Source organism: Telmatherina bonti, assembly GCF_933228915.1.
Source record: "Telmatherina bonti genome assembly, chromosome: 17".
In the NCBI taxonomy this organism is placed as follows: Eukaryota; Metazoa; Chordata; class Actinopteri; order Atheriniformes; family Telmatherinidae; genus Telmatherina; species Telmatherina bonti.
In genome coordinates, this window is record NC_136615.1 from 36,039,397 (window position 1) to 36,183,575 (window position 144,179).

General features: G+C 45.0%; 4 protein-coding genes across 8 annotated transcripts; 2 read left to right on the forward strand and 2 right to left on the reverse strand.

The window, feature by feature from the left end:
• Nucleotides 1–2,312: 2,312 nt before the first annotated feature.
• On the reverse strand, nucleotides 2,313–15,407 carry LOC306767978 (serine/threonine-protein kinase Nek6-like; the record flags this gene model as incomplete). Its single annotated transcript, XM_079256169.1, has 9 exons — nucleotides 2,313–3,349; nucleotides 3,818–3,931; nucleotides 9,354–9,448; nucleotides 9,572–9,679; nucleotides 11,261–11,369; nucleotides 11,460–11,570; nucleotides 12,440–12,502; nucleotides 14,903–15,043; nucleotides 15,330–15,407. 9 exons carry the CDS (start codon nucleotides 15,405–15,407, stop codon nucleotides 3,239–3,241), a joined length of 930 nt encoding a protein of 309 aa, XP_079112295.1. The 3' UTR covers nucleotides 2,313–3,238.
• Nucleotides 15,408–23,571: 8,164 nt separating this feature from the next.
• On the forward strand, nucleotides 23,572–62,336 carry dennd1a (DENN/MADD domain containing 1A). Of its 5 annotated transcripts, none has more exons than XM_079257053.1 (23): nucleotides 23,572–23,694; nucleotides 38,662–38,726; nucleotides 41,704–41,747; nucleotides 43,366–43,415; nucleotides 44,275–44,394; nucleotides 44,486–44,555; nucleotides 45,677–45,757; nucleotides 45,875–45,928; nucleotides 47,142–47,252; nucleotides 47,644–47,744; nucleotides 48,894–48,939; nucleotides 49,037–49,138; nucleotides 49,224–49,349; nucleotides 50,524–50,625; nucleotides 50,708–50,795; nucleotides 51,147–51,187; nucleotides 52,144–52,215; nucleotides 52,300–52,356; nucleotides 52,594–52,761; nucleotides 52,904–52,965; nucleotides 55,958–56,095; nucleotides 60,300–60,546; nucleotides 60,809–62,336. In XM_079257053.1, exons 1-23 carry the CDS (start codon nucleotides 23,678–23,680, stop codon nucleotides 61,766–61,768), a joined length of 2,922 nt encoding a protein of 973 aa, XP_079113179.1. In that variant the 5' UTR covers nucleotides 23,572–23,677; the 3' UTR covers nucleotides 61,769–62,336. The 5 variants fall into 5 exon arrangements, with proteins under 5 accessions (XP_079113179.1, XP_079113180.1, XP_079113181.1 ...); XM_079257054.1 differs by having other exon boundaries at nucleotides 52,594–52,746; XM_079257055.1 differs by lacking the exon at nucleotides 55,958–56,095.
• Nucleotides 62,337–69,456: 7,120 nt separating this feature from the next.
• dnajc25 (DnaJ (Hsp40) homolog, subfamily C, member 25) lies at nucleotides 69,457–94,902 on the reverse strand (the record flags this gene model as incomplete). Its single annotated transcript, XM_079256411.1, has 5 exons — nucleotides 69,457–70,246; nucleotides 85,809–85,908; nucleotides 85,982–86,352; nucleotides 86,427–86,579; nucleotides 94,576–94,902. The coding sequence occupies 5 exons, from the start codon at nucleotides 94,900–94,902 to the stop codon at nucleotides 70,124–70,126; spliced, it is 1,074 nt and encodes a 357-aa protein (XP_079112537.1). The 3' UTR covers nucleotides 69,457–70,123.
• A 23,835-nt stretch (nucleotides 94,903–118,737) lies between these two features.
• LOC306768713 (uncharacterized protein) lies at nucleotides 118,738–128,335 on the forward strand. Its single transcript, XM_079257130.1, has 3 exons — nucleotides 118,738–118,797; nucleotides 118,912–119,058; nucleotides 125,097–128,335. The coding sequence occupies exons 2-3, from the start codon at nucleotides 118,922–118,924 to the stop codon at nucleotides 127,831–127,833; spliced, it is 2,874 nt and encodes a 957-aa protein (XP_079113256.1). The 5' UTR covers nucleotides 118,738–118,797; nucleotides 118,912–118,921; the 3' UTR covers nucleotides 127,834–128,335.
• Nucleotides 128,336–144,179: the final 15,844 nt, after the last annotated feature.

The window sequence follows — 144,179 nt, forward strand, 5'->3', positions numbered from 1 at the left end:
TTGTTGACAGGGAGGAGGTTGTCATTACCTGGAGAGCCTCCTAGGCTCCGCCCACTTACACAAGCTCATTAATATTCATTAAAAACGTCCGCGAGGAAAGGAAATTCATTCGGCTGAGTCATGCAGGATGAGCAGGAGTGGCTGGAGGTTCAGGTAACAAAGCCATGGCCAGCCAGTCAAAGGCTGCTCCTGTCACGTGGGAGTTACAACTAATTTATTACATAAATAAAATGTAATAAAAGAAATTAAACATCATAAATAATAAATAAAATCAATGTTTAAATTGTGTGTAAAATAAAATGACTTAGAAATAAAAAAATAAAAAAAGTTAATGTAAATTAAATGTTATTAAATGTAAGTACAATGGAGCTGCATGGTATGCAGGGTGGTGAATAGCAGCATCTCCTCACAGCAAGAAGGTCGCTGGTTTGAGCCCGGGGGAAGTTCAGACAGTGGTCTTTCTGTGTGGAGTTTGCATGTTTCTCCTGTGTAGGCGTGGATTCTCTCCGGCTTCTTCACATCAGTCTCTCTGGATTCTCCCTGAACTGACTGGTTGTTTCAGTTTGTCTTGTGATGGACCAGCAGCCCGTCCAGTAGGACGGACCCCCTGCAACAGGGTGGGACAGACTCCAGCCCCCAGAGAGCTGTCCAACAACATGAAATGAATGAAAAGTAATAATTAAGGAAAATGTATATATTATTAATTATATATATATATATATATATAGAGAGAGAGAGAGAGAGAGAGAATTGAATGGATAACTACTGTACACACATTAAATTTAATAACACAATATATGAAATAGGAAAAAAAAAGTGTAATCAATAAATGAACTTGAATAAAACTGTAAATGTTTAAAAGTCCATTAAATGTGATAAATATTTAAAGCTGTAATTAGCTTTGGGGTAAAGCTTCTTCATGTAGCCCAGCAACGCAGACGCAGACGACTGGAACTAGAAGAGCTGTGTTGTTTTACAGCTGAAGCTTGAAGCTTCCACCACTAACCAGTTTGTCACAGCTAACCTCCATTTGCTCCAGAGCCAGCTGATGTGCTCTCTCTCTCTCTAGCTTCACCATTCTTAAAGGGTCACCCTGTTCCTTTAACACAATGCTGCAAACAGCAGTCTGTGCACTGAGAAATGACTCCTACAATAAGTTTTCATCATAGATCTGGTGGGCCAGACATCGCCAGCAGCTGCTGACCACTGCAGATCCTGTGCAGCCACACAGCTGGGTGTGGAGGATGCATCCATGACGGATTTCTGATGCAGCTGGTGAGAATGGAGGGCTGTGGAGGTTATGGACGGTGAGTGAGAGGCTGCGCATGATGTGGCTGACGGGCAGAATAAAGAGAACCACTGAATGCAGAGAGTCTCACAGAGATGCACGTTTACCTGGAGTCATGCAAACACACACACACACACAGCTAAATCCTGCTATAAACCCCGGAGGTGTGTGTGTGTGTGTTTCTAGAACACTCCCACACACCCTCTCCATCCATCCACTAGGTGGTGGTGTGTTTCTACAGGACACAGGCTGATGCTTGTTTACTCTTTATATAATCTATCATCTATGATGTTGCCCTTGTTTGGTTTCTTGCTTGTGTTGTTCTCACTCTCAGATGTAAGTCACCTTGGAGAAAAAAGTCTGCTAAATGACTGTAGAAAATAATACAAATGTAATGTGCACTTTAAAGCCTCTTTTAGGAGAGTAATAATCTCATTAACATACAAAAATATGCAGCAAAATAAGGAGACAAAGACGCATCGTCATCACGAGACCTAACGGGCTGCCAAAGTCATGGGACACAGACGGAAAACACTTTCTGGCCTTCATATGCAACTTTATTACCTAAAAATGAAACAAACGGCTTCTTTTTATCAGTGGAGTGGTATCTACATCCTAAAAAAATGTATCAAATTTGACCGACTGATATCAAAGTATCATCCCTGGTTCTGGTACTGGTGGACTGGATCCTTACCTGGCTAGCATGGGATCAGTTCAGTCCTATCGAGGTAACTGGGTTGTTTTCCTCACGACGCTGGCTCCCTTCTTACCAGGCTAAATCACCGTGGTAACGGAGGCTGGACTGCTAACGCAGCAGGTTATGTTCTGGTATAGCGGTTGTGTGTAAAAACGCTGCTTCCTGACCAATCGGCTGTCTTGGAAAACGACCGTATGAGCATATTGTGGACATTTGTAGGGAAAACCAGTTATTTTTCCATGATTTATTCCTTTACTAAAGACACAAGCGTTTGCTTCACTCAGATTCACCACAGAAACATGCAAATACAACAGATGCCTCCAAAATTAGATGTCAAAGTTTGGCAACGGTGTTCAACGATCTGCAACGCCTTGGCTCTTAGCATTGCGTGACTCCAAAGTCTCGATCCTCAACGTTCCCAGTTTGATGTTCTTGCTGCATGAGGTGCACCAACCCAACGGGTTCTCCACCGGTCAGCCAGGCCGAGGAAGACCATTCGTCCAGACATGCAATCAGCATTTTCCCCATTTTACTGATCAAATCCAACGTTCAAGTTACGGTCAGGTAGCTTTCCTTCGCGTGTGTGTTGGTAAAATGTTCCCGCTCACGCCTCCCTGCATCGTCGGCGCTTGTTGCTTCTGGATGTGGTCGGGTTGGAGCGGGAGGAAATGTTCTTCAGTCTCTTGGCAGTTCTGCGACACATTTTACCGTAATACTTCTAGCAACTTCAGGCTGATATCATTTCAGACCCACCACGTAAAATTCAAGACAAAACTCTACAATTTCAGGACTTTTTAAGGTTTGAAAACACAGATTTGCAACTTTAAGAGTTTTTAAGACCCTGAAGGAACCCTGCTGTCGATCCATGAAGTCCAGTCCAGCTGAACATGTTCCGTCTTCTACCTGGAGGAGGGAACGGGTCGATAGAAGCCCACAGAGACACGGGTCCAGGTGGAAACATGAAAACCTCCCATCACACAACTTCTTCCAGTAGAAATAAAAACGACAACATTACGAGGCAGCCGAGGCTGAACAAGCAAACTGCAGGAGTCCAGCAGAAACACCAGCTGCAGACTGGGATCCAGGACCGGTGAAGGTCTACAAGACAGCTCTGCCTTCAGAAAGAACGGAGAAATGAACATGAATCCCCTGAACGCCTCACAACTCAGATACCTGTTCACTCAGAGAACAGGGTAAGGAGGTCCAGACCTCCAGGTCATCCTGGTGCAACAGGAGGCGGTCTGAGACCAGGTTCAGGTGCTGCAAGTCCACATGTGCATCTGTGTAGCGACCTGATGCACAAAGACAATGTCCGGCCTCTGGTCCGGATCCGGGTTGATGCACATGCCAACCAGATCCCGGAGCTGTGGGAAGGACGGATAACAGGTCTGTGTCAACAATTCAAGCTTTCTGATTGGTTTGACAGGAAGTGGCTCATCATCATTTCCAGGTGAAAATGAACGTCCAATCGGAAAACGGAAAGCCAATCAGTTCCTGGTAAAAACATGATAATAATAATGGTAATAACATGATAATAATAATGGTAATACCATGATAATGGTAATAACATGATAATAATGTAATAACATGATAATAATAATGGTAATAACATGATAATAATGGTAATAACATGATAATAATAATGGTAATAACTAACAATTATGGTGATATTGTAACTAACATGATAACAACAATAATGGTAATAAGATAATAACGATAATGGTAATATAATTATAATGATAATGGTAATATAATTATAATGATAATGGTAACGACATGATAACAATAACGGTAATAACATAATAATGTTTATAATGATAATGTTTTTCTACCTTCTCAGAGTAATGATCAGGAGGAAGAGGAGGATAATCACATTGTTCAATCTTCTCACAGAGGGACACGAGGTTCATCTTGTCTCCATAAAATGGACTCTGCAGTGCCGCCATCTGCAGACAGAAGACAACATCTGGATGAGAGGAGGTCCAGCAGGACCGCCTGCAGACCAGAAGACAACATCTGGATGAGAGGTGGTCCAGCAGGACCGCCTGCAGACCAGAAGACAACATCTGGATGAGAGGAGGTCCAGCAGGACCGCCTGCAGACCAGAAGACAACATCTGGATGAGAAGAGGTCCAGCAGGACCGGCTGCAGACCAGAAGACAACATCTGGATGAGAGGTGGTCCAGCAGGACCGCCTGCAGACCAGAAGACAACATCTGGATGAGAGGAGGTCCAGCAGGACCGCCTGCAGACCAGAAGACAACATCTGGATGAGAAGAGGTCCAGCAGGACCGGCTGCAGACCAGAAGACAACATCTGGATGAGAGGAGGTCCAGCAGGACCGGCTGCAGACCAGAAGACAACATCTGGATGAGAGGAGGTCCAGCAGGACCGCCTGCAGACCAGAAGACAACATCTGGATGAGAAGAGGTCCAGCAGGACCGCCTGCAGACCAGAAGACAACATCTGGATGAGAAGAGGTCCAGCAGGACCGCCTGCAGACCAGAAGACAACATCTGGATGAGAGGAGGTCCAGCAGGACCGCCTGCAGACCAGAAGACAACATCTGGATGAGAGGATGTCCAGCAGGACCGCCTGCAGACCAGAAGACAACATCTGGATGAGAGGAGGTCCAGCAGGACCGCCTGCAGACCAGAAGACAACATCTGGATGAGAGGAGGTCCAGCAGGACCGCCTGCAGACCAGAAGACAACATCTGGATGAGAAGAGGTCCAGCAGGACCGCCTGCAGACCAGAAGACAACATCTGGATGAGAAGAGGTCCAGCAGGACCGCCTGCAGACCAGAAGACAACATCTGGATGAGAGGAGGTCCAGCAGGACCGCCTGCAGACCAGAAGACAACATCTGGATGAGAGGAGGTCCAGCAGGACCGCCTGCAGACCATTCTTGGTTTGGAGTTCTGCTGCCGGTCGACCCGCATTCCTGTCCATCCCCAACCACAACCAGGAGGATGGACCTCCTTCCTGGTTCTTATGCTAGATCCTTCAGTTCCTCAGTTTTATTACTTGGTTTCTATGGAGACAGTTCTAGACTGGACTCATGTGGATCTAGTAGCGAACTGAACTGGTTTAGAACTGGGCTCCAGCGAACTGGGATACAACAAACTGAGCTGAGAGACTGCTCCAGTCTACCCAGTTTCTTTACTGGTAAAACTAAACCATAAAAATGATCCACATAGCATGATGATGATGAGAACATTGTGTCAGCATGAGGTCCTGCAGAAGCCGAGCCAGAAACCGCTGCTCTGACATCTCTTCCTCTCTAAACCTTTTCACCACGTCTGAATGAAGTGTGTGAAGGCGACCGACCTCGTACAGGAGACATCCTAGGCTTCCTCTTTAAACCTTTTCACGTCTGAATGAAGAGTGTGTGAAGGCGACCGACCTCGTACAGGAGACATCCTAGGCTTCCTCTCTAAACCTTTTCACCACGTCTGAATGGAGTGTGAAAGGCGACCGACCTCGTACAGGAGACATCCTAGGCTTCCTCTCTAAACCTTTTCACCACGTCTGAATGGAGTGTGAAAGGCGACCGACCTCGTACAGGAGACATCCTAGGCTTCCTCTCTAAACCTTTTCACCACGTCTGAATGGAGTGTGAAAGGCGACCGACCTCGTACAGGAGACATCCTAGGCTTCCTCTCTAAACCTTTTCACCACGTCTGAATGGAGTGTGAAAGGCGACCGACCTCGTACAGGAGACATCCTAGGCTTCCTCTCTAAACCTTTTCACCACGTCTGAATGGAGTGTGAAAGGCGACCGACCTCGTACAGGAGACATCCTAGGCTTCCTCTCTAAACCTTTTCACCACGTCTGAATGAATAGTGTGTGAAGGCGACCGACCTCATACAAGAGACATCCTAGGCTTCCTCTCTAAACCTTTTCACCACGTCTGAATGAAGTGTGTGAAAGGCGACCGACCTCATACAGGAGACATCCTAGGCTTCCTCTCTAAACCTTTTCACCACGTCTGAATGAATAGTGTGTGAAGGCGACCGACCTCGTACAAGAGACATCCTAGGCTTCCTCTCTAAACCTTTTCACCACGTCTGAATGAAGAGTGTGAAGGCGACCGACCTCGTACAGGAGACATCCTAGGCTTCCTCTCTAAACCTTTTCACCACGTCTGAATGAAGAGTGTGAAGGCGACCGACCTCGTACAGGAGACATCCTAGGCTTCCTCTCTAAACCTTTTCACCACGTCTGAATGAAGAGTGTGAAAGGCAACCGACCTCGTACAGGAGACATCCTAGGTTTCCTCTTTAAACCTTTTCATGTCTGAATGAATAGTGTGTGAAAGGCGACCGACCTCGTACAGGAGACATCCTAGGTTTCCTCTTTAAACCTTTTGACCACGTCTGAATGAAGTGTGTGAAAGGCGACCGACCTCGTACAGGAGACATCCTAGGCTTCCTCTTTAAACCTTTTCACGTCTGAATGAATAGTGTGTGAAGGCGACCGACCTCGTACAGGAGACATCCTAGGTTTCCTCTTTAAACCTTTTCACGTCTGAATGAATAGTGTGTGAAGGCGACCGACCTCGTACAGGAGACATCCTAGGCTTCCTCTCTAAACCTTTTCACCACGTCTGAATGAAGAGTGTGAAGGCGACCGACCTCGTACAGGAGACATCCTAGGCTTCCTCTCTAAACCTTTTCACCACGTCTGAATGAAGAGTGTGAAAGGCAACCGACCTCGTACAGGAGACATCCTAGGTTTCCTCTTTAAACCTTTTCATGTCTGAATGAATAGTGTGTGAAAGGCGACCGACCTCGTACAGGAGACATCCTAGGTTTCCTCTTTAAACCTTTTGACCACGTCTGAATGAAGTGTGTGAAAGGCGACCGACCTCGTACAGGAGACATCCTAGGCTTCCTCTTTAAACCTTTTCACGTCTGAATGAATAGTGTGTGAAGGCGACCGACCTCGTACAGGAGACATCCTAGGTTTCCTCTTTAAACCTTTTCACGTCTGAATGAATAGTGTGTGAAGGCGACCGACCTCGTACAGGAGACATCCTAGGCTTCCTCTCTAAACCTTTTCACCACGTCTGAATGAAGTGTGTGAAAGCCGACCGACCTCGTACAGGAGACATCCTAGGCTTCCTCTCTAAACCTTTTCACCACATCTGAATGAATGGTGTGTGAAGGCGACCGACCTCGTACAGGAGACATCCTAGGCTTCCTCTCTAAACCTTTTGACCACGTCTGAATGAATAGTGTGTGAAAGGCGACCGACCTCGTACAGGAGACATCCTAGGTTTCCTCTTTAAACCTTTTGACCACGTCTGAATGAAGTGTGTGAAAGGCGACCGACCTTGTACAGGAGACATCCTAGGCTTCCTCTTTAAACCTTTTCACGTCTGAATGAATAGTGTGTGAAGGCGACCGACCTCGTACAGGAGACATCCTAGGTTTCCTCTTTAAACCTTTTCACGTCTGAATGAATAGTGTGTGAAGGCGACCGACCTCGTACAGGAGACATCCTAGGCTTCCTCTCTAAACCTTTTCACCACGTCTGAATGAAGTGTGTGAAAGGCGACCGACCTCGTACAGGAGACATCCTAGGCTTCCTCTCTAAACCTTTTCACCACGTCTGAATGAAGTGTGTGAAAGGCGACCGACCTCGTACAAGAGACATCCTAGGCTTCCTCTTTAAACCTTTTCACCACGTCTGAATGAAGAGTGTGAAAGGCGACCGACCTCATACAGGAGACATCCTAGGCTTCCTCTCTAAACCTTTTCACCACGTCTGAATGAAGAGTGTGAAAGGCGACCGACCTCGTACAGGAGACATCCTAGGCTTCCTCTCTAAACCTTTTCACCACGTCTGAATGAAGAGTGTGAAAGGCGACCGACCTCGTACAGGAGACATCCTAGGCTTCCTCTCTAAACCTTTTCACCACGTCTGAATGAAGAGTGTGAAAGGCGACCGACCTCGTACAGGAGACATCCTAGGCTTCCTCTCTAAACCTTTTCACCACGTCTGAATGAAGAGTGTGAAAGGCGACCGTCCTCGTACAAGAGACATCCTAGGCTTCCTCTCTAAACCTTTTGACCACGTCTGAATGAAGAGTGTGTGAAGGCGACCGACCTCATACAGGAGACATCCTAGGCTTCCTCTTTAAACCTTTTCACCACGTCTGAATGAAGAGTGTGAAAGCCGACCGACCTCGTACAGGAGACATCCTAGGCTTCCTCTCTAAACCTTTTCACCACATCTGAATGAATGGTGTGTGAAGGCGACCGACCTCGTACAGGAGACATCCTAGGCTTCCTCTCTAAACCTTTTGACCACGTCTGAATGAATAGTGTGTGAAAGGCGACCGACCTCGTACAGGAGACATCCTAGGCTTCCTCTTTAAACCTTTTCACGTCTGAATGAATAGTGTGTGAAGGCGACCGACCTCGTACAGGAGACATCCTAGGTTTCCTCTTTAAACCTTTTCACGTCTGAATGAATAGTGTGTGAAGGCGACCGACCTCGTACAGGAGACATCCTAGGCTTCCTCTCTAAACCTTTTCACCACGTCTGAATGAAGAGTGTGAAAGGCGACCGACCTCGTACAAGAGACATCCTAGGCTTCCTCTCTAAACCTTTTGACCACGTCTGAATGAAGAGTGTGTGAAGGCGACCGACCTCATACAGGAGACATCCTAGGCTTCCTCTTTAAACCTTTTCACCACGTCTGAATGAATAGTGTGTGAAGGCGACCGACCTCGTACAGGAGACATCCTAGGCTTCCTCTCTAAACCTTTTGACCACTACTGAATGAATAGTGTGTGAAGGCGACCGACCTCATACAGGAGACATCCTAGGCTTCCTCTCTAAACCTTTTCACCACGTCTGAATGAAGAGTGTGAAAGGCGACCGACCTCGTACAAGAGACATCCTAGGCTTCCTCTCTAAACCTTTTCACCACGTCTGAATGAAGAGTGTGTGAAGGCGACCGACCTCATACAGGAGACATCCTAGGCTTCCTCTTTAAACCTTTTCACCACGTCTGAATGAAGAGTGTGAAAGCCGACCGACCTCGTACAGGAGACATCCTAGGCTTCCTCTCTAAACCTTTTCACCACGTCTGAATGAATAGTGTGTGAAGGCGACCGACCTCGTACAGGAGACATCCTAGGCTTCCTCTCTAAACCTTTTGACCACGACTGAATGAATAGTGTGTGAAGGCGACCGACCTCGTACAGGAGACATCCTAGGCTTCCTCTCTAAACCTTTTCACCACGTCTGAATGAAGAGTGTGAAAGGCGACCGACCTCGTACAGGAGACATCCTAGGCTTCCTCTCTAAACCTTTTCACCACGTCTGAATGAAGTGTGTGAAAGGCGACCGACCTCGTACAGGAGACATCCTAGGGACCAGATGTCCGACTTAAAGTTGTAGCCGTTCTCATGGATCCTCTCCGGTGACATGTAGTACGGCGTTCCCACTGGAGCACAAAATCACAACCAGCCCTCAAAACCTTCATGTAATCATCTCTGACTGGAATATTACTGGTTTTGTTCCAACTCACAGAAAACCAGCAGGTTAGAAAAGACTTGAGGGTTTTTACCTAAAGAATGAGCTGCAGTGGTTTTAGAGCTGAAGAATCGGCCCAGGCCGAGGTCGCCCAGCTTCACCTCTCCCGTGGCGGTTATGAACACATTGGCTGGCTTGATATCTGGTTTAAACACATTAAATCTTCCGTTAGACACATTCTGGTATCCAGTATGAACCCAACTGGTTGTACTGGATGCAGCTTCTGGTTCGGAGTGGAAAAACTGTAAAAACCAGGATGAGAGGATGTGGCTCCAGCTAAACCTCAGTAATGAGCTCAAAGACAGCGAGACAGGACCTGGCAACATGCAGATTAACATACAGCGGGGTGAGGGGAAAACTAGTAACATATACATTCATCTAGTAAAAACAAAACATGAACATAATATTTTCAATTAAAGAAAAACAAAAGAAATAAATGAAAGATGATAAAAAGTAAAAAGTATAAAAAATGTTTTTATAGAATTTAAAAAAGCATGAATTTATTTTTAAATAGAGAAAGTAAAAGTTAAAAAAAGGAAAATTACAGAAATTATTGTTTCAAATTTTGTAAAATAATCTTAAAAATATATAAAAATACTCTAAATTAAAAGGATTAAAGAAAATATAAAATATTTGTTAAAAAAGAAATAATATATAAGACATGATGTTTCCATGTTTTGTCAGATTCTGAGGCTAAAATGATGTAAGACGAAAGTATGAACAGAAAGCAGCATAAAGAGCAACCAGAAGTTTGTAGAAATAACACACAGATCAGCAGTGACCAGGCCTTTTCTCATCTGCACATCATTCTCTCACGTCTGACACACACACACACACACACACACACACACACACACTTCTTCCTGCTACTATCTCCCTGCTATCCTCACTAAAGCACCTCCAGGTGACACCATTCATTTAACTTTGATCTTAGGATCGCTGCCCGTAAAGAAAGACGGTAAGCAGATGTAATGGCAGCCAATGGGGCCCGTTTGGCCTCTAAGGTTTCTGTTCCACCAGCACCTACCAATCCCAACCCCACTTCTCTAGCGAGAAGACTGTTGGTGTTGCTGATACGACCCAGTTGTCACTGGGGATCATGACTAATCAATTTCTGGCCAACGGTGGCCTGAAAGCTGTACGCCTCACATATTTGGCAAACTTCACACCGTTGGACCACAACAGAGGTGCTAAAGATGTGTTTACTCTGCCCGAAAGATCCGGATCAAAATGCCCAACAAACCAGGAGGAGCAGCATCGGGCTGGGCGTTGCTGGCAGAAATGGGCCGAAAGGGCCCCAGTGGGAGGATCTGATGCAATATAAATAATCCAGTCAAATTAAAGCTGTTTTGTGACGCAAAGTCTGACAGGAAGTGTCTTCATCATCATGTCCAGGTGAAAATAGAGGTCTCTTAGCAACATGGTGGTGATGATGATGAAGATGTGATAAATAATGGTGGATTTACCATCTAGAGTCTCTGAATAAACACTACATGTTGTGTCTGGATTGTAGACCTCCTGGACGGATAGAAACGCTGGAAAACCTCCGTAGACCAGCTGGAGGGTCACATGACCATCACAGAATTCCACACTGATGTTCCTGATAATGATCAAAGATTTCTGGGAGGTCTAGCAAAGTTTTAAAGGTAAAAGAGGGAAAAAACAAGACAATGCAGATACAGAAGATGTAGCGACAGACTGGCCAGCAGAACGAGAGAATTACCACGGTGCATTATCCTGCGGGAGTGCATGTGCTCCAGAGCACCGCACAGCTGCACAAAATACTTCCACACAGTCCTCTCCGGGATGAGTCGCCTCTTTCTCTTGAAGTACTGAAGAAAATAAAGAAAGGGAGAATTTTCATGGAACAGGAAAGGCCACAGCGATACGCCATGTTAATAAACCATGCCGGGGGTTCGGACCTTTATCATCTGGGACAGATCCCCGGCGTCCGCCAGCTCCAGGACGATGTTCAGCTCGCTGTCTTCGATGAAGGAGTCTAGGTACTTGATGATGTTGGGATGATTCAGCTGCTGCAGAGGACAGAAAGCAACACAAAGTGGAAGGTTTCACATGAGCAGGAGATCACAAAAACTTTCCTCTTTTATTCCATCTGGAATAGAAAGGGATGGTTCAATCATCAGGAACAAATCAGACTATTCTGCTTTGATACATATGAATATATGAACATGAAAACATGTAAATCTTAAGTGTAACTGTAACAGAAAGACCTCAGGAAGAATATCTGCAGCTCGCTGCTGCAAGCTAAAAACCTCCATCTCTGCTGTGCAGAATAAAAAAAATTCTGAATCTGATGGACAGACACGTCCAGCCTGAGCAGGACAGAGCTACAGAATAACATGCCATTTTATTTCATCATAAATGTCATTTAACGCGCCTACCAGGGTCTTTACTGATCGCATTTAATTTGGGCTTACTCCTTGACCACCTCGGCCACACTTTAAGTTTTACCTGTTCTGGATTATTTCATACACAGTAATTCATTTGCTTTATTTGTAGATGGTTAACATCAAACCAGCATCCCTCTAGGTCTGGCTTTCAACTTTAACGGGGCTGGAAATTCAGAAAAAGTGTTTCATATGAAATGAAATGAAATTGACCTTAAACAACCCCCCATTATAATAGTAAGGGAAACACCCCGTTACAGTGACATACTAAATTTTGTCCATCTGCTCGTCAGTCAGCAGGATCATCTGAAGTTTTCCCAAAACGTGCTGTTAAGATGCTCATAAAACAGGACTCAACTTGGTGAAAGATGGAAAATGGTCCAACCAGAAGGAAGAAAAAGAAGCCAAAACAATGAAATTCAAGTAAACACAGCTATAAAAGCATTCATAGGTTCTTTTTCTCATTGAGCCACAGCAACTGTGTCGACGTTTACCTTCAGTAGATCAATCTCTTTGATGCAGTCCTGGCAAGCTTTGGCGTCCATCTTCTCAAAGATCTGCTATGACAAAGATAACATGGATGTAACATCTCCATTGTGGCCATGGATTGCTAACGCGAGGCAACAAGATGGCTACGATGTGCCCATGGATTGTTAACGCGAGGCAACAAGATGGCTACGATGTGCCCATGGATTGTTAACGCGAGGCAACAAGATGGCTACGATGTGCCCATGGATTGCTAACGCGAGGGGAACAAGATGGCTACGATGTGCCCATGGATTGCTAACGCTAGGCAACAAGATGGCTACGATGTGCCCATGGATTGCTAACGCTAGGCAACAAGATGGCTACGATGTGCCCATGGATTGCTAACGCTAGGCAACAAGATGGCTACGATGTGCCCATGGATTGCTAAAGCGAGGCAACAAGATGGCTACGATGTGCCCATGGATTGTTAACGCGAGGCAACAAGATGGCTACGATGTGCCCATGGATAGCTAACGCGAGGGAACAAGATGGCTAAATTGTGCCCATGGATTGTTAACGCGAGGCAACAAGATGGCTACATTGTGCCCATGGATAGCTAACGCGAGGGAACAAGATGGCTACATTGTGCCCATGGATTGCTAACGCGAGGGAACAAGATGGCTACGTTGTGCCCATGGATTGTTAACGCGAGGCAACAAGATGGCTACATTGTGCCCATGGATTGCTAACGCGAGGCAACAAGATGGCTACATTGTGCCCATGGATTGCTAACGCGAGGGGAACAAGATGGCTACATTGTGCCCATGGATTGTTAACGCGAGGCAACAAGATGGCTACATTGTGGCCATGGATTGCTAACGCGAGGGAACAAGATGGCTAAATTGTGCCCATGGATTGCTAACGCGAGGGAACAAGATGGCTACGATGTGCCCATGGATTGCTAACGCGAGGCAACAAGATGGCTACGATGTGCCCATGGATTGCTAACGCGAGGCAACAAGATGGCTACGATGTGCCCATGGATTGCTAACGCGAGGCAACAAGATGGCTACGATGTACCCATGGATTGCTAACGCGAGGCAACAAGATGGCTACGATGTGCCCATGGATTGCTAACGCGAGGCAGCAAGATGGCTACGATGTGCCCATGGATTGCTAACGCGAGGCAACAAGATGGCTACGATGTGCCCATGGATTGCTAACGCGAGGCAACAAGATGGCTACGATGTGCCCATGGATTGTTAACGCGAGGGAACAAGATGGCTACGATGTGCCCATGGATTGCTAACGCGAGGCAACAAGATGGCTACGATGTGCCCATGGATTGCTAACGCGAGGCAACAAGATGGCTACGATGTGCCCATGGATTGCTAACGCAAGGGAACAAGATGGCTACGATGTGCCCATGGATTGCTAACGCGAGGGGAACAAGATGGCTACATTGTGCCCATGGATTGTTAACGCGAGGCAACAAGATGGCTACATTGTGCCCATGGATTGCTAACGCGAGGGAACAAGATGGCTAAATTGTGCCCATGGATTGCTAACGCGAGGGGAACAAGATGGCTACGATGTGCCCATGGATTGTTAACGCGAGGCAACAAGATGGCTACATTGTGCCCATGGATTGCTAACGCGGGGGGAACAAGATGGCTACATTGTGCCCATGGATTGCTAACGTAAGGCAACAAGATGGCTACGATGTGCCCATGGATTGTTAATGCGAGGGAACAAGATGGCTACGATGTGCCCATGGATTGCTAACGCGAGGCAACAAGATGGCTACATTGTGCCCATGGATTGCTAACGCAAGGCAACAAGATGGCTACGATGTGCCCATGGATTGCTAACGCGAGGGAACAAGATGGCTACGATGTGCCCATGGATTGCTAACGCGAGGCAACAAGATGGCTACGATGTGCCCATGGATTGCTAACGCGAGGCAACAAGATGGCTACGATGTGCCCATGGATTGCTAACGCGAGGCAACAAGATGGCTACGATGTGCCCATGGATTGCTAACGCGAGGCAACAAGATGGCTACGTTGTGGCCATGCATTGCTAACGCGAGTGAATGACCAAGTCGTAGACAAACATTACTAACTAGAGGGAAGGAGATTATTACATCGCAGACATGGATTATTAATGAGGAAACAAGGAAATGAGTTAACTGTCACCAGCAGCATCAGCAGCCGGACAGTGTTTTCACCCTGTTTTTCTTCCAAAATCTGCCTTCAGAATCAGAATTCAGTCTTGTTTTAAATGAATTGATCACATTGCAAGCTGCCACAGCAACCAGCAGTATCAGTATATAAAATTTTGGGTTTATAGTAGGACGTATGCCTTCCACAACCTAGAATGCAGATTTCACCGTCACTGCTGAACAGTGTTCCTGGCGTTTTTTGTTTGTACCAAACCATAGCAAACAGCCCAGAATGTCTTTCAGTACTCTGCCATCAATACTCTACCTGGACTTTCTTTAGTGCAACCAGCTGTCCTTCCAGCAGGTATGTGGCCTTGTAGACCTCACTGAACTGGCCACAACCAATCTTCTTCTCAATGCGGAAGTTTGCCATGGTGCAGAAGTATTTACAGCTTGGCACGTTTTTCTACGCAGAGAAAACACCTCAAGATTGTACAGCACTTTGTTTCAACTATGGTTGTTTTAAAGGGCTTTATAAATAAAGTTAAACTGATTTGAGTAGCGCATTAAAATCCCAAACAGAACTGTCCATTAAACCCTTTCAGGTTATAATACGCTTTTTTTACTCCCATTCTGGTTTTAATTCATCATATGAAGGGAAATTTGACTAAGTTGGCCTGAAAGGTCAACAGGGCAATAATTGAAATAATTACATATTTGACCAACTTGATAATGATAGAAGTGAGTCCTACCTGATCCACCTGATTGGGAAGCTTGCACAGATTGTTGAGGTTATCTAAGGCAGGTTGGTTGTTGTTCTGGGCCTCCATAGTGGTCCACACCCACAGCTGAAACACAAAAACAAAGCAAACATTTTTATTCTTAGAGCATAAAAAACCTTGAGAACAGTCGGATACACCATCTCCATGGAAACACACCTGGAGAGGGCTGTGATCAGAATCCGGATCAAAACTACATCTTTTTATCCAGGCTAGGAATTTCAGATGATATATGATGAATAAATACATGTTGTGATGATTTCATTGCAGATCATAAAAACTGAATGTCACTGCTTTGTTATGTTGCATGGCAACAAACTACATGTTTTGTAGAGGATCCATGTAAACTGGTGTTGACTCTCCAATACCAGATTTATTAAAGAAACAAGTATCTTCCCAATAAAAAAAATGGTCATAACATTACCAGATAATGATTATTCCAGATAAATACTACCAGATAAATAATGATATTAGGTAATAATGATAAGAATAGAAAGCAAGCAATGGACATGCACTATGCAGAGGTAAATGGAGAGAATCAGCTCCTGATGTGACTGAACAATCCTACAAAGATACTGAGGATGCTGTCTTACTGAAGCGTTAACGTTTTTCCAGAATATTCAGTGGCAATCTTTCCTCCTCTCCACATGGCTACACCGGTCATGGTAACTCAGATAGAAGCTGTTTATATAGTAAAAAACAGTCATATTGTGGCTGATTGACCCGTCTTGAACAAAAAGCAAGAAGGTAAACGGATGGTTTTGATTGGTTCTGCACTCTCCACTTCCTGCTGCTGATTTTGAGCTCCAGCTGGAGTCTGGTGCGGCTGGGCCTGAAAACTTCACGCCATTTTGCGTGACACGGTACATCAAAGTCAGTATTGTTGGAAGGAATCTTCCGTCTCCCACATGACACCATTCTGGGTGGCGATGCCATAATCCATGGATGTGAAAGGTCAAATGTTAGAGCACCACCTCACACTGTATCTGCAGTGCGACTTGGTTTCTGAGGATGCCAACCTTACATTCCAGCAGGCAACAACTGTGGTCTTAATGAGCATCATGGTTTGGGCCTTGCTCTGTATCCTGCTTGTGTTGTGGTCCCCGGAAGTCTGTGTTGAACTCTGATCCTTTCAGAACAGACGATCCAGATGAGGCTGGAGGGAACATGTCAATGTTCCTGCTGTAGAGCCCGAGAGCTCCGGTAAGGGTCAAAACTGGGTCCGCAACATTACCAGAGGTTGTTGAGCCTTGTGTGACCCTGTTCTGGCTGAAACTCCACTGAGACTTGGGGCTTTGGGGTCTGCTGATGTTGGTTTCTATTTGGAAGGCAGCATTCGTATGCAGAAATGGACATCTTCCAATCTTTGACTGGTTTCAATACCCTGCAGGACCACACAGTGACTGTGTCAGCCGGCAGAATACACAGTATATACAGTAGAGTGTTCAGAGAAGAGTGATCACACCAATGTGACCCCGCCTACACAAAGGTGTGAGGCAGGCCAGAACGACCCCGAGACCTGGGAGATTGGTAGCCACCCAGCCGCTGAGCCCCTGTGACAGCAGGAGGCCCCAGCCAGAGCCCCCGACAGTCACAGGGGAAACAGGCCCCAGAGGATGCAGACCGGCAAACGCCAGCCCCGCCCAGCACCGGCGCACAGACGGAGTTCGTTTCTTCTACGATTAGGTGAAAAAAGCAACAGCGAGTTGCCAATAACGCCATGTAGCCCCAGCAAAAATGACCCAAGTTTACTGACATCACATCCGCCATTTTTCTGATTGGTTTACTCCGCACTTGTTTGTCGCGTCCTAGAAATTCGTTGATGCGAGTGAGTCCCCAGACTCTATGCTGGTACAGCGAGAGAGTCTGGCTTACCAGGCTAGGTTATTATAGAACAGGGGTGTCCAGTTCCGGCCCTCGAGGGCTGCTGTCCTACATGTTTTCCATGTATCCCTGCTCCAACATAACCGACTCAAATTATTAGTCATTGTGCAGAACTTCATTGGCTGTTGGATACACATAAATGTAGGCAAAGTGTGTTGGAACTGGGATACATCCAAAACCTGCAGGAAATTGGCCTTCGAGGACCAACTTTGGACACCCGTTATCGAACATTCAGTCAAAACTTCACAATTCTGTCCCCCCCGGCTGATCTTCTGAGTCCTGCTAAAGAGCTGAAGTGGGATGCTAGCAGGCTTTTGGGGCAGTTGAAGCTTTGTTGATCAGCTCACCAGGGCTTGCTGCTCCTAACGTTGCTGCACCTTTTAAACTGGAGATTAATGCTTGTGAACGCATCTGGTGTAGACCATCCTGTCTGGAAGTTCTCCAAGAAGTTTTCAGGGCAGCAGAAAAACTACAGCACAACTTAGAAGTCGTGCTTACAGCCTGTGATCCTTCATACAGACCTTAATCCTCTGGCCTTTCTTCCCCACATGTACAACAGCAGCCACAGGTTGATGCGTTGGGCCAACATCATGTGGAAACGACAATCTGGAGATTATTCACAACGAGGAAACCTGTCATGAGTTTAGAAGTGATGCCATCTTTAAAGTGCCATCTTTATGGGGGAAGTGAATCTGCTAAATCTGGTTTTCTCTGGTGGTACTTTATAATGGTACTTCCTGTTTTATCATGGTGCTTCTTGTGTCTAATTTCAGTGAATTAGCTGAATGAGAAGCACTTGTGATCTACAGGCTGAGTCTATGAAGGCCCCTGGCTAACCTCTCTTCGCTCTCTACCATTTGGTAAATCCCTTTTGGTTTCTTTTTTGCCCTTAAATCTATGATTTTTTTAAAAAAAAACAAAAAAAAAACAGTTATTAGAAATCTCATCCCTGGTGTGGTGCCCATTGTTATGTTATTGAGCCAGCAGTCACACAAACCTACCAACTCATGTGTTGTATGTGTCTAAAGGTAATCTCAATAAAAACATCAGATTCCTTATATGAGCTCTCATCACATACTGGAGCTGATGATTTGATCAGACCACAAATTGCAGCTAAACAATTTAAGCAGCTCAAGCTGAAACTAGTTAAAACATTACAGGTATCATTTCTAAATTTGCCCTCTGGTGAGTCAGATTTGAGCATTTAACAGAGTCAACATGTGCTGACTCGCTCTGAAAGATGCTGATGCCAACCGGGCCTCAGATCTGGCTCCCAGCCTCCGTCACAATGTTTTTATCTGTGTTAAAGTTTCCGCTGTACACCAGCCTGTTCTGAGCATTTAAAGATGAGGAATATTTTAACACACAGCTTCCTCTGGAGGATTATGTTTGGTGCCGATGGTTGAACAGAAAAGGCTTTGTGGAAAACTGCTGCTGGGTTTGAGAAATTTTATCCCTGGGACATCCCTCACAAACAGAGGATAAAGTGTTTAAGCACTAATTTATTTCAAAATTTTCCAAACATCTAACCTTTTATTTATTATATATATATATATATATATATATATATACACACACACACACACACACACACACACACACACACACACACACACACACACACACACAGATTTATATATTATATATACACACACACACAGACAGACAGCAAATAAAGTAAAAATATTTCATTACTGAACTCCAGTGGATTTTGCAGGTACTTTGTACTTTTATGAGTATTTACTTCTCTGACAACTTTTTACTTTTACTCCATCACATTTTATCAGTAATATTGGTACTTTCTACTTCTTACGTTTTCCCAAAAAGCTTGTTACTTTTTTGTTTTTTTGGGCGCTGCAACACCAATGCATGTGAACCGTTTTGGGTTATCCTCCATAATGTCAACTGTAGGTTTCTGAAGAGATGAATTGAAGCTCGTTGGGCGGTTCCCAGCATCTCCATCTTGGCAGCGTCACATGTGCCATCACTCCCAGTGAATACAAAATTTGGCAAACAGGAAGGCTGTAAGCGTGGGGGTTATGATTGATGTCTGTCCAACTCCTTGATTGTAGCCAAGAGCTAACCCAGAGATAATGGGAGCTAAAAAGGTTAAGGGAAGGAAAGCAGGCTAAAGATAAATAATGCTAAAAATTGCAGTTGTGCTATATTCTATCTTCTTGTAGCAGAATATTGGGTACTTGTCAATCTCAGGGACACGCCCCTTATCATGCTAAATATTGAGATAAAATTAGGTTAAAAATGGAGGAGTTAAAAATACACTTCCCTCACAGTTGTCATGAAAGTAAATCAGATAAGTTTATTTTTAAAAATCTGTTATGATTTTTTCCCATTTTCACCTGGGAGGCCAGTTTCAGGCCTGTGGAGGACAGCTTTGTACCGGGGGCCACATGTTGGACATCCTGATGACAGGCAGACTGATGCCATCCTGTCACGCGCCACATCAATGCAAACTGCACGTGCTCTGTCCAAACTGAGCCTTGAAAAGCTGCTGAATACGTTTATAGAAAGGCAGAAAGTCAAGCAGCTGAAGGTGTTTCAGAGGGTTCGTGTCAACCACGCATAACTTCACTGCTGAAACCACAACCCAGACCAACGTGGCCACGTGACATGCAATTAATGACATTTCAGGTCATTTTACAGTTCATTTCCTTCCTATCTCAGCTCAGCTCGGCACGGCACGGCTTTGGTCCAGTGTTCTGGTCTAAAACTGTGGTTTAAGCAGGAATCAGCTCATATCCGCCCAAATGTCGACGAAAAGCAGCTTTCACAATGTGCTCAAACATGCGCAGTTTTCCACGGCTCGCGCGTGGACTCGTCCACGCAGGGTTTGATGCTAGGTCCTTCTGGAACATGTCAACAAAGCCGAAGCTCGTGTAGAAACACGGTTAGCAAGCAGCTCGGAAGGCGTTGCCGACGGCTGGAACCCAAAGCAGAGCTACGTTTCTTACCTGAACTCGGTTCGTCCCGCTCCCAGACAGATGGAAGGCGTTACAGCAGTCCTGTGGGTCAACCAAACCCCACAGTTCCTCCGTGGGTGTGTGGAGGGGTGTGTTGCACCACTCCTGCTGCCACGCAGGCGGCTCGACAGTTTCCTGACTTATTGGTATAAAACTGATAAACTGCTCAGTGACTGAGAGCAGCGTTTCCTCAAAGTGGCTAAAACGTCACTCCTCGCGCCTCATCATAGCGCCGGCACGCGCCCCCCACGGTGAATGATGATTAATCATTCACACTCCTCAGGTGCAGGGATTCATCACAACCTGCTGTAATCAGACATTCATCTAGTCGCCAAATTATTTAGGAGACGTTAAAAGCAGATGACTGGAGGCAGACATGTAAACAGAGATTCTGTTTCAGGCACTGCAGCCATGGACAAGGTGACCAGGTCTACCCTGTTACAGGGTGACCAGGTCTGCCCTGTTACAGGGTGACCAGGTCTGCCCTGCTACAGGGTGACCAGGTCTGCCCTGCTACAGGGTGACCAGGTCTGCCCTGCTACAGGGTGACCAGGTCTGCCCTGCTACAGGGTGACCAGGTCTACCCTGCAACATGGTGACCAGGTCAACCCTGCAACATGGTGACCAGGTCTACCCTGCAACATGGTGACCAGGTCTACCCTGCAACATGGTGACCAGGTCAACCCTGCAACATGGTGACCAGGTCTACCCTGCAACATGGTGACCAGGTCTACCCTGCAACAGGGTGACCAGGTCTACACCGTAACATAGTGACCAGGTCTACCCTGCAACAGGGTGACCAGGTCTACCCTGCAACAGGGTGACTAGGTCTACCCTGAAACATGGTGACCAGGTCTACCCTGTTACAGGGTGACCAGGTCTACCCTGCAACATGGTGACCAGGTCTACCCTGCAACGTGGTGACCAGGTCTACCTTGCTACAGGGTGACCAGGTCTACCTTGCAACGTGGTGACCAGGTCTCTACTGCAACAGGGTGACCAGGTCTACACCGTAACATAGTGACCAGGTCTCTACTGCAACAGGGTGACCAGGTCTACCCTGCTACAGGGTGACCAGGTCTACCCTGCAACGTGGTGACCAGGTCTACCCTGCAACGTGGTGACCAGGTCTACCCTGTTACAGGGTGACCAGGTCTACCCTGCTACAGGGTGACCAGGTCTACCCTGCTACAGGGTGACCAGGTCTACCCTGCAACAGGGTGACCAGGTCTACCCTGTAACAGGGTGACCAGGTCTACCCTGCTACAGGGTGACCAGGTCTACCCTGCTACAGGTTGACCAGGTCTACCCTGCTACAGGGTGACCAGGTCTGCCCTGCTACAGGGTGACCAGGTCTACCCTGCAACGTGGTGACCAGGTCTCTACTGCAACAGGGTGACCAGGTCTACACCGTAACATAGTGACCAGGTCTACCCTGCAACAGGGTGACCAGGTCTACCCTGCAACATGGTGACCAGGTCTACCCTGCAACAGGGTGACCAGGTCTCTACTGCAACAGGGTGACCAGGTCTACACCGTAACATAGTGACCAGGTCTACCCTGCAACAGGGTGACCAGGTCTAGACCGTAACATAGTGACCAGGTCTACCCTGCAACAGGGTGACCAGGTCTACCCTGCAACAGGGTGACTAGGTCTACACCGTAACATAGTGACCAGGTCTACCCTGCAACAGGGTGACCAGGTCTACCCTGCAACAGGGTGACCAGGTCTACACCGTAACATAGTGACCAGGTCTACCCTGAAACAGGGTGACCAGGTCTACACTGCAACAGGGTGACCAGGTCTACACCGTAACATAGTGACCAGGTCTACCCTGAAACATGGTGACCAGGTCTACCCTGAAACAGGGTGACCAGGTCTACACTGCAACAGGGTGACCAGGTCTACACCGTAACATAGTGACCAGGTCTACCCTGAAACAGGGTGACCAGGTCTACACTGCAACAGGGTGACCAGGTCTACACCGTAACATAGTGACCAGGTCTACCCTGAAACATGGTGACCAGGTCTACCCTGAAACAGGGTGACCAGGTCTACACTGCAACAGGGTGACCAGGTCTACACCGTAACATAGTGACCAGGTCTACCCTGAAACATGGTGACCAGGTCTACCCTGAAACAGGGTGACCAGGTCTACCCTGCAACAGGGTGACCAGGTCTACCCTGCAACAGGGTGACCAGGTCTACCCTGCAACAGGGTGACCAGGTCTACCCTGCAACAGGGTTATCATGTAGCCAGACTTCAGACAGTTTACATTAACATACTGCATTTCATAAAGGAGTGTTTCGGTATCTTTTAGAGTTTGTTTAGTGTACGAACATTCTCACACCAGTCATTAAATATCGATCGATCCTGTTATTATACTTAAAAAGGCTATTTGGAAAATAAATAAAACAGTTATTGTGAATAATGTAACGATCTTTCCATACATATTGTTTTCAAACTTCTGGATTGAAATAATTTCATTCTGTTGGGTATTTATGCAGAAAAAAAGCTGAAAACCCAGAATAATCCAATAACAATCTAATCCTTCCATGCTTATCACAAATATCCTGATTATTCCAAATAAATCCTTCATGAGGAGATAAGTTGTTTATATAAAATATGAAAATCCAGCAGAAGTAACTGTTTATGAAAACGAGATCATTTAATAGGATTTTATTACACCTTGATAAATATGACAGCTCAACAATGTGTAAAGCATGTGTGGAAATACAATACTAAATAGTCTAGATTTATCAAATGTATTTTTGTAAAAAAAAAAAAAAAGAAAAAAAAAAAAGTGAAGGTGGAGTGTATGAAAGCACAAAACCTGGACTGAGTTTGTTAATTATAACATCTTTCTAGTAAGATTAAACTTTTTTCCGATTAATAAATTTACCTAATAAATGATTTTGATAAACTTTTGCACAAAGGTTTGGGACATAAATAAATGAAAGGAAATTAATGAAATGAAAAATACTTTATTAATCCCCACAGGGAAATTCAATATTGCAGTAGATTAACTTGAGGAGGTATTGTTAGGAGGCTGATGGCAGGAAAGATCTTCTGTTTCTTTCAGTCTTACAGCGGACATTAAAAAAAAGAAATAAAGAGCTAAATAAAATATTCTAAAATATATTTATAATAGATATTATATATAAAATAAAATTAAAAGCTCTCAGCTGAAAATCAAACCGGCCGCTTCATCTTCGCTCGACCCAGTTGTGTAGTTCACCAAGTATTATTGGAGCTGTAGTTTTTACGGCAGGTCGCACCAGCAAACAGGGCCGCAAAAGAACTACAAATCCCAGGGTTCACAGCGACCAGAACGTGACATACGCGTGCGTACGCACCATGGCGCTGAAGAGCTCTGTGTGACAGGTAGGCTAGGTGAACAAACATCGGCGGACTGAGGCGTGTGCGCGCGGTAATCAGCTGTCAGCGACACGTGAAGATGGGGTCCAGAATCAGGTAAGTACCTGAGTCCTGCTTACCTGAGTCCACGCAGCCTGATGCCGTGGTAGCTTCACTCCAGCGTGGAGAAGATGGACTCTCAGGCCCTGACTTGTTGCGACACTGGCTAAAAACATCAGTGGTTCCTGACCCACCCGACCCCACGTTCAGTGTTTGTTTGTTTGTCAACAGATAACATTTAAACGTCCACAACGGAATGAAATATGGGACAAAATTCCAGAAAAGTAGAAGGGACAGAGATGGAGATGGTGTCATATGCAGGCACACAGCGGATGCTACTTTTCATTACTAACATAAACATTAGCCCGAAGCTCGTCTTAAAATAAAGTTAGAGAAGCATCCTGGTATTAACGAGATAAACAAAACCTCCGTTGTTAGAAGGGAATCAATACAGTGGAGAATTATTTTTGTTCATACATGGATGAACTCTGATCCTGCCTGTGAAAATGGGCAGCTCGTCTCATACAATAAGCAAACTATAGAGCAGTGCTATTAAAACAGAAAGAAAATATTATTTTCTTCCCAGTAAAACATAAACAACATGTCAGATGATGAAGTGACATAATTTTAAATCTGAATCTAGAGCCATGCTGCAGTTTTTAGATCCAATTTGGCTCAGATTGGTGAAGTTCTGTCCATCTTTCACTCTATGAGACATTCTCCCAGTCATGTTACCGACCTGTTCCCAGTTAAACCAGTCATGTTACTGACCTGTTCCCAGTTAAACCAGTCATGTTACTGACCTGTTCCCAGTTAAACCAGTCATGTTACTGACCTGTTCCCAGTTAAACCAGTCATGTTACTGACCTGTTCCCAGTTAAACCAGTCATGTTACAGACCTGTTCCCAGTTAAACCAGTCATGTTAGCGACCTGTTCCCAGTTAAACCAGTCATGTTTCAGACCGGTTCCCAGTTAAACCAGTCATGTTACCGACCTGTTCCCAGTTAAACCAGTCATGTTACCGACCTGTTCCCAGTTAAACCAGTCATGTTACCGGCCTGTTCCCAGTTAAACCAGTCATGTTACCGGCCTGTTCCCAGTTAAACCAGTCATGTTACCGGCCTGTTCCCAGTTAAACCAGTCATGTTACCGACCTGTTCCCAGTTAAACCAGTCATGTTACTGACCTGTTCCCAGTTAAACCAGTCATGTTACCGACCTGTTCCCAGTTAAACCAGTCATGTTACCGACCTGTTCCCAGTTAAACCAGTCATGTTACTGACCTGTTCCCAGTTAAACCAGTCATGTTACCGACCTGTTCCCAGTTAAACCAGTCATGTTACTGACCTGTTCCCAGTTAAACCAGTCATATTACTGACCTGTTCCCAGTTAAACCAGTCATGTTACTGACCTGTTCCCAGTGAAACCAGTCATGTTACTGACCTGTTCCCAGTGAAACCAGTCATGTTACCGGACCTGTTCCCAGTGAAACCAGTCATGTTACCGACCTGTTCCCAGTTAAACCAGTCATGTTACTGACCTGTTCCCAGTTAAACCAGTCATGTTACTGACCTGTTCCCAGTTAAACCAGTCATGTTACTGACCTGTTCCCAGTTAAACCAGTCATGTTACCGACCTGTTCCCAGTTAAACCAGTCATGTTACCGACCTGTTCCCAGTGAAACCAGTCATGTTACCGACCTGTTCCCAGTGAAACCAGTCATGTTACCGACCTGTTCCCAGTTTAACCAGTCATGTTACTGACCTGTTCCCAGTTAAACCAGCCATGTTACGGACCTGTTCCCAGTTAAACCAGTCATGTTACCGACCTGTTCCCAGTTAAACCAGTCATGTTACCGACCTGTTCCCAGTTAAACCAGTCATGTTACCGACCGGTTCCCAGTGAAACCAGTCATGTTACTGACCTGTTCCCAGTGAAACCAGTCATGTTACTGACCTGTTCCCAGTGAAACCAGTCATGTTACTGACCTGTTCCCAGTGAAACCAGTCATGTTACCGACCTGTTCCCAGTTAAACCAGTCATGTTACTGACCTGTTCCCAGTTAAACCAGTCATGTTACTGACCTGTTCCCAGTTAAACCAGTCATGTTACTGACCTGTTCCCAGTTAAACCAGTCACGTTACTGACCTGTTCCCAGTGAAACCAGTCACGTTACTGACCTGTTCCCAGTGAAACCAGTCATGTCACTGACCTGTTCCCAGTTAAACCAGTCATGTTACCGACCTGTTCCCAGTTAAACCAGTCATGTTACCGACCTGTTCCCAGTTAAACCAGTCATGTTACTGGCCTGTTCCCAGTGAAACCAGTCATGTTACTGACCTGTTCCCAGTTAAACCAGTCATGTTACCGACCTGTTCCCAGTGAAACCAGTCATGTTACCGACCTGTTCCCAGTGAAACCAGTCATGTTACTGGCCTGTTCCCAGTTAAACCAGTCATGTTACTGACCTGTTCCCAGTGAAACCAGTCATGTTACTGGCCTGTTCCCAGTGAAACCAGTCATGTTACTGGCCTGTTCCCAGTTAAACCAGTCATGTTACTGGCCTGTTCCCAGTTAAACCAGTCATGTTACTGGCCTGTTCCCAGTTAAACCAGTCATGTTACTGACCTGTTCCCAGTGAAACCAGTCATGTTACTGACCTGTTCCCAGTTAAACCAGTCATGTTACCGACCTGTTCCCAGTGAAACCAGTCATGTTACTGACCTGTTCCCAGTGAAACCAGTCATGTTACTGACCTGTTCCCAGTGAAACCAGTCATGTTACTGACCTGTTCCCAGTTAAACCAGTCATGTTACTGACCTGTTCCCAGTTAAACCAGTCATGTTACTGACCTGTTCCCAGTTAAACCAGTCATGTTACCGACCTGTTCCCAGTTAAACCAGTCATGTTACTGACCTGTTCCCAGTGAAACCAGTCATGTTACTGACCTGTTCCCAGTGAAACCAGTCATGTTACCGACCTGTTCCCAGTGAAACCAGTCATGTTACCGACCTGTTCCCAGTGAAACCAGTCCTGTTACTGACCTGTTCCCAGTGAAACCAGTCCTGTTACTGACCTGTTCCCAGTGAAACCAGTCATGTTACTGACCTGTTCCCAGTTAAACCAGTCATGTTACCGACCTGTTCCCAGTGAAACCAGTCATGTTACTGGCCTGTTCCCAGTTAAACCAGTCATGTTACTGACCTGTTCCCAGTGAAACCAGTCATGTTACTGACCTGTTCCCAGTGAAACCAGTCATGTTACCGACCCGTTCCCAGTGAAACCAGTCATGTTACTGACCTGTTCCCAGTTAAACCAGTCATGTTACTGACCTGTTCCCAGTGAAACCAGTCATGTTACCGACCTGTTCCCAGTGAAACCAGTCATGTTACAGACCTGTTCCCAGTTAAACCAGTCATGTTACAGACCTGTTCCCAGTTAAACCAGTCATGTTACAGACCTGTTCCCAGTGAAACCAGTCATGTTACCGACCTGTTCCCAGTTAAACCAGTCATGTTACCGACCTGTTCCCAGTGAAACCAGTCATGTTACTGACCTGTTCCCAGTTAAACCAGTCATGTTACTGACCTGTTCCCAGTTAAACCAGTCATGTTACCGGCCTGTTCCCAGTGAAACCAGTCATGTTACCGGCCTGTTCCCAGTGAAACCAGTCATGTTACCGGCCTGTTCCCAGTGAAACCAGTCATGTTACCGGCCTGTTCCCAGTGAAACCAGTCATGTTACTGACCTGTTCCCAGTGAAACCAGTCATGTTACTGACCTGTTCCCAGTTAAAACAGTCATGTTACCGACCTGTTCCCAGTTAAACCAGTCATGTTACCGACCTGTTCCCAGTTAAACCAGTCCTGTTACCGACCTGTTCCCAGTTAAACCAGTCATGTTACCGACCTGTTCCCAGTTAAACCAGTCCTGTTACCGACCTGTTCCCAGTTAAACCAGTCATGTTACTGACCTGTTCCCAGTTAAACCAGTCATGTTACCGGACCTGTTCCCAGTGAAACCAGCCATGTTACCGACCTGTTCCCAGTTAAACCAGTCATGTTACTGACCTGTTCCCAGTTAAACCAGTCATGTTACTGACCTGTTCCCAGTTAAACCAGTCATGTTACTGACCTGTTCCCAGTTAAACCAGTCATATTACTGACCTGTTCCCAGTTAAACCAGTCATGTTACAGACCTGTTCCCAGTTAAACCAGTCATGTTAGCGACCTGTTCCCAGTTAAACCAGTCATGTTTCAGACCGGTTCCCAGTTAAACCAGTCATGTTACCGACCTGTTCCCAGTTAAACCAGTCATATTACCGGACCTGTTCCCAGTTAAACCAGTCATGTTACCGGCCTGTTCCCAGTTAAACCAGTCATGTTACCGGCCTGTTCCCAGTTAAACCAGTCATGTTACCGACCTGTTCCCAGTTAAACCAGTCATGTTACTGACCTGTTCCCAGTTAAACCAGTCATGTTACCGACCTGTTCCCAGTTAAACCAGTCATGTTACCGACCTGTTCCCAGTTAAACCAGTCATGTTACTGACCTGTTCCCAGTTAAACCAGTCATGTTACCGACCTGTTCCCAGTGAAACCAGTCATGTTACTGACCTGTTCCCAGTTAAACCAGTCATATTACTGACCTGTTCCCAGTTAAACCAGTCATGTTACTGACCTGTTCCCAGTGAAACCAGTCATGTTACTGACCTGTTCCCAGTGAAACCAGTCATGTTACCGGACCTGTTCCCAGTGAAACCAGTCATGTTACCGACCTGTTCCCAGTTAAACCAGTCATGTTACTGACCTGTTCCCAGTTAAACCAGTCATGTTACTGACCTGTTCCCAGTTAAACCAGTCATGTTACTGACCTGTTCCCAGTTAAACCAGTCATGTTACCGACCTGTTCCCAGTTAAACCAGTCATGTTACCGACCTGTTCCCAGTGAAACCAGTCATGTTACCGACCTGTTCCCAGTGAAACCAGTCATGTTACCGACCTGTTCCCAGTTTAACCAGTCATGTTACTGACCTGTTCCCAGTTAAACCAGCCATGTTACGGACCTGTTCCCAGTTAAACCAGTCATGTTACCGACCTGTTCCCAGTTAAACCAGTCATGTTACCGACCTGTTCCCAGTTAAACCAGTCATGTTACCGACCGGTTCCCAGTGAAACCAGTCATGTTACTGACCTGTTCCCAGTGAAACCAGTCATGTTACTGACCTGTTCCCAGTGAAACCAGTCATGTTACTGACCTGTTCCCAGTGAAACCAGTCATGTTACCGACCTGTTCCCAGTGAAACCAGTCATGTTACTGACCTGTTCCCAGTTAAACCAGTCATGTTACTGACCTGTTCCCAGTTAAACCAGTCATGTTACTGACCTGTTCCCAGTTAAACCAGTCACGTTACTGACCTGTTCCCAGTGAAACCAGTCACGTTACTGACCTGTTCCCAGTGAAACCAGTCATGTCACTGACCTGTTCCCAGTTAAACCAGTCATGTTACCGACCTGTTCCCAGTTAAACCAGTCATGTTACCGACCTGTTCCCAGTTAAACCAGTCATGTTACTGGCCTGTTCCCAGTGAAACCAGTCATGTTACTGACCTGTTCCCAGTGAAACCAGTCATGTTACTGACCTGTTCCCAGTTAAACCAGTCATGTTACTGACCTGTTCCCAGTGAAACCAGTCATGTTACCGACCTGTTCCCAGTGAAACCAGTCATGTTACTGGCCTGTTCCCAGTTAAACCAGTCATGTTACTGACCTGTTCCCAGTGAAACCAGTCATGTTACTGGCCTGTTCCCAGTGAAACCAGTCATGTTACTGGCCTGTTCCCAGTTAAACCAGTCATGTTACTGGCCTGTTCCCAGTTAAACCAGTCATGTTACTGGCCTGTTCCCAGTTAAACCAGTCATGTTACTGACCTGTTCCCAGTGAAACCAGTCATGTTACTGACCTGTTCCCAGTTAAACCAGTCATGTTACCGACCTGTTCCCAGTGAAACCAGTCATGTTACTGACCTGTTCCCAGTGAAACCAGTCATGTTACTGACCTGTTCCCAGTGAAACCAGTCATGTTACTGACCTGTTCCCAGTTAAACCAGTCATGTTACTGACCTGTTCCCAGTTAAACCAGTCATGTTACTGACCTGTTCCCAGTTAAACCAGTCATGTTACCGACCTGTTCCCAGTTAAACCAGTCATGTTTCAGACCGGTTCCCAGTTAAACCAGTCATGTTACCGACCTGTTCCCAGTTAAACCAGTCATATTACCGGACCTGTTCCCAGTTAAACCAGTCATGTTACCGGCCTGTTCCCAGTTAAACCAGTCATGTTACCGGCCTGTTCCCAGTTAAACCAGTCATGTTACCGACCTGTTCCCAGTTAAACCAGTCATGTTACTGACCTGTTCCCAGTTAAACCAGTCATGTTACCGACCTGTTCCCAGTTAAACCAGTCATGTTACCGACCTGTTCCCAGTTAAACCAGTCATGTTACTGACCTGTTCCCAGTTAAACCAGTCATGTTACCGACCTGTTCCCAGTGAAACCAGTCATGTTACTGACCTGTTCCCAGTTAAACCAGTCATATTACTGACCTGTTCCCAGTGAAACCAGTCATGTTACCGACCTGTTCCCAGTGAAACCAGTCATGTTACTGACCTGTTCCCAGTGAAACCAGTCATGTTACCGGACCTGTTCCCAGTGAAACCAGTCATGTTACCGACCTGTTCCCAGTTAAACCAGTCATGTTACTGACCTGTTCCCAGTTAAACCAGTCATGTTACTGACCTGTTCCCAGTTAAACCAGTCATGTTACTGACCTGTTCCCAGTTAAACCAGTCATGTTACCGACCTGTTCCCAGTTAAACCAGTCATGTTACTGACCTGTTCCCAGTGAAACCAGTCATGTTACCGACCTGTTCCCAGTGAAACCAGTCATGTTACCGACCTGTTCCCAGTTTAACCAGTCATGTTACTGACCTGTTCCCAGTTAAACCAGCCATGTTACGGACCTGTTCCCAGTTAAACCAGTCATGTTACCGACCTGTTCCCAGTTAAACCAGTCATGTTACCGACCTGTTCCCAGTTAAACCAGTCATGTTACCGACCGGTTCCCAGTGAAACCAGTCATGTTACTGACCTGTTCCCAGTGAAACCAGTCATGTTACTGACCTGTTCCCAGTGAAACCAGTCATGTTACTGACCTGTTCCCAGTGAAACCAGTCATGTTACCGACCTGTTCCCAGTGAAACCAGTCATGTTACTGACCTGTTCCCAGTGAAACCAGTCATGTTACCGACCTGTTCCCAGTTAAACCAGTCATGTTACCGACCTGTTCCCAGTGAAACCAGTCATGTTACTGACCTGTTCCCAGTGAAACCAGTCATGTTACTGACCTGTTCCCAGTTAAACCAGTCATGTTACTGACCTGTTCCCAGTTAAACCAGTCATGTTACTGACCTGTTCCCAGTTAAACCAGTCACGTTACTGACCTGTTCCCAGTGAAACCAGTCACGTTACTGACCTGTTCCCAGTGAAACCAGTCATGTCACTGACCTGTTCCCAGTTAAACCAGTCATGTTACCGACCTGTTCCCAGTTAAACCAGTCATGTTACCGACCTGTTCCCAGTTAAACCAGTCATGTTACTGGCCTGTTCCCAGTGAAACCAGTCATGTTACTGACCTGTTCCCAGTGAAACCAGTCATGTTACTGACCTGTTCCCAGTGAAACCAGTCATGTTACTGACCTGTTCCCAGTGAAACCAGTCATGTTACCGACCTGTTCCCAGTGAAACCAGTCATGTTACTGGCCTGTTCCCAGTTAAACCAGTCATGTTACTGACCTGTTCCCAGTGAAACCAGTCATGTTACTGGCCTGTTCCCAGTGAAACCAGTCATGTTACTGGCCTGTTCCCAGTTAAACCAGTCATGTTACTGGCCTGTTCCCAGTTAAACCAGTCATGTTACTGGCCTGTTCCCAGTTAAACCAGTCATGTTACTGACCTGTTCCCAGTGAAACCAGTCATGTTACTGACCTGTTCCCAGTTAAACCAGTCATGTTACCGACCTGTTCCCAGTGAAACCAGTCATGTTACTGACCTGTTCCCAGTGAAACCAGTCATGTTACTGACCTGTTCCCAGTGAAACCAGTCATGTTACTGACCTGTTCCCAGTTAAACCAGTCATGTTACTGACCTGTTCCCAGTTAAACCAGTCATGTTACTGACCTGTTCCCAGTTAAACCAGTCATGTTACCGACCTGTTCCCAGTTAAACCAGTCATGTTACTGACCTGTTCCCAGTGAAACCAGTCATGTTACTGACCTGTTCCCAGTGAAACCAGTCATGTTACCGACCTGTTCCCAGTGAAACCAGTCATGTTACTGACCTGTTCCCAGTGAAACCAGTCATGTTACTGACCTGTTCCCAGTGAAACCAGTCATGTTACTGACCTGTTCCCAGTGAAACCAGTCATGTTACTGACCTGTTCCCAGTTAAACCAGTCATGTTACCGACCTGTTCCCAGTGAAACCAGTCATGTTACTGGCCTGTTCCCAGTTAAACCAGTCATGTTACTGACCTGTTCCCAGTGAAACCAGTCATGTTACTGACCTGTTCCCAGTGAAACCAGTCATGTTACCGACCCGTTCCCAGTGAAACCAGTCATGTTACTGACCTGTTCCCAGTTAAACCAGTCATGTTACTGACCTGTTCCCAGTGAAACCAGTCATGTTACCGACCTGTTCCCAGTGAAACCAGTCATGTTACAGACCTGTTCCCAGTTAAACCAGTCATGTTACAGACCTGTTCCCAGTTAAACCAGTCATGTTACAGACCTGTTCCCAGTGAAACCAGTCATGTTACCGACCTGTTCCCAGTTAAACCAGTCATGTTACCGACCTGTTCCCAGTGAAACCAGTCATGTTACTGACCTGTTCCCAGTGAAACCAGTCATGTTACTGACCTGTTCCCAGTTAAACCAGTCATGTTACCGGCCTGTTCCCAGTGAAACCAGTCATGTTACCGGCCTGTTCCCAGTGAAACCAGTCATGTTACCGGCCTGTTCCCAGTGAAACCAGTCATGTTACCGGCCTGTTCCCAGTGAAACCAGTCATGTTACTGACCTGTTCCCAGTGAAACCAGTCATGTTACTGACCTGTTCCCAGTTAAAACAGTCATGTTACCGACCTGTTCCCAGTTAAACCAGTCATGTTACCGACCTGTTCCCAGTTAAACCAGTCCTGTTACCGACCTGTTCCCAGTTAAACCAGTCATGTTACCGACCTGTTCCCAGTTAAACCAGTCCTGTTACCGACCTGTTCCCAGTTAAACCAGTCATGTTACTGACCTGTTCCCAGTTAAACCAGTCATGTTACTGACCTGTTCCCAGTGAAACCAGCCATGTTACCGACCTGTTCCCAGTTAAACCAGTCATGTTACCGACCTGTTCCCAGTTAAACCAGTCATGTTACCGACCTGTTCCCAGTGAAACCAGTCATGTTACCGACCTGTTCCCAGTGAAACCAGTCATGTTACTGACCTGTTCCCAGTGAAACCAGTCATGTTACTGACCTGTTCCCAGTTAAACCAGTCCTGTTACCGGCCTGTTCCCAGTGAAACCAGTCATGTTACTGACCTGTTCCCAGTGAAACCAGTCATGTTACTGACCTGTTCCCAGTGAAACCAGTCATGTTACCGACCTGTTCCCAGTGAAACCAGTCATGTTACCGACCTGTTCCCAGTTAAACCAGTCACGTTACTGACCTGTTCCCAGTAAAACCAGTCATGTTACTGACCTGTTCCCAGTGAAACCAGTCATGTTACTGACCTGTTCCCAGTTAAACCAGTCATGTTACTGACCTGTTCCCAGTTAAACCAGTCATGTTACTGACCTGTTCCCAGTGAAACCAGTCATGTTACTGACCTGTTCCCAGTGAAACCAGTCATGTTACTGACCTGTTCCCAGTGAAACCAGTCATGTTACCGACCTGTTCCCAGTGAAACCAGTCATGTTACCGACCTGTTCCCAGTGAAACCAGTCATGTTACTGACCTGTTCCCAGTGAAACCAGTCATGTTACCGACCTGTTCCCAGTGAAACCAGTCATGTTACCGACCTGTTCCCAGTGAAACCAGTCATGTTACCGACCTGTTCCCAGTGAAACCAGTCATGTTACCGACCTGTTCACAGTTAAACCAGTCATGTTACCGACCTGTTCCCAGTTAAACCAGTCATGTTACCGACCTGTTCCCAGTTAAACCAGTCATATTACTGACCTGTTCCCAGTGAAACCAGTCATGTTACCGGCCTGTTCCCAGTGAAACCAGTCATGTTACTGACCTGTTCCCAGTTAAACCAGTCATGTTACTGACCTGTTCCCAGTGAAACCAGTCATGTTACCGACCTGTTCCCAGTTAAACCAGTCATGTTACTGGCCTGTTCCCAGTGAAACCAGTCATGTTACCGACCTGTTCCCAGTGAAACCAGTCATGTTACTGGCCTGTTCCCAGTGAAACCAGTCATGTTACCGACCTGTTCCCAGTGAAACCAGTCATGTTACCGGCCTGTTCCCAGTGAAACCAGTCATGTTACCGACCTGTTCCCAGTTAAACCAGTCATGTTACTGGCCTGTTCCCAGTGAAACCAGTCATGTTACCGACCTGTTCCCAGTGAAACCAGTCATGTTACTGACCTGTTCCCAGTGAAACCAGTCATGTTACCGACCTGTTCCCAGTGAAACCAGTCATGTTACCGACCTGTTCCCAGTGAAACCAGTCATGTTACCGACCTGTTCCCAGTGAAACCAGTCATGTTACCGACCTGTTCACAGTTAAACCAGTCATGTTACCGACCTGTTCCCAGTTAAACCAGTCATGTTACCGACCTGTTCCCAGTTAAACCAGTCATATTACTGACCTGTTCCCAGTTAAACCAGTCATGTTACCGGCCTGTTCCCAGTGAAACCAGTCATGTTACTGACCCTTTCCCAGTTAAACCAGTCATGTTACTGACCTGTTCCCAGTGAAACCAGTCATGTTACTGATCTGTTCCCAGTGAAACCAGTCATGTTACCGACCTGTTCCCAGTTAAACCAGTCATGTTACTGACCTGTTCCCAGTTAAACCAGTCATGTTACCGACCTGTTCCCAGTGAAACCAGTCATGTTACCGACCTGTTCCCAGTTAAACCAGTCATGTTACCGACCTGTTCCCAGTGAAACCAGTCATGTTACTGATCTGTTCCCAGTGAAACCAGTCATGTTACCGACCTGTTCCCAGTGAAACCAGTCATGTTACCGACCTGTTACCAGTTAAACCAGTCATGTTACTGATCTGTTCCCAGTGAAACCAGTCATGTTACTGACCTGTTCCCAGTTAAACCAGTCATGTTACCGACCTGTTCCCAGTTAAACCAGTCATGTTACTGACCTGTTCCCAGTTAAACCAGTCATGTTACCGACCTGTTCCCAGTTAAACCAGTCATGTTTATAGTTAGACTGGTGTGACATTTACGTGAAGTCCTGAGTGTGTCGGTATCTGAACCATGTACAGCAGGGATCGTTTTAAGCCTGATTGGAAATCAATGGGAAGTTCTACTATTGATCTCTGTCACAGCCCTCAGTGTACCTGAACACATCTGAGATGACCAATAACATGATCAGTGTCGGAGTGGCTGAATCACTGCTTTACCGTCCTAAGCGGAGTTTCACACACTGCTGTGTTGGATTAGAGGTTTTCCTGGGATCTTCAGTGTCTGGAAGGGATCTAAGTCGGAAGAGCTGAATCCGGGCTGATCTATAGAACAGTTCTGCTGATCATGTTAGAATTAGACAGGAGGAGCTGATCAATATATGGATCTATACTTTACCTTTCAGGGTTTTGTGGAAAATAATAAAACTACGACGTAAGCTGTAACCTGAACTGTTCATCTGGAAACAAAACTCATCTGAAAAGATGACTTCTTCCCAGTCCTCAGTTTTCCTCCCGGTGCTCAGTTTTTCTTCCCAGTCCTCAGTTTTCCTCCCGGTCCTCAGTTTTCCTCCTGGTCCTCAGTTTTCCTCCCGGTCCTCAGTTTTCCTCCCGGTCCTCAGTTTTCCTCCCGGTCCTCAGTTTTCCTCCCGGTCCTCAGTTTTCTTCCCAGTCCTCAGTTTTCCTCCCAGTCCTCAGTTTTCCTCCCGGTCCTCAGTTTTCCTCCTGCTCCTCGGTTTTCCTCCCGGTGCTCAGTTTTCTTCCCAGTCCTCAGTTTTCCTCCCGGTCCTCAGTTTTCCTCCCGGTGCTCAGTTTTCTTCCCAGTCCTCAGTTTTCCTCCCGGTCCTCAGTTTTCCTCCCGGTGCTCAGTTTTCTTCCCAGTCCTCAGTTTTCCTCCCGGTCCTCAGTTTTCCTCCCGGTGCTCAGTTTTCTTCCCAGTCCTCAGTTTTCCTCCCGGTCCTCAGTTTTCCTCCCGGTCCTCAGTTTTCTTCCCAGTCCTCAGTTTTCCTCCCGGTCCTCAGTTTTCCTCCCGGTCCTCAGTTTTCCTCCTGCTCCTCGGTTTTCCTCCTGGTCCTCAGTTTTCCTCCCGGTCCTCAGTTTTCCTCCCGGTGCTCAGTTTTCTTCCCAGTCCTCAGTTTTCCTCCCGGTCCTCAGTTTTCCTCCCGGTCCTCAGTTTTCTTCCCAGTCCTCAGTTTTCCTCCCGGTCCTCAGTTTTCCTCCCGGTCCTCAGTTTTCTTCCCAGTCCTCAGTTTTCCTCCCGGTCCTCAGTTTTCCTCCCGGTGCTCAGTTTTCCTCCCGGTGCTCAGTTTTCTTCCCAGTCCTCAGTTTTCCTCCCGGTCCTCAGTTTTCCTCCCGGTCCTCAGTTTTCCTCCCGGTCCTCAGTTTTCCTCCCGGTGCTCAGTTTTCCTCCCGGTGCTCAGTTTTCTTCCCGGTCCTCAGTTTTCTTCCCGGTCCTCAGTTTTCCTCCCGGTCCTCAGTTTTCCTCCCGGTGCTCAGTTTTCTTCCCAGTCCTCAGTTTTCCTCCCGGTCCTCAGTTTTCTTCCCGGTCCTCAGTTTTCTTCCTGGTCCTCGGTTTTCTTCCTGCTCCTCGGTTTTCCTCCCGGTCCTCAGTTTTCCTCCCGGTCCTCGGTTTTCCTCCCGGTCCTCAGTTTTCCTCCTGGTCCTCAGTTTTCTTCCTGCTCCTCGGTTTTCCTCCCGGTCCTCGGTTTTCTTCCCGGTCCTCAGTTTTCCTCCCGGTCCTCGGTTTTCTTCCTGCTCCCCGGTTTTCTTCCCGGTCCTCAGTTTTCTTCCTGCTCCTCGGTTTTCCTCCCGGTCCTCGGTTTTCTTCCCGGTCCTCAGTTTTCCTCCCGGTCCTCAGTTTTCCTCCCGGTCCTCGGTTTTCCTCCCGGTCCTCAGTTTTCCTCCCGGTCCTCGGTTTTCCTCCCGGTCCTCAGTTTTCCTCCCGGTCCTCGGTTTTCCTCCCGGTCCTCAGTTTTCTTCCCGGTCCTCGGTTTTCTTCCCGGTCCTCAGTTTTCCTCCCGGTCCTCAGTTTTCTTCCCGGTCCTCAGTTTTCTTCCCGGTCCTCAGTTTTCTTCCTGGTCCTCAGTTTTCCTCCCGGTCCTCAGTTTTCCTCCCGGTGCTCAGTTTTCTTCCCGGTCCTCAGTTTTCTTCCCGGTCCTCAGTTTTCCTCCCGGTCCTCAGTTTTCTTCCCGGTCCTCAGTTTTCTTCCCGGTCCTCAGTTTTCTTCCCGGTCCTCAGTTTTCTTCCCGGTCCTCAGTTTTCCTCCCGGTCCTTGGTTTTCCTCCCGGTCCTCAGTTTTCCTCCCGGTCCTCAGTTTTCCTCCCGGTCCTCAGTTTTCTTCCCGGTCCTCAGTTTTCTTCCCGGTCCTCAGTTTTCTTCCCGGTCCTCAGTTTTCCTCCCGGTCCTCAGTTTTCTTCCCGGTCCTCAGTTTTCTTCCCGGTCCTCAGTTTTCCTCCCGGTCCTCAGTTTTCTTCCCGGTCCTCAGTTTTCCTCCCGGTCCTTGGTTTTCCTCCCGGTCCTCAGTTTTCTTCCCGGTCCTCAGTTTTCTTCCCGGTCCTCAGTTTTCTTCCCAGTCCTCAGTTTTCTTCCCGGTCCTCAGTTTTCCTCCCGGTCCTCAGTTTTCTTCCCGGTCCTCAGTTTTCCTCCCGGTCCTTGGTTTTCCTCCCGGTCCTCAGTTTTCCTCCCGGTCCTCAGTTTTCTTCCCGGTCCTCAGTTTTCTTCCCGGTCCTCAGTTTTCTTCCCGGTCCTCAGTTTTCCTCCCGGTCCTCAGTTTTCTTCCCGGTCCTCAGTTTTCTTCCCGGTCCTCAGTTTTCCTCCCGGTCCTCAGTTTTCTTCCCGGTCCTCAGTTTTCCTCCCGGTCCTCAGTTTTCCTCCCGGTCCTCAGTTTTCTTCCCGGTCCTCAGTTTTCCTCCCGGTCCTCAGTTTTCTTCCCGGTCCTCAGTTTTCTTCCCGGTCCTCAGTTTTCCTCCCGGTCCTCAGTTTTCCTCCCGGTCCTCAGTTTTCCTCCCGGTCCTCAGTTTTCTTCCCGGTCCTCAGTTTTCCTCCCGGTCCTCAGTTTTCCTCCCGGTCCTCAGTTTTCCTCCCGGTCCTCAGTTTTCCTCCCGGTCCTCAGTTTTCTTCCCGGTCCTCAGTTTTCCTCCCGGTCCTCAGTTTTCCTCCCGGTCCTCAGTTTTCTTCCCGGTCCTCAGTTTTCCTCCCGGTCCTCAGTTTTCCTCCCGGTCCTCAGTTTTCTTCCCGGTCCTCAGTTTTCCTCCCGGTCCTCAGTTTTCTTCCCGGTCCTCAGTTTTCCTCCCGGTCCTCAGTTTTCCTCCCGGTCCTCAGTTTTCTTCCCGGTCCTCAGTTTTCCTCCCGGTCCTCAGTTTTCCTCCCGGTCCTCAGTTTTCCTGTCCGTTTTAGTTTTAATGTCACAGAAACCTAACATATTTACAGGAGAGTGTAAATGTTTTCTATCCACTGTATGAACTTAATAAACAGGTTTCCTGATATTCCTAGAGTGCTGTATACCCACACAGTGATCCATACAGACTCAGTCTATATGTTTAATCTCTCCAGGGAGAATCCTGAGTCCACGTTCGAGGTCTACCTGGAGGTATCGATCCCAGGCAAGCACACCTCTGGTAAGTTCATGGAAGTGATGCTAACGCTGGACTACATGTTTCTTCTCTTTCACTTCGTGACACAAAATGTCCCTTTTTAAAATTTTTATTTCAAAGAAGCAAAGTTCAGATGTGTCTGCGTTGTTTTAAAGACTTCTGACTATTTTCATGTTTTCACACATGATGCAGTTAACAGAATTTCCCATCTGAGCCTTGACCATGTTGAACTGGGGGGAATTTATACACAACGTGTTGAATTAAAAAGACAACCAAGATAAATGATAAATCTCATAAACCCACATTTTATTCCACAGCTGTTAGAGCCTATTTTTTCTTTTTAATAAATCCAGCGCCTGACTTTCTTTAGCTGCAGATCACACAACATTGTGCAGTGTAAAACGACAATGAACGACTTTACTCATGTCAACACTCGGATTTCTTATGGTTTCAATGAAATACATATTAATATCGCTTTTTAGGGAATTTCAGCATTTGGCTCTGTCCACAGCTTTATTGCCATCCACATAAGTTTTACTGAAGTGTGTGTCTCGACCGGGAATAGTGTGCTTTGACTTGGTGTAAAAAATTCTTATGGTGTTAAAATCATTTATCTGCAACGTGGTTTCATGAGCTGCGACCGACCGTCTGAGCTGCGACCGACCGTCTGAGCTGCGACCGACCGTCTGAGCTGCGACCTACGACCGACCGTCTGAGCTGCGACCTACGACCGACCGTCTGAGCTGCGACCGACCGTCTGAGCTGCGACCGACCGTCTGAGCTGCGACCTACGACCGACCGTCTGAGCTGCGACCTACGACCGACCGTCTGAGCTACGACCGACCGTCTGAGCTGCGACCTACGACCGACCGTCTGAGCTGCGACCGACCGTCTGAGCTGCGACCGACCGTCTGAGCTGCGACCGACCGTCTGAGCTGCGACCGACCGTCTGAGCTTCGACCGACCGTCTGAGCTGCGACCGACCGTCTGAGCTTCGACCGACCGTCTGAGCTGCGACCGACCGTCTGAGCTGCGACCGACCGTCTGAGCTGCGACCGACCGTCTGAGCTGCGACCGACCGTCTGAGCTTCGACCGACCGTCTGAGCTGCGACCGACCGTCTGAGCTGCGACCGACCGTCTGAGCTGCGACCGACCGTCTGAGCTGCGACCTACCGTCTGAGCTTCGACCTACGACCGTCTGAGCTGCGACCTACCGTCTGAGCTGCGACCTACCGTCTGAACGACTGTTGAATGTAGTAGATGAATGACATCTGTGTGACACCACTTCTCGCCTCGGTTTTTTAGCGTTCTTTCAGCCTTTGCTCATCTGTGACCCGCGTCCATTTCAGAGTGACTCAGCAGGTACGGAATATCCCTATTGTCATAGCAACACTACCAGCAGGCCATGTCATCATAGCAACCCCAATAACCAGGCCAGTTGCAGTGTGTGTGTAACTTTGGAGTCACGCACACAGCAATGCTTGGTGATTTAGATGCATTCAGTCCGCAGTTTTTCTGGGTTTCTATTGGACGTCAGTATTTCAGGGACTTTAACTGGGACCGTATCAGTGACCCCTCCTCCTACAGTGTGGTTTCTGGCTGTTCGATGATAAACGTCCAACACCCAGACCTGGGACCGGTACGACCAGTCTCTCCTTGAGCCTCGGCCCCCTTCAGACACTGAAATTTCACTTCTTTACATCCCAAACTGTTTTTAAAGGCTCCATAAAACCTGACTGCAGGTAATGGTACTTCAGGAACTGGTCCAGTTTATGTGCTGGTTTCTACTGAAGCGGAACACTGATATAAGTACATACCAGACTGGTTGTGATCTGGTTTCTTGCCAGTTGGTTCCTTTTTGCAGTGATTCAGTCTAAGTTCAGCTCTTTGCAGACTTCTCTGTGTTCTTGAAGGGAACTGCTGCTGGTATTTCAGATGGATGAGAACTGGGATCACATCATGGAGTTTGGAGGTAACTGGGTTAAAGCTGCAGCATCTTTACTGACATGTGTCATGTTTGTCTTAAAGACGTCATGGTTTGCATCTCTGTGGAGGATTTTCTGCTTTTCTCTGCAGAGAGCAGCTAACTTGCCGGGTTCTGGGGAGGGTTTGTGGGCTGCATTTCTAAGAATTTCTTCCTGTTGGAGACTTTGTTTCATCATTTCCTGTGAGAAGAAACTGCCTCGGTTCTGGGCCGTGTGTGTTTTTCTGAACAGCTTCCCTCATTCTTTCTGAAGCTTGTCGGGTTTTTTAGAGAACCGTAGAACTAACTGGTTCCAGCAGTTAAACCAGAGTCAGGAGGGCTTATGTCAGGATGTTATTGGATTCTTTTGGCTCTAGTTTCGTGCTGCTGTCCTGAAAGCCGAAACTTCCTTTCCCCACCTGAACATGATGTGTGTGGATCTGTCCCGCCTTAAACTTCACAATGAGGAGTCGGAGCATAGCGGCTCTGGAACGAATGCTTTTCTGAGCTCAACGTTTATCATTACATTAGATAAGTGGACGTTTTCCTCTGTGTGTGTGTGTGTGTGTGTGTGTGTGTGTGTGTGTGTGTGTGTGTGTGTGTGTGTGTGTGTGTGTGTGTGTGTGTGTGTGTGTGTGTGTGTGTGTGTGTGTGTGTGTGTGTGTGTCTGTCTCTGACTCATAGACTCGTGTCTACGGAAAGAAATTAGGCTTGATCATAAGTCCAGACATCTGTCACATGCTTGAATCATTTTAGGTTCCTGCACACATCTTTCAATCCACACACACACACACACACACAACTGATGGCTGGGACATGTTTAAAAAAAAAAAACAGAATAAACAACTTGATTTAATTTAGTTTTTTTTTGCTTTTTTTGAAAGTGTGTAAATATTATTTAATATGTTCAAAATGACGATATTTGTCCAGATTCAAAGCCAGTTTCCAAGCACACAGATTATTTACTACTTCTGTCAATCATGCGTGAACATATGTGAGTGTGAGTCTAACTTGTCTCCATACTTGTGTGTCTTCAGGACCGGAGGTGCACAGACAGTTCCCCCAGGACTACGTGGACCAGGTCTGACAGGCACCGTGCCTTGTTTGCTTCTCACCACATGCATTTAGCTCTTCCTCTGTTTCTTCATCATATCTGCAACACAGATTGTATCAGAGCAGGAACCACACTGCTGCACAGATCTTTCCTTATGCTTTTAGTTAACATGTTGGAACCGCCAAGCACTGTCTCATGTCTTAAACAAGCAGGTGCAAAGACATAAAAAAGATGTTAGTTAGATCTTTGGCATCAAGCGGAGGAAACATGCAAGGAGATGCAGAAACTACTAAAACTGGGTTCAGAAAAGTCCAACGCAGCATTAAAACCTGGAAGGATGGTGGAGAACCATCGCATTCCAGGAAATAAAACATCCTGGATCACCTTTATTGGTTTGGTGAAATCACATGAAAGAAAAACTGGACCATGTTTAATTGTGACGGAACAGCTGTGGATCCAGAAGAAAACCACTGATACATTTATACTGATTTATACTCCATTTACTATCCAACAATGCAAACAACCAAACAAATTTACCTCCATGTGGAGCCATAAATCAATTCGACGCTTATCAGACATGTTTTCCATATTGTCTTCCAATGTTTCCTTGGAATCTTCAGGAAACTGTGTTAGGAACAATGAGCGCCTCTTACTGGGCGGGAACAGAGCTGCTGTTGGGTTTTATTTAGGCTCGAAGCAACTTGCATACGGTGGAAGTCTTGTCCAGGTCTCGTCTGTTTCATGGCCCAAGTCTGGTCCTGGAGAACCGCTCTCCTGCAACTTTTAGATGCTTTAGATCTTTCCCAGCATTCATTGGGCGGGAGGCAGGGTACACCTGGGACGGTCCATCACAGGGACACACAGACGGACAATCATTCACACACACACTCCGAGGGACAACTCAGAGTAACCATTTAAACTAACATGCATGTCTTTGGACGGTGGGAGTCGGAGTACAATAACCCCCGGCTATCTTCATGGAGCATGGGGCGGGGCTGGATATTGGGCGGAGTTGGATGTTTAATGGGCGTGGTTAGACGGGCAATGGGTGTTTGGGGTTAATGTTAGTCTCCGGGTTAGGGTTAGCAGTGGCCATTTACAGGGAAGGAGAAACATGATCCAGTCAAAATGTTGAGGGGGTTGGGTTGGACATCCAGCCCCACCTCATTTTCCAGTCTGCAGCCAAGACCTTCTCAAGTACCCGGAGAACCCACGCATACAGGGGGAGAACATGCAACTCTACACACCATTCAAACCTCCTCCCCACCAGCCAACGGCCAAACCAGCGACCTTCTTGCTGCGAGGTCGCAGTGCGAACTGCTACGCCACTGAGCATACCTAAATCAAATGTCTGAATTGGCTCATCTGCATGTCCTTCAGCTCTGCAGAGGCCTGGGAACGAGTCATTCTGTAGGGTTCTCTAAACATAGCAGGATGGTAGATCTCCAGGGCTTGGCCACCCCGTGTTAGTGTGGTTTTTGTTTTTGTCAGGCAGTGTATTTTAATATTCTGCTGTCTGAATGGTTCATTCTTCTTCTCTGTTTACATCCTTCCACCTTTATTCCCGTCCTGTCTGCACGTTTCACTTTAAGACACTAACAGTCACACTAAATGTGTTTAATTCTCCCTCATCTGTGTCTCACAGGAAACTCTCCAGACAGTGCCAAAGTTCTGCTTCCCCTTCTCCATGGACAGGTAAACATGTACACTTTGATAGGGATTACACTGGATATTTGTGTTTTAATCAGGGACAACTTACAGTTGTCTGAATCGTAACTGAAGAAGGGTTAGAAAAGCCGCTTATATGAGGAAAGAAGAGAACTTCAGCACAGGAAGCTAACGCATCAAAACCATTGCGTTGGCAAGTTCTGCAGAAATGGAAATCACCTGTGTGATCTGAAAATAAACAGACTGAGTAACCCACTAAACAAAGCAACAACAACCAGACAGCAGAAACATTGACTGGTGTCGGTCCCATTTTAAAGAGTTTTCTGCCCAGAACTTTACTAAATGTTGGAAAGACTTGAGTTGACAACAAAGAATGGTCCGTTTTTCATCTGAAAAATAAAAAATAACATTAGTTTCCTAAACTTAAACGAAGAATGGTCCGTTTTTCATCTGAAAAATAAAAAATAACATTAGTTTCCTAAACTTAAACGAAGAATGGTCCGTTTTTCATCTGAAAAACAAAAAATAACATTAGTTTCCTAAACCTAAACGAAGAATGGTCCGTTTTTCATCTGAAAAATAAAAAATAACATTAGTTTTCTAAACCTAAATGAAGAATGGTCTGTTTTTCATTTGAAAAATAAAAAATAACATTAGTTTCCTAAACCTAAACGAAGAATGGTCCGTTTTTCATCTGAAAAATAAAAAATAACATTAGTTTCCTAAACCTAAACGAAGAATGGTCCGTTTTTCATCTGAAAAATAAAAAATTAGTTTTCTAAACCTAAACGAAGATGGTGCATTTTTTTCATCTGAAAAATGCAAAAAAACCCCACTAGTTTCCTAAACCTAAACAAATAATGGTCCGTTTTTCTCCCTCCTGCAGCCTGACAGTCAGCCAGGTTGGCCAGAACTTCACGTTTGTGTTGACCGACATTGAGAGTAAACAGAGATTTGGCTTCTGTCGCCTGTCTTCAGGTGCACACACCTGTTACTGCATCCTCAGGTGAGTCTGTCAGCCTTGGCTTATTAGGCTGTCTGAATAGAAAGTCTGTGTGAGCCATCTGGTGAATTACGGCTGTTTTGTGCCCTCCCAGCTACCTGCCCTGGTTTGAAGTTTTCTACAAGCTTCTAAATATACTTGCAGATTACACAGTCAAAGGCCAGGTGAGTTGTCCATGTTTTCCTCACCTGGAATTCACACTGCATGGTTGTGATCTAGTGTGTGCGTTCTCTCCAGCTTCCTACCACTGTCCAAAGACGTGCGTGTTGGGTCAATTGGTTACTCTAAAGTGCCCGTAGGAGTGGGCGTGAGTGGTTGTTTGTCTCTGTGTGGCCCTGCCATAGACTGGCGAGCTGTCCAGGGTGTACCCTGCTTTTCACCCAAACACTGCTGGGATAGGCTCCAGCTTCCCCGCGACCCTTCATCGGACTAAGCAGTTAGGATAATGGATGAATGAATGTGATCTAACTATAAAAATAATGATTAATTTTGATCTCAAATCACTATTTTTGCACGAGGATGAGGTCTCGTCTCCATGTGTTGACAGATGATGAAACTGAGACATTTTGTCATTTGGTGGAAAATATGAGCTGAAGGTGAATCTGATGCAGTAACACGTCTGTAAAAAGTTGAAACAGGATCAACAACAGGCTGGAAAAGTAACTGGTACAACTGGAAGAGCATTTCACAACCAACTGGGTTAGGATGACAGCTGGGCCCAGACCAGCGGTTCGCTAGAATCATCAGTATTATTTTTATGATTCTAGACTGTTTAATTAAAGGCTTTTTAAATTTGCCGTCCATCCATTTTCTGCCGCTTATCCGAAATCTGGTTGCTTGGCAACAGCCTAAGCAGGGAGACCCAGACCCAAGGTGTTCCCAGGCCAGCTAAGAGACGCAATCCCTCCAGCTGTCTTCCCTGGGGTCTCCTCCTGGGCTCCTAATGATTGAACCTCTTTAAGTACCTGGATTTTTAATGCCAATGGTTTTGGATTAGAATCATATTCTTCTTCTAATTGGGTTGATTAGCAACAAGTCAGTAACATGACTGGTTTAACTGGTAACAGGTAAAGAAACATCTGCTCCCATCCAGACAACGTCTCTTTCAGGGAAGACCTTGCAGATTTCACCAGGCTGAACCACACTAAAATGACTGAGTTTCATCATCTGACATGTTTATCTTCTACTGGGAAGAAAATACAACCTGATGAGGTCAGGAAAGCATTTAGTTCTGTCTTAATGTGCATCACACTCTCATCTCTGTGGATTTTGGATGATATTCTAGGAAAGCCAGTGGCAGGAACTCCTGGTGTCCCTACATACGCTCCCTATTCCCGAGCCCGGAGTTCCCGTTCATCTCGGAGTGGTGAGATGTCCCTTTTCTCTTTAACTGGCTCAGAAAATTCCTCTTCGTGTCGCTTCCTTGCTGTCAGCTTGTGACGGATGCAGGCTTACTGACTCCCTTGTTTCCTTTTCCCTCCAGCATTCCTTCTTCACCGTGCCTGACATGAGGGAACTTCCCAGCATACCTGAGAATGTAAATGTTTTCATTCCTTCACGCTGGAAGTCTTCCCAGTCAAATCTCAGAGGTCTCTAACTTCTGCCAGGGGAAAGCTCCCGGCGCACACATTGTTTACACAGCCACGAAAGACATTTCCTGATAAGCCAAAAGGCTGAATTAGCTGCTAGTTGTTAGAAAACTGGGAATTATTTAGAGCCAAGTCCAGGAAGGTGGTTAATATTTGTCTCAACGAAGCTCTTGTTGATTTTCTGGAGTCATTTTCTACCTTTTTTTTTTTCCACAATATCCAAGGTCATAATCCCACTCAAGCCGTTCCTGACTTGCTAATGACTCACATCTTTACTATTTGAAGACTCTTATGTTGTGTTGAGTACGACATTTAAACTCCTCCCTTTGTCTGAAAGTCTCCTGTAACTCGTATGTTGAAGTCTGAGAGGCTTTGATGGATGGAGGTGGTCTTGATCGATAGGAAAAGATCAGATGTCATAGCAGGAATATTTAGCAGAGAGGGTTAAACTCATCTTAGTCCAGGTTCCACATTAAGAACCTTCTGGTCTCCAGTAAATCAGACCAGTAAAATAACAGCAGGATAACTGAGAAATAATGAAAACTCTACATTTGTCTTTGTTTTAGTACAAAGTACATTATCAAGATATTTTTATTTATCTATTATAAAACATTATGACCAGCCAGCCAGCAGATAGGGTCCCACATGGTTTTATCCACATGGGCTCCCCATGCCCACCTAACATGCTGGCTGGGAACCTGAGCCTTCAGGAGGACAAAAATAGTGAAACTTCAACAACGTTTCACCTCCGTTATTATTTTATTATTGTCTAATAAATATTTTTATATGTAAATGTAAATTTGTAAATATTTTTTTAAGAGATATAAAAAATATGTGGCCATCATTTTTAAATTTGATAAATATTTACAAATTTATTTATATTCATTAGTTTATATTTCTGCTATTTTAATTTATTTTCATGTTTACATGGATACATTAGAGTTTAGTTACTTTTATCGTGATGTTTCAGCTGTTATGTTTTATATTACTTTCACATGTCAGACTGGACCCTCCGGTGGGCCAGTTTTGGTCCCCGGGCCGTATGTTTGACACCTCTGGTCCGCACTGTTTTCTGTGCAGTAAGAATGAAAGACTTTCTTGTCTTTGATGCTACATCTAACTGTCCTGTTGTTTCTCTCCTCTTCTGTTTGACCTTTGCAGAGAAACCTAACAGAGTACTTTGTAGCAGTAGATGTCAATAACATGCTTCACCTGTACGCTAGTATGCTTTATGAACGGCGAATCCTCATCTGCTGTAGCAAACTAAGCACTGTAAGTAGATTCAAGCTGCTCCTACTGTCCAGTTTGCTCTCTGTTTCACCAATAAGGTGGTTTTTAATGTTTAATAACATATTTTTAGGATATATTTGGAGATTTAAGTCCAACTGTGGTTGTTCCCATGAAACTCTGAAATGCTTCATTATTTCAAAACTTCTGGATATTTGCAGCCATTTAAAAGCTGCTCAGTCTCAGTGCTGTCATGGAAACAACAACTTGTATACTGAAAGACAGTAGATAAGTTAGGACACTTATATAAGACATGTAAGTGTCCCGAAGGAACTATTAGTGAACAATACTGTCATAGTAAATAAAGATGAATTATGAATGCAGACATATAGATCTGTGATGTCACATGACCTGTTGTGTTGATGTGTGTCTCCAGTTAACAGCTTGTGTCCACGGCTCTGCAGCCATGTTATATCCAATGCACTGGCAACATGTTTACATTCCCGTCCTTCCTCAGCATCTCTTAGACTACTGCTGGTGAGTGTGCTTGTGACTGAAAATTAAGAACAAAAAGCTTTTCCATAAATCACTGCCTTTCTGCCCGCTCAATAAGATATTTAACTTCTTAACCTGGCCGGTATAATTTTAACTATTCTAATGATTAATTATTAATTCAAAATCATACCAAACTTTAATCATTTTCTGGATAATAAATAACAGGAGGATGGCTTTTGGATGGTGATTAGAGTCTCGTCAGATTAACAACACTAATTTGATTACATCTGTATTTCATCAGATACTCTCTCTGGGAACCTTCATGGCAAAAAATAGTCCATTATCTTCCATTAAAACGACATATTTTAATGTCACAGGCATTTCCGTTTGCAGTCTTTCACTCTTTAATGTCAACATTTCATTTGGAAGAAAAATCGTAATATTTGACAGTTTACTTGATTCAGCGGCCGTCCCATCAGAGGCAGAAGTTCATGTGCATGTAAAACCCTTTGAGGTTAAAAAAAAATAGTGGTTTGGATATTAATTCACACATACAGGATGGTTTTAAAAAATATATAAAGAAAATTTAGAATAAATTCTGTATGAAATTGAAGTAGCTGAAAATGGGACAGAGTGGACTGACTGGTGTGAATGTACAGACCAGCATAGTAATCCAACCCTGAAGAGATTCAGACTGGAACAACCATGTTCAGGTTCCTGCAAAGGAAGGATTTTAGTTTAAACTCCGGACCGCAGGGCTGCCCAAGTCCAGATCAAATGTGGCGTTACCAGGCTGTCGAAGAGCGGAGAGACCTGCTGCCTTTTGATTAAGGTGTGTTGGAGAAGGGTTGCATAAAAGTTACAGGATGGTGGCTCTTGAGGACTGGACTTGGGCACCCCCGCCTTACTGGTACTCTGCAGGGGAAGATTTCCCCAATGTCTAAACAAAGAAAGTCCATTTTGTTCACCCTCTGGGATTCAGGTGGGTCGCAGATGCCTGCAAGATGGCAGGAACACTGGGGGTTACTGGGAGTTACTGACACATGGAACTTCATATCATCTTTGTTTGAATGGACACATAGTTCCTGTCCCTCCGGACCCACTGCCACCACCATAGTCCACCCAGATGCTGTCTGAGATTTAATCCTGGACCTGGATTTCTCATTTATCTGTCTTGTTATTATTTTGCAGTGCCCCAATGCCATACCTGATTGGAGTCCATTCCAGCCTGATGGAGGTAACTCTGACTTCATGACACACAGGAAATGTAATGCTGAATCACCATGATTATTTGTTCATATGTTTCTGCTCACCTGGCATTGTGTTGCCCACAGAAAGTTCGAGGAATGGCCCTGGATGATGTGGTTGTCCTAAACGTGGACACAAACACCCTAGAAACCCCCTATGATGATCTCCAAAGCCTACCCAATGACGTGGTGAGCCTCCCAGGCCAGCAGCTCTCTCAGGTGTCAGCAGACGAACATCTGATCACCGTTCTCAGACAGACTTTATGTCCTGCAGGTTTCACCATTAAAAAGTCGATTAAAGAAGGTTTCAGCGACACCCGGTGACGGTGTGGCTCGAGCGTTCCTCAAGAGCCAAGCGGCTCTGTTTGGCAGCTACAGGAATGCCCTGCAGATCGAGTCGGTTAGTGATCTTCCATCCTGTTCCGTTGCATTCTGTTGCGTCCCATTTATCCCGTCCCATCCCATTCATTTCCATTCCATTGTATTCCATCTCATCCCTTTCTGGTCCCCTCTGTTGTGTTCTGTTTTATTCATCTCATCCCATCCAATTCCGTTCCGTTCCCTTCTGTTGTGTCCCATCCCATCCCATCCCATCCCATCGCATCCCATCCCATCGCGTCCTGTTCCATCCCATCCCATCCCATCGCGTCCTGTCCCATCCCATCCCATCGCATCCCATCCCATCCCATCGCATCCCATCCCATCGCGTCCTGTTCCATCCCATCCCATCCCATCCCATCCCATCGCGTCCTGTTCCATCCCATCCCATCCCATCGCGTCCTGTCCCATCCCATCCCATCCCATCGCATCCCATCCCATCGCGTCCTGTTCCATCCCATCCCATCGCGTCCTGTCCCATCCCATCCCACCCCATCCCCATCCCATCCCATCCCACCCCACCCCAATCCCCATCCCATCCCACCCCAATCCCCATCCCATCTGATCCCGTCCCATCACATCCCATCACGTCCTGTCCCATCGCGTCCCATCCCATCTGATCCCGTCCCATCCCATCCCATCGCGTCCTGTTCCATCCCATCCCATCCCGTCCTATCCCAACCCACCCCATCCCATCCCACCACACCCTGTCCAATCCCATCTCATCGCGTCCTATCCCAACCAATCCCACCCCTATCCCCATCCCCATCCCCATCCCATCCCATCCCCTCCCCTCCCCTCCCCTCCCCTCCCATCCCACCCCTATCCCCATCCCCATCCCATCTGATCTTGTCCCATCACATCCCATCACGCCCCATCACATCCTATCGCGTCTCGTCCCATCCCATCCCACCCCATCCCTATCCCCACCCCATCCCCATCCCATCTGATCTCGTCCCATCCCACCCCATCGCGTCCCGTATCGTCCCATCCCATCCCATCCCATCCCATCCCATCCCACCCCATCCCCATCCCCATCCCCATCCCACCCCATCCCCATCCCCATCCCATCTGATCTCGTCCCATCCCACCCCATCGCGTCCCGTATCATCCCATCCCACCCCGTCCCATCCTATCGCGTCCCATCCAGACAGTTTCTTGTGCTCTAAAGCGGATTGTTTTGTGCTTATTTTCAGGGAGAACCGATAACATTTAATGAAGAAGCCTTCATCAACCATCGCTCCAGTGCCATGAGACAGTTCCTTCAGAACGCCATTCAGCTACAGCTTTTCAAACAGGTAAAAGCTGCTGGATGCATTCGCAGCAGGAGGTGTCTCAACCCATTCCAGACCGCTGAGTCTCTCCTGCTTCTACTTTCAGTTCATTGATGGTCGTTTGGACCTGCTGAACTCAGGAGAGGGTTTCAATGACATCTTTGAGGAGGAGATCAACATGGGAGAGTATGCTGGTAAGCCAGCTGCAGCCTTTACTCAACAAGGAAATAAAAGACCTTTTATTTAAAATCTTTTTCCAGGATTGTCTGGTCATGACAGGCGGCAGCTCCGCGAACGGGGACCAAAGAGACAAAGGCGGTTGAAATTAAAAAGGTTAAAACAGGAAATGTACAATTAACTGCAGGCCAGAAGGAGGCAGAATGAACTTCCACAGATAGAATAAACTTAAATTATAAAGATTCAGGTGATTTTCTTTTCCATATTTCATCCAGAAGGAGGGTAAATATCAGTATGAAGAAGCTTTAAATAACTACAAGAGAACTAAAAGGTTTAACATAATAGCTTTTTGTGACTTTTTCTAACAGGGAGCGATAAGACCTACCACCAGTGGCTGTTCACTGTGAAGGTGAGTTATTCTGGTTAAATAACAACCAAAAGTATTTATTCTGTTACTTATGTTTGTCCTGCTAACAACATGTAATGGTGATTTTCTCACCTGTCCGTCCTACCATCACTTTGTCATAAACTGCTGGTTTCCTTTTACCACTAAAGTATATAACACCAACACTCTCCACAGGTTTTATTTACCTTTATTAGATTTTTTTTTTATTGCTTTTCTAAATTTTGGTAATTTTATAAACGCATAAATTCTTTGTTTTTTTTTCTGACAGTGAGATTGATTTTTTTTTTTTTTTGTTATTCTGTTTTCCAGAATAACTGGGATTAATTAAAAGAAAAAAAAAGCACCTTTCATTCATTCTCTTACATGCAGGATTTAAAAATTAAACAATCCAGACTCAACCAGTGGAATATGATATAGCTTTATTTATTTATTTACCTGCGTTATAAGACCCGCGTTAAGCTAACACCCAGGACCCGCGTTAGGCTAACACCCAGGACCCGCGTTAAGCTAACACCCAGGACCCGAGTTAAGCTAACACCCAGGACTTGAGTTAAGCTAACACCCAGGACTTGAGTTAAGCTAACACCCAGGACTTGAGTTAAGCTAACACCCAGGACTTGAGTTAAGCTAACACCCAGGACTTGAGTTAAGCTAACACCCAGGACTTGAGTTAAGCTAACACCCAATACCTGCGTTAGGCTAATACCCAGGACCTGCGTTAAGCTAACACCCAGGACCTACGTTAGGCTAACACCCAGGGCCTACGTTAAGCTAACACGTTAACACCTGTTAGCCACGGGTCTCAATGAAAACTTACCTCTGCTTGTGTTTTTTTTATTCATTTAATGATTTGACATTAATCTTACTCTCCTTATTAGTTTGCTCCTTTCAGTTTTTAGCTGGCTTCAGAATTGTTTGACTTGTGTGTTTTTAACTGCTGTGTCAATGTTTTCTGACAGAAAGGGGGTGGAGCTATCTTCCAAACAGTGAAGACCAAGGCTAACCCAGCTATGAAGACTGTTTATAAGTTTGTAAGCATCACCCCATAGATGTTTTAAAACATTTAAAGAGTACTTAAATGTTGACAAGCTTCTGATGATGTGTTTGTGGTGCAGGCAAAGGACCATGCTAAGATGCGGATAAAGGAAGTGAAGAGTCGATTGAAACAGAGGGTATGTAGCTCTTCACCAAAGCTGAGACGTTTAATCATCACAACAGCCAACGTTGTGACCTTTCTTGGGTTCTCTTTCACACAACACTAAAAAACCCTTTAAAATGATCCCACCCATCCTTAACTGAACCACGGGACCCCCCAGCCTTGCCGGGCAGCCTCCCTCCCCCTTCCCGTGTCATACCATCAATCCTTTCACCCAGGTCAGCCTCCACCTCCCTGTTCTCCCACTTTGCAGGAGCAGGCGGAGAACGGCTTCTCCACCACAGGTTCAACGGTCATTGATGACGACTGCGTGGCAGGGTTTACCTCCTCTGTCGGTGCGGTCACAAGGGAGGGGCCACTGGGAACCTGGGATGACCACCGGCCAATCACTGTGCACTTTGGACAGGTGGGCTTCAATGAGGTGAGATGAGGGCAGTGAAATAGGAACAGGAGGATCAGTGGTATTTTTTCTTGATCAGAACCAGTTAAAACACCATACTGGTTCTAAGTTTTTCTCCGCTCCAGTTGGTCCCTGCAAGTAATTCACATTATTTCCACTTCAGGCTCGACCCCCAACACTGTTAAAGAGACCGAGCAATGTGAGCCTGGAAAGCAGCTCAGACAAGTAAGTTCACCTTCATGTTTTTTACTCTGAGTGTTTTTACGTATGAACTGACAAAATGACAACAGGGATGACCCGGTTTGTTCAGTAGAACCAGAGATAACGGGTCAGGTGACGGTACCAGTCAGCAGAAAAAAGATCCCAGCTGCGGATCCAGGTCAGGTAAAAGTGTCCTCAGGTCCTGGCAAGTCTCTGCTGATGCCTGATAGAAATTCTGACTACTGGAATAAGATGAATAACATCTGCAAAAACAAAATGTCTTGAAATCCAAAAGGAAGTGAATGAATTCCTGATTCCTGTGTAGTTTATAATGGTTTGACCGCTTCTAGACTAGATTCCCCAGAACAGGGGCCCGCATGAGGTCCTGCAGTCCAGAAGATGTTAGCAGACTCCAGGAAACAACTATGCTAACATGTAGCGTAGCAACATCAGAGCTTCTGGTCATTTCTCCACACAAACAAGGTGTCGTATAAAACCGGAGACTCTACTGGTTACAAAGACATCTGTCTCGTCACTGTGGGACAGAAACTCTGGAAGACGTCTGTCTCGTCACTGTGGGACAGAAACTCTGGAAGACGTCTGTCTCGTCTCTGTGGGACAGAAACTCTGGAAGACGTCTGTCTCGTCTCTGTGGGACAGAAACTCTGGAAGACGTCTGTCTCGTCTCTGTGGGACAGAAACTCTGAAAGACGTCTGTCTCGTCTCTGTGGGACAGAAACTCTGGAAGACGTCTGTCTCGTCTCTGTGGGACAGAAACTCTGGAAGACGTCTGTCTCGTCTCTGTGGGACAGAAACTCTGGAAGACGTCTGTCTCGTCTCTGTGGGACAGAAACTCTGGCAGACGTCTGTCTCGTCTCTGTGGGACAGAAACTCTGGCAGACGTCTGTCTCGTCTCTGTGGGACAGAAACTCTGGAAGACGTCTGTCTCGTCTCTGTGGGACAGAAACTCTGGAAGACGTCTGTCTCGTCTCCGTGGGACAGAAACTCTGGAAGACGTCTGTCTCGTCTCTGTGGGACAGAAATTATGGAAGACGTCTGTCTCGTCTCTGTGGGACAGAAACTCTGGAAGATGTCTGTCTCGTCTCTGTGGGACAGAAACTCTGGAAGACGTCTGTCTCGTCTCTGTGGGACAGAAATTATGGAAGACGTCTGTCTCGTCTCTGTGGGACAGAAACTCTGGAAGACGTCTGTCTCGTCTCCGTGGGACAGAAACTCTGGCAGACGTCTGTCTCGTCTCCGTGGGACAGAAACTCTGGAAGACGTCTGTCTCGTCTCTGTGGGACAGAAACTCTGGCAGACGTCTGTCTCGTCTCTGTGGGACAGAAACTCTGGAAGACGTCTGTCTCGTCTCTGTGGGACAGAAACTCTGGAAGATGTCTGTCTCGTCTCTGTGGGACAGAAACTCTGGCAGACGTCTGTCTCGTCTCCGTGGGACAGAAACTCTGGAAGACGTCTGTCTCGTCTCTGTGGGACAGAAACTCTGGCAGACGTCTGTCTCGTCTCTGTGGGACAGAAACTCTGGAAGACGTCTGTCTCGTCTCCGTGGGACAGAAACTCTGGCAGACGTCTGTCTCGTCTCTGTGGGACAGAAACTCTGGAAGACGTCTGTCTCGTCTCTGTGGGACAGAAACTCTGGAAGACGTCTGTCTCGTCTCTGTGGGACAGAAACTCTGAAAGACGTCTGTCTCGTCTCTGTGGGACAGAAACTCTGAAAGACGTCTGTCTCGTCTCTGTGGGACAGAAACTCTGGCAGACGTCTGTCTCGTCTCTGTGGGACAGAAACTCTGGCAGACGTCTGTCTCGTCTCTGTGGGACAGAAACTCTGGCAGACGTCTGTCTCGTCTCTGTGGGACAGAAACTCTGGAAGACGTCTGTCTCGTCTCTGGGACAGAAACTCTGGCAGACGTCTGTCTCGTCTCTGTGGGACAGAAACTCTGGAAGACGTCTGTCTCGTCTCTGTGGGACAGAAACTCTGGAAGACGTCTGTCTCGTCTCTGTGGGACAGAAACTCTGGAAGACGTCTGTCTCGTCTCTGTGGGACAGAAACTCTGGAAGACGTCTGTCTCGTCTCTGGGACAGAAACTCTGGAAGACGTCTGTCTCGTCTCTGGGACAGAAACTCTGGAAGACGTCTGTCTCGTCTCTGTGAGACAGAAACTCTGGCAGACGTCTGTCTCGTCTCTGTGGGACAGAAACTCTGGAAGACGTCTGTCTCGTCTCTGGGACAGAAACTCTGGCAGACGTCTGTCTCGTCTCTGTGGGACAGAAACTCTGGAAGACGTCTGTCTCGTCTCCGTGGGACAGAAACTCTGGCAGCTAGCCACCCGGGTCACACATCACGTTTTGCTGTTTTGTCGTGTCTCCCATGAAATGAATCATGAAGGTCCTGCTGGTTGCCATGACGATGTAGTTTTCTTTTGGCAGGAGGAAATGTCCTAACTCTGAGTCTTGGATGTGTCTCTGCGTCTCTGCTTTGTTTCGAGGCAAAGATCCCTTCAGCCCTTGTAGTTCTAACTGTACATCAGAAAACCAGTCTTACTGGGATCATGCTGAACTGGAACTGCTTGTCAACTGTGTTCATTTGATGCTCTTTACAATATTTTGAGGTGATTTTAGTTGGGAACTTGAACGGGATCAGTAATAAATGATGTATTTTCTCCATATTTCTGGTAGAGTTATAACATTAATATTTTTATTAGAGATAATCCAGCAGCTGTTCATTAGACAAGGTTTGCTGGTCATTTCCTTCCAGGAGTCTTGCGGTTTACAGCTCATGTTAAATAATGACTGAAAAGACGTGCAGCCTGTGGTCATCCTCCATCTTCAGCAGGCTCTCTGAAGTCATGTGAAAACAGAACTCGTTAAGCTTGATCATTTATATCTGCGTTTTGTTGTAAAATGACTCCAGCTGCTCAGCCTTCCTTCTCTTCCCGTTTCTTTTCTTTGCTTCGCCCTGCAATGAGCTGTGGCCTCTGTGTTTTCTCTCCTGCCTGTAGCTCTGTCCGTCCTACACGTCACTACACAGTCTTTCTGTCTGAGGATTCGTCCGGAGACGAGCTGCAGTATGACGAGGACTCCATCTGTGGCTTTCCTGACAGCTTTCTCCTCTCTGTCCCTTTTGACTGGTCGCCTCTGTACGCAGCTCTGATTCCTCCTCTCTCGTCTGCATAAGTATTTCTCTGCTTCCTTGTTAGTCCAACTGGGAAAATCCCAGTTGTTAACAGCAACTAAATAAGCAAAGATTTAAAGTCTGACTTATAATAAGAGTAATATTAGATAAAAACACAGTAATCACGTGTACAACATATAACATCAATGTTAACAGTAAAGGTGACAGCAGCTGATAATAATGGGATAAAAAGGAACACTGCATTTTTTCTGACTGTAAACTGTTATGTGTTGCCCTGGTGGATGCTCAGACCTGCTAGTGCACACGGGCTAAATATAAACATGTGAATGTACACTAACTACTGCGAAGCGAGCTGATTATACAGCCTGACAACACAGGAGGGAACGACCTCTGGGGCCTCTCCTTCAGACACTGTGGGTGGTTGAGTCTGTTGTGAGGGAGCAGTTGTCATCAACCCCCCCCACTCTCTACTTCCAACATATTTACCTATATCTAACCATATCTAACTATATTTAACTTTATCTAACCATATTTAACTTTATTTAACCATATTTAACTATATCTAACCATATCTAACTATATTTAACTTTATTTAACCATATTTAACTATATCTAACATATGAAATGAAAATGAAATGAAATGAAAAATACTTTATTAATCCCCAAAGGAAAGTTTTGTAGTATATAATAATAATAATAACTAGAGGAGGTCTTGTTCCGGAGGCTGATGGCTGCTGGCAGGAATGATCTTCTGTATCTTTCAGTCTTACATCGGACCTGAAGAAGCCTCTCACTGAACACACTTTGTTGTTTCATCACTGTGTTGTGGAGAGGGTGTGAAGAATCCTCCATCATCTTCATCAGCTTGTGCAGCATTCTTCTTTGGACAATCAGCTCCAGCGGCTCCAGAGTTACTCCAAGCACAGAAGCAGCTTTCTGGATCAGTTTGTTGATTCTCTTCAAGTCTCTGGTTCTGATGCTACTACCCCAGCAGATGCTGCAAAGCTGACTGCACTCTCCACAACAGACTTATAGAAGATATGCAACATCTTGGTGCAGACGTTAAACCATCTCAGCTTCCTTAAGAAGTACAGTCTGCTCTGACCTTTCTTGTAGATGTAGTCAGTGTTGCATTTCCAGTCCAGTTTGTTGTCCAGCTGAACTCCAAGATACTTGTATTCCTCCACCACCTCCACCTCCTCTCCTAGGATGGAAACAGTGCTTTGTTTATTCTTCTTCCTCCTGAAGTCAACAATCATCTCTTTTGTTTTGCTGCTATTTAATATGAGATGATTGTCACCGCACCATTTAACAAACTGACTGACCAGTTCTCTGTACTCTGCTTCTTGTCCATCCCTGATACACCCCACAACTGCAGAGTCATCAGAGTATTTCTGCAGATGACAGGACTCAGAGTTGTACTGGAAGTCTGAGGTGTACAGAGTGAAGAGGAATGGCCAGAGTACAGTTCCTTGTGGTGCACCAGTGCTGCTGACCTCCATCTCAGACACACAACCTTTCAGTCTCACAAACTGGGGTCTGTTTGTGAGGTAGTCATAGATCCAGGTGGTTGTGGAGGTATCCACCTGGAATTTATGGAGCTTCTCACATAACAAAGCAGGCTGAATGGTATTAAAAGCACTGAGAAATGAAAGAACATGACCCTCAGAGTGCTGCCTGAATGGTCCAGATGAGAGTGTGCTCTCTGGAGCAGGTATATGATGGCATCTTCAACCCCAAGTCCATTACGATATGCAAACTGGAATGGGTCCTGAAAGGTGTTTACTTGCTTGTTGAGGTGAGCCAGTAAGAGTCTCTCCAGGACTTTCATGATGTGAGATGTCAGGGCAACTGGTCTGTAGTCACTTGGTTCAGCTGGTTGTGTTTTTTTAGGCACTGGAACAAGGCAGGAGGTGTTCCACAGCACTGGGACTCTATTTTGTCTCAGACTGGTGTTGAAAAGGTGCTGGAGAATCGGACATAGTTGTTCTGAGCAGGTCTTGAGAACTCTGGGACTGACACCATCTGGACCTGCAGCCTTGTTCTGGTTCAGTTTCTCAAGTTGCTTCTTAACCTGATTGCAGGAGACAAACAAGGTGGAGGTCTCAGGATGTCCTGATGTGGAGGGAGATGAAGCTGTGTTCTGGTCCATGACTGAGCTGCAGGGTGACAGATTGGAGGCGTGACAGGAAAGCAGTGGACTTATGGAGGGTGTGTGGTCTGTTGGGCTGGAGGTAGGGGGTGAACTGAACCTGTTGAAGAATATGTTCAGCTCATTAGCTCTGTCCAGACCTCCATCAGGCTGGTCCCCCTTTAACTTGAAGCCGGTGATCTTCTTCATTCCAGACCACACATCCCTCAGGTTATTCTGCTGGAGCTGACTTTCTAACTTCTTCCTGTAGTCCTCCTTGCACTTCTTAGTTTGGGTTTTAAGTTGTTTTTGTGTTGCCCTCAATAACTCCCTGTCTCCATCCCTGAAGGCTTTCTTTTTGATGTTCAGCAGCTTTTTCAGGTCACTGGTGATCCAGGGTTTGTTATTGGGGAAGCACCTCACTGTTCTTGTTGGGACGATGCTGTCCACACAGAAGTTTATGTAATCTGTCACACACTCAGTCATGGCGTTGATGTCGTCTCCATGAGGTTCACAGAGGACGTTCCAGTCTGTAGCCTCAAAGCCTCCTCTAAGAGCATCTTCAGCTTCAGCAGACCAGATTTTGATAGTCTTTGTGATGACTGGTTGCTGCTGAACGATGGGCTTGTAGGTGGAGGTGAGAAGAACCAGATTATGGTCAGATCTTCCTAAAGGAGGCAGGGCAGAACAACTGGATCCATTATTCATATTTGCATAAAATAAGTCCAACATCTTATTTTCTCTGGTGGAGCAGCTGACAAACTGCTGGAATGTTGGTAGAGTTGCAGAGAGGGAGACGTTGAAGTCTCCGGAGATCGCCATGAATGAGTTTGGATGCTGTGTTTGTAGCCGAGCAACGACGGAGCTGATGACGTCACAGGCTGTGTCTGGTGCGGTACCAGGTATTATATAAACCGCTACCAGAATAACACAGCTAAACTCTCTGGGTAAATAATATGGACGGAAGCTCACAGCTAACAGTTCCATGTCCCTTGTGCATATCTTCTCCTTGACAGTAACATGTCCAGGATGATACCAACGCTGGTTAACCAGCACTGCAATTCCACCACCCTTTAGCTTTCCGCTGTGTTGTCTACTGCGGTCTGCACGGACTGTTTTAAAGCCCGGTACAGACACACAGCCATGTCTCGGTGAAGCACATAATACTGCACTCTCTGTATTCTTTCTGAGACCTTGTTAGCATCTCAAGCTCGTCCGTTTTGTTAGCTAGCGATCTCACATTACCCATGACGACGGTCGGGAGAAATGGTTTAAATCTCCATCGCTTTCTCTTTTGTCTCACTCCCGCTCTGCATCCTCTTCTCTTTCTTTTCAACTCCATCGGGATTCGATGTGTTGTTTTACTGATAATCCTGATTTGGGAGAGATTAATCAGTTGATCCCGATTGTAAACAAGTGTTTTGTTGCCATGGAGACTCATCATAACAAGCCTTGAAAGAGCGAAAAAATGCAAAAAACCCTCCAAACCGGCATGAATTCCTCAGAAAAAAATACCTAATTTTAGGTAATATCTATGCAAGAAGACTTTCTACTAAAAAAAAAAAAAAATCAAGATAGCAAGTCAGAGCTACTACAATCTGCTGCCAACAGACGGCGCAATCTAGAATGTATGTGTATGTCTAACCATTTTAACCATATCTAACTATATCTAACTATATTTAACTAAATTTAACTATATCTAACCATATAGAACTATATTTAAGCATATCTAACTATATCTAACTTTATTTAACTTTATCTAACCATATTTAACTATATCTAACTATATCTAACCAAATAACTATATCTAACTATATCTAACATATCTAACCATTTTTAACCATATCTAACATATCTAACTATATGTAACTATATTTAACTAAATTTAGCTATATCTAACCATATCTAACCCAGCTGGTTCTCATTAGAAGCTGTTCAGCTGGTTCTGTTAGTAACCTGAATGGGAATGTTAGATTGGTTAGTTTGGGTTTGTAGTTGGAGAGTTGTTGTTATGTGTGGACAGAGCTTCTGGTTTAGCTCCATGAGGACAAGACTAACCGAGAGACTCTCCCTGCAGACCGCAACCGTACCGCTCCCTGAAGGAGGTGGAGCTGATGGAAGGAGAAGATCCGGGGTTTGGAGCAGAAAGCCACACGGCGCCTCCGAGTCCGGTCACCGAGAAGTTCTCCAACGTCAGCCTGCTTGGAGACATCTTTGGTTGTCAGGACGAACCGGACAGCCTTCCCATTCCCCTGGCCAAAAGTCTGGAGGACCTGAGGCTTCCTAAAGACTCCGAGGAGCTACAAGCCAAGTTTACGTACCAGGTCAGAGGTCCAGATGGGTGGAGCGGGGGGCTGGGTTGCTGGGTTAGTGCTTTACACCATGACTGGAGATCTTTAAATGGTTAAAGGTTCATGCTGGATGTGTTTCTACATGTCCCAGACGTTTTACACTGAAAAATGTCTTCCAGCTGATGTCTGGTTGGCTGGAGTGAAACTGGGATCCCTACTGGCTAACTGGGACCAGTTTTCACTGTAAGAACTGTCTGGGGGGTCTTTAACGTCCCGGTTCTCCTTGTCCCTGCAGCGGATGGACCTGAACATTGGGGAACACTCCAGAACCCTTCCGGGCCTGAAGCTGTCCAACCCTTACAACAAGCTGTGGAGTTCTGGTCTGAACAGACCGGTCCCACCCGTCGCTGGAGGTCCCACACCTCCTGCAATCCAGCTTCCTGTGCAGGCAGACGCCCCCTCCCCCGGCCACGACGGCTCCAGCAACGCCCTCAACCCGGCGGACCCGCATGCCCCCTCCAGCATCACCATTCCTCGTCCCCATGGAAGGAAGACCCCTGAACTGGGAAGCGTCTTGCCCCCCCCCGCGTCCCAGTCCCGTCCTAAACTGGCTGGACCTGAAGGGAGGACTACATTGGGGGGGCAGGAGTTCAGGCAGGCTCTGAGCATGAGCACAGAGGGAGACCTGCTGAGACCCTCCAACGTCTCTGAGGACAGCAGAGATCTGATCAGCCTTCTAGACCCCCTGAACAGCCCGTCACGGACCCCCCCCACAGCACTAACTGATGGCAGTACGTCAGCTGCTTGTAGACCAGCTCTACCCCCCAGACCTTACCCCCCAGGGCTGCCCCCTTTCATCCTCCAGCCGCACATGTCTCTCAACCCTTTTGCACAGTCTCTTCAGCACTACTCGCCCACCATCAGCGGAAACCCCTTCAGTGGACTCTACGGACCCCCACTGGGTCCCCACCAGTTGGACCCAGTCGCCACCCTACCAGGTCTGTACAGACCTGCCAGTTCCACCCTGCCCTCCAGCTGCGGAGCCTTCCCCACCCCCTCCAACAGCCATCATGCCCTCTCTGGACTGGTAGACTCTCCATCCAACTTCAACAGACTGGAAAAACCACTTCAGGTGCAGGAAGACGACCAGAAACCTCTGGATCCGTTCGGAGACCTGCTGAGCATGGCCAAACCCGTCACACCACAGAAGAAGAAGGTGGAGGACCTTCGGAGGAAGTGGGAAACGTTTGACTGAACCGGTGTGGCTGGTCCTGGTACATCAGCTCTGATCCGACACGCCGAGTCCTGATCCAGAACCCACCTTCTGGACCAGGAACGACTTTTAATCAGATTATTTATTGATTTATATAGTTTTCTGATCTGTGCTTGCAGACAGAGATGATGGATCAGAACCGGGCACAGAAAGTCCAGATACAGATAAAACCAACACATCTGGGTCTGTCACAGCACCCTTTAGTGTTGTTTCTGTTCAGTGCCACCACATTACACCCCCCCCCCCATAGATGTCTGTAATCTTTATAAATATCTCGCTGGGAAAGCCGATGAGGCTTGACGACGTCCGATCCTCCACTGCTGCTCCAGACCGCCTCAGACCTGCAGATCAGCTCCTCATGTTTAGTGGTTTCATGCAAACTGCTGCTCTTCTGTTGACCCCCCATGCTGAAAACCATGTTACCCCCCCTCACCTGTGGACATGTGTTGCCTCTCACTGCTCCTTAAAGAAAAGATGTTTTAGGAAAACCTGCGAGCTGATTTTAAACATTTCTGTGGAATTAAATATCTGATGATTTTCAAGCACTTAATTGGAAATTCTGTTGTTTTTAAATGATCTTTTCACACATTATTTTTCATACAAAACCAGCCCAAGAGCCCGAAGGCAACCCCCACCCCTGCAGGTAGAGGGCCCAGCCCACACCAATGGAGAGCCACCACCCAGACCGCCACCGAGCGGACCCTGGGCACCAAGACCCCCCCACCCCCCTCTCCTCCAACCACACACACACATACACACACGAACACATGCACACTATCTATCCAGTCAAATACACACACACACACACACACACACCCACCCCATCTCGCATTCTCCTACCCCCCCCCCAGCTGCCCATTACCAGCTGAATGCACTCAAACTGGATCTAATGGTCTCTGCATGTGTTGCAGAGTCAAACTGTTTCAAGCTATTTTTCATATAATTGTCACTTATAGCAGTAAAATCCCGCCATGTATTTAGATATTTGGGAGCGTTAACAGTTACATTCAAGCTTTCTCTCAAAAAACTCTAAAGTCTGCGTGCAATTACGTTTTACTTGCTTTCCAACGACCTTCCTGCTCTCAGATCTCAGATCTGCTTTCTCTTAAACTTGCAGATTTTTCTGCACTTCTGGAAATGAACCACTGATATGAACCTGCCAGAAGCAACCAATAGAAAGCCAGAGATGCTGACCAATCATAATGTCGCTGCAACCTGCCCGCTTTTGTTTTGTTAATGTGAATGCCCATGGGCCATGTCATATTATTGAGTTCCTGTTCTTTCTATCTCATTACTGTGAATGCCCATAATTAAGATCCGGCTCTTTATTATTCTTATTATTCCATTCATGGGTTTAATCCCGATGTGGGGCAGTTTTTTTCCAATTTTTTTATACTTATGAAATTTAATTTCAATCATTCAGCATAGTTCAATAAATGGGCATTCACAGTTGCTATTATTTCAATCATAGCTGTTTCTAGTTATTGTTATGCCACCAAACTTTGACATGCCACTCACATCTCTACACAGTTCCAGTCACTTCAGTCATTCACATCTTAAACCCTGCAGCTCCTTCAGGAGATGTGTGCTATGACTTTTGTAATTTTAAATCTTTGTAGTTTTTGAGATATTTAACATTTTGCAAAAATTAATTCAGGCTGCACGGTGGCGCAGTGGTTAGCACTGTGGCCTCACAGCAAGAAGGTTGGCTGGTTTGGTCAGTGGCCTTTCTGTGTGGAGTCTGCATGTTCTCCCCGTGTATGCGTGGGTTCTCTCCGGGTACTCCGGCTTCCTCCCACCATCCAAAGACATGCATGATAGGTTAATTGATCACTCTAAATTGTCCCTAGGTGTGAGTGTGAGCGTGGGTGTGGTTGTTCGTCTCTCTGTGTGGCCCTGCGATGGACTGGCGAGCTGTCCAGGGTGTACCCTGCCTGTCGCCCAAAGCTGGCTGGGATAGACTCCAGCTTCCCCGCGACCCTGAATTGGAATAAGCGGTTCAGAAAATGAATGAATGAAAAATTAATTCACCCTTGTGATTGGATGAAAGTCCTTCAAACCAAATCCAGATCGGACGTTGAAAAAATTCACCTCGGCGATTGGTCGGTTTTTACAGAATGACCTGAAAACAGCTTTAACAGGGGTTCGGAGCTCTGCACCAGTTTGCAGTGTCTTGTTCGTCTCGGTCCTGGTTTCCATTGTCTTTCTTGCTCTTTCTTGCAAAATGTTTGAAACGCTACACCGTTTCTCACTTCAGCCATTCAAGTATCAAACTCTTCAGGCTATTCAGTTGATATATGGTTTTGGTCTTTCTAACATTTAAACTTTTTAAGTTATTCAAGTTTTTGTCAATGTATTGAAATCCTTTTCTGTGATTGGACGAAACGGAATTCAGCTCAGCGATTGGTCCATTTTCTGCACCAGTACACAGGTACGTAATGGTATACAAGTGGCTATACAAGGGTTTAAATCCCATATTAAACATTGTGCTGCATGGTGGTATGTCAGTTTTTCCACCCAAAGTGTTGTGTACTGGTCCACCAAAAAGCTTTAGCTTTAGATGCAAACTGTGCACTTAAAGCATGGGCGGTCTGCACATGTAAGATAACGTCTGTGCAATGCCAGTCTTGAAAAGTTAAACACTTAATACGAAGTGTTTATATATTGTAAAAGTTAAACTGTGCAGAAATGACAGTTCAGTTTTTTTAAATTGTAAAAAATTCTTCATATGAAACTAAGTGGTCTTTCCTGCAAAATGTTTGAAACACTCCTCCTATACCTTTTGTCATTTAATTTTTGTCATTTAAACTTTTCAAGTTATTCAAGTTTTTGTCCATTTTTAAAATCTGTTCCTTTGATTGGACAAAACAGAAAATGCAGCTCAGCAATTGGTCCATTTTCTGCACTGGTACACAGGTACGCATTGGTATGCAAGGCAAGGGTTCAAATCCAGTCTTGAACATTTTACACTGTAATGGTATGTTAGTTATGCACACAGAGAGCTGTGGGCTGATCTGATCAAAGAGCTTTGACTTTGACTTTGGTTTTGGCTGCAAATTGTTCAATTAAAGTGTGAGCTGTCTGCAAAAATAAGATATATCCTGTGCAATGTCTGTCCTCAAAAGTTGTGGAATTAATACGAAGGGTTAGTTCAAGGTAAAATTCAGTTGCATATCAAACATTCAGCATAAAAGTGCATTCACCTTTGCTCTTCTGCAAGAAGAGTGTTTTTCTAGTTTGTTTTTGTTTGTTTATTCTACAAGTTGATACACCACTACCAGAATAAATACAAATAAATGAATAAATCCGCTATGTTCATATACCCAGGGGCCTGAAATCTGTAGAATATGACTGAGGATAAATCAGTCTATAGGAAGACGGACACAATCAGCTCAACTGTCAAGTCTTATAAGTGTTTCAAAAGCATTAACATCAGCTCCAGTTTAACGGCTTGGTGGGAATTCCTGAAAGTAACCGAGTCTGCACTTATTCCATGTAAGCTCACACCCATCTGGAACAATCCTGACTTCCTGCAAAACAAAAAGATGATAAACTTCCCTCAGTGGAAGAATAAAGGAGTAAAGCAGTTAGAACATATAGTAGAAAATGGAAACTTTCTGCCTTTGATGCAATTTCACCAAATTCTTAGAATACCACCAACTTAAATCTATCATAAGTAAGAAATACACCACTGATCAACTAAACTTACAGCTACCTATCAGGGCTGCAGAATTCTTAAATCTTAAGGCCCCGAAGCTACTATCCAAAATATACAGATTACTATTGAAGCTAGAAGATTCCATCTCTCTCCCAATTTCTAAATGGGAAGCAGACTTATCCAGTAACTTCAATCAAAATGAATGGTCACAAATCTGCTCAAACACATTCAAAATGACTAAGAATTCAAACATGCAATTAATACAATTCAAAATTCTACACAGAACTCATTATACGGGACACAGGATGTTCAAGATGGGTCTGTTACACTCACATATCTGCTCACACTGTACTGACAACATGATTGACAGCTACTACCATGCCTTATGGTCTTGTCCACCTGTCCAGAGATTCTGGCTCCAGGTATGTAAAGATCTGTCAGACTGGTTTAAATGTAATATCCCTGCAAACCCCAAACTGGGCCTATTGAGTCACTTAGGTGAAAATAACAGGGTTTAATTTAGCAAAACCAATCCTCAGCAGCCTGTGCATTGCAAAGAAAACTATCCTTGTGAACTGGAAAAGCAAACAGAATCTGTGTATCCAGCAGTTTAGAAATCTGTTATTAGATTACATCAGCATGGAAATGATGTCTGCCTCCTCAAAGGATCAATCAGCTCCATCACTTAGTGTAGGGGGGGGGTGTGACCTCATCCCGCTCGGGGCTGGGGACTGGCTGGGTGGCTCAGGTGGCTGTGGGTCTGGGGTGGACCCCTGGACGGGGATCTTGGCTGCTTCATTACTGGGGGGGCTAGGTTTCCAGACCTGGCGGGAGGCCTTGGGTGGATCAATGGTTGGAGTTGCCTTGCGGCGGTGGGGCGAGGTCGCTGGCGGGGGCTGGATCGGCGGGTATTGGCTCCGTGACGGGTGGCCGTGCCGCTGCGGGGTGGGCTGGGTGCGGGTCCTGGGCCTGTGTGTGTATGGGGTGTGTATGGAGGAGTGTAGTGGTACATGAATGTATGGGGGGTAGGGGTGCGTGTATGGGGGGAGTGTGTTAGGGCATGTATGTGTGGGGGTGGAGGTTTGGGGGAGTGTAATAGTACATGATTGTGTGGGGGGTTGGGGGTGTGGATGAGGGAGTGGGTGGTGTGTGTGTGTGTGTGGGAGGGGGTAAGGGCTTGTGTGTGGGGAATCTGGTGTTAAATGCATGGGAGATAGGGGTGTCTATATAGAGGAGTATTGAGGTGCATGTGTATGGGGGGTAGTGGTCCGTGTGTAGGGGGGAGTGGGGGGGTGCATGTTTATGGGGGTGTATAGGGGGGTGAAGTGTTATGATTATGAAGGGGGTAGGACTTAAGTGAGAGAAGTGGGGAGTTGTGGTGGTTTGTTCTAGGGTAGGTAGAATGGGAAGACAGAAATATATACATATATATATATATATATATATATATGCATATATATGTGTATATATATATGCATATATATATATATATATATATATGCATATATATATATATATATATATATGCATATATATATATATATATATATATGCATATATATATATATATATATATATATGCATATATATATATATATATATATATGCATATATATATATATATATATATATGCATATATATATATATATATATATGCATATATATATATATATATATATATGCATATATATATATATATATATATATATGCATATATATATATATATATATATATGCATATATATATATATATATATATGCATATATATATATATATATATATGCATATATATATATATGCATATATATATATATGCATATATATATATATATATATATGCATATATATGCATATTGTGTTGGTTTGTATGAACATGTTATATCTGTGCAAAAGTTTTATCAATCTTGTTGGAGCCCCACTGGATGCACACACAAAATGCAGAAATAAATGTGGAGCAGTCTCTTAGTCTGCATCAGTCGTCAGGTTCTAGTCTGGATTTATCAGGAACAGAAAACGGTACAATGATGATTAATATATGTAGGACTTTAATGCTGCCTCCATTCCTAAAAATGTCAAATGAAGCCTGAAGCAACAAATAACGGTAAAACCAAATTATTGCAAAAAGCAGCAAACAGCCTCTGAACTTTAGAAAAGAGGAAGCACAAAAACCACGATTGCCAAGTCCGAGTGATAAAATGTGCTGCTGTACAACAAAGATAAGCTATAGTGCAAGTCTAGCTTCCAGTTACACAATTAGCCTTTAGATTGAGTCTTTGGGAGAATAAACCTGTCTTATGGAGCTTTAAGTGTTTTAGTTATCTATTAGACACAGTAGTTACTTAGAGAAGCATTATGGCTTCTCTAAGTAACCAATAACCAAGTAACCAGTCAACCATGTCTCGGTTTCATTGTTGTTCAACAAAATAGCTATGTTAAAATGGACTTAAAGGGATATTGTGTAAGTTTTGGTGCTAAACCTGTAACTTCTCACTGGCCACACAAAACTTTCGCAAAATGAAGTGGTTTTCATCCATGATGCGCGGACAAACACACACACACACACACACACACAAACAAAAATGCTCACACAAAGCAAAAACTGCCCCAAAACCACGACTATAAATTCTAGTTAGGAGTATCAAATGAAGCAGTAACTGACACGATCATCTCAGTAACTTCTGAAAACATCAGCGTTAGCATATGGGACATTACAGTAGTACTGCCGCCGATTGAACAGTGTATGAAAACCATAAAACTAAATCAGGCCAGTTGCTAATCATTTGGTTATTTCTTTGATATTTACATGACTTATAGGAATTGCATTTATTGCTGCAAACCAGTGCAATTTGTATCAAATGTTTAACAACTCATGTTAGCTTCGGTCTGTGGCCGATTAGCTTCAAGTAGCTTCTGCTAAACAGTAAAATAAAGATATCCTGCAACCTTTCTGCAGCTCACCAGGCACTTACTTACAATGTTCTGAATAAACGCTTCTGAAACATGTGGAAAAAGTTAATCACATGTTGCTTTGTTTACACAACAGGCAGAGAGCTAGCTTAGAAGTCTGCTAACACTGAGGCAAACAGAGGGTTTTACGTCCACACTGTTCCTCCAACCAGCAGGCGGACTCATGTCTTTCCTCTGAAATGATCCCTTTCCCACTTTCTCTTTCTGATTCTTTAGATACGGCTTTCACCTTCTGACTTTGTTCAGATATGACAAACTTTGGCTGGAAGAGCTACAAGCAGAGCCTTCTGTCTTTCAGGTATCTGGAAACACATGTTCACAAACCAAGCAATCACAAGGGAGTACTTCCACATAACTGTGCTGCGTCACTGGTGAATCAGATACACATCACGCCTCCATGGACCTAAACGTAGCCTACGACACTGACGGCGTAACTATCTTCCCGCAGATGACACACAAGTGTATATTCAGCATAAATAAACAGAATAAAATGATCTGACATGAGAAACAGAGGAGGAGCATGTCCGGAACATCTGGAAATGATCAGGTTAATCATTCTGACAGCAGGAGAAAAGCGGTTATTTCTGATGTCATTTTCCATATGAGACGGAGCCACTACATCTTCCACCTCATTCAGTGTTTGTGTTTTTATTAAAATCAACTTCATTGAGTAAAGTGAAGATGGCACAACAGGCCATAACGTAAAGTGATGGATCAATCTTTATGAAACTTTGATCAGATTCAGTGTGATTTAATCAGAACGCGCCCATTGGACAGTTCACATGAGGTATTTTATTCTCACCCAGTTTGTAATCTGAATACTTAGATTAAGTTATCAGATGATTCAAGAAATTATGTAGATGGAATAAGATTATCAGATGACAGTTTTCAAATTATGAGAAATTACGTGTGTGTGTGTGTGTGTGTGGGGGGGGGGGGGTGATGCTGATGACGATACTTTTTTATTAAACTGAGACACAGTAGCCATGTTGCCACTCATGGAGGCCAGACAAGTTCACCTCTGATTGAGCCAACAGCCCAACTGGCAGAAATGCTGATCCAGTTTATTCCTGCAGGTGGCATCACTCCTAACACCATGTTGGATTTCAAGTTTGGTGAAAGTTTTTCAGCTGGATTTGTGACATTGAGCATCAAGCTCAGAGAGAAACTCAGACTTCAAGCTAAAGGCATCATGATGCTTCAAGGGTGGACCAGCTGGTTAACGTCAGCCATAAAATCAAGTCATGTTGTTCACATTTCTTTCATTTCTGCAAATATTTGGAAAAATACCAATAGAAGCTCCTTGAAAACCATTAACAAATGAGTTTTTCCTGTCAGCTAACAGATCTGGTGCTACCTCATTCAAGGACACTTTAGGTTGTTCGGGGTCCGACTGGTAGCTTCATGGCTACGTAGATCTGAGAGGAACTATGGCATAAAATCCACTGAGACATCTGTTATTACCAACAAGTGAGGTGCAGAAAGAACGATGGAGGAACTTGATGAAATATTCTTGGTTTGGAGAAAAAAACAAAACAAAACATTGAGTCAAAAGATCTGCAGCCTCAGCTCAGTTCATTTGTAAGTCCTGGTCCTCATGAAAATATCTCTGTATACACAGGCCGACTAGTCTTTTTTTGCCTTCTAGTCTCAGTCTTTCTGCACAACATGGCGTTACGTCCGTTTGCACTGAGGCGGAGCTGCAAAACATCAGTCATCCATGAAGGTGAGCCGGCCAGGTCCCTCGTTCTTCATCCAGCGACGATACCGCTTCATTCTCGCATCAGTCGCCATTTTCACCTTCATCTCCTCCTCCTGCTCTTTTCTGTACACCTGGAAGACATCAGAATGTAACATTTTACACAACATCCTGAATGTTCACATCAAAATCGGAGAAAATTAATGTTTGGCGGTAGGGCTGGGCGATATGACCAAAGTGTCATATCCCGCTATAGCTCATTTTATCTCCCCATAACGATACATAACCATATAAAACTGTGTAATAATGTGTCAGTCATCAGTTATGTATCAGGTGTTGCTAGGCAACAGCAGCAGGGATCTCCTTCCATCTGGGGGAACTATGGCCGTATGACGTTCCACAGGTAAATACCTGCTGCAGCGTCTGGAGTTTATCATGAGCTTTCTCCTCCACTTGATGCTTTTATTGACTCTATTCTTTATTCTGGATTCTTTATCCTGATTCCTGCAGGTGATGAAATGAGTTAGTTGTGTCGAAGTCCGTTGTTGGGACTGTGAGCTGGTCTGTTGTCGGTTCCACGTCAGTCTTTCTATATTCAAACCGCATCCAGACAGAAATTTCCTCTTTTAGGGACAAACTCATCAGTTTGGGTCGGCTGGTTTTAGTGAGTCATGCTGCTTTGAAACACGTCTGCTACCGTCTTCCTCCATGTTTGTTTATATATTGCAGCGCGCCATAAAGCACATCTTGACGTAAAATACTGCAGTAAAGCAGCTTATTGTGGCGTAAACGGTAGAACCTCATATGAAACAACAGACATTTTCTATTGTCCAAAGGATATATATGGTCACATCCCCCAGCCCTATGTGGTGGAATATTGCTTAGTTTTAGTGATGATTCCTGGTAATAAATCTTGCTGGTGGAAAACCTGTTCATTTCCTTTTTAACACTTAATACAACATTAGAACTCCAGCACCTCCAAACACTGTCACTTATATCACCAGCAATGTCTCAGGAATGGTTGTAGCCAGTTGTTTCAGTGTAGTTCAGTGTTGCTGTTATGGAGATGCTGTTATGTTACCTGAAGGGACATGTGCATGTACAGTATCTCACAAAACTCCTCAATTTTCTGTAAATATTTCATATCTATTCCTGGGACGACAGTACAGAAATGACACTTTGATACAATGTACAGTATTCAGTGTACAGCTTGATAACTGCCTGAATTCACTGTCCCATCAAAATAACAACGCACAGTCATTAATGTCTAAACTGCAGGCAACATAATTGAGTACACCCTAAAGAGAACATGTCCAAATTGGGCCCAATTAGCCATTTTCCTTCTCCGCTGTCATGTGATTCATTAGTGTTACAAGTCCTCAGGTGTGAATAGGGAGCAGGTGTGTTGAATCTGGTGTTATTGTTGTAAGATACTCAATCTGGTCCCTGGGAGTTCAACATGGCACCTCATAAGCAAAGAACTTTCTGTGGGTCTGAAAGAAAGAACTGTTGCTTAACATAAAGATGGCCTCGGCTATAAGAAGATTGTCACCATCCTGAAACTGAGCTGCACCACAGTGGCCAAGACCCTACAGCGGTTTAACAGGACAGGTTCCACCCAGAACGGGCCTCGCTGTGGTGGACCAAAGAAACTGAGCGCACATGCTCAGCATCATATCCACAGGTTGTCTGAAAAATAGACGTACAAGTGCTGCCAGCATTGCTGCAGAGGTTAAAGGGATGGGTGCTCCACCTGTTAGTGCTCAGACCACATGCTGCACCAGCCTGGTCTGTATGGCTGTGGTTCCATGAGGAAGCAAGGCCGGCTCTAGGAATGCATACTTTGGGGCAGATATGTGAAGGGGGCACATCACGCTTGTGCTCTTTTTGTTGTTATTGTTTTTTGTAAGTGTTTTCTTAATGGGACTGTTCGAGTCTGACACTCTAAAGAAATGGATTGCACTTCATCAGGCCTCGAACCAAAGACCTGTCCAGCCTGGGTGTCCCACCAGAAACTGAAGCTCCTGCTGGTGTAGCTCTTAGGGTCACTGAGGCACGCAAACCCTCTGACCACAATAAGGTGGCGATCCCTCAGAGGGGAAAGGAATAAATAAAATATAGATACAATAATAATAATAAAAAAAAGAGAAATATCAATGATCAAAGCTTTAACAACCAACAACAAAACAAACGTCTCATTAGACAGCCAAATAACAATAAACTAAACTATTAAACTAAGCTGAAATAGTTAGGCCTATCACAAACAACAAAAACAGGGCAGAACATCAAACCACAAACCACAACCCTCAGAGGGGAAACGAAATATACAAATATTAGATACATTACAGTAAGAAAAAAATGAAATACCAATGATCAAAGTTTTAACAGCTAACAACATAACCAATGTCTCATTAGACAGGCAAATAACAATAAACTAAAATATAAAACTAAGCTGGCATAGTTCAGCAAACAACAAAAACAACTAACACAGAACATTACATTTTTTTCTTCATTTTATTCACTTTCTCCTCTTTTTTTTTTTTTAAAACTCAGTCCCTACTTTACAATAACCAATAATCACTAATAAACTAATAAACTAACTAATAATTACATTGGGGGCTGAGCCCACAACTCAAGTGTCATTTATTGGGGATATAGGCTCAATAATCCAGTATATTTATGAAATATGCAACTCAACAGTTTAAATGTGTTCAATTTATCGTTTCTAGATACTTGGATATTAAGCCTGCAGGAAAATATTTGTGTATATGATAAATCTAGACTATGAACATAATAAAACATTTTATTATGTTATGTTAAATCTTGGAATGCAAAGCGACACGGCAGGTCACTCAGTTATATGGTAGTTAAGCATTCAAAGTAAATCAAATGATTAAATTAAATGTTGAACATTTCTATCAGGAAGCCTCATCTTAACAAACAGAAAGAAAAATCCTCTCACACTGCATGGCAGGACCTGTGTCCAACTGGACTCCCAGCAGTCTGACCTGCACTCATCCACCCTCCTGTTTGATTTACTGCTTGTCTTATTTATGTCATGTCTGCTATTTTATTCTATTCTATTGTCATTTATCAGATGCTTTTATCCAAAGTGAGGTACATATGATACTGAGAACAACGCAAGCAGGAAATCAAACAGAGGACATCGTAGGAAGGTGCTGGTGGACTGCTGCCATGTAATGCAACAGGTTTTTTCCCCCACCCCACAATATTACCTCTGTTAAAATACAAAGAATGCTAAATGACAGTCGTAGTAGAGGTAATAATCATATTGACGAATCTCTACATGTATAACTGCAAACATTAAATACAGCTCAGTCTAGTGGTCTACTGTGTCCAACAGCCCATCCTGGAGCAACACACACATACAAGACCACCATCCTCATTAATACATAAACAGCCAGAAAGCTGAGATCATAAGACTGGTTTTCTATTCCAAATATACTGTAAAGCAACAGAAGATGTAAAACCATCAACCAAACAGCTGGACTGTAACTGAACAGCCAGAGACCTGCAGGTAAACAAATGAGTAAATATTATAATAAAGCTGTTTGTTTTCTATCTACATCTGAACTGAAGTTGCATCTAGAAACAAAACTTCCACACTGATGTTAAAGCTGTTTTTATCTACTGCAACACGACGCGCGCACGTGCACACTCCCAGCACCTCCTCCTCCTCAGTGGTTTTGGGAAATTCGGGACGTTTTCCAGTCTCACACACACTTTCTACCGGATTTAATGCAAATGTGTGTAACAGAAAAAGACGAGGCTAACGGTTTAGCATAACTAGCTTAACCTTGGAAGTATCAATACTGTCATGAATGATCTGATTCATGTTCATGTTATTTCAAAGACATCCTAATTGAAATGAGTAGTTTGTTTACCTACTTCATGTGTTGACCCAGAGACCCATTGGCTGTCCACTGGAAGCCAAGAGTTGCTTCTCCTCTTTAAAATAAATCATCTGATGTGTATTTGAACCGCTGAAGATGTCCACCCTAATTCAAAATAAAAGCGGAGTTCAGATGAGGACTAAAACACCGGGCTGTCAGCCAATAAAACACGGAGGTGTCCCCGCTTCTGGAAACTTCTTCTCTGATTGGTCACATTGCTGTACCTGCGTTGCATTCACTGAAGTCAGGAAATTAAAAGACGACCTTCTTATTTAATGTCATAAGGCGGCTGAGTTAATGTAAACGTATTTCTTCTGGGCTGAAAAATCCTTCGGGGCTTGATGAGAAATGTTCTGGGCTCGGGCCGGGAATACCCAGGCCAGACGACGCCCATGCAGGCACACCACGGTGTTCATGTGTGATGGAGCAATGCTCCCACTGACAGGATTACACACTTAAAAAAGCAACAATAACCTGTCGACACAACATATAGATGGTATATACGGCTGTATTTATTGTTAATTAGTTATTAAGTAGCCTATCTCACGACGTAAATCGCTACGAGGTATTTAACGGAGCTTCACTTCTTTATAATTTTCCCGCTGCAGCGCCTCAGCGAGGGGAGAAACCTGACACCCACCAATCAGGCTGCTTGTCAACTCATTTGCATACTAAATGCTGATTGGTTGTTCACTGGGGGAGAAGGAGGGGGGTCAGGCAATGCAACGCTGTACAACCGGCACGCAGCTCTGTGCAGGAGAGAGCTTAGGTAGTTTGTGCAGTTTTGGCGGATTTTATTTGAGGGGGCAGAGTATTTGTTTGAGGGGGCATTGCCCCCTCTTGCCCCTGCCTAAAGCCGGCCTCGTGAGGAAGCCTCTTCTAAAGATGATGGACAAGAAAGCCTGCAAACAGTTTGCTGAAGACAAGCAGACGAAGGACTTGGATTACTGGATCCAGGTCCTGTGGTCTGATGAGACCAAGATAAGCCTGTTTGGTTCAGATGGTGTAATGCGTGTCTGGCAGAAACCAGGTGAGGAGTACAAAGACAAGTGTGTCTTGCCAACAGTTAAACATGGTGGTATGAGTGTTATGGTCTGGGGTTGCATGAGTGCTTCAGGCACTGGGGAGCTTCATATTTTTGAGGGAACGGTGAATGCCAACGTGTCCTATATAACATACTGAAGCAGCGCCTGCTATCATCCTTTCAGAAACTGGGGCCCAGGGCAGTATTCCAACATAACGACCCCAAACAGACCTCCAAGTCAACCACTGTCTCCTAAAGAAGCTGAGGGTAAAGAAGATGGACTGGCCAAGCATGTCTCTAGACCTAAACCCTACTATGCATCTATGGGGCATCCTCAAATGGAAGGTGGAGCAGCACGAGGTCTCAGACATTCACCAGCTCTGGAAGTTGCCATAGAGGAGTGGAAGAGGATTCCAGTGGCAACCTGTGTGGCTCCAGTCAACTCCATGCCTAAGAGGGTTAAGGCAGTGTTGGAAAATAATGGTGGCAACACTAAAATATTGACACTATGGGCCCCAATTTGGACATATTTACTTTAGGGTGTACTCGCTTTTGTTGCTTGCAGTTTAGACAATAATGGCTGTGTGTTGAGTTATTTTGAAGGGCCAGTAAATTTAGACTTGTCCAAGCTGTACACATACTGTACATTGTAGACAAGTGTCATTTCTGCGGTGTTGTCCTATGAACAGGTATATTTAAATATTTGCTTACCATGCTTTTCCTACAAGGCAAGGCAAAGCATTGCCCATTTTTCTCAAACCAGTAACTTTGTCAGTGAGACTTCAGTGACCAGCACACAATGTGAAAGGACCAACAACTTGGTGGCTAAGTCCTCTGCATTTCTGTCATTTCAACTTACAAAATGACAAACAGTATGACTTGAGTAAAGGAATAACATTTATTTCACACTGAGAAAAGCACAAAATATAAAGCCCAAGATGTTACATAAAATACAAATTGTCTGCATTGTGTGTGCTCATACAAATAGGCTACAGAATGAACAGCAAACTATTAGCCCACAATTATCCTGTTTAGCAGTTTCCACAAACCCAAGGTGAGTCCTTCCTACATTTATGACAGGTAAACTTTCTGCAAAGTACACAGCACTCAGTGCTATGGTTTCTGTTGCAGAGCTTGTGCACCTGGCACTGCGTTGCTTTTCCTTGAGAAAGTCTTGTTGCCGCGTGATGCTTCCTGAAGTTTTCTTCCTGTTGTGCCTTCTCCTGTATAAACCTGTGCTTGCATATACTGTTAGCAAGGCACTTCCAGATGTGAACACTTCTGTAGAGTACAGCTCTCGTCTTGCAGTTTCTGTTGCTGTTGCAGGTAGCTCCCAACAAATTTTGCTGATGGTGCCAAGCAGAGTTGGCATCACCCCACTGGCTGCCTGAATGTTTTAGAATTGATTTTCAGATCTCATTGTTTGTTTTTAAAGCTTTAAATGGACTGGCCCCTCAATACATTACCAAATGCTTGCAAATTTACACCCCAGTTTGCACTTTGAGGTCTCTGAGCCAGTCCCAGCTTGTGGTGCCGAAGACGAGACTGTAGACTAGAGGGGGCAGGGCATTCTCCTTAGTCGGTCCTAGACTCTGGAATGCTCTGCCCCTCCATGTTCGAGCTGCCCCCACGGTGGAGTGTTTTAAGTCTCGTCTAAAGGTCCACTTTTATTTTTAGTTGTGTGGTCCTGTGTGTCTTTTTTTTCCTTTTAATTTTTTTTATTGGGTATTTATTTTTAATTGTTTTACCTTTTTTTAAAAAAATTATTATTTTAACAACATTATTATTCATTTTATTTTTATTCTGTGATATTCGACTGTGCAGCTCTTTGGCGACATTCTGTTTTTAAAAATGTGCTTTATAAATAAAGTGGATTGGAGAGTTGTATTTTGCTGAAGAAGCCTGTTAGCCAGAGACAGAGACGCAAAGAAATTGTCCACAGTTACAGTCCTTCCCATTGTCCATAAATGGCTCTATAAATTTCGCAACATTCTCTGACAGCTTTTCTCCTGTTGGACATGAAGGATCTTTACCTAAGTAGGGGATGGCATTGCACATGAATTTTGTGTCCAGATCTGATGCAATTCAAAACTTATTTCAAAATTTATCAGGCTTGGATGCAATGTATTGCAGAAAGGGGCAACAAGCTTTTGTTGGAAAGAGCTGCTCATCAACAGTAATATGATGCCCTGGGCTGTAGGACAACACACAGTTCTGTACAAACTTGCTAGATGTTTGAAATTGCAACGTGTAGGCACCAAGCTGGGGGCCGATGAGAATGCCCACACCTGCTCGGCGCCTCTCACCATGAGCAACTCCAGAGTGGAAGAAGGTCCAGCCCCTCTCGAGGGTACTGGTTCCAGAGCCCAAGCCATGCGTCGAGGTGAGTCCAACTATATCTAGTCGGAACCACTCAACCTCGCGCACAAGCTCAGGCTCCTTCCCCACCAGAGAGGTGACGTTCCACGTCCCTAGAGCCAGCTTCTGCAGCCGGGGATCGGACCGCCAGGGTCCCCGCCCCTTGCTGCCGACCAGCTCACATTGCACCCGACCCCTACGGCTCCTCCCGCAGATGGTGAGCCCACGGGAGGTGGGGCCCATGTGACTCTTTCAGGCTGAGCCCGACCGGGCCACCAAACGCTCGCTCTCGTATCCCACCCCCAGGCCTGGCTCCAGAGGGGGGTCCTGGTAACCCGCGTCCGGGCAAGGGAACATTTCTGCCCAGGTTTGTTGTCATCATAGGGGTCTGTGAGCCATACTTATTCTGGTCCCTCCCCTAGACACCTGTTTGCCATGGGTGACCCTACCAGGGGCATAAAGCCCCCGACAACATGCTGCTAGGATATTTGGGACACACAAACCCCTCCACCACGATAAGGTGACAGCTCAGGGAGGTTAGCTGTGAGCTTCCGTCCATATTATTTACCCAGAGAGTTTAGCTGTGTTATTCTGGTAGCGGTTTATATAATACCTGGTACCGCACCAGACACAGCCTGTGATGTCATCAGCTCCGTCGTTGCTCGGCTACAAACACAGCATCCAAACTCATTCATGGTGATCTCCGGAGACTTCAACAACGTCTCCCTCTCTGCAACTCTACCAACATTCCAGCAGTTTGTCAGCTGCTCCACCAGAGAAAATAAGATCTTGGACTTATTTTATGCAAATATGAATAATGGATCCAGTTGTTCTGCCCTGCCTCCTTTAGGAAGATCTGACCATAATCTGGTTCTTCTCACCTCCACCTACAAGCCCATCGTTCAGCAGCAACCAGTCATCACAAAGACTATCAAAATCTGGTCTGCTGAAGCTGAAGATGCTCTTAGAGGAGGCTTTGAGGCTACAGACTGGAACGTCCTCTGTGAACCTCATGGAGACGACATCAACGCCATGACTGAGTGTGTGACAGATTACATAAACTTCTGTGTGGACAGCATCGTCCCAACAAGAACAGTGAGGTGCTTCCCCAATAACAAACCCTGGATCACCAGTGAGCTGAAAAAGCTGCTGAACATCAAAAAGAAAGCCTTCAGGGATGGAGACAGGGAGTTATTGAGGGCAACACAAAAACAACTTAAAACACAAACTAAGAAGTGCAAGGAGGACTACAGGAAGAAGTTAGAAAGTCAGCTCCAGCAGAATAACCTGAGGGATGTGTGGTCTGGAATGAAGAAGATCACCGGCTTCAAGTTAAAGGGGGACCAGCCTGATGGAGGTCTGGACAGAGCTAATGAGCTGAACATATTCTTCAACAGGTTCAGTTCACCCCCTACCTCCAGCCCAACAGACCACACACCCTCCATAAGCCCACTGCTTTCCTGTCACGCCTCCAATCTGTCACCCTGCAGCTCAGTCATGGACCAGAACACAGCTTCATCTCCCTCCACATCAGGACATCCTGAGACCTCCACCTTGTTTGTCTCCTGCAATCAGGTTAAGAAGCAACTTGAGAAACTGAACCAGAACAAGGCTGCAGGTCCAGATGGTGTCAGTCCCAGAGTTCTCAAGACCTGCTCAGAACAACTATGTCTGATTCTCCAGCACCTTTTCAACACCAGTCTGAGACAAAATAGAGTCCCAGTGCTGTGGAAAACCTCCTGCCTTGTTCCAGTGCCTAAAAAAACACAACCAGCTGAACCAAGTGACTACAGACCAGTTGCCCTGACATCTCACATCATGAAAGTCCTGGAGAGACTCTTACTGGCTCACCTCAACAAGCAAGTAAACACCTTTCAGGACCCATTCCAGTTTGCATATCGTAATGGACTTGGGGTTGAAGATGCCATCATATACCTGCTCCAGAGAGCACACTCTCATCTGGACCATTCAGGCAGCACTCTGAGGGTCATGTTCTTTCATTTCTCAGTGCTTTTAATACCATTCAGCCTGCTTTGTTATGTGAGAAGCTCCATAAATTCCAGGTGGATACCTCCACAACCACCTGGATCTATGACTACCTCACAAACAGACCACAGTTTGTGAGACTGAAAGGTTGTGTGTCTGAGATGGAGGTCAGCAGCACTGGTGCACCACAAGGAACTGTACTCTGGCCATTCCTCTTCACTCTGTACACCTCAGACTTCCAGTACAACTCTGAGTCCTGTCATCTGCAGAAATACTCTGATGACTCTGCAGTTGTGGGGTGTATCAGGGATGGACAAGAAGCAGAGTACAGAGAACTGGTCAGTCAGTTTGTTAAATGGTGCGGTGACAATCATCTCATATTAAATAGCAGCAAAACAAAAGAGATGATTGTTGACTTCAGGAGGAAGAAGAATAAACAAAGCAGTGTTTCCATCCTGGGAGAGGAGGTGGAGGTGGTGGAGGAATACAAGTATCTTGGAGTTCAGCTGGACAACAAACTGGACTGGAAATGCAACACTGACTACATCTACAAGAAAGGTCAGAGCAGACTGTACTTCTTAAGGAAGCTGAGATGATTTAACGTCTGCACCAAGATGTTGCATATCTTCTAGAAGTCTGTTGTGGAGAGTGCAGTCAGCTTTGCAGCATCTGCTGGGGTAGTAGCATCAGAACCAGAGACTTGAAGAGAATCAACAAACTGATCCAGAAAGCTGCTTCTGTGCTTGGAGTAACTCTGGAGCCGCTGGAGCTGATTGTCCAAAGAAGAATGCTGCACAAGCTGATGAAGATGATGGAGGATTCTTCACACCCTCTCCACAACACAGTGATGAAACAACAAAGTGTGTTCAGAGAGAGGCTTCTTCAGGTCCCATGTAAGACTGAAAGATACAGAAGATCATTCCTGCCAGCAGCCATCAGCCTCCGGAGGTTTCTGCGCGGAGTTTTAGTCTCTGAATTAGGGCAGCGGATATATTCATACACAGCCTTCATAAATAGCTATTTCCTATTTTCTTTGTACAGATCAAGAACTGTCCGTCATATCAGCTGATGTGCTGACGGCTCAGCTGCCATGTGAAATCACTACGATACCGCAGATCTGGCGACACAAATATTTCATTATAAATGTTTCATTCAATAGGTTTCATTATAAACCTGAGTTTTTTTTTTAGTGCTCTCAGGTAAAACTCTCAAGACATAGGCACGAGCTAAAACTTTGCACTGAAGGGGGTGGAATGGTTCCTCATTAAAGCGCTAAATGGTGCATCTACAGGATAAATGGGATTAGTGAGTTGTGGGGGGACTGCAGGCTGACGGAAATTCTTGTTGTCTACGTAATGGCAGATAACTTCATTTGGTCGATTTTTTTTCCTGGCCACCCCTAAAAAAAAAAATGTCTGCGAGCATCCCTGTGTTACCGCTGCAAATAAGTACTTGAACAGAGGTCAGACGTTTTTTTCTTGTTTTTCATTAGGTTTGGAGATACTACAGGTCCACTCCTCCACACAGATCTTAGATCAGTCAGGTTTCTGGGCTGTCGCTGAGAAACGCAGAGTTTGAGCTCCCTTTAAATATTTTCTCTTGGGTTTAGGTCTGGAGACCGACTAGGCCACTCCAGAACCTTGATCTGCTTCTTACAGAGCCACTCCTTGGTTATCCTGGCCATGTGCTTCGCATGATTGTCATGTCGGAAGACCTAGCCCCACATATCTTGTTCCCCAAAATCCAGCAACACATGGCCCCGGTCATCCTCTGTTTAATGCTGTGCAGCCGTCCTGTCCCATGTGCAGGAAAACACCCCCAAAGCATGATGCCGCCACCCTCATGCTTCACAGTAGGGATGGCGTTCTTGGGACGGTACTCATCATTCTTCTTCCTCCAAACACTGCAAGTGGAATTCAGACCAAAGATTTCTATTTTGGGCTCATCTGATCACATGACTTTCTCCCATGACTCCTCTGGATCATCCAAATGATCACTGGCAAACCTACGAGGGGCCTGGACATGTACTGGTTTAAGCAGGGGAACCTTCTGTGCCATGCAAGATGTTAAATAATGACATCTTAGTGTATTTCCAACAGTAACCATGGAAACGGTGGTCCCAGCTCTTTTCAGGTCATTGAGCAGCTCCTCCCATGTAGTTCTGGGCTGATTCCTCACTTTTCTTAGGATCATTGAGACCCCATGAGGTGAGATCATACTTAGTCATGATATCAAGAAAGGTCTAAATGAATAACTGCAATTAAAATTATATGGTTGCCATGACAACAGCCCATCATCAGACTGCTCAGGTGTTTCCTCCACCTGCAGATACAGAACATGAAGTGATGGTTGGAGATAAAATGCTCCCCAACGTGGCTTATCTGTCCCTGCTGGTGGACATGGAACATGGAGACTCTGGACTCCAGTCCGGCACCTTCCAAAGGGAAGGGACTGACAGGTCGGGTCCGCTCCTTTTCCCAACCCAGAGCAGAGGAACAGAACGATGTTTTCCACAGCCAGACGTGGTGTAGCGGCCATCGGGCAGATGGAGGCAGGTGGAGGTGCCTCCATGCCCAGGAGGAAACCTGTTGTACAGCTGCAAAGATAGTGGAAGCATATGCTACATAATATGCTACTAAATGGGAAGCGACAAGCGCGGTTGTCCCTAGGGATGGGGCTGATCAGATCCAGTATTGGGCTCAGATACCAACCTAAATCACGGATCGTAAATTTCCGATCCAATTTGTCGGATTTTCCGAACCATAGGGTTAGGGTTAGGATTAGGGTTAACCCTAACCTACAACAGGACTTTTTAGCTAGCAGGGAGAAACAGGAACAGACCCGGCAGGAATCACTTGTGGAGTTTTTCAAACAGCAAAGTACACTTTCAGCATACAGCGCAAAGTCTAAAGGGTTAACAGAGAAGTTCCTCAATTTCATCGTACTTGATGACCAACCATTGTCTGTGGTGTAAAACGAGGGATTTCGCAGCCTGATTAAACACTGGCAGCCAAGGTACAGTTTACCATCCAGGAGATAATTATCAGAGACCGCACTGCCTGAACTGTACAACCAGAGTGTCAACCAGGTTAGTGGATAAGTTAAGAGGTTCCAGCCCTGAGCTTTCCTACAGATATTTGGACTTCAGACGTCAGCCCAATGTCGCTGATAAGACTCGGTGCACAGGGTTGACCTGGATACATGGTTTCTGTAGTGCAGTGCTCCAGGTGAAAAAGTGCTGGGGTTCATGCTCGCTTCCTCCCCTTGCTGCTGCTGCAGTAAACTTCCTGAGTGTCCCTTCAACCAGTGGAGAGTGTTTAACACGGCATCCAACATGGTGGATGAAAAGAGGAATTGTCTGACAGCAGAGAAAGCAGAAAAGGTCAAATTTCTAAATAAAACCTACAATGTTTAAGTAAGATCTGTTGAAAACCATGTCGCTCACTTATTTTCAAGAATAGTTAAGAGGCTGGTGTTGAGCTTCATGCAGGTCACCTTCAGCACCAAACTTCCTGCGTTTGAATTGTGCTGGCAGATGCAGGTATTGATTATGTTTACAGCACACCTACTGCACTTTCATTTAAGATATTTAACATTTGATAACTTTAATTTATTGTTGCTATACAAGCAAGGATTTACTGATCAGATGCACATTGTTTTTTATTGATAAAGTATTTTATTTAAAATATCTGAAAACTTTAGTTTGTCTGTGGTAAAGGAGTCATGGTGCTCCTTGATCTGATGAAGCAGCCCTTTGTATATTATTTGGAGAGGGGTAGTCTAAAAGTTTACCTTTTTTGTATAATGCACAAGGAATCAGTAACTCTGTCTTGAAATGGAAAAATATCATCTTACAGCTCCATGTTTGTTTTCAGGATGTGATTTTCCTGTTTTCTGCACTAGACTTACATCAAGTTGTCTCTTGGGACGTGCTTGCATGCATGGTACATATATGTGTGCTTGCAAAGAGAAGTTAATTATAGCCTCATATAATAAGAATAATTAATAATAAAAATAATTATAATAATGACAATAGTACTCTGATATCGGAATAGTATGGTATTGCCAACGGTATTGGCAGATACCAGTATCGGATTCGGATCAGAAGTCCAAAAATGTGTGTTCCTCCTTGTGCCCGGTCTTAAACTCATCTCATCATGTTGGAACCAAACTGCTGCCAAACGTCTAGAAGTGATGCAACACACTACTTTTTCTTTTAGTTGGTTTATTTATCCCATCTCCTGCACCTCCTCCTTGATGGTAGTTATTGTGTCCTCTATGGAGAAGGCTGTTGGGGGGCACAAGGTGGAACCACTGCCCCCCCCCCTCTCCGACCACACCTGCAGCGCTGCAACCCAGCTGGGACACACAGGAACACCAGTATGTTCCCAGTAAATAAACTGGGGTCAGAGACGTCTCATAATGTGAAACAAAGGAGTAAAGCAGCGGCAGCATCATCCGGGGCCTCTGGACCATTTGCTTCGCGCCAGTTTCCCCACCAGCTTCTACTGGGAGTGGGCAGCGGCCCCCCCCTTCCTCCTCCTGTGGACTGTGTTGCCTTCTCTGCCTACATTTTATTTTCTGACCACTTTATTTTTGTTTTCTGGATAAGTCCGTTGGTCTGATGAGACGCTTTGCTGAACCGAGATGGATTAATATTTATCAGGGCGTTTGCCTGACCTTTTATGGCCAACATGTGGGCGTGGCCAGATGTTCCCTCACGTGGAAACATTTACTATTGATCCTGATTCATAAAGGAAACGTGTGAGACGTGCTGCTTTAGAAATTGAGAAGATTTTTTGAGCCGTATTTCCTGTTTTCCGTATGTATGCCACCTGGAGTCATCGTTGCTACGTACAGGTTCATACATGAGGACCTGGACTGAGACACACTGGTCTGGAGAAATGAGCAACTTGGCTTAATCACCTGCATCACAATGAACTCAGTGAGTTGATGGAAGTGATCAGTTACATCGCCTGATATTTCATATGTCCCTCAAGAGACAGATAAAGTTCTCCATAGGCTGCACCAGACAGGGGCTTGGGGGTCTCCAGCTATACCCTTGGACTGTCAGAGCACCTCTAAAGTTTCATGTTTTTGTCCATCACATCCACACTTAACACCAGAATTAGCAGGATTTTCAGGTCCTCCTGCAGCCCCCCTCCCTCTACCATCGTTATTCACACCACTTACTGACGTGCTGTTTAAACCAGCTAATCCCCCACCCAGATTACAAGATGCACTAAGTAACCCCTCAGTAGAGATGATATCTTTCTGCTAAATAATTATTCTGTTTACATTAGATTCATCTTTTACCTCACCATTTTGAGCCCTTCTGGCTTGTTTTTGAGAGTTTTTATTCTAACTTTCCTTTTTGTTTTTGTATTTAAGTAGCTGCCCACTTGAATTTCCCTCTGGATTATTAATCTTCTATTTAGCCATCTATTTAGCTTTAATTCCACTACAATAACCCTAAAGATCCTGTGAAAGTTGTAATCCAAACATTTTTTTATACATTTCAAATGTTTTTCATCACAATTCATTCACATTGTGATTGGTTTCCCCACTCTTACTCCAAAGACTCATATCTCCCCTCTATGTAGGTTCTTCAGTTTCTATGTGGAGGTGACTTTCACCAAGTGAAACCAGGGAGTTGATCATGTTACCGTGTCTATACTGGCATGTGATCAAGATGGAAGATAAATCTGAACAAATATCAGGTTTTCTGTTTGATTTCATTTTTATCTTACTGTCACCAGAACTTGGGGTGAAGAAAACACTCAGACATCGTAAATGAGGAAGGTCAGGTGTTTTTTCTCCTAATTGTTTTCATCAACAGACCCGGTGGTCCACCGGTGTGACGATTCTCATCCCGAAACCAGCCCCGCCTGCCGGCAGAGGTACAAATTGGGTCCACTGGAAAAGCAGCCATAACTTCCCTCCTAGACTTCTGATTTGTACACAAGGCAATAATGTCTGTGTGCAGGTCCAGTTTGCTCTGTTTACACAGCAGGTCTAGTTGCTTATTCTTCAAGGAGATTTGTCCAAATTCTGATTTTTTTATTCTTCTTCTCGGTTGAGTTGCACTCGTGTCTGCCACAGCGCAAAGCCCAGCTTTTATAGGATAAAAGGATGGAGCTAAATGGAGCTTTTACTCTTCTAAATGATTTGATTTTACAGATCAGTAAAACTAGAGGATGTTTTCACCACGTCTATTCGCCGATTGCTGGCAGTGGAATTCTGGTACAGAGACCTGTACTCAGTGGATCTGCAAGGTAGAAACTGGATGGGGGGGGGGCAAATCTTTACATAATCGACCAAATCTTTACATAAGATTTGGTCGATGATGAGGTGTTAACCTGCTGCAGATACGACCTGTCCAAGCAAGACTAAGCTGGTGGGTACGAGACGTACCTCGTAGTTCTCTTTGATCCAGAGTCGTTTTTCCAGGAAGGACTGTCGGCTGCTTTCTTCCAGACTGTCAAACTGAGACTGTGACATCTTCATATACCTCCTGAGGATGAGGAAGGTCAGGGTTAGGACCACAGCAGCGTCATCTCACACTACCTGAGTTTTAGAGACTTCACCTGATCATGTAAAACTTCTCCTCATCCCCGTACTCCTCCCTGCAGACGGTGAAGCGGTAAACCCACGACACGTACCAGGCCACGTAGCTGGTCAGGTAATAGGGAAAGAGAACAATCTGACAAAGCAGGATGTCTGACAGGTTGGGCTTCTGATAGCCTCCCTTAATGTCGATCTTGTTTTTGATGATGTCGCGGATCACCTCCTCCTCCTGCTCGCGGATCTCCTCTTTGGTGCGCCGGTTCTTGCCCTTCTCCTTGGTGCGGTTCAGAAGGCCTTGCTGCTTGGCGATCTCTGTGGCCTGGATTCGGTACTTGGGGACCGTCATTAAGTAGTTGATGGCCTTGTTGTAGCTGTTGTTCCAGCTGTAGAACTAAAGGATGATAAAATAGTATTTAAAAAATGTTGAGAAGGATTTTACACCTCAGCAGACGGGACCGGTCATACCTGGAAGATGGAGATGGCACAGATGGTGACCAAGATGACGACCCTGACGTCTACCTTGGGGGTGAGCCGTCTGCGATAATATGCATAGTAGTGCTGATAGTACTCCTCGGGGTGGTCGAGCATGTAGTCGTAGTCCCGCCGGGTGTCCTCATCCTGCAGAAACAGACCAAACTAAATTATTCCAAACCTCCGTGTAGGAGTTTAGGGTCAACACAAAGTAAAGAAGGTCTCCAGTCTGATAAACTTACCTGCATTACAGCACGACAGAACCGTGCAAATCCGGTAAGCCGCGTAAACCACGGAAACTGTGCAAAGCGTCGAAACCATTTAAACCCTGTAAACTTTATAATCCGTGCAAAAGCTAACCATGCAGACCCTGTAAACCGTACTTATATGTGAGAACCATCAGGAACACTTTATCTCAGGCACATGCCTCATCTTTATGTTTACACACATGTTGGCCCCGTACCACCTTCGGCCACATGGCTCAGGAAACAAAGGTCTCACTACAAATGCCAGCATGCCCAGCCGTCCACACCTAGGAGTGAAAAGAGGGGTGTAAGACAATGGCACCTCTAATTGGCCGAGGGCCCACTTTTACTGCAGGGTCTCTCACCGACATCACTGAGACTTAAACCCCAGTCACAAAGACCACCTGGTCCTTCCACTGCTTCGTGCATCGGAGACACATTGCCACTGTATCTGCCTTGCCTTGCTGGACGAGTCAAGACCCCATTGGATCACCTTTCTAATTCCAGTCACAACTGTAGGAGTTGATCTGACGTTTGTGCCTGTGTTAGGACCACAGAACTGCCAATTCAAGTCATTTTCTCACTACTTTCATCTCCTCCTCGTCTCCTTTCCTCCTCAACACTTGTCTATGGACATCTGTTGATGATAAGAGTCAAATCCTGAACAATACCTCGAGCCCCAACACACAGAAGAAAAACAAAGGAAACGGATCTTCAGACCCGTTTTTGCCAACCGGTCCGGGTTTGTTTCTGCTGGAGTGCCAGAATATCTGACCCAACCCATGATTCTGGAGTATGACCATCTTCACCTCTGATTGGCTGTGAGCCACAAACATTGCTGATTGGAAATAAGGACCAGTGCACCACCGAAAACATCGACAACTTGAGTAACTCAAGTACAAAAATTGATCGAGGCAAATAGTTTGCCTCGAGGTTCCGTTTAATATCACGTGGTGATATATTTTCATTTCTGCGTCATTCTCAGACCACGGCGCTGTTCGGAGGGACGACATCACTGATTCAGTAAACATATAAAACATCTAAACATGTATAAAACATATAAAAGCAGAAGCTGTGGCCTACGGTGTGTCTGTACAGTCTGACTGTTTCAGCCGGACTGATGACGGACATTTCCACCAGCAGCGGCGAGCGCTTTGCTTTCTGTCTGAAGATCCTCCTTGCTTTGGTCTCTAACGGCAGAGAATGAAGAAGAGGGGAGGAAAAGACTGAAAAATGGCAGTGTGGGACCATTTCACACTGAAAAGGACAGAAAACGTAGAGTTGGCGTACCACCCCCCCACTTCACCGCTCCAGGAGGAGATCCAGCTTTCTGATTTATACCAGCAGCAGCAGCGGCTGGTAAAATGTTCAGAGTTCTAACCTGTGATATCAGTCAGCAGTGACGAGGCATGGCGAGGTGTCGGCTGCTAACGCACGTTAACCGTCTGGTAATCCGTCCCTCATCTGTCTCTCCTGCACACACGCAGAGTCAAAGCGCATGTTTTAGGCAGCCTCTGTTCCTGCAGCAAACTTTTATTCCAGATTAAACAGACAGACTTTTAACAGGCGCGTCGTCCACCAAGACATCGGCGACTTCTTACTGTGGACATGTTTACAAGTAGGGCTGCAACTAACAATTATTTTAATAGTCGACTAATCTGTAAATTATTTTTTTGATTAGTCCCGATTATTTCTGTCACAACCGCCATGTGTGCTTCCAATTGATGCAGCTTTTTTTTTATTTATTCTTTTTTTTTTTTTTTTTTTTACAAGCTCCAGTTCGTTTTACTTCACTCTCTTCATTTGCATCGTATGAATATCACCCAGATTTCCAGTTCATCGCAACATAGTGTTCTTTGGGAAAGTAAAATGACTCCAGAACCAGTTGAATATCAAACATAAGCTTAACAGCTTACCACAAATTTATTTTGAAACAAACGTATTTATAATGTCACATCCAAACTACAGAATTTGTCTCAAAAAGAAAACAAAATAAATAAAATATTTTAATTGTACAATCATGTCAGTTTATTTTCTTCCCATTTCATAATCCGGGAAATTTCCGGGAACATAACAATCCGGGAAGGTTCGGCAAAGACTCCTTAAAAAACGTGAGTTTCTGCACCAAAACGGGATGGTTGACAGGTATGACAAAACTACGCAACTACTCGGAAATGCTAACTCACCCATCCAAAATGCTAGCAGAAACCATGACTCCTGGGTGCTTTCTCTTCACATGCATAACTGTCGTGCTGCCGTGGTATATTAACTCTACATGGCAGACTACATATTTCACCTTTCTGGACGGTTGTTTAGCTGGAAAATTCCCAAACTTTTGATGCACAAGGTCTAAAGCTGTTTTCACTCAACTGTTTAAGTTGCGCTGCCATCGGTTTTGAGTTGTTCTTCGTTGGTTAAGAAGACGCTGCACAAAATGACGACACTGCCCCCTGCCCTTCCTGTGGGGCTTTGAATCATTTACTTGATGCTTACAGTTCTTATACTGAAAAGCCGTGGCGTTAAGTTGCCTCGCGCAGTGTTTTATCTGCAAAGCCGTTACGGGCGTTTCTAACACGATGCGTCGACAATGAAATTTTGCGTCAATTAATTGTCAATGTTGTTGACGAATCCTTGGAGCCCTATTTATAAGTCAGTCCTTTCTACGTTAATTCTTCTTTTAAATCTTTTAAAAGACAGAAATTTGCAATTGAGAGTTTTTTCTCCACACATTGCACAAACATGTCGGCTGCACCAAACCCTCATGCATTAGGTAGTAACAACACATGCAACAGCTTCACAAATATAAACTTATTGATTTACTTTGGTTGAGTTTCTAGTATTTGTTTTACAAATTAGAATAAAAAAATATAATGGTTAGAGTACTCGATTACTCGTAGAAATAATCGACAGAGTACCGATTCCAAAAGCACTCGATAGTTGCAGCTCTACTTTTCAGAAAGCCAGTGGCTGCTTCATGAGCCTCATGCGATGAGGAACACGGCACCAAGAGCTGGATCTTTGTTCCAAAACCACACATTTATAGTTGTATTCAGGTAAAATGTGCCAAATCAAAATAAAACTTGTTGAAGTGGTCAGATCTTTAATGTTATTATATTTGTATTGGTGAGGTAACTTCAGAAAGGATGGGTCATTTATTACAATCTAATGAAATCTTACAGTTATAACAGAAATAATAACAATAGTCACAATAATGTTCACATAAACAGATCTGCTACAAGCAGATGTCGGGATCGGCAGATATTCAAGTTTCAGATATCGGTATCAGATCGGAACTCCCAAAAAGTTCATCGGTACATTCCGAATAAAGAATAATGTTTTATAAAGATCAATTCTGTTATAAGCATTTTTGCATAATCCAGAGTCTTTGTTCAGAATGCTGACCTGGTCAGTAGCCTCCTCGAGGAGCACCTGAGAATGGGCAGGCCCATCACCGTTTGTTTACATCATGAAATGTTAAAGTCATTATGCACATGTCCAACACGCTCTCAGCCGGCAGCTGAGGGGAAGATTCCTACAGCCGCAAGCTGGGACCATCCAGTTAAAATACTGGAATGTCATGACAAACGTGGTAGTTTGGAACAAGCTAGCACTGGTTATCATCGTTAGCAATAAGACAAAAAAATTAAGTATATTTTTTAATAAATGATAAATGTAGCACTTTTCCACTTGAGCAGAAATTGGAGAGGAAACAATTCGGACCTCACCAGCCAGTGGATTTTAACATTGTTCAAGCAGGAAAGCACAAGACCCGTTCCTTTAACCCCAAATGGTTCAAGAGGAAAACATGGCTAACTGCAAGTGTGGCGAAAAAATCCCTGTTCTGCTTTCTTTGCCTGCTCTTTGGAAGAAATACTACATGGACTACATCGGGATTCAAAGATTTTAAAGATCTTTCAGAACATCTTGCCAAGCATGAGAAAAGTGGCTTAGATGTTGGGAATGCTCTTAAACTGGGTTTGCTTGTCAGCGCTACCATTATACCACAAACATGCCATTGAACTACATAATCAACAGGTATGGGCTGGGAGAATTATCGCATGCCTAAAACTTTGTGGTAAATGTGAAATCGCCTTATGGGGCCGCGATGAATCTGCAGATTCAGCGAACCCTGGTATTTTCACGACGACTCCAGACTGACTATGAACCACAGCCGTACTTCAAAGGGACCTTGGCAACAATTCAAAATGAAGTTAAGGAATGTGTTTAATGCACAGAATGTATATAAAAGATGGGCGGAGCCTCCGTGACGTCACCTGTAGGTTTCTAAAGAGCTGAATTGAAGCTCGGTGGGCGGTTCCTACCATCACCATCTTGGCAGGGACATGCGCGACGTCTCACCTGCAAAATACAAATATGGGCAAAGAGGCGGAGCTGAGAGGGGGGCTGTGAGCGTCATGGTGGATGATTGACATCAAGCGAACTCTGAACTATCTGTAGCTAAGAGCTAACCCAGAGACAATATGAGCTAACCAGTTAACAGAGGTAAAGCTAAAGCTAAGTCACGTTGTTAACCGGCTAAAAACCGCGGTTGTTCTACGTTCTTCTGACATGAAGCGGGAGATCGGGTACCTGTCAATCAAAAGGACACGCCCCTAAACATGCCAAAATTTGAGATTAACTTAATTTTAAACAGGTTATTTAGAAAAAAATTCACTCTCCCCACAGCTGTCATGAAGGTAAACCTGACCTATTAAACCTAAAATGGATTTTTGAACCAGGCTGTAAACATGTTTATTACTGCTGTAAACGTGTTTATTTCTGCAGTAAACGTGTTTATTCCTGCTGTAAACGTGTTTATTCCTGCTGTAAACGTGTTTATTCCTGCAGTAAACGTGTTTATTACTGCAGTAAACGTGTTTATTACTGCAGTAAACGTGTTTATTTCTGCAGTAAACGTGTTTATTTCTGCAGTAAACGTGTTTATTCCTGCAGTAAACGTGTTTATTCCTGCAGTAAACGTGTTTATTCCTGCTGTAAACGTGTTTATTACTGCTGTAAACGTGTTTATTTCTGCAGTAAACGTGTTTATTACTGCAGTAAACGTGTTTATTCCTGCAGTAAACGTGTTTATTACAGCTGTAAACGTGTTTATTACAGCTGTAAACGTGTTTATTACAGCTGTAAACGTGTTTATTACAGCTGTAAACGTGTTTATTACTGCAGTAAACGTGTTTATTACTGCTGTAAACGTGTTTATTTCTGCTGTAAACGTGTTTATTTCTGCTGTAAACGTGTTTATTTCTGCTGTAAACGTGTTTATTTCTGCAGTAAACGTGTTTATTACTGCAGTAAACGTGTTTATTACTGCAGTAAACGTGTTTATTTCTGCAGTAAACGTGTTTATTTCTGCAGTAAACGTGTTTATTTCTGCAGTAAACGTGTTTATTTCTGCAGTAAACGTGTTTATTTCTGCTGTAAACGTGTTTATTCCTGCTGTAAACGTGTTTATTTCTGCTGTAAACGTGTTTATTTCTGCAGTAAACGTGTTTATTCCTGCTGTAAACGTGTTTATTCCTGCAGTAAACGTGTTTATTTCTGCAGTAAACGTGTTTATTTCTGCAGTAAACGTGTTTATTCCTGCTGTAAACGTGTTTATTCCTGCAGTAAACGTGTTTATTTCTGCTGTAAACGTGTTTATTTCTGCTGTAAACGTGTTTATTCCTGCAGTAAACGTGTTTATTTCTGCAGTAAACGTGTTTATTCCTGCAGTAAACGTGTTTATTCCTGCAGTAAACGTGTTTATTTCTGCAGTAAACGTGTTTATTCCTGCTGTAAACGTGTTTATTTCTGCTGTAAACGTGTTTATTCCTGCAGTAAACGTGTTTATTCCTGCAGTAAACGTGTTTATTTCTGCTGTAAACGTGTTTATTTCTGCTGTAAACGTGTTTATTCCTGCTGTAAACGTGTTTATTTCTGCTGTAAACGTGTTTATTACTGCTGTAAACGTGTTTATTACTGCTGTAAACGTGTTTATTACTGCTGTAAACGTGTTTATTACTGCTGTAAACGTGTTTATTACTGCTGTAAACATGTTTATTACTGCTGTAAACATGTTTATTACTGCTGTAAACATGTTTATTACTGCTGTAAACGTGTTTATTACTGCAGTAAACGTGTTTATTACTTCAATAAACGTGTTTATTTCTACAGTAAACGTGTTTATTTCTGCAGTAAACGTGTTTATTTCTGCAGTAAACGTGTTTATTTCTGCAGTAAACGTGTTTATTTCTGCAGTAAACGTGTTTATTCCTGCTGTAAACGTGTTTATTTCTGCTGTAAACGTGTTTATTTCTGCTGTAAACGTGTTTATTTCTGCAGTAAACGTGTTTATTCCTGCTGTAAACGTGTTTATTCCTGCAGTAAACGTGTTTATTCCTGCAGTAAACGTGTTTATTCCTGCAGTAAACGTGTTTATTTCTGCTGTAAACGTGTTTATTCCTGCTGTAAACGTGTTTATTTCTGCTGTAAACGTGTTTATTCCTGCAGTAAACGTGTTTATTCCTGCAGTAAACGTGTTTATTCCTGCAGTAAACGTGTTTATTCCTGCAGTAAACGTGTTTATTTCTGCAGTAAACGTGTTTATTTCTGCAGTAAACGTGTTTATTTCTGCTGTAAACGTGTTTATTCCTGCAGTAAACGTGTTTATTCCTGCTGTAAACGTGTTTATTCCTGCAGTAAACGTGTTTATTCCTGCAGTAAACGTGTTTATTTCTGCTGTAAACGTGTTTATTCCTGCTGTAAACGTGTTTATTTCTGCTGTAAACGTGTTTATTACTGCTGTAAACGTGTTTATTACTGCAGTAAACGTGTTTATTTCTGCAGTAAACGTGTTTATTCCTGCAGTAAACGTGTTTATTACTGCTGTAAATGTGTTTATTACTGCTGTAAACATGTTTATTCCTGCAGTAAACGTGTTTATTCCTGCAGTAAACGTGTTTATTCCTGCTGTAAACGTGTTTATTTCTGCAGTAAACGTGTTTATTCCTGCTGTAAACGTGTTTATTACTGCTGTAAACGTGTTTATTACTGCTGTAAACGTGTTTATTACTGCTGTAAACGTGTTTATTTCTGCTGTAAACGTGTTTATTCCTGCTGTAAACGTGTTTATTTCTGCTGTAAACGTGTTTATTCCTGCTGTGAAGTTGGTCTTTTTAACATGTGAGTCTACGGGGATTTGCTCTGTTTTGCAGCCCCTAGAGGATGAAGGTAGAACTGCAGTTTTATGCACTTCTGCATAGGCTTCACTTTTAACCACCGGAGGCGCCGTCCATCTTTCTTAAACAGTGTATGGTTTAATGTCAGGAGGACGTTATGAAGCAGGTGTCTGAAGCTCCCTTCGTCGCAGTTCAAGCAGAAGAAACAGCAGAGGTCTCCTGTACGTGACAGATGGTGGTGTCCTGCATTATAGGACTAGAACAACAGTGAAAGAGAGATTCTGGAGATTCAGTGAAGTAAAAGATAAAACGGCGCCTGGTCTTGCTTGTGCAATAAAAGAAGCCACTGAATCTTTAAGTTGAAAGGAAATTAATATCCATATGATGGTGCGGTAGCCATGGATTAATGAACAAACAAGAAATGAATAATACCGATGAGCGACCCTTTATTTGTCATGCTATGCATAAAAAAGTTGTATTATTGAACTGCATGGAGAGGTGGAAACGAGTGTGTGTGTGTGTGTGTGTGTCCGGCAGAAACCCAGACTGTCCTCAGAGGCTGGAAAAGCCCCAGACTAGGACAGAAACTACTTTTCCATAAGTAACCACCATGTCCTGTCATGGTTTCTTGTTATTTGTTAAACTTTAATAAAGTCGCTCCAGAACCGGACAGAAACTCTGGACCCCGTCCTGGAGGACTCCAGGTGTTCCAGGTGGACCCACCTTTAACGTCTCGTATGCGGTCGCGATGAGTAGGAACTTGTTGTGCGCGGACTCCTCCTGGCCCGGTTCTTCTGGTCTGTCCCGGTCCGGGTGGTCCCGGTCCGGGCGGTACCGGTCCGGGTGGTACCGGCGGGCCAGCTGCCGATAAGCGCGAGCGATCTCCAGTTTGGAGGAGTCCCGCGTGACGCCCAGCACATCGTAGCAGACCTCCTTCCCGCAGTACAGACCCTCCAGCAGGGCCGTGGCCGCGGGCAGCGAGCACGCGGAGAAGACGAGCAGCGCGAGCCGCCACGCGGCGCCGCAGCCCCGGCGCGAGGAAGCAGCCATCTCTGCCTACCGGGGAGACGCTGATGACGTCACCAGTAACGCTGGCTCAAGATGATGACGACACGACAAAGATAGTTTCTTCTGCACATGTACTCTTAGAATATCATTTTAAAAGTCTTAAGTTTTCCGATATTTGAAGTGATTTTGCGTCAGAAAACGTGAATCAAAGCTTGAAATGGAGCAAAATAAGCCTGCATTTGTCAGCCCCAAAAGAATATGCCATAAGGAATATTGCTAGATACCGTAAAATGACAGTAAACAAGTGGCTGGTGGTACATTAACAACAGAAAACGTGAATGAACTGCCAGTGTGTCAATAGACGATCTTTGATTGAGATTCAGCCTGAGTGATGACGTAGACCAAGGTACGTCATCAGTCCGTTTCCGGGGTATAAAAGAAACCAGCAGATGGCAGAGTAGTACCTGTGTAGACATTTTTATCATTACAGCTATGTCTTTAAAGTTGGACAAAATCTTATTTGGTTTTATTTGGAAACATAAAAGCCACTATTCAATAAAGGATATTTTATGCAATACCAAAGAATATGGTGGATTGGAGGTGTTGAGCTTTAATATGTTAAATAATTAATTTAAGGTGAAATGGCTCATTAATTTATAAAAAGGGAAAGGTAATATATAGAACTGTTTCCCCAAACATGTGTTTAACTCTGTGGGAGGGCTTCAGTTCCTTTTAAAATGTGGTTACAAAATTGACAAATTACCTGTAAAACATTCTAGTTTTCATCAACAAGCTCTCCTGGCATTGAAAATCGCATACCAATATAATTTTTCTCCAACATTATGTTATAGAACTCTAGTAAATTGATAAGATCATCTGTACAGAAAGTTACTTTGCCTGCTGGGAGAGTTTATTGGTCTTCATTGTTTGGAATGTTGAACTGGAAGCAGATCTGGTTAAAAACAGGACAAATTTTGCTTAGAAAACAAAGTTAAAGAAGTCACCTTTACATTTTTACCCAATGTGTATAAAAAGACACTGGAGAGCTTTAAACTAATTCGGTTGGGATCATATTAAAACAGCGCGTCACCTGGGTTATCTGTGTTTGTACACAAAGATTTTTTGGTCAGATATACATTTTTATCAGACTGAGAACTGATCAAACATTTCAGTTCACAGAAAAAGATGTTCTACTGCATTTTGATAATAAGAACGTGGATAAAGACTTGATCATCCAGCTTCTACTCTTGGGGAAATTCCATATCCATAAATCCAAATGGACAGACCGTAAACCGCACATAAACCTAGACATGTACTCCAGAAATTGAATGTAAAATTATAATTGACCTGTCTATTTATGTGTTTTTAATATAGTTTTTTTTTGTGAGTGTATGTGTAGACACCTGACTGTATAGAATGTACCCTGAATGGACTGCTACAATCTTATAACCCCATTCTGTTTTGCACAACTCCTACATGTTATTTTAAGTTAATTTCTACAAGGATGCACCTGTTTTTGTCCTGTTTTTATTGTTGGTTGGTTCCCTATTGTCTAATCATTTGTATAACCCTGACTCTCAGTTAATTTGTATATATGTCCTAAAAACAATAATAAAAAAAAAGGCACCAGGACAAAAAAAACCAAAGAACAGCTGTTTTCTCGTTTTTGGGTTCTGTGGAAGAAACAAAAACCAGGAAACGGTTTGTTTTTTGAGAATGAAAATACCATTCTATATTTTGTGCCACGGTTAGGCAGGACTACAAAGCCCACCGTGCAGTGCCCTTCAGAATAAAGCTCTGCTCAGGCAGGCATGGAGAAACTATGCTGCCTGTCATATGTATCGATTCTAAATGAAGCAGATATTTTACACACCTGCAGGGTTTATGTTGAAGTAAGCTTCCTATGGAGTGTGAGAGGTTGATTTATCTACACGTAGGGCTGTCTTCCATATGAAATAATAATATTGGTAACTTATGTCATCATGTGATTGTTTTGCTAGAAATAACATGAAATGCATCATGTTATAGTGGAAGAGACATATGAGGAGGTGCACGGTGCATTAGGGTGTGTGTGGGGCGTGTGGTTCATGTGTGACTGGGTGTGTGCGTGCAGGGAAGTGTATGAAGGGAATACTCACCTGGGATGCAGGTGAGAGTTGGGGTGGGTTAACTGCCATAAAATTGTTGACGGCTACTCATTCAGTCATTCATCATGTTTGTGTGTTTATCTCACTGGTTTCATCAATACATTTATCCGTCCTGTTATAGCTGTGACGAGTGTACAATGAACGCATCCCAGGATCTCAGCGTCGCAGAACTTCCTTGCATGTCACAACCCGACCCCATATTCTCAGCGGCTGAAGGTGGTTTGGAGGCCGCAACATATAATGTGATGGTTTTAATGTGAAAACGTGAAACAATTCATATTATGAAATAATTTGTTTTATTATTCCAAATGCTAATATGCAAACGTAGTTCCCTACAATCAGGCGTGTTGGAGGAAAATAATCTGAACTGAGATTTTTCTCATCAAAAAAATGCGTTTCTGTTTTCTAAAAGGATTCATCGCTGTGCAGGAATGTGGAGGTAATGGGGTACACGCCTGTGTGTAGGGAGATGCTTGGTTAACATTTAGGCTACCTGTGGTGTGTGTGTGTGTGTGTGTGTGTTTGTGTGGTGTGTGAAGTGTATGTGAGGGTTGACATCTTGGGTTGTGGCATGCAAGGAAGTTCCTCAGTGAGTGCTGAGTTGGTTTTTGCAGTAATCTGTTATATTAGGCAGAAAAGCTGGAGCTTAAAAGCAACTTTCCCGATCCTATTGGGTGGTATTGTTTAAAGCATGGACTCAAGCTATTTCTCAACTTTAATGGGTAAATTATACAGCCTTTACCATCAGTCATCTTTACAATCAATCAACCAAAGAATCAGAGGGAACTTGATGCGGTTGCCACAGATCTTGGCATTCTTGGAAAGAAAATAGGCAGAGTCCTTGGTGTATGATGGGTGGCGTCATCTTACAGGATGAGAAACTGTTTGGACAACTTTACTCACATTTTACAACAGCAGCTCCGGATTCTGAGTGCTGTGCAAATGAGAGAAATGTGTAATTAGCAGAACTTAGACATGTAGTGGGGCTTCGTCACAGGCTACTGGCCAGTTGGGGCACAAGGGATCTTGGTCACTGCGCCCCCAGCTTTGTGTTTCCTGGTTAACAACTTTGGTGTTAAGAGTGCGCCAATGGAGGGGAGCTGGGGTTTTAAATGGCACAGTGTGTCTCTGGGGTTGCTGGGAGCTGTTACACTTTTAATTCCCCACCATATCCATTAACACTAATCTAGACACTTCCCCACACCTAGTATGTCCATCATAACATTCCATTGACCCAGATACTGAATTAATTCCTTGCAGTGTGTCTAATCTTAGCATTTATGTATAGAAGGCACAAATATTTGCAAAACAAGGTGCACAATTATTTCAAACAAAAGGAAAATGCAATAGCAACTAATAGCACCACCCCGGTTGTGCAGGTAAGTAACTGAACTGTCTGGTTCAGGGGTCGGCAACCTGCGGCTCCAGAGCCGCATGCGGCTCTTTAGCGCCGCCCTAGTGGCTCCCTGGAGCTTTTTCAAAAATGTTTTAAAAAAATGGAAAAAAGATGGGAGAGGGAAGTATATTTTTGTTTTGATCTATTTCTGTAGATGGACAAACATGACACAGACATTCTAAACATTTTCCAAAGCTGTAAAAATGTGTAGAATAAATGGATCCCAAAGGGAAAAAGAGAAAAATAACCGAGGAGAACAAGTCACATCTCTAATAAACTGCCTTACTTTATGCTTTTTCCTAATCAGGTTCAGAATTCAACACCAATCTTCCCTCAGCATCAGGAAGTTTTTAGACCTACGATGGCGACCAACACTGAGTACAATCCAGATGCAGAGATCTACATACTTAGGTCACAAAATCTGCCCTTTACTGCATCTTTTAATTATTCCTATAACTGTAATGAACCAAAAAAGTGACAAATGTGTATGAAGTCAGCAGCAACAGATAAAGCATTGACAACAGGAATTATTGACAATCTGATGTAGAATCTAAACTTCACATCCTTTGCAGATAGTTGTGTCTTCTGTTTGTAGATCATGGGCTTTGTGGTGTGTTTATACACACACTGTTGCTGCTGTTAGATCTGTGTCTTTTTTACAGCTATAAATTGTCATAAACTTTTGCCTTGTTCCTTTGCAATCACATCCAACTGTAGTATTTAGATTATTTGAAAGTATTGAATTAATGGAGGAAAGCATTTAAATTAGTTTATTTTAATTTTAAAAACGGCATCAAAACATACAAACTAGCTCAAATTGTCATGGTTTCGACTTTTTGTGCCTTAGTTTCCCTGTTTTATTTAGTAGCTTTTTCTGTTTCGCTCCTTTATGTCTTATTAAGCTTTTGTTCCTGCTGATTTAGTTCACCTGGGATCATTTAGTAGATTTGTTTCACCAGTGTCTTGTTGTGTTCAGTGCATTTATACCCTTGGTTTCAGTTCTATGTTGTGGATTCATTGTGTTAGTCACTCCCCCTGTGCGCCAAGTGTCCTTTGTGCCTGCGGCTCAAGAAATAAACCAGCCTTGACTCTCCGTCTCCGTCTCCGTCTCCGTCTCCATCTCCATCTCCATCTCCGTCTCCGTCTCCGTCTCCATCTCCGTCTCCGTCTCCGTCTCCATCTCCGTCTCCATCTCCATCTCCATCTCCGTCTGCGTCTCCGCATTGGGGTCCACACCTCACCTCCACCAGCTGTGACACAAATGAGGCAATTAGGAACACAAAGTTATAAGTGAAGTAAGCAATGATACAATGAATAAATATGTAAACAATAAATTCCACAGAAACTATTAATTGGCAGTTGACATAAAGAAGCAGTGTTGTGTCTGTGCAGATCAGGAAACTTGTCTCCTGTAGCCACACAGCGACTGGGAATCAGGTCTGGTTGCCTTCTGAGGAGCTGTGATGTGAGTCTTCTTAGGTCCTTCACATTTATACCATCAACATGTCTCTGCAAGGATGATACAAAACATTAATTCTATAAGTGGAGCCACGTTTTACTGTTGTCTGGAAAACAAAGTGAAAGATAAGATTTCTTAGTGAAGGTCTGTGTCTACCTATTCTGTTCAGAGACTAAGTTAAAATATTCCTGTAATATCTGATCCTCATGTCTGGATGCCAAAGCAACAAGTACGATATAGAAGACAGTGCAGTAGGTAACAAGCTCATATGAAACTACATTTACGTTGCAAGAATACGTAAAACATTTACCATAATTTATTGGAATACTTGTGAAACTGTGGAATTCCTGTAATGTTTTTAATCAGTAATATCTTGAGACAAAACACTGAACATGAAGCTGCATTTTACCTGTACTGCAGCCAGCCGGTCACAGCGTTGTTGCTCCTCTAAACTTTGTGGAAATCTTGGCAACACATCATCTTCATTACTCAAAACGAGTGCACACACGTAACATAGCTGTAACACCATTCAAACTCTGTAAATTCAGCATCATGTCAGTGTCTGACTGCCTGTATTAGTCTGATTCAGTCTAACAGCTGAATATATGCGGACATTTTTATAAAGTTATAATTAACCTAGCAACTATAGCTAGCTTAGCACGTAGCTCAGCCTCTTCTCACTAGCACTGTTTATTCCATATGCTATATTGTCACTTTTACATACTACTTTGCAAAATAACATCATAAATGATGATGAAATGTGAGGAAGAACCTGTTTTCACAGTTACTGGTTCACTTGGAGCTGAAATACTGGATGCCATCACACTGCTTGTTAATGAAGATTGAGTCTTTTGAACGGTTATGGTTCCGCTGTGTTAGGGGGTGGGACGGGTGAGGAGTATTGCTCATTACTGCCTCCCTGTGTTGGTTTGTGGAGGCTGTGGTTTTGTGGTTTTGCTCACTACCTGGTGTTTGCCACCTGGTGTTAGAAGAACAACCTTGAAATCTTAGATACTATGCCTTTAATAAGAGTCTGACAGTTTACTCTTAGTCTCCACCAAGTGTTATTTTATATATATATATATATATATATATATTTATATATATATAATCTGTTTCACACAGCACTGAAGTCTGATCATGATGCCAAACAGGACAAAGAAAAAAGAAGTACAGATTAAAGTCTTATTTTAAAGATAGACAGTGTTCAATAACAGGAGATTCTGATTCCTGAAGCATGAATCCTAATTGCATTCTTGGCTTAAATAAAACAGATTCAGACTGTGATGGAGGTCCAGTGATCATGTCACAGTGAGCCATGGAGGACAGCCTGTCCAACTTTATTTTTACCACCAGTACCATATGCTGTCAGAATATCTGCCTCTCACAAATGTGTGCTGTAAATCAGCCCCAGCTAAGGATATCTGATGTAGTAGGAAACGGGTCATGGATTTCACATACTGTGCAGTCTTTTTTTAAGTTTCCGTCCCCTCACCTGGGCCTCTGAGCAGATTCAAGTTAACTAGAGTTTGCTATTGAGGATCTAAATGGTTTGTCTAAGTAGGTGTCATGTCAGAAGCTAACTGAAGAAATGTCCAGTGGAACTGAAGAGATTGAGGGAAAAAATTGCCATAAATCAAATACAGGTTAGAAAATTTACTCAAATGAAAATTACATTTATTGAGTTTATGGTAGAGCAGATTGGAGAACAGTCCACATGAGAAAAATACTGATGAAAATAGAATAAATTCAAAAACTTTAATTTTGCTGTAATAAAGCGATCTTGAAAAACTTACCTGGAAAAAAATTTTCTCTCAATATTCTGTGGTTCTCAGTGTACGGTTCTACACAGAATTTATGATCTCGTAATTTATTGAGATGAGCGATGCAATCTAAAGATTTTTCCATACAACTTTAACCTTATAGAAGACATTAGGACAATAATTACATTTAGGCTATGTGTGTGGCAGGACTCTGAGTTGTATCTGAAGTGTAGAGTGTGAAAAGAAAGGGAGCTAAAACAGTCCCCTGTGGAGCCCCGGTGCTGCACTCCAGTTCCAGAAACATTTCTCCCCATCCTGACATTTTGTGGTTTGATGTTAGATAGTCCATAATCCAGGATTTCAGTGAGTATAAATAAAAGAAATAATAACAAAGAAATAAATCAATACTAAGTCCCGTTCAGGTCTTTGACCCACATGCAAATGAAGCAAGTCCTTTAGAATTGAGAAAGGTTTGAATGGAGAAATGAGGGTGGTGTCCAGGAAATCCAGAGGCTTATAATAGGTTCACTGTAAAGACAGACATGAGTTCAGGTATGTGTCACGGTTGGGGTGGTGTAGGCCCAAATGCAGGACAATGAGGCACCATGCATAACAAACACGTCTTTAATCCCAAAAAATCAAACTGAAGGCAAACTCATATGAAGCAAACACAATGAACCAGCAACTGGGAACAGAAACCAAGGGTTAAAAATACTGGGAAACAGAACAGACACAGGTGAAATAGATTAACTAATTAAGTCCAGGTGGACCCAATTAATGGGAAGGCAAAACAGGTAACAGGACATGAGGGAACTAAAAGGTAAACTACAAAATAAAACAGGAATCTAAAACCGAGAAAACACATGAAACGTCACATTATGAGTATCATGAGTATGATTTGAATATTTTTTGAGAAGTCTTTAATTTCCAACTTGTTTGAGAATATCAGTGGTGTGGGTGATGTCGAGAGATCCAGGAGGGAGAATGCTGATAGTCTGAACCATAGTTTGATGGTTAATCCTTGGTGAGTGGACAGGCTGCTCAGTATTGTTTGTTTCCAGACTTGGAGGGCTGCCAATAGTGGAAGATTACCAAGTAGATTGTTATGATGGAGACGATTTCTGGAGATGACAACCACTGGAAAAACACAGGGAGCTCAGGAGAATCCAGAAAGTAGATATCTGGGAAACACAGACTCTGTAAAAATGCACAAGGATCACAGGGATATTCTAAGAAACCACAGGAGGGCTTGGATTTTACCACATGGCTCAATGCTCAAGCAATGAAGGACTGGCAGCCAGCACCAGATTAGTGATCATTCCCCTGCACTATATCTTCCTCGGGTGTGCTGTCCTGCACACCTGTGGAAAACACCCTCCAGGAAAAGATCCACTGGTACCCTCTGGTGGAACCTGAAAAAAAACGCCTTCACATAGAGAACACCCAGATCCCTGACCCATCCTATTGCCTTACAGCGGGCATCTACAGCTAGATGTTGCCTAAGACCAAAGTTTTTCTGAATGGCTGGTCCAGTGAGACCTTATACACATGTAGCCAGGCTTTTTAAAAACCGCCTGTAAAAAAACATTAGTCTGCAAAAATACAAATCATATTCAAATACAAGTCCATCCACACCTATTCGCAAAACCCAGTTGTTAAGCATAACCATAAGCATATCAAACCTTTAGGCGGTGGTAGGGCCACTAATCCTATCCAAACAGGATAACCTTCCATCTCAAAACATCACTTTGACAAAACACCAAACATGCCTCCAACGTGATCTGGTTAGGTGGCGGAAAATAATTGTCCTTAATGTCGTCTTTTGCCGTTGGTAGTTTATGTGAAGCAGTATTTGAGCTTGTAAAAACAAATAAACACAAGCACCTGGACAACAGATAACGTCATCAGAATTTCGAGGATGTTCATGCTGTTGTAAATGTAAAAAAGTTCATGTGTTCAGCAAGCGCTGTGCCTACAGTTTTATTTTGAAAAGGCCAGACAGGAAGTCTGCTCTGTGTTGTTGGTGAAAGCTTGACGGTGCTGACTAATAATAAAACACAGCGGCCGTCCCAGTTCTACAGAACTTCTTTGTGTTCTAGTTTTATATATATAATAAAAGTATAGGCACATGAACAAGACCCTCGGTTACGTAAGCAAAGGTCACACATGTGACATCATGGCACGTTCTGTTTCAGACGGCGACGTTTAAAAACCCAAAACCTCTGGTTATATATGTGAAGACGTACAAACGGAGTATTCGCAAATCTTCACTTTGGTTGAAGGTTTTTAAAACAATAATTTTTGAGTGCAGAAACATGTGTTAGCTACAGACCTAGCACTAACCAGTTACAGACCTAGCACTAACCAGTTACAGACCTAGCATTAACCAGCTACAGACCTAGCACTAACCAGCTACAGACCTACCACTAACCAGCTACAGACCTAGCACTAACCAGTTACAGACCTAGCATTAACCAGCTACAGACCTAGCACTAACCAGTTACAGACCTAGCACTAACCAGTTACAGACCTAGCATTAACCAGCTACAGACCTACCACTAACCAGCTACAGACCTAGCACTAACCAGTTACAGACCTAGCACTAACCAGTTAGACCTAGCACTAACCAGCTACAGACCTAGCACTAACCAGCTACAGACCTAGCACTAACCAGCTATAGACCTAGCACTAACCAGTTACAGACCTAGCACTAACCAGCTACAGACCTACCACTAACCAGCTACAGACCTAGCACTAACCAGTTACAGACCTAGCACTAACCAGCTATAGACCTAGCACTAACCAGTTACAGACCTAGCACTAACCAGCTACAGACCTGCCTATAACCAGCTAAAGACCTGTCTCTAACCAGCTACAGACCTAGCACTAACCAGCTACAGACCTGCCTATAACCAGCTACAGACCTAGCACTAACCAGCTACAGACCTGCCTATAACCAGCTACAGACCCGTCTCTAACCAGCTACAGACCTGTCTCTAACCAGTTACAGACCTAGCACTAACCAGCTACAGACCTGCCTATAACCAGCTACAGACCTGTCTCTAACCAGCTACAGACCTGTCTCTAACCAGCTACAGACCTGCCTCGAACCAGCTACAGACCTGTCTCTAACCAGCTACAGACCTGTCTCTAACCAGCTACAGACCTAGCACTAACCAGCTACAGACCTGCCTTTAACCTACTATAGACCTGTCTCAAACCAGTTACAGACCTGTTTCTAACCTACTATAGGCCTGTTTTTAACCTACTGCAAACCTGTCTCTAACCAGTTACAGACCTACCTCTAACCAGCTACAGACCTGCCTCTAACCAGCTACAGACCTGCCTCTAACCAGGTACAGACCTGTCTCTAACCAGTTACAGACCTGTCTCTAACCAGTTACAGACCTGCCTCTAACCAGCTACAGACCTGTCTCTAACCAGTTACAGACCTGTCTCTAACCAGCTACAGAACTGCCTCTAACCAGCTACAGACCTGCCTCTAACCAGTTACAGACCTGTCTCTAACCAGCTACAGACCTGCCTCTAACCAGCTACAGACCTGTCTCTAACCAGCTACAGACCTGTCTCTAACTAGTTACAGAACTGTCTCTAACCAGCTATAGACCTGCCTCTAACCAGCTACAGACCTGTCTCTAACCAGTTACAGAACTGCCTCTAACCAGCTACAGACCTGCCTCTAACCAGGTACAGATCTGTCTCTAACCAGCTACAGACCTGTCTCTAACCAGTTACAGACCTGCCTCTAACCAGCTACAGACCTGCCTCTAACCAGCTACAGACCTGTCTCTAACCAGCTACAGACCTGTCTCTAACTAGTTACAGAACTGTCTCTAACCAGCAAGAGACCTGCCTCTAACCAGCTACAGACCTGTCTCTAACTAGTTACAGAACTGTCTCTAACCAGCTACAGACCTGTCTCTAACCAGTTACAGACCTGTCTCTAACCAGCTACAGACCTGCCTCTAACCAGCTACAGACCTGTCTCTAACCAGCTACAGACCTGTCTCTAACTAGTTACAGAACTGTCTCTAACCAGCTATAGACCTGCCTCTAACCAGCTACAGACCTGTCTCTAACCAGTTACAGACCTACCTCTAACCAGCTACAGACCTGCCTCTAACCAGCTACAGACCTGCCTCTAACCAGGTACAGACCTGTCTCTAACCAGTTACAGACCTGTCTCTAACCAGTTACAGACCTGCCTCTAACCAGGTACAGACCTGTCTCTAACCAGTTACAGACCTGTCTCTAACCAGCTACAGAACTGCCTCTAACCAGCTACAGACCTGCCTCTAACCAGTTACAGACCTGTCTCTAACCAGCTACAGACCTGCCTCTAACCAGCTACAGACCTGTCTCTAACCAGCTACAGACCTGTCTCTAACTAGTTACAGAACTGTCTCTAACCAGCTATAGACCTGCCTCTAACCAGCTACAGACCTGTCTCTAACCAGTTACAGAACTGCCTCTAACCAGCTACAGACCTGCCTCTAACCAGGTACAGATCTGTCTCTAACCAGCTACAGACCTGTCTCTAACCAGTTACAGAACTGCCTCTAACCAGCTACAGACCTGCCTCTAACCAGCTACAGACCTGTCTCTAACCAGCTACAGACCTGTCTCTAACTAGTTACAGAACTGTCTCTAACCAGCTAGAGACCTGCCTCTAACCAGCTACAGACCTGTCTCTAACTAGTTACAGAACTGTCTCTAACCAGCTACAGACCTGTCTCTAACCAGTTACAGACCTGTCTCTAACCAGCTACAGACCTGCCTCTAACCAGCTACAGACCTGTCTCTAACCAGCTACAGACCTGTCTCTAACTAGTTACAGAACTGTCTCTAACCAGCTATAGACCTGCCTCTAACCAGCTACAGACCTGTCTCTAACCAGTTACAGAACTGCCTCTAACCAGCTACAGACCTGCCTCTAACCAGGTACAGATCTGTCTCTAACCAGCTACAGACCTGTCTCTAACCAGTTACAGAACTGCCTCTAACCAGCTACAGACCTGCCTCGAACCAGTTACAGACCTGTCTCTAACCAGCTACAGACCTGCCTCGAACCAGGTACAGATCTGTCTCTAACCAGCTACAGACCTGCCTCTAACCAGCTACAGACCTGCCTCTAACCAGTTACAGACCTGCCTCTAACCAGCTACAGACCTGCCTCTAACCAGTTACAGAACTGTCTCTAACCAGCTATAGACCTGTCTCTAACCAGCTACAGACCTGTCTCTAACCAGCTACAGACCTGCCTATAACCAGCTACAGACCTGCCTATGAATAGCTACAGACCTGTCTTTAACCTACTATAAACCTGTCTTTAACCATCTACAGACCTGTTCTTAACCCTGTATAGGCCTGTCTATAACCAGCTACAGAGCTGTCTCTGACCATTAACAGACGTGTCTCAAACATACTTTAGACTTGCCTTTAACCTACTATAGACCTGTCTCAAACCAGTTACAGACCTGTTTCTAACCTACTATAGGCCTGTTTTGAACCTACTGCAAACCTGTCTCTAACCAGTTACAGACCTACCTCGAACCAGCTACAGACCTGTCTCTAACCAGCTACAGACCTGCCTCTAACCAGGTACAGACCTGTCTCTAACCAGTTACAGACCTGCCTCGAACCAGGTACAGACCTGTCTCTAACCAGTTACAGACCTGCCTCTAACCAGCTACAGACCTGCCTCTAACCAGTTACAGACCTGTCTCTAACCAGTTACAGACCTGTCTCTAACCAGCTACAGACCTGCCTCTAACCAGCTACAGACCTGCCTCTAACCAGCTACAGAACTGTCTCTAACCAGCTATAGACCTGCCTCGAACCAGCTACAGACCTGTCTCTAACCAGTTACAGAACTGTCTCTAACCAGCTATAGACCTGCCTCTAACCAGCTACAGACCTGCCTCTAACCAGGTACAGATCTGTCTCTAACCAGCTACAGACCTGCCTCTAACCAGGTACAGATCTGCCTCTAACCAGCTACAGACCTGCCTCTAACCAGTTACAGACCTGCCTCTAACCAGCTACAGACCTGCCTCTAACCAGTTACAGAACTGTCTCTAACCAGCTATAGACCTGCCTCTAACCAGCTACAGACCTGTCTCTAACCAGCTACAGACCTGCCTATAACCAGCTACAGACCTGCCTCTAACCAGTTACAGACCTGTCTCTAACCAGCTACAGACCTGCCTCTAACCAGCTACAGACCTGTCTCTAACCAGCTACAGACCTGTCTCTAACCAGTTACAGAACTGTCTCTAACCAGCTATAGACCTGCCTCTAACCAGTTACAGACCTGTCTCTAACCAGTTACAGAACTGTCTCTAACCAGCTATAGACCTGCCTCTAACCAGCTACAGACCTGCCTCTAACCAGGTACAGATCTGTCTCTAACCAGCTACAGACCTGCCTCGAACCAGTTACAGACCTGTCTCTAACCAGCTACAGACCTGCCTCTAACCAGGTACAGATCTGCCTCTAACCAGCTACAGACCTGCCTCTAACCAGTTACAGACCTGCCTCTAACCAGCTACAGACCTGCCTCGAACCAGTTACAGAACTGTCTCTAACCAGCTATAGACCTGCCTCTAACCAGCTACAGACCTGCCTCTAACCAGCTACAGACCTGCCTCTAACCAGTTACAGACCTGCCTCTAACCAGCTACAGACCTGCCTCTAACCAGTTACAGACCTGTCTCTAACCAGCTATAGACCTGTCTCTAACCAGCTACAGACCTGTCTCTAACCAGTTACAGAACTGTCTCTAACCAGCTACAGACCTGCCTCTAACCAGTTACAGACCTGCCTCTAACCAGCTACAGACCTGCCTCTAACCAGTTACAGACCTGTCTCTAACCAGCTATAGACCTGCCTCTAACCAGCTACAGACCTGTCTCTAACCAGTTACAGAACTGTCTCTAACCAGCTACAGACCTGCCTCGAACCAGTTACAGACCTGTCTCTAACCAGTTACAGAACTGTCTCTAACCAGGTACAGATCTGTCTCTAACCAGCTACAGACCTGCCTCTAACCAGGTACAGATCTGCATCTAACCAGCTACAGACCTGCCTCTAACCAGTTACAGACCTGCCTCTAACCAGCTACAGACCTGCCTCTAACCAGTTACAGAACTGTCTCTAACCAGCTATAGACCTGCCTCTAACCAGCTACAGACCTGTCTCTAACCAGCTACAGACCTGCCTATAACCAGCTACAGACCTGCCTCTAACCAGTTACAGACCTGTCTCTAACCAGTTACAGACCTGCCTCTAACCAGCTATAGACCTGTCTCTAACCAGCTACAGACCTGCCTCTAACCAGCTACAGACCTGTCTCTAACCAGCTATAGACCTGTCTCTAACCAGCTACAGACCTGCCTCTAACCAGCTACAGACCTGTCTCTAACCAGCTACAGACCTGTCTCTAACCAGTTACAGAACTGTCTCTAACCAGCTATAGACCTGCCTCTAACCAGTTACAGACCTGTCTCTAACCAGTTACAGAACTGTCTCTAACCAGCTATAGACCTGCCTCTAACCAGCTACAGACCTGCCTCTAACCAGGTACAGATCTGTCTCTAACCAGCTACAGACCTGCCTCGAACCAGTTACAGACCTGTCTCTAACCAGCTACAGACCTGCCTCTAACCAGGTACAGATCTGCCTCTAACCAGCTACAGACCTGCCTCTAACCAGTTACAGACCTGCCTCTAACCAGCTACAGACCTGCCTCGAACCAGTTACAGAACTGTCTCTAACCAGCTATAGACCTGCCTCTAACCAGCTACAGACCTGCCTCTAACCAGCTACAGACCTGCCTCTAACCAGTTACAGACCTGCCTCTAACCAGCTACAGACCTGCCTCTAACCAGTTACAGACCTGTCTCTAACCAGCTATAGACCTGTCTCTAACCAGCTACAGACCTGTCTCTAACCAGTTACAGAACTGTCTCTAACCAGCTACAGACCTGCCTCTAACCAGTTACAGACCTGCCTCTAACCAGCTACAGACCTGCCTCTAACCAGTTACAGACCTGTCTCTAACCAGTTACAGAACTGTCTCTAACCAGCTACAGACCTGCCTCTAACCAGTTACAGACCTGTCTCTAACCAGTTACAGAACTGTCTCTAACCAGCTACAGAACTGTCTCTAACCAGTTACAGACCTGTCTCTAACCAGCTACAGAACTGTCTCTAACCAGCTATAGACCTGCCTCTAACCAGCTACAGACCTGCCTCTAACCAGGTACAGATCTGTCTCTAACCAGCTACAGACCTGCCTCGAACCAGTTACAGACCTGTCTCTAACCAGCTACAGACCTGCCTCTAACCAGGTACAGATCTGCCTCTAACCAGCTACAGACCTGCCTCTAACCAGTTACAGACCTGCCTCTAACCAGCTACAGACCTGCCTCTAACCAGGTACAGAACTGTCTCTAACCAGCTATAGACCTGCCTCTAACCAGCTACAGACCTGTCTCTAACCAGCTACAGACCTGTCTCTAACCAGTTACAGAACTGTCTCTAACCAGCTACAGACCTGCCTCGAACCAGTTACAGACCTGTCTCTAACCAGTTACAGAACTGTCTCTAACCAGCTACAGACCTGCCTCTAACCAGTTACAGACCTGTCTCTAACCAGCTACAGACCTGCCTCTAACCAGGTACAGATCTGTCTCTAACCAGCTACAGACCTGCCTCTAACCAGCTACAGACCTGCCTCGAACCAGTTACAGACCTGCCTCTAACCAGCTACAGACCTGCCTCTAACCAGTTACAGACCTGTCTCTAACCAGCTATAGACCTGCCTCTAACCAGCTACAGACCTGTCTCTAACCAGTTACAGAACTGTCTCTAACCAGCTACAGACCTGCCTCGAACCAGCTACAGACCTGTCTCTAACCAGTTACAGAACTGTCTCTAACCAGCTACAGACCTGCCTCGAACCAGTTACAGACCTGTCTCTAACCAGTTACAGAACTGTCTCTAACCAGCTACAGAACTGTCTCTAACCAGTTACAGACCTGTCTCTAACCAGCTACAGACCTGCCTCTAACCAGTTACAGACCTGTCTCTAACCAGCTACAGACCTGCCTCTAACCAGCTACAGACCTGTCTCTAACCAGTTACAGACCTGTCTCTAACCAGCTACAGACCTGCCTCTAACCAGTTACAGACCTGTCTCTAACCAGCTACAGACCTGCCTCTAACCAGTTACAGACCTGTCTCTAACCAGTTACAGACCTGTCTCTAACCAGCTACAGACCTGCCTCTAACCAGTTACAGACCTGTCTCTAACCAGCTACAGACCTGTCTCTAACCAGCTACAGACCTGCCTCTAACCAGTTACAGACCTGTCTCTAACTAGCTATAGACCTGTCTCTAACCAGCTACAGACCTGCCTCTAACCAGTTACAGACCTGTCTCTAACCAGTTACAGACCTGCCTCTAACCAGTTACAGACCTGTCTCTAACCAGTTACAGACCTGGCTCTAACCAGTTACAGACCTGTCTCTAACCAGCTACAGACCTTTCTCTAACCAGTTACAGACCTGTCTCTAACCAGCTACAGACCTGTCTCTAACCAGCTACAGACCTGCCTCTAACCAGTTACAGACCTGTCTCTAACCAGCTACAGACCTGTCTCTAACCAGCTACAGACCTGCCTCTAACCAGTTACAGACCTGTCTCTAACTAGCTATAGACCTGTCTCTAACCAGCTACAGACCTGTCTCTAACCAGTTACAGACCTGTCTCTAACCAGCTACAGACCTGTCTCTAACCAGCTACAGACCTGCCTCTAACCAGTTACAGACCTGTATCTAACCAGCTACAGACCTGCCTCTAACCAGTTACAGACCTGTCTCTAACCAGTTACAGACCTGTCTCTAACCAGCTACAGACCTGTTTTTAACCTACTATAAACCTGTGTCTAACCCAGTGTAAGCCTGTCTCTAACCAGTTACAGACCTGCCTCGAACCAGTTACAGACCAGTCTCTTAGCTACTATAGCCTGTTTCTTCCCAGCTATAGACCGGCCTCTAACCATCTATAAATCTGTCTCTAACCTCCTATAGTTACTGAAACCTGGAGACTCGGCCACAAGGTCTGGAGCCTGGAGAGTCATGGTTTTTCCCAGCAGTCTCTGAATGCATCCTCTAGTGCTGATTTGCTGATATGTTCCACCCGTATCTCTCTCTACTATTACAGGACATGTATGAATTGGCTTGAAATGATGTGTATGTTGATTTGTGTATGTGAAGTGCCCTGTGACAACATTGTGGAGAAGTGGCGCTATACAAATAAAGTTGAATTGAATTGAATTGATTACTTAAAGTGGAACTATTATGTTCATTTCAGGCTAATTTATTTTTATTTCTGAGCCCAGAAGGGCTGGGATTGATGGAGTTATTGTCCCAAATGGCTTTATTTACTTCAGACCGACCCTCTCCGTAGGCTGTCAGATCAGCCTGCGGGCAAAACGAGTGGATTGAGACTCTTCCGCATTAAGCCCCGCCTCCCGCCACTGCACTACATCGGGAGCACGCACCGCACCTGCTTTCACCGTCATTGTAACGTCTCATAAACAGAGGGATTAGGCTCATATGAACTCAATAAAAAAACAAACTACAATGTCAACACATAGCATCCAGCCCTACATGTTGGAACCTGAATCAGAGCCTGAAAACGAAGTGGAAAACAGCAACCCACAGCAACGAATGCAGCAGGATGTCTCTCTTTGGTAAACTCACCAGCCATCGTTGGAAATAACTTTATCCCACATTTTCCACCCGCCTGATGTATTTGTACATGCCCTTGTTAACCAGTAGAAGGTAACCAATCACCGAACCTTATCCCCCGGGACGTCACAAGGATTTCCACCTAGAAAAAAACTCTCTAAAACGATGCGTTTTTCGTCGCCATGGAAACCGAACGGAGAGCGTGCTGGAACTCAAACTCAAACTCAAACATGCGTTTAGGTGATAAAAAACAGTGCCGTTCACATGTCTGATGAGGATTCAACACTGTAACACTGTAGAAAGCTCAGAAAACTCCAAATACCAGAATAGGAACCCTTTAAGCAACAAGCCCAGGTCTGCTGTTTGCCAGATTGACAGAGTTTCTCTATTCGTCTCCAGCCTGTAAAAGCTAACCTGATCTCTTCTCCTTGTGAGTCTTCCTGGTGAATTTGTCCTTGGATTTCTTTTAGAATTTGGATTCTGGACTGTGGACTTACCCTCATTTGTCTCTGGTGAAAAGATTACCTTTTGTTCCTTCTGTACATTATTTCTCCCTGGAGTCTCATTCCCTGTGTGCCACTCTGCTAATCCCACTATAGTCTTCAGCTACACTTATTGTGGATAAATCTAAAGAAAGATAATTCTTGTTCAACTGGAATCAGCTTCTTGCTTCCCAGACTGCAGCTTTTGTCAATAAAATCTTAAACCTACTTCTGAGGTCTTCTGATTCTCATAGGTTCCATCTTCTGTGTTGTCACATAGAGACTCAGCCACCAGGTCTGGAAACATGGAGTGCTGATTGACTCACATGTTACCATGTGAGTCCACCACAGTTAAGACCAGAAACCAGACCAGAGTCTAGACAGAAGATCAAAACATTGTTCAGACCAGAGTTCACACCAAAGTTCAGACTAGAGTCCAGACAAGAGTCTAGACCAGAGTCTAGACCAAAGTCCAGACAGCTGTGATCAGGCAAAATAAAGATATCAAAGGCATCCAGGGAAAAAATACAGAACATAAAACAAGTCTCTATACCGATGGTATATTACTTTTCCTACACAATTAAAAAACTTCTCAATCAAAGACCATCTCACTAATCAATGATTTCTCATTAATCTCCGATTATTCTATTAACCGGTTGAAGATTCTGCCCATTAATTGCTGTTTCCAGAATATACCCACTATCACATTACGGCCAGGAAATATACGATACTTGGGTATAAACATTTCTTCCAGGCTTTCAGAGCTAACAAACTTAAACTATGTGTCATGATGTGTGTTTTGTAACCTTAATTCTGGTCTTGTGTTTTGTATCTTAGTTCGTAGTTTTCCTTGTTTAGTTCTTGCATGTCTGGTTTCCTGTTCATTAGTTCACCTGGTCTGGTTTAGTTCATGCACTTCACCTGTGTCTCGTTTTGTTCCTGTGGATTTATGCCCCTTGGTTTCTGTTCCTCATTGCTGGTTAATTTTGTTAGCTTCCTGTGTCAAGTTTTTTTTCTGTGGAAATAAACCTCTACATTCAGTCTTCCAGCCTCCAGATCCTGCATTTGGGTCCTCACCTCCATCCCAATCGTGACACTACATTCAGCTTTTAAAAACCATAGAAGATGATCACACATGCTGGAGCTCTCTACCAATGTCACTCATAGGCAGAGTTGCCACGATTAAAATGATGGTTTTTACAAAAAATCAGCTATCTTTTCTCCATGATACGCTTTAAACCATCCCCTAAGTGGTTTAAGTTACTTGACTCTCTCATTTCTAAATTTCTTTGGAAAAACAACCCACCACATATTAGCTTAAAAACTCTACAAAAAACAGGAAGTTATGGATGTTTAGACCGGCTCAATTTCCATTACTACTTCTTAGTCAAACAGGTTATAGTATATCTCAAAATGGTGAAAGTCTCACCCATTAGACAAACCATGGTTAGATCTTGAACAAGCATCCTGTGAAAGTCTAGAAATCAAAACCTTGCCCTTTATTAACTAAATTATTAAGCATTACAATGGTTTTAAAAGCATTAACATCAGTTCATCTCTGACCGCCTGGTGAAAAGTCCTTAAAATAACTAAGTCACCACTCTTCCCATGTAAATATTCACCCATCTGGAACAATCCTGATATCCTGCAAAATAAAAAAATGCTGAACTTTTCTCAATGGACAGACAAGATGACTACATGCATGCTGTATGGTCCTGTTCACCAGTGCAAAACTTCTGGCTTGAGTTGTGCAGAGATTTATCAACATGGCTCAGATGTAGAACCCCAGCTTCTGCCTCTCTTTGCATACTTGGTCACTTGGGTGATATTAACATGGAAATTAACACTGCACATGAACTGGAAGAAAATAAATAAATTACGCATTATTCAGATTAGAAACCTCTTTTCAGACCACATCAGTAATGAGATGATGTCTGCCTCCTCAAAAGATGAGCTGTATGAATTTTGTTCTCTCTGGTCTCCCCCCGCCCCCCATCCTTGTTTTCCCTCCCCCTTTGCATGTCCACTTCATCTCGGGGACCACAGGGAAGGGGGGTGCCTACTACTGCTGGTGGCTCATCTTCTGGAAGGAAGCTCAATAGAAGACATAAATCCCTGGACCCCTCTTCTTCCCTACTCTCCATTATACACAGGCAGGGTGTTGGGGTGTGTGCACATTGCACTGGGTGGTGAGAGAGGCCATCAAGGTGGTCTTGATCACTTCTCATTTTAATTACACTTTGTCATCACAACACAAAAACACCGACAACCTATGGACAAGTGGGCTGCTGGGGGGCTCTTGGGGGTGCTGGTTTAGCTGAATCTGAGGTGTAGCGGGGGATGCTGGGAGTGGTGGTGTGGTGGTGGTCATGGGGGCTCTGATCGGGGCCTTCCTGCCCTCTCCACCCCAGGGCATCTCACACGAGGAATGTTGGGAGGGAGAGATGAGGGTGTGATGGAGTTAATGTATGAAGTTGCAAATAGAAGGTGAGAGAGTGGAGGGTGGTGATAAGGGGAGGAATCAGGGTGAAAGAATTTAGGTAAGTGGGTGGGCAATGGGGTAGGGGGGAGGGGTGTGTGATTGGCATGTGTGGAAGTGTAGGCGAGGTAAGAGGGGCAGGGGTGTACGGACATGAGTAGGGTTAGGGGGGTTTATATGTATATGGGGGGAGGTGGAGAGGTGGGTTGGGGTGTGTGGGTGTGTGGGGAGGAGTAAGTGAATGGAGGTGGGCTGGGGATGGGTGTGATGAGGTGTGTGTGTCTGTGTAAAAGGGGGGAGTGTGTAAATGGGGGTTGAGCAGGGGGGTGTTATAGGGTGTGTGGGTATAGGGGAGTATATGAGTGGGGGCTGAGGGGTGGGGGAGTGTGAGATGGAACATATGTAAGGGATGGGGCAGGTAGGGTGTGCGTGGGGAGGGAATCTGTGAGTAGGGAGGGGGTGTGCATGAGTGTGTGTGTGTGTGTATGGTTTGGGGGAGAGGGAGTTGTGGGGGGGTCTGGTGCCTGGGGACCATGGCTGGTGCATTGGGGTACAACCTGGCTGCCTCTCTGTGGTTGTCTGGGGGTTCTAGCTCTCCATAGGCGTGGGTTGTGCCCTTTGCCTTTGGGGGTGGCAATTGCCCTTGGGTTCTTGGGGCCCTGTGGCCCGTGCTTTGTCTGCCCGATGTGGCCAGTGCCTGGAGGGTCAGGCATGCTGGTCTGGTCTGTGCTTAGGGGTGGCCAGGGTTAGGGTTAATCTAAGGGTGGCCTGCCTCTTGCCTAGTGTGGGTATGGTCACATTGTGTGGGCGGAGTCAAATTGGCATGACCACTCTTCTCTGAGCACGTTCCACTCTGTATGTTCTGCATGTGACACAGTCACTGAGTTGTATTGCATGTTTATTCGCTAACAGTAGGTTGTTTTCTTTCTTTCTGGTTTAACTTGTTAGTTTCTGGTGCTCCTGACAGTTGCTGACTTTGTCCTCCCACAGAAAGACCATGAATCTGTTGTTGGCCTATATGTGTTTATGTGTATGTACATGCATATTGTAGTGAGTGGGAGACTCTCTGGTGATTAGGTGAGTAGCAGCACCTGGGATAGAGAGTAAGTAGAGGTGATAAAAGGTCTGTGTGCAAGGCCATCTGGGGAGAGGAGATTGTGACTGCTATAGGGTAACAACCTAGCCAAACAACAGTTTAGTGCTCAACAGCAAAAACAGTTAGTGGGACCGTAGGGGAAGTTCGTCTCTTGGCAGGGACAGGAAGAGTTAGGGGGGGACATATAGGAGCACGTCCTTCTACTCCCCAGCTACAGAAGAGGTACTCCTGCCATAGGTGGAGGCCTTACCACACTTGGCCGGTATCTGTTCGGGGACAGTTAATTGTGCCAGACCAGCACCAAAGCTCAGACCCTGTGGGAGGGTCTCAACCCTGGGGAAAGTTAAGTAGTCTTTTAATTCCATTAATTGTGTGGATGTGTGGAGTGAGTGTAGGAATGTTTTATGGGTTTTTATAGCACCTGGTATTGGATTGTGCATCAGGTGTAGGAGTCATTGAATTGGTAGTTGGATATTGCTGTTGCTTGCCTTACGGTGAGACCAGGGATAAGTGGATCCTAATGGTCCCCTCCATAGTGGTTTGTTTGCTGTGTGGGTGTAAGAGTGGGAACCTTATTGTTCATGCTATGTTTTGAAGTGGGTGGGTTTGTGGCATTGCCTTGTGGCTCCTCCCAGTTTGGCTGTGCAATAAAGGGAGCAAGTGACTTGCTCGGATGCTAACTGCTAACCTGACTACTGAATCCCATACATATCTGAGACTGGCTGCCTTATGAACAGTAATAATTATTGGTCTATTATTACACCCATGCCTCTTTATTCATTCCGCTAAGGGGCTCTGCCTAAGGGAAGGAACATTTCAGAATATGTGTGTCTTTGTGGATGTATATGTATATGTGTATGTTTGTGGATATGTATGTATTTTTTTTTTTTTTTTTTAAAAATCTCTTTCTCCCTCTCTCTACAAGTTTTCTGTCTCCTTCATACTCTGTCTGCTGTCTTCTCTTTTTCTTTTTTCTTTTCCTTTCTATCTTCCCTTTCTATCCTTTTTCTACCCTCTCCACTCTGGTCCAGCAGTACTAGACAAACACTTGTGCAAAATAAATAGATAAATAAAAAAAGAATCAAGAACATCAAGGGGATAATCCATAATGCTCCTCTTTGAAAAGCGAATTTGCTCAGCAGAACAGCATCCAGAACATCATTCTGCTGCTTCAATGCTGGACAAGACAAAAAAAAAGGAAAAAAAAACTTTATCCAGTAGCAGCTAGCTGCAGATAGCTTTGGGGTAAGCTCCATTTACTTTATTGGGCAGCAGCTAGCTTCGCAGAACAACTTCAATTAACTTTCAGCAGAATAATTTTCGAGAATTAATCAGTTCAGATTTAAAATGGGAATAAATAAGCCACTTATTTCAGAATTAAGTTTAATTGCAAATCATAATTTTCATTTAGAATTAGGTGTTTTTATGGTAATTTTTCATGTGTTTAAAGTGGACTTAGCTTTTTTATGGAATTTAAGTATAATTAAAACTCTCATGTAAAAGTGGCCAGAGTTCACATGGTGACGTCATCAGTAACTTTGTCCCAGTAAAGAAATGCAGGAAAACAATGTGTGGATGTACAAAAGTGTTAATCTACGTTATACTATCATACAGATAGAAAAATAAAAAACGAAAAGGAGCTGGGAGAAAATGTGAAAGAAAAAAAAAAAAAAAATTCTTATCTTTTGAAATAGCAAGAAAATGAATTACATAAAGTTTCAGTTTATATGATGTAACTTTGCTCCAGAAAAGCATATTCATTAAACATAATCACTCAGATGAATCTACTCAACTCAACGTGATTATTAGTTAACCTAGTAGTTGGTGTCTTGTCCTGTGTCTTTACTTTTTTCATTTCTTTTCTCACTGGGGGAACTGGGTTAAAGTTTTGAAAATAATAAAATCAGCTTCAGGGGGGCAAGAAAAGCATGTCCTGGCTCTGCACAAGTGACATAACCTACATACAGAACAGCCCAAAAATACATACTGTACGTACTTTAGGTTTCCAGGAATGTAAAACAGCAGCATAATTTCCTGGACACTAGGCTGGAAGCTGTGGATTAGATTTAAATCTCTACATTTATGTCCATATGGAATGTCATTTTATGCACTAAACCATTTAAAGGCCGAAACATCAGAACTTGAAACATTAACCTACTGTATCCAAAACAGCTGACACATGTGTTAAAAGAAGGCATGACATCTTCTTGTGTGTTCTATTTTTACTTTGGACAACCCTTTAAATATCCTGCTTAGAGACTCCCAAGGGCTGGTTTATATTAGCAGAGCTGTCAGCAGAGTCGCAGCTCAGATCATACAGATTATCACCAGTGTGAGGTAGAGTTGATTCATCTTTCTGATGCCTTCTGAGAATTTCTGGATATTTTGTCAGCATTCAAAAGCAGAAAGGTCTGGATATAATAATCCTTGAGGGGTTCTTTGTGTTTGCAGGGGCTTGAAGATGTCGAGTGAGAAGGGTGCGGAAGTGGTTGGCTGCGATGCCTCCATCATGAAGAATGTCTGGGAGATCCGAGTGCGAGAGTATGGAGTAAAGCTGCAGCTGGAGCAGGAACGGATAGAGAAGAGTGCTCTGCCTGTGTAAGAAGCAGCTTTTACTTATGTCATCTATAAAACTAGAAACCAGATACAAGGAGCAAGTACTTGGGGTTTGTTACATTCCACAAGCTGATCAGACCAACCTACAGAGGAAACCACAAGCTGAATAACAGAGTTAATCTGTGTGTGTTAGAAATGAAAACACTCCATAACCACCCCTTCCAAGTCCTGTCTTAGTCTGAGAAATGTATGTCATGTAGATGTGGTTGGGTTCTGCATCTCATGTAGATGTGGTTGGGTTCTGCATCTCATGTAGATGTGGTTGGGTTCTGCATCTCATGTAGATGTGGTTGGGTTCTGCATCTCATGTAGATGTGGTTGGGTTCTGCATCTCATGTAGATGTGGTTGGGTTCTGCATCTCATGTAGATGTGGTTGGGTTCTGCATCTCATGTAGATGTGGTTGGGTTCCTGCATCTCATGTAGATGTGGTTGGGTTCGTCCATCTCATGTAGATGTGGTTGGGTTCCTGCATCTCATGTAGATGTGGTTGGGTTCCTGCATCTCATGTAGATGTGGTTGGGTTCTGCATCTCATGTAGATGTGGTTGGGTTCTGCATCTCATGTAGATGTGGTTGGGTTCCTGCATCTCATGTAGATGTGGTTGGGTTCTGCATCTCATGTAGATGTGGTTGGGTTCCTGCATCTCATGTAGATGTGGTTGGGTTCTGCATCTCATGTAGATGTGGTTGGGTTCTGCATCTCATGTAGATGTGGTTGGGTTCTGCATCTCATGTAGATGTGGTTGGGTTCCTGCATCTCATGTAGATGTGGTTGGGTTCTGCATCTCATGTAGATGTGGTTGGGTTCCTGCATCTCATGTAGATGTGGTTGGGTTCCTGCATCTCATGTAGATGTGGTTGGGTTCTGCATCTCATGTAGATGTGGTTGGGTTCCTGCATCTCATGTAGATGTGGTTGGGTTCTGCATCTCATGTAGATGTGGTTGGGTTCTGCATCTCATGTAGATGTGGTTGGGTTCTGCATCTCATGTAGATGTGGTTGGGTTCCTGCATCTCATGTAGATGTGGTTGGGTTCTGCATCTCATGTAGATGTGGTTGGGTTCCTGCATCTCATGTAGATGTGGTTGGGTTCTGCATCTCATGTAGATGTGGTTGGGTTCTGCATCTCATGTAGATGTGGTTGGGTTCCTGCATCTCATGTAGATGTGGTTGGGTTCCTGTATCTCATGTAGATGTGGTTGGGTTCTGCATCTCATGTAGATGTGGTTGGGTTCCTGCATCTCATGTAGATGTGGTTGGGTTCTGCATCTCATGTAGATGTGGTTGGGTTCCTGCATCTCATGTAGATGTGGTTGGGTTCTGCATCTCATGTAGATGTGGTTGGGTTCTGCATCTCATGTAGATGTGGTTGGGTTCTGCATCTCATGTAGATGTGGTTGGGTTCTGCATCTCATGTAGATGTGGTTGGGTTCCTGCGTGTCATGTAGATGTGGTTGGGTTCCTGCATCTCATGTAGATGTGGTCGGGTTCCTGCATCTCATGTAGATGTGGTTGGGTTCTGCATCTCATGTAGATGTGGTTGGGTTCCTGCGTCTCATGTAGATGTGGTTGGGTTCTGCATCTCATGTAGATGTGGTCGGGTTCCTGCATCTCATGTAGATGTGGTCGGGTTCCTGCATCTCATGTAGATGTGGTTGGGTTCCTGCATCTCATGTAGATGTGGTTGGGTTCCTGCATCTCATGTAGATGTGGTTGGGTTCTGCATCTCATGTAGATGTGGTTGGGTTCTGCATCTCATGTAGATGTGGTTGGGTTCTGCATCTCATGTAGATGTGGTTGGGTTCCTGCATCTCATGTAGATGTGGTCGGGTTCCTGCATCTCATGTAGATGTGGTTGGGTTCCTGCATCTCATGTAGATGTGGTTGGGTTCTGCATCTCATGTAGATGTGGTTGGGTTCGTCCATCTCATGTAGATGTGGTCGGGTTCGTCCATCTCATGTAGATGTGGTTGGGTTCCTGCATCTCATGTAGATGTGGTTGGGTTCCTGCATCTCATGTAGATGTGGTTGGGTTCCTGCATCTCATGTAGATGTGGTTGAGTTCCTGCATCTCATTTAAATGTGGTTGGGTTCCTGCATCTCATGTAGATGTGGTTGGGTTCCTGCATCTCATGTAGATGTGGTTGAGTTCCTGCATCTCATTTAAATGTGGTTGGGTTCCTGCATCTCATGTAGATGTGGTTGGGTTCCTCCATCTCATGTAGATGTGGTTGGGTTCCTGCATCTCATGTAGATGTGGTTGGGTTCCTGCATCTCATGTAGATGTGGTTGGGTTCCTGCATCTCATGTAGATGTGGTTGGGTTCTGCATCTCATGTAGATGTGGTTGGGTTCTGCATCTCATGTAGATGTGGTTGGGTTCTGCATCTCATGTAGATGTGGTTGGGTTCCTGCATCTCATGTAGATGTGGTTGGGTTCTGCATCTCATGTAGATGTGGTTGGGTTCCTGCATCTCATGTAGATGTGGTTGGGTTCCTGCATCTCATGTAGATGTGGTTGGGTTCCTGCATCTCATGTAGATGTGGTTGGGTTCCTGCATCTCATGTAGATGTGGTTGGGTTCCTGCATCTCATGTAGATGTGGTTGGGTTCGTCCATCTCATGTAGATGTGGTTGGGTTCGTCCATCTCATGTAGATGTGGTTGGGTTCCTGCATCTCATGTAGATGTGGTTGGGTTCCTGCATCTCATGTAGATGTGGTTGGGTTCCTGCATCTCATGTAGATGTGGTTGAGTTCCTGCATCTCATTTAAATGTGGTTGGGTTCCTGCATCTCTTGTAGATGTGGTTGGGTTCCTGCATCTCTTGTAGATGTGGTTGGGTTCCTGCATCTCATGTAGATGTGGTTGGGTTCCTGCATCTCATGTAGATGTGGTTGGGTTCCTGCATCTCATGTAGATGTGGTTGGGTTCCTGCATCTCTTGTAGATGTGGTTGGGTTCCTGCATCTCATGTAGATGTGGTTGGGTTCCTGCATCTCATGTAGATGTGGTTGGGTTCTGCATCTCTTGTAGATGTGGTTGGGTTCCTGCATCTCATGTAGATGTGGTTGGGTTCTGCATCTCTTGTAGATGTGGTTGGGTTCCTGCATCTCTTGTAGATGTGGTTGGGTTCTGCATCTCATGTAGATGTGGTTGGGTTCTGCATCTCATGTAGATGTGGTTGGGTTCCTCCATCTCATGTAGATGTGGTTGGGTTCCTCCATCTCATGTAGATGTGGTTGGGTTCCTCCATGTCATGTAGATGTGGTCGGGTTCCTGCATCTCATGTAGATGTGGTCGGGTTCCTGCATCTCATGTAGATGTGGTTGGGTTCTGCATCTCATGTAGATGTGGTTGGGTTCCTGCATCTCATGTAGATGTGGTTGGGTTCCTGCATCTCATGTAGATGTGGTTGGGTTCCTGCATCTCATGTAGATGTGGTTGGGTTCTGCATCTCATGTAGATGTGGTTGGGTTCCTGCATCTCATGTAGATGTGGTTGGGTTCCTCCATCTCATGTAGATGTGGTTGGGTTCCTCCATCTCATGTAGATGTGGTTGGGTTCCTCCATGTCATGTAGATGTGGTCGGGTTCCTGCATCTCATGTAGATGTGGTCGGGTTCCTGCATCTCATGTAGATGTGGTTGGGTTCTGCATCTCATGTAGATGTGGTTGGGTTCCTGCATCTCATGTAGATGTGGTTGGGTTCCTGCATCTCATGTAGATGTGGTCGGGTTCCTGCATCTCATGTAGATGTGGTCGGGTTCCTGCATCTCATGTAGATGTGGTTGGGTTCTGCATCTCATGTAGATGTGGTTGGGTTCTGCATCTCATGTAGATGTGGTTGGGTTCTGCATCTCATGTAGATGTGGTTGGGTTCCTGCATCTCATGTAGATGTGGTTGGGTTCCTGCATCTCATGTAGATGTGGTTGAGTTCCGGCATCTCACCTAGATTTGGTGGGGCTCCTGCCTCTCTTTCAGCTTGTTTCTAGGTTCCCGTTCAGTGCAAGGTAGCAAGACGATGGAATCTATGCCAGCAATCATTGGGCGAGAGGCAGGTACACATGTACAGGCCGAATAAGGCAATGTGAATATTAAATTTAATATCCATTTGAAACTGAAAATAATTACTTAAGCACCTAAAATGATTATCCTCACATCCATCCTGTGTCCTGTTAATCTGCAGATGAGATTTTTTTCCCCTTCCTGGTCTCCTCACGTTAACACTGGGTCAGTCTTTCTTTGCACATTATAGCAAATAGAACCACCACCACTCCCAATCATTGCCTATTTTGATATAGATTTCCTGGACTGGTCTAATGTTTCTTACATTAAGGCTCAAAGAAACTGTCAATGCACAACGCAAGCATGACTATATCTGCCTTTAATGAGCTTGGCCAGGCCATGTCATTCATGTGAGTGCCTGTGAACACTAGATCAGCACTGTTAAATGACAGCTTACTTTGAATGGCCTGCAATCTAAAGAACAGATTTGGTTATAGCTGTGGACAGGATTGGAAAGGAGGTGACAATGACAAAAAGACTGACAACTTTTTTTCTGCTCAGTAGCACAATGAATGTCTGTGATTATTCAGCCCATCACTGCAGAATTGTTGAGGCCAACTTTCTGGAAATGAAGGTGTCTGGTGCAGGAAATTTGATAAGTTACAGCACTGAAAGGTCAGAAGATAACTTTGACATCTGATTCCTGCATGTGTCAGAATGCATGTCACGAATTCTTGGACGGCTCAAGCAGCTGAACAGATTTAGTGCGAGGTGTCATGAATACTTGGACAAAGTGATACCAAGTGTTTTCATGATCTACCTTAAAGTTCCTGCAGTATGCTGGACAATGTTTAGAGTGCATCGAGGTCTGCAACATTACAAATATCAATGTAGAAAGAAGTCAGAGCTTGGCAGGAAGTGATACTGCACAGCTCAGATTGTTGGCCAAATCTGTCTTCAGTATATTATTGATCTGTTCAGGCTGCTCTGAACCAGTGAGTGTCCAACTCGCTGAAGGCATTCTGTCATGTGTCTGCAGACCTCAAATCCTTCTGCATATTAAAAATCTCCTACTGGTCTCCAATGGATCTTAACCAAATTAGATTATTGAATAGAAAAACTTTATAAGTTTTTTTATATGTCCGTTGCTTACATGGTTGCTATGGACAATGCTATGTGCATGGCATGTTTCAAACCTATTTTCTGCCCCCTGGGCTGCATTCCACTTCATATGACTGTTGAGCAGCATTATCAGGAGCATTAAGGTTTATGTCTATGTCTACTTTCATGTATATTTCAGGAATATAAAGGAAATGTTTCTCATTTTTTATTTTTACAGTTTGCTATGACATCCAATAAAGCCCTTTAATATTTTGACCTAGTTGTGGAAATTGATGTGCTATTTCCTTAGCAAGGACTACATCACAACTGTCTATTGTCTATTGCTAAAGTGGTTTAAATAAGTTGAAGGAAGAAGGATGTGGAATGAACATCTGGGGCAGTGAATTAGTAAGCTAGTCAGGGAGACTTGGGATGGGGTCACATTCTGGGATCTTTAGGAGACCAGCTTATGTTCCTTAAGCTGGTACCTAAAAGAGAAAGGAGGGAAGGGATACAAAAGAAGAAACAAAAAGGGGGGGAAAAAGTGAGTGCAAAATGGGAGGTGAACAGAGACAGCAGAGGTAAAGAAGAAAAAGAATAGAAAAGAAAGAAGGACAAAAGTTAATGGAAGGAAGAAGAGACAAGAATGAGGGTTAGGAATAAGGAGGAGGTAGGGAGAGGCTAGTGGGAAAATGGAAGGCGGGATAAAGAGACAGCAAATAGGAGTGATGTGAAGACAGAATAGAAGATGTTGAGAATGGGGACAGGAAAGGGTGTAGTTGAGAAAGTCAGACAAAATGGGAACTTGAGGAAGTGAAGCAAGAAAAGAAGGCTTGCCAGGTGATTATGGTGGTTAAGGCGTGGTCTCACTACCTAACCTAAATTAACACATTAACTCTAATTTATCTTCACAGCATTAACCAGGACTGGGAAAGCCGTCTAGCTGCCAAAAATGGAGGATACAAAAGAACAGAAAGGAAAACTAAACGTCAAGCTGAGACTCAGTCTGATGAAAATGTGTGGAAAAGCAAGCCCCAGACTACTCGTGTTGCTTCACTGCATACAGCTCCACCTCGTGGAGGTTCAGCTTCACTTAGCAGACCAGGAGCCCCAAGCAAAGGTTTCTCTACTCCAACTCCAGCTTACAAGGACAAAAAAGGGCAGGACAAGAGTTTCAATAAATTGCAGTTACTTATGTTCATCACTCAAACTCAACCTTCAACTATGGTGTGGGGAAAGGCATGGAAGTACAATAAGTCTTTACCACCAACACCAGAAGGCTCTACAGCTGGCTCAAACTGGGGCCAGTGCTGGATGTTTTCCACCCAGCAACCTCCCTCTGAAGAAGGCAAGCATTGGTCAAGTGAGCCAAATGTGATTGATCCTCACAGCCTTCACTTCTGGAGAAAATTGGACTACAGGACGGTGGACTCAAAGCAGCTAGACCTAAGTCTTCCTGTTGAGGAATGGAAAGTTTCATGGCAAAGAGCTGACAAAATGAAGAAGGACTATGTAAATGAGGAGTGTGGCCCCAAAACTGGATACTTCACCAAGCTGATGGAAACCCAGCACCATAATGAATCGTTGTATTTGTCAGAGTGGAGTGATTCATGGCAGTCCACCAAGCCTGCTAATCAGCAGAATCATCCTACTGTTTTCAATAATGATTTAAGGAGCAATTCCGTGGCTAACAAGCAGGGTAATGAAGGAGAAATGAGCCCAGAGTGGGAGGAAAGTTGGCAGCTCATGAACCACCGTGGTGGCAATGACTTCAAGCCTTTGGCTCAGAAAGCTCTGGGTTCACAGTGGGTCAGTTCCTGGAGAGCCGCTACAGTCAGCTTCAGCAATCACAATAACTCTGATGGCTTTGATGATCAAGGTCTGCAGAAAGAGGCCAATTTAAATGATATCATGTTCATCATACCTCATTCACACTACTATAGAAATTTGCACAAGCACTTTTGTAAGGGCTTTGAGTCTCCCAGTGAGTGGAATACCTCATGGCAAGTAACAAAAAACAACTCAAAACCAAGTGAAGAAATAGATAAAGTCCTGAAGGCACCACTACCAAAGATGGACACTCAGACTCCAGACAAAACACTTAAGGAAGATCGAATCTCAATGCCACCAGATCCACACTATGAGCAACTGAAATATGATGTGATTCATCAATCAAGGAGAGAATTTTCCCAGTTGAAGTCTCTTCATATGCAACAGCTGCAAAATATGTTACCTTCCTCAGACTGGAAGGAGTCATGGAAGATGATAAAACATAGAATGAGAATGGAGAGGAGAAAAATGAGGCGTAATCCACTGAAGCCTTTTAGAGAGTCAGAGAAAGGAGGAGACAAAAAGCCCAATACCTCTGACTGGAAAGACTCATGGAGATATACCTGCAAGCCCTTTAATCAGGAGCCAGAGCAATGGCAGCAGGGCTGGACCACCACAAATCAAATCCGGGTGAACTGGGAGAGGCACCAGAATGAGTTTGCACCTGTGGAGTTCCCGAAAAATGGTCCTACTGGGGAACGGATTTGGGGAGAATCATGGAGGTTTTCAAGAAGCGAGCATCGATCAGAGCCGGGACAAAGCAAGGAGCAAAGCTACAAAGGGAAGTCAAACGTGCTGTCCCATCATCACAGTGACTCATGGGAAGAAGTAGAACGAACAGGGTTTATTTCTGACTGGCAACAAGCCTGGATGTTCTCCGAAACTCAGTTCCATCATGACAAACCTGCACTTATTGAGTGGAGGGAAGCTTGGAAATGGTCCACGCTGCCCTGGACTGACAAGGCACATAGAGACAAGCAGGTGGATGAAGCAGCAGAAATCCAATGCCAAAAGAAGCTGATTTCTGTAGAGAAAGCCAAAGCTAAAATAAGCTGCTCTTTTGACCAAAAAAAGTTCAGAGAAAGATACCCTGAGAAAGAGTGGGACTCCTCGTGGACTGCTGAATCCACTCTGCAGCACCAACCCAGTTATTATGGATCTTCAGGAGTGTCTGGCCAGGGTACAAGCAATCGCTTGAAACAGCAGCAAGACCCCCTTGCAAGCGAGTATGGATCTGTGTGGGGAAGGTCATTCAGGTTTGCCAACCCTATGCCCAAACTGAACCAGACCTGGACGAAATCTGGTCTGAACCCTGCTTTCTACTCAGTTATGTGGTCAAAGGCAAAGAAGACGAAAGGTATTAAATTTAACTTAAGCAACAGCACTGCCAACTTCAAGTTTTGGGAAAACTCCTACCGGTTCTTGCAGGGTGCCAATGGACAGACCAAAGACAAAAGAAAGCTTTCGGTGCCCAGTGATCCGAGGCATATTTTCACAAAGATAACCAGAGTAAGGAGGCCTTTATACTCTGGCATGGAGAAGGAGAGGGACAAGCAATTAGAGAAGAAATGGGCTGGATGCCACCTCTGGAGTAAAGCCCAGCCACGTTCCAAGAAAGGCCGTGGTTCGGCGAAAAAGCTTGCGTCTGATGACAAAGACAAAGACAAGTTCTTTGAAGAGTGGACTGAGGCCTGGAAGTTCTTGGTCCGGCCTGGAAATGTGAAAAAGCATATGTCCTTCAAGCTACTCTCAGGTTGGGATGAATCATGGAAGTTTCTCTTCCCGCCTTACATGCCAATGCTTGATCCCAAAGGCAAGTAGATGTCATCACTATGCCACTTTTAGCTCTGTAAAATCAGACTGTTTAAAAATTTAAAACAGTTAAAACTGGCTATGTGCAAACATGACAATATATAAATAAAATTGAATGATACACTTTGTTTCTTCATTGTGGATTAGCTGAGAAATGTGTTTTTGATGGTCAGCTGCACAAACTATCCTTGAAAGTTTAAACTCATAATTTTAATCAATCAACCATTTCTTTAACAATTGTGGATCTTATATGTCTTCATCATTTTCATTAAATACAATGTATTCATCCAAAGCCAATAACATATTTTCTAAGTTTGAGGCTTGAAAGCACCACAGCTTTCAAAAGAATGCAAAATAAGGCAGACAGAGGTGCAACTGGAACTTGAGCTGTGACAGTGGTATGTAGATCTGGAGAAACGGATGGGGCACATTATGTTGACTGATCCTAAAAGTGAGTGTGATGTCTGCCATTATTTTTTTTATCATTGAATAATTAAAAACAGTACACCTGTGTCTGTCTTTTAAATTTCATCAATCCATTTCAAAAACTGTTTTATCCAATTCAGGGTCAAAGGTCACACCCTCGACACATCGCCAGTCTCAACACAGAGAGACAAACAACTGTTCACTCTCATTCCTAGGGAGAATTTAGAAAGATCCATTAACCTACCATGCTTTGGGAGGAAGCTGGGGTACCTGGAAACACTGTTCAAAGCTCCATACCACCATGCACCCCTATAAAGTCTCACAAAAACATATTTATTACAGATTTACTAATCCTAACAACAAACAAAATATAAATAATCTTAAAGTAAATGTTTTATCATGATGCTGAGGGTATTTTTTTCTCTATGTTTTAAGTCAAAGGGTTTGATTTTATTAGATCAGGAATCAGACAGATATTGAGGCTTGTGACGCGAAAGAGAATGCAGTAACGCGAGACTCGGCGAGATTTGGCAGGATCAACATGGCGCGCTACTGAAGTAAACAAAAACTTTATTACCAGGCTAACGGTGAGGAATTAAACGAAGAAGTTAAAACATTTAAAAACTCCAATCACACCAACCCGGTCATTCTGGATAACAATGAAGAAGATCTCACCAGCCTGACAGAGGTCATCAAAGAAAGCTTGCAGTGGATTGTAATGGAGCAAACCAGGAACACTGCGGCGACGGCATGCAAAACCGGTTCCACCTCCAAGAGTGTTCGTGTTCACCTAGCAGATTCCCCTGAAGTAACCTCTCCAGGTTCTCCAACAGGTAGTGTTATGACGGATATCCTAATCTCCATCGACAGGAAGTTATCCAGCCTAGACGCCAGGCTTTCCCTGCTGGAAGTTCTACACTGGGAGTTCCAGTCATTGAAGCATAGTCTAGAAGGTAAACGCCATCTCCTTTCACCGTGTTCATCGCATGAGGGGAGAAAAATATTGGAGGGCAAACCAAGACCAATAGTTGCTAAATTCGTGCTACACAAAGAAAAAGAAGTGGTGAAGCGTTGTGGGAGACAGCTCCGTGGGACTAATATAAGCATGAGCGATCAGTTTCCCAGAGAGATCCTGGAGCGTCGTAAGATCTTGTTCCCCATCAGGAGGAAATTCCTGGACGGAGGAGCCCGCGCGTCATCTCGGTGGACAAGCTCTATGTCAATGGCCAGCTACATCGTGACCATACTACCACTCCCTGGCTCTACTAACCTCAGATATATATCCACACTCTGCATGTTTTGCACTGGTGATATTAAGGCTAATAAATCTCACTGGGTTTAAATCTCAGAGCTTAATGTTTGCTCACAATAGACAACAACACTGCCAGTCTCTTTCACAAAACACATCTCCTTATGGGTTTGTTTTTCCTTTCCACCCACTTTCCTCTTTTGGTCAACTTCTGGCTCATCTTTTTCTCACTTCTTCCATACTTTCTTTCTTTCTTTCTTTTTTAGCTGCCACCTCACAGAACTAAATAACACAGATGCAAAGCTACACAGTGCATTAGATAACACTTACATACATAACCCAACACTCTCACTGTTATTATTTCAGACATATTTAGTCACAATCAATACAGTCACACAACACAAGGCATACATACTTACACACATTCACATCAAGTGGAAGCATCTAACACTCACCCTGTCACCTCAAGCATGATGTTACTTAGGTTTATCACGTGAAATATTCACGGAGCTGGGACAAGAGAGAAGAGACTAAAAACCTTCAACAGGCTAAATGATCTACAGGCAGACATTGTGTTCTTACAGGAGATTCATATGACAAATACTTCAGTGGATGCTCTCTTTACATCCCATTTTCCTCATGTTTACTCCACCTGCTATAACTCCAGACAGGAGTTGCCATTTTGATAAATAGAAAAGGGTGGGTACTCTGCAGTACCCAGTTCAGAGTACCCACCCTTTCTGGAGTCCTTGGAGGGAGTGTTGGAGGGTGCTCCTTCTGGGGACTCCCTTGTTTGCCGCTGCCCCCGCGGACGGGGGTCCGGTGCCGGGTTGCCCTTCGGCGTCTTCCTGCCCTCAACTTACCAAAGGCGACTCCTGAGAGACGCGGTTAGATGGCACTCTGGGTGTCCTCAGCCACGGAAGCGTGATGGGGAGGACGTGGGAACTAAACCTGCAGCGACAACCATCCAACAACAAGCCACCATGTTGGTTCATCGGAGATTCCATCGTCTGGAACGTCCGTCTGAGGGGAGCTCTCACCCTGGCATTTCCGGGAGCCACCGTGTCAGACATGGCGGAGAAACTCCCAGACGTGTTGGATTCCAACCCTCAGGTAAAACGTCAAAACAACACCTCCAGGCAACAATATGAGCTTTTAAAGTGTGATTTCATGGAGCTTTTTAACAAACTGTCATCACTCCAGCGGAACGTTTTCATCTCCGGCCCCACGACCAACTGTGGTGGAGGAGTGGGCCACTTCAGCAGGTTGCTCAGCCTGAACACCTGGCTCTCCTCTGCCTGCAGCGCTCACGTCAACTTTATAGACAACTACAACATTTTCTGGGAAAGGCGACATCTTTTTGGTCCAGATGGTCTTCACCTGAACCGAGCTGGCACCCGCCTTTTGTCTGCCAACCTGGCCTATGGATTACAGCATGCACATTCCACTCAACTTCCCACACCTGCGCCAACTAACCCGTCCCCCACCGATTGATGTCCCCCAGGTCCCTGTTCCTATGTTTTTAAGTTCCACCTCTGACACATATAATACTGGACTTGGACCGTCTGTTCTTATTAATAATCATCCAATCCCTGTCATCCTTAGTCAAAGATATAAAACCAGATTCCATCATAGTTCCTCTGCTAACCTTAACAATCTCAGAACTCTTCTAAAGCATCAACAATTCAACCCTACAGTCCATAAGTCACCTGTCACAGTAAACACGGCACTTTTAAATGTACGTTCCCTTTTTAACAAGGCTTTCATTATCAATGACCTGATTTTAGATAATAAGGTTGATTGCTTATTTTTAACTGAAACATGGCTGGGTATAGATGCACCAGTTATTCTTACTGAGGCTTCACCACCAAATTTTAATTTTTTATTCTCCTTTAGAAGTAACAAGAAAGGTGGTGGTACTGCATCAATCACAAAGAATCTCCTAAATAACAGACAGATACTTTTAGATCAGTACACCACCTTTGAGCATCATGCTTTTGTTTTTAACAGTCTCTGCATCACTGTGTACAGACCACCCAAACATGATGCTGCTTTTATCAGTGAATTTTCCAAACTTTTATCAGCAATACATGCCACTTATAATTTTATCATCATATCAAGTAATTTTAACATACACATGGATAATCCCTCTGATTCAATGACAAAAGGGTTTTTAAGTCTATTAGATTGTTTTAACTTTACACAACATACTAAACAGCCGACTCACAACCGAGGACATACATTAGATTTAATTATTAGTTATGGCTTGTCAGTTAGTGTGTCTTCTATCGTGGATTTAGCCATATCAGACCACTACTGTGTGTTTTTTAACGTCACCAGTTTTAACCAGCAGGGGGCCCCAGTGAGAACTGGGAGGAAACGATATATTACTTCTGAAGTGGCTGAGAATTTTATTGAAATTTTATACTAAACATCTTCTGAGATCTTAACTGCTTCCTGCGATTTATTTGTTAATCAGTTTAATAATAGATTAAAAACAGCAATTGATACAGCAGCTCCACTTGTACTGAAAGACTAGACTAGACTACTGTGATGCCCTGCTCTCTGGTCTTCCCAAACAGAGTATTTCTAGTTTACAACTACTGCAGAACTTGGTGGCACGAGTTCTGACAAGGACCAGGGGGCGAGAACACATTACACCTGTTTTAAAGTCGCTGCATTGGCTCCCCGTGCAATTCAGGACTGATTTTAAGGTTCTTTTAGTGGTTTATAAATGTCTTAATGGTCTTGGGCCTTCTTATTTATCTGACCTGTTTTTAAGGTATGAGTTCTCATACCTGAGGTCCTCAGGTACCAGCCTTTTAGTTGTTCCTAAAGTTCGTACCAAAACATATGGCGAGGCCACATTTCAGTATTACGGGCCTCGCCTATGGAACAGCCTGACTGAGGGCCTCAGGGCTGCAGAGACTGTTGATGTTTTTAAAAAACCCTCAAGACCTACCTTTTTAGTTTAGCTTATAACTAAGTTTTCACATTCTTATATTAGCCTATATTTATTCTTATTTTTAGTTAATTTGATCTATTTATATATTTTATATATTTATTTACATATTAGTATAAATTTTATTATTTTTGGAATGATTTTGTTTTAGGAAATTTTATTATTTTTAGTCATCACTCCAGTTCTCTCCTCATTGGTATCCTCTTCATCCAGTACTGCAGCCTTAGAGTTGTGGCGTGGGTTCTGTCTGCCCAGACCCGGGTGGCCCCCATGGTGATTGCCTGGGTGGTCATGGGTAGCCCATGGGCAGGGGTAGCCCTTTGTGTAGAGGCTCCCTGAGGATATCGTTTCCTTACCTTGTGCACATCTGGTACAAACGTACCTGGCCATTCATCTTCTTTTAACTGTTATAGGACTAACAGGGCATGGGTGAGGGTGGTTGTGGGTGGGTGAAAGGGGACTACGGGTGTATGTGTGTGTGTTTTGAATATTTTTATGTAAATTGTTTTATTATGTAAAGCACTTTGTATTGTTTTTAAGCATGAAAAGTGCTATACAAATAAAGTTTGATTTGATTTGATTTGTTCTGCTGGGGGACTTCAATGCTCATCTGGGCAATGACAGTGAGTTCTGGAGGGGAGTGATTGGGAGGCATGGTTGAATGTGTATGTGATTGACATGTAGAGGGAAGGCTGTTAAAGTGCTGAAATTAGGATAAAAATCCCTATAATTTCCATCAAATAAATAAATGTCTCATCTAATATGCAGTTAATCTTCTTCTGATTGTTGCTATATGTTGTGTAGGTTCGGGTTGGGTAGATATTCGACTTACTGGTTTAATGGTTTTGCTTCAGTATTAAAAATATACATCCAACACCAGTGCAAGTGGCAGCCTTACTAGCAGCTCTGTGCACTCTCACACTTTTGTTTTACTTTTCAAATTGTATCTCCGGTTTCCCTGGAAACAGATTATCACTGTATCCTATGCATATGGATTATACCACACAGATACTTGCTATTGGAGGAAGTTTTTATTCAATCTGAGAACAAAGTCCTGGAGCAATGAAGTTTCTTATTACGTGACAAAGTGAGGAAATCGTATTGAGGTTTCAAAGCCTGCACTCGGCTAACTTCACCGTGACACACACAGGATTTCCTTTTATGATCATGAGTTTTACTTACATAGTCTGTGTCACTGATTTTATGTTCTACCACATACGGACCAGAAAATCTAATTGTAGGCTGGACCCAGGCAGTGGCAACAGCACCAGAATTTGATCACCTGGCTGGAAGACCCTTAGCACAGATTTTTTGTCAAAGTGCCGTTTCATTTTGGCTTGAGCCTGCGCCAAGTTTTCCTGAGACAGCCTGACACATATGGCGAAGATGTTCATGGAAGGAACTAACGTAATCCAATACGTTAAACTCTACCTGAGGGGAGTCTGAGAACCATTTTTCTTTAATTAGATGCAGAAGACTGGGTGACCGAACACCAGGTCACAGGGACTGAAACCCAAGGACTCCTGTGGGATTTCCAGAAAACATAAGCAAAGGCAGGCCTTCATCCCACTTTCTCTGAGACTCTACACAGAACTTTCTAAGCATGGATTTCAGAGTTTGGTGGAATCTTTCTTACCTTAAGATTCCGGGTGGTAAGGACTCGATTTTCAATGTTTTATGTTCAATTCTTTAACAACTTGTGCAGACACCTTAGACATGAAGTTTGTGCCTTGGTCTGTCTGGATTACCTTTGGTAACCCAAATATGGAAAAAAACTTGATCAGCACTTTCACCACAAGTTTGACTTTTAGTGTATGCAGAGGAATTGCCACTGGGTACCTAGTAACAGCACACATGACAGGATGTACTGATGACTGGATTTGGTTTTAGGTCAAGGGCCTTCACAGTCCCCCCTCCCTGAGCCGTCACCCCCCTCCCTGAGCCGTCACCTTATCGTGGTGGAGGGGTTTGTGCGTCCCGAAGATCCTAGCAGCTATGTTGTCGGGGGCTTTATGCCCCTGGTAGGGTCACCCATGGCAAACAGGTGTCTAGGGGAGGGACCAGACCAAGCACGGTTCATCGACCTCTACGATGACGACCAACCTGAGCATGAATGTTCCCTTGCCCGGACGTGGGTTACCGGGACCCCCCTCTAGAGCCAGGCCTGGAGGTGGGATACGAGAGCGAGCGTTTGGTGGCCGGGCCTTTGCCTATGGGGCCTGGTTGGGCTCAGCCTGAAAGAGTCACATGGGCCCCACCTCCCGTGGGCTCACCATCTGCGGGAGGAGCCGTAGGGGTCGGGTGCAGTGTGAGCTGGGCGGCAGCAAGGGGCGGGGACCCTGGCGGTCCGATCCCCGGCTGCAGAAGCTGGCTCTAGGGACGTGGAACGTCACCTCTCTGGTGGGGAAGGAGCCTGAGCTTGTGCGCGAGGTTGAACGGTTCCGGCTAGATATAGTTGGACTCACCTCGACACATGGCTTGGGCTCTGGAACCAGAACCCTCGAGAGGGGCTGGACCTTCTTCCACTCTGGAGTTGCTCATGGTGGGAGGCGTTGAGCAGGTGTGGGCATTCTCATCAGCCCCCAGCTTGGTGCCTGCACGTTGGGGTTTACCCCGGTGGATGAAAGGGTAGTTTCCCTCCGCCTCCGGGTGGGGGGACAGGTCCTGACTGTTGTCTGTGCTTATGCACCGAACAGCAGTTCAGAGTACCCACTCTTTCTGGAGTCCTTGGAGGGAGTGCTGGAGGGTGCTTCTTCTGGGGACTCCATTGTTCTGCTGGGGGACTTCAATGCTCACGTGGCCAATGACAGTGAGACCTGGAGGGGAGTGATTGGGAGGCATGGTCCCCCCCCTCTGAACCCAAATGGTGTTTTGTTATTGGACTTCTGTGCTCATCATGGATTGTCCATAACGAACACCATGTTCCAACATAAGAGTGTCCATATGTACACCTGGCATCAGGATTCCCTGGGCCGCAGTTCCATGATCGATTTTGTAGTTGTATCGTCAGACTTGCGGCCACATGCCTTGGACACTTGGGTGAAGAGGGGGGCGGAGCTGTCAACTGATCACCACCTGGTGGTGAGTTGGCTCAGGTGGTGGGGGAGGATCTGGCAGGCCCAAACGTGTTGTGAGGGTCTGCTGGGAACGTCTGGCTGAGTCCCCCGTCAGAGCGAGCTTCAACTCCCACCTTCAGCAGAGCTTCAACCATGTCCCGAGTGAGGCGGGGGACATTGAGTCCGAATGGGCTGTGTTCCGTGCCTCTATTGCTGAGGCGGCCGGCCGGAGCTGTGCTGTAAGGTCGTTGGTGCCTGTCGTGGCGGTAATCCCAGGACTTGTTGGTGGACACCAGCAGTGAGGGATGCCGTCAAGCTGAAGGAGGAGTCCTATCGGGCCTTCTTGGCCTGTGGGACTCTGGAGGCAGCTGATGGGTACCGGCGGGCTAAGCGGCATGCGGCTTCGGCCGTTGCCGAGGCAAAAACTCGGGCATGGGAGGAGTTCGGCGAGGCCATGGAGAAAGACTTCCGGACGGCTTCGAGGAGATTCTGGTCCACCATCCGGCGGCTCAGGAAGGGGAAGCAGTGCTCCATCAATACTGTGTACAGTGGAGGTGGGGAGCTGCTGACCTCAACTCGGGACGTTGTGGGTCGGTGGAGGGAATACTTCGAAGACCTCCTCAATCCTACCAACACGTCTTCCGATGAGGAAGCAGAGCTGGCGGACTCAGGGGTGGACTCTCCTATCTCTGGGGCTGAAGTCACTGTGGTGGTCAAAAAGCCCCGGCCCCGGGGGTGGGTGAGATCCGCCCGGAGTTCCTTAAGGCTCTGGATGCTGTGGGGCTGTCCTGGCTGACACGCCTCTGCAGCATCGCGTGGACATCGGGGGCAGTACCGCCGGATTGGCAGACTGGGGTGGTGGTCCCCCTTTTTAAGAAGGGGGACCGGAAGGTGTGTTCCAATTACAGGGGAATCACACTCCTCAGCCTCCCTGGTAAGGTCTATTCAGGGGTCCTGGAGAGGAGGGTCCGCCGGATAGTCGAATCCCGGATTGAGGAGGAGCAGTGTGGTTTTCGTCCTGGTCGCGGAACAGTGGACCAGCTCTATACCCTCTTTGGGGTCCTGGAGGGGGCATGGGAGTTTGCCCAACCAGTCTACATGTGCTTTGTGGACCTGGAGAAGGCATTCGACCGTGTCCCCCTGGGGGCTCCTGTGGGGGTACTCCGGGAGTATGGGGTACTGGACCCCCTTGTACGAGCTGTCCGGTCCCTGTACGACAGGTGTCAGAGCTTGGTCCGCATTGCCAGTAGTAAGTCGGATTCGTTTCCGGTGAGGGTTGGACTCCGCCAAGGCTGCCCTTTATCACCGATTCTGTTCATAACTTATATGGACAGAATTTCTAGGCGCAGCCGAGGTGTTGAGGGGATCCGACTTGGTGGCCTCAGGATTGGGTCTCTGCTTTTTGCAGATGACGTGGTCCTGTTGGCTTCATCTGGTCGTGATCTCCAGCTCTCATTTGAGCGATTCGCAGCCGAGTGTGAAGCGGCTGGGATGAGAATCAGCACCTCCAAATCTGAGACCATGGTCCTCAGCCGGAATAGGGTGGATTGTCCTCTCCGGGTCGGGAGTGAGGTCCTGCCTCAAGTGGAGGAGTTTAAATATCTCGGGGTCTTGTTCACGAGTGAGGGAAGGATGGAGCGCGAGATCGACAGACGGATCGGTGCGGCGTCTGCAGTAATGCGGACTCTGCGCCGGTCTGTCGTGGTGAAGAAGGAGCTGAGCCAGAAGGCGAAGCTCTCGATTTATCAGTCCATCTACGTTCCTACCCTCACCTATGGTCATGAACTGTGGGTCGTGACCGAAAGAAGGAGATCTCGTATACAGGCGGCTGAAATGAGTTTCCTCCGCAGGGTGGCCGGGCTCACCCTTAGAGATAGGGTGAGGAGCTCGGTCATCCGGGAGGAGATCAGAGTAGAGCCGCTGCTCCTCCGCATCGAGAGGAACCAGTTGAGGTAGCACGGGCATCTGGTCAGGATGCCTCCTGGACCTCCCTGCTAAGGTGTTCCAGGCACGTCCCTCTGGGAGGAGACCCCGGGGAAGACCCAGGAAACGCTGGAGGGATTATATCTCTCGGCTGGCCTGGGAACGCCTCGGGATCCCCCCGCAGAGTTGCCAAATGTGGCTGGGGAGAGGGAAGTCTGGGCTTCCCTGCTTAGGCTGCTGCCCCCGCGACCCGACCCCGGATAACCGGCAGAAGATGGATGGATGGATGGATGGCCTTCACAGTCCAATATAATCCTTTTAAACGGCTCCCCAATAGATGCAAGGGTACCGGTGGAGCAGGCTGGTCAGGCTTTCCAGCTGTCTGACATGTTTGGCAGGTGCGACAGTACTTAGTCACATCTGTTTTCAACCCAGGCCAAAAGAAACTGCACAGCACACGGTGGTAGGTTTTATTAATACCAAGGTGTCCTGCTAAACAGGTATCCTGTGCTAGGCTAAGAATCTGTAGTCGATGCTACATTGGTACCATTAACAGCATACAATTCAGCAGATGCAGGGCTCCACTTTCTCATTAGCACACCATCATCTAAAACGAAAGCAGGTTATGTACTGTCGGCAGCTCCTGCAAAGCCAGACACAGAGTTAATGATGGATCATTTTTTGAGCAGTTTATCTACATTTCTCAATTTACATTCAAACTTAACTCTGAGTCAGTAGGTAACAGATTTTCATTTTTAAATTTCCCCTTGGGTCAGTTTTTACAACAACTTCTGAACATAATTTATCCTTTCCCTCCAAGGAGGTCATGAACGAATCTACCAGTTCACCAAATTTACGAGCCTGTGCGCGCATAACAGGGTCAGCAAGATCAGAAGTGAGCGACGTGGATATCGGAGCATCGACGACTATGGTGGATGGAAAAACTTTTTCGGCACCTAAATTGTTTCCTAAAATAAAGGAAACACCACTAATTGGGAGCTGTGAACAAACGGCCACTTTAACCTGACCCTTCACAAGCTGCGACTGCAAATGCATCCTGTGCAACGGCACTCTCAGCACAGTCATCCCAATACCATGAACTCATATGTCAGAACAAAATCTCAGTAGACAGCGGCAGGACATCACCATATGACAGTCTGACATATCACGTAGGATTTTGATAGGCACCTTATCTCTTTCCTGTTCACAGTAAAAAACTATCTGTAAGGAACGACTTGAAACAAACTTCAACCTCAGAAACTTTGGACTCAGGAGATGATGCCACCCACAAACCTGTGGGTGGTTTACTGGGTGTAGTGCTTTTTTTTTTTTAGAACCGGACAGACCACAATCAAACCTGACCTGGCTCATGACAATAAAAACACTCCAGGTTTTCACTGGCAGCAGGTGCAAAGTTTTTTTGCATGAGTTTTGGTGATTGGTTCTTTCTTTCACTGGGAACTTGGAGGATCATAGATATGCTTCATCACTCTGAGCCCCCAGTCAGGCGTGTTTTTCTTCTTCCTTTTAAAGGCAGATCAGCCAATCACGTCCTCTCAGGCAGCCCAATCCTGGGAAGGTAACAATGCATCTGTCATAGCTGGCACAGTTATTCAAAAATATTTACAACTAAAAACATACACATACAATATAATGACCAAAAAATAATAAAAAAAAAAAGCAATATCACTGTTGTGTCTTTTGTTTTGATGTGACATTTCAGGTCCACCATACTGCCACGTACAGAAGTTCATTGAGGGCACAGCAACTGTGGGATGTATCGGGAGTGGAGAGGAGAAGGAGTACAGGAGCCTGATCCAGGACTTTGTGGCATGGTGCAACTCCAATCACCTGTTCCTCGCCACCTCAGAGAGAAATGGTGGTAGACTTCAGGAGAACCAGGCCCCATCCAGAGCTGGTTTTTATTTTAGACAACTGTGTGGAGCTTGTCCACACATAGAAGTATCTTGGAGTGCAGCTGGATGATGGACTGGACTGAACATCAAACACAGATGCTTGCTCGCTCTGTCTCTCCATCTGTGTGTCCGTCGGAAGGGAGGGAGGGAGGTGGTAGCTGTGTCCCTGTGTCAAACATTTTTCCAAGTGTCAGCCAGGACTGGCTCCAGCTCTCTGGATAAAGTTACCAGATCCTTCTCTATGGCAACAGCCGTGTCTCTGGGTCATAGCTGCTACCATGTCAGCTGACATCAGTAGTGACCATGAGATAAATAGTTTCATAAGCTTCTACATCAGGAGTACCTGGCATCTGCAAAGATGCCAATAAAGTTTTTCACCAAAACAGACTTTTCTTGGTAACATTTAACAGATATGTATTTAATGCTGACAATAAAATAAAGCTATAAGTAAATTTTTACTGAATAAATCAGACGTAGTTGTAAAAATAGAAAGGAGGCCTGGTTGAGGCGGGTCTGGTTTGCAGCTCAAGTTGACCTGCAGAAGGTTTCTGTCGTCAGAAAAACAAAGTAGTCCAAGGATCACATTACAGGTGAGAACATGTCCTACTGCCGCATGACACCACGGAAAAATAACCTGAGGAAAATAGGGACCCCTGACATCAGTCATGAAGACTCGGAATCGGAGCAAGAACAGGACCTGAAATCTAGAGGTAGACTGGGAGCTGACTGAGTTAGACCAAGACTTGACTGGGACAAAAAACTTGGAGTTAGACCATGACCTGAAATATGGAGTCAGACTGGTAAAACTCGGAACTGAAACCTTGAGTCAGACTGGGACCTGAAACCTGGACTGATTTATCAAACTGTGCGTAGCAACGCTGACTACAGGTGGTGTACGTACGGAAAACAGGAAATGCAGCGCAAAATACCTTCCCGATTAACAAAGCAGCACGTCCCACGCCTGTTTCGCTTCATAAATCAGGATCAACACTAAATTTTGCGCGTTTTGAAAAATCCCAAAAATTGGTGCACGCCGGGTTTTGTGCGTGTGACAGCTTCATAAATGAGGCCCCTGAACCCTAAAGTTAGAGGAGGACCTCAATCCTTGAGTTAGACAGCAACCTTAAACCTGACAAGAGGTCAGAAAGATCTGGAACTAAAACCTGGAGTGAGACTTGATTTTGGAGTTAAACTGAGACATGGAAGCTGGAGTCCATCAGGAAGATTCCGAACCAAAACCTGGAGTTAGAAAGGAAGAATCAGACCTGAAATCTGGAGTAAGAAAGGAAGAATCGGACCTGAAATCTGGAGTAAGAAAGGAAGAATCGGACCTGAAATCTGGAGTAGGAAAGGAAGAATCAGACCTGAAACCTGGCGTAAGAAAGGAAGAATCGGACCTGAAACCTGGAGTTAGAAAGGAAGAATCGGACCTGAAACCTGGAGTTAGAAAGGAAGAATCGGACCTGAAATCTGGAGTAGGAAAGGAAGAATCAGACCTGAAACCTGGCGTAAGAAAGGAAGAATCGGACCTGAAACCTGGAGTTAGAAAGGAAGAATCGGACCTGAAATCTGGCGTAAGAAAGGAAGAATCGGACCTGAAACCTGGAGTTAGAAAGGAAGAATCGGACCTGAAACCTGGAGTAAGAAAGGAAGAATCGGACCTGAAACCTGGAGTTAGAAAGGAAGAATCGGACCTGAAATCTGGAGTAAGAAAGGAGGAATCGGACCTGAAACCTGGAGTTAGAAAGGAAGAATCGGACCTGAAATCTGGAGCTAGAAAGGAAGAATCGGACCTGAAATCTGGAGTAAGAAAGGAAGAATCGGACCTGAAATCTGGAGCTAGAAAGGAAGAATCGGACCTGAAATCTGGAGATAGAAAGGAAGAATCAGACCTGAAATCTGGAGTGAGAAAGGAAGAATTGGACCTGAAATCTGGAGTAAGAAAGGAAGAATTGGACCTGAAACCTGGAGTTAGAAAGGAAGAATCCGACCTGAATCCTGGAGTTAGAAAGGAAGAATCGGACCTGAAATCTGGAGCTAGAAAGGAAGAATCGGACCTAAAATCTGGAGATAGAAAGGAAGAATCAGACCTGAAATCTGGAGTAAGAAAGGAAGAATTGGACCTGAAACCTGGAGTTAGAAAGGAAGAATCGGACCTGAAACCTGGAGTTAGAAAGGAAGAATCGGACCTGAAATCTGGAGCTAGAAAGGAAGAATCGGACCTGAAATCTGGAGTTAGAAAGGAAGAATCGGACCTGAAATCTGGAGCTAGAAAGGAAGAATCGGACCTGAAATCTGGAGAAAGAAAGGAAGAATCAGACCTGAAATCTGGAGTAAGAAAGGAAGAATTGGACCTGAAATCTGGAGTAAGAAAGGAAGAATCAGACCTGAAATCTGGAGTAAGAAAGGAAGAATCGGACCTGAAATCTGGAATAAGAAAGGAAGAATCGGACCTGAAACCTGGAGTAAGAAAGGAAGAATCGGACCTGAAACCTGAAGTAAGAAACGAAGAATCGGACCTGAAACCTGGAGTAGGAAAGGAAGAATCGGACCTGAAACCTGGAGTAAGAAAGGAAGAATTGGACCTGAAACCTGGAGCTAGAAAGGAAGAATCGGACCTGAAATCTGGAGTTAGAAAAGGAAGAATCGGACCTGAAATCTGGAGTAAGAAAGGAAGAAACGGACCTGAAATCTGGAGTAGGAAAGGAAGAATCAGACCTGAAACCTGGAGTAAGAAAGGAAGAATCGGACCTGAAACCTGGAGTAAGAAAGGAAGAATCGGACCTGAAATCTGGAGTAGGAAAGGAAGAATCAGACCTGAAACCTGGAGTAAGAAAGGAAGAATCGGACCTGAAACCTGGAGTTAGAAAGGAAGAATCGGACCTGAAATCTGGAGAAAGAAAGGAAGAATCGGACCTGAAACCTGGAGTTAGAAAGGAAGAATCGGACCTGAAACCTGGAGTAAGAAAGGAAGAATCGGACCTGAAATCTGGAGTAAGAAAGGAATAATCGGACCTGAAACCTGGAGTAAGAAAGGAAGAATCGGACCTGAAACCTGGAGTTAGAAAGGAAGAATCGGACCTGAAATCTGGAGTTAGAAAAGGAAGAATCGGACCTGAAATCTGGAGTTAGAAAGGAAGAATCGGACCTGAAATCTGGAGTAAGAAAGGAATAATCGGACCTGAAACCTGGAGTAAGAAAGGAAGAATCGGACCTGAAACCTGGAGTTAGAAAGGAAGAATCGGACCTGAAATCTGGAGAAAGAAAGGAAGAATCGGACCTGAAATCTGGAGTTAGAAAGGAAGAATCGGACCTGAAACCTGGAGTTAGAAAGGAAGAATCGGACCTGAAACCTGGAGTTAGAAAGGAAGAATCGGACCTGAAACCTGAAGTAAGAAACGAAGAATCGGACCTGAAACCTGGAGTAAGAAAGGAAGAATCGGACCTGAAACCTGGAGTAAGAAAGGAAGAATCGGACCTGAAACCTGGAGTTAGAAAGGAAGAATCGGACCTGAAACCTGGAGTAGGAAAGGAAGAATCGGACCTGAAATCTGGAGTAAGAAAGGAAGAATCGGACCTGAAATCTGGAGTAAGAAAGGAGGAATCGGACCTGAAACCTGGAGTAAGAAAGGAAGAATCGGACCTGAAATCTGGAGTTAGAAAAGGAAGAATCGGACCTGAAATCTGGAGAAAGAAAGGAAGAATCGGACCTGAAATCTGGAGTAAGAAAGGAAGAATCGGACCTGAAACCTGGAGTTAGAAAGGAAGAATCGGACCTGAAATCTGGAGTTAGAAAGGAAGAATCGGACCTGAAATCTGGAGAAAGAAAGGAAGAATCGGACCTGAAATCTGGAGTTAGAAAGGAAGTATCGGACCTGAAATCTGGAGTAAGAAAGGAATAATCGGACCTGAAACCTGGAGTAAGAAAGGAAGAATCGGACCTGAAACCTGGAGTTAGAAAGGAAGAATCGGACCTGAAATCTGGAGTTAGAAAGGAAGAATCGGACCTGAAATCTGGAGAAAGAAAGGAAGAATTGGACCTGAAATCTGGAGTTAGAAAGGAAGAATCGGACCTGAAATCTGGAGTAAGAAAGGAAAAATCGGACCTGAAACCTGGAGTAAGAAAAGAGGAATCGGACCTGAAACCTGGAGTAAGAAAGGAAGAATTGGACCTGAAATCTGGAGTAAGAAAGGAAGAATCAGACCTGAAACCTGGAGTTAGAAAGGAAGAATCGGACCTGAAACCTGGAGTTAGAAAGGAAGAATCGGACCTGAAATCTGGAGTAGGAAAGGAAGAATCGGACCTGAAATCTGGAGTAAGAAAGGAAGAATTGGACCTGAAATCTGGAGTAAGAAAGGAAGAATCGGACCTGAAACCTGGAGTTAGAAAGGAAGAATCGGACCTGAAACCTGGAGTAAGAAAGGAAGAATCGGACCTGAAATCTGGAGTTAGAAAGGAAGAATCGGACCTGAAATCTGGAGTTAGAAAGCAAGAATCGGACCTGAAACCTGGAGTTAGAAAGGAAGAATCGTACATGAAACCTGGAGTAAGAAGGGAAGAATCGGACCTGAAATCTGGAGTAAGAAAGGAAGAATCGGACCTGAAACCTGGAGTAAGAAAGGAAGAATCGGACCTGAAACCTGGAGTTAGAAAGGAAGAATCGGACCTGAAACCTGGAGTAAGAAAGGAAGAATCGGACCTGAAATCTGGAGTAAGACAGGAAGAATCGGACCTGAAATCTGGAGTAGGAAAGGAAGAATCGGACCTGAAATCTGGAGTAGGAAAGGAAGAATTGGACCTGAAATCTGGAGTAAGACAGGAA

What these genes read in the sequence shown, in the direction of transcription:
- dennd1a (XM_079257053.1), top strand. An exon ending in TTCCCCTTCTCCATGGACAG is followed by an intron (nt 43,416 to 44,274) that starts GTAAACATGTAC and finishes TCCCTCCTGCAG; the next exon opens with CCTGACAGTCAGCCAGGTTG. An exon ending in CATCTCTTAGACTACTGCTG is followed by an intron (nt 47,745 to 48,893) that starts GTGAGTGTGCTT and finishes ATTATTTTGCAG; the next exon opens with TGCCCCAATGCCATACCTGA.
- LOC306768713 (XM_079257130.1), top strand. Translation starts at nt 118,922, where the DNA reads ATGTCGAGTGAGAAGGGTGCGGAAGTGGTTGGCTGCGATGCCTCCATC. An exon ending in GAGAAGAGTGCTCTGCCTGT is followed by an intron (nt 119,059 to 125,096) that starts GTAAGAAGCAGC and finishes TTATCTTCACAG; the next exon opens with CATTAACCAGGACTGGGAAA.